The 122,020-nt window shown below is 41.4% G+C and overlaps 1 protein-coding gene and 2 pseudogenes across 13 annotated transcripts; 1 reads left to right on the top strand and 2 right to left on the bottom strand.

The window, feature by feature from the left end:
* The first annotated feature begins 43,574 nt into the window (after positions 1-43,574).
* On the top strand, positions 43,575-121,323 carry EZH2 (enhancer of zeste 2 polycomb repressive complex 2 subunit). Of its 13 annotated transcripts, XM_074378948.1 has the most exons (22): positions 43,625-43,699; positions 48,121-48,235; positions 49,426-49,611; positions 78,202-78,325; positions 78,895-79,023; positions 94,216-94,332; positions 97,713-97,833; positions 98,661-98,801; positions 100,858-100,960; positions 101,506-101,684; positions 108,982-109,073; positions 110,576-110,816; positions 111,315-111,484; positions 111,915-112,009; positions 112,477-112,517; positions 112,984-113,109; positions 113,913-114,091; positions 116,602-116,697; positions 117,953-118,034; positions 118,937-119,017; positions 119,169-119,253; positions 121,002-121,323. In XM_074378948.1, the coding sequence occupies exons 4-22, from the start codon at positions 78,209-78,211 to the stop codon at positions 121,060-121,062; spliced, it is 2,256 nt and encodes a 751-aa protein (XP_074235049.1). In that variant the 5' UTR covers positions 43,625-43,699; positions 48,121-48,235; positions 49,426-49,611; positions 78,202-78,208; the 3' UTR covers positions 121,063-121,323. The 13 variants fall into 13 exon arrangements, with proteins under 13 accessions (XP_074235050.1, XP_039328862.1, XP_074235054.1 ...); XM_074378951.1 differs by lacking the exon at positions 43,625-43,699 and having other exon boundaries at positions 44,353-48,235; positions 78,895-78,996; XM_039472929.2 differs by lacking the exon at positions 43,625-43,699 and having other exon boundaries at positions 44,354-48,235; positions 101,506-101,669.
* Positions 48,584-49,018, bottom strand: LOC101052143 (small ribosomal subunit protein uS19 pseudogene; annotated as a pseudogene).
* On the bottom strand, positions 107,586-107,655 carry LOC120365481 (U7 small nuclear RNA; annotated as a pseudogene).
* Positions 121,324-122,020: the final 697 nt, after the last annotated feature.

Consider the following 122,020-nt stretch of genomic DNA (forward strand, 5'->3'; position numbering starts at 1 on the left):
CCTGATAAATGACTGATCCTGCAGGACAGTTCGTGGCCCTGTCACTGTTCTAAGATAGCCCTTATTTGAGTGAATGAAGGAATAAATGAATGGCCAATTTAAATCTGACCTTTAGCTAGTGTTGAAATTCAGAAGAGATTCTGATATATAAAGTCAGTGGTTCCTATGCTTTTTTGTGGAGTCAAGGGTGCCCTTGGGAATATGATGGAAAATAATGGCTCTCTCTTCCCATAAAAATGTACTTATTCTCATTATATACAATTCCTAGGAATTCCCTGATGGAGAGTCAACCAGCCCATGAGAAGGTGGTTACAGAGCATCTAAAAGTCATGGCCACAGTTTTCCTCTTCTTCTTCTTCTTTTTCTTTTTCTTTTTTTTTTTTTTTTTTTTTTTGAGACGGAGTTTCGCTCTTGTTACCCAGGCTGGAGTGCAATGGCGCGATCTCGGCTCACTGCAACCTCCGCCTCCTGGGTTCAGGCAATTCTCCTGCCTCAGCCTCCTGAGCAGCTGGGATTACAGGCACGCGCCACCATGCCCAACTAATTTTTTGTATTTTTAGTAGAGACGGGGTTTCACCATGTTGACCAGGATGGTCTCGATCTCTTGACCTCGTGATCCACCCGCCTCGGCCTCCCAGAGTGCTGGGATTACAGGCTTGAGCCACTGCGCCCGGCCCTTTTTTTTTTTTTTTTTTTTTTGAGACAGAGTTTCGCTCTTGTTACCCAGGCTGGAGTGCAATGGCGTGATCTTGGCTCACCACAACCTCCGCCTTCTGGGTTCAGGCAATTCTCCTGCCTCAGCCTCCTGAGTAGCTGGGATTATAGGCATGCGCCACCATGCCCAGCTAATTTTTTGTATTTTTAGTAGAGACAGGGTTTCACCATGTTGACCAGGTTGGTCTCGATCTCTCGACCTTGTGATCCACCCGCCTCAGCCTCCCAAAGTGCTGGGATTACAGGCTTGAGCCACTGCGCCCGGCCTCTTCTTTTTTTTAAGATGGGGTTTCACCCTGATGGCCAGGCTGGTCTTGAACTCCTGACCTCAGGTGATCCGCCCAGCTCAGCCTCCCAAAGTGCTAGGATTACAGGCGTGAGCCATCGCGCCCAACCAGCCACATTTTTCTTATGAGAACTAGATGGACCTGAAATCTTTACCCAGTACAACTTCCCACACTATTTCATCTCATGTGGCGTGGCAAAGAAGATTGGAGCTGGAAGTTTTCTAGGGCCCAGCATGGCAGAGGGCTTAGAGCAGGGAAGAGACTGAACAGAGAGCCTGGTCAGGAGGTGGCAGATACAGTCCAGAGGAGGCCACCAGGGCCCCACCACTGGCTCTGGGAAGGTCAGAGCCAACACTCCTTTCTGGAGCTCAATGGGTGATAAGCTACTTGCAGAGAGCAAAGGACAGAGGACTTAAAAATGACTCCATGCCTGCAAGCCCCAGACAGGCAAGACCTGCATGGTAACCTAAAAGGGGAAGGGAACTCTTTCTGTGAGTTTAATCTGTTTCTTGTTGAATCTTTATCAAGTACATATTTAGTTTGCTGTCTTTAAATTCTAATCACAGAGCTTATAGACATGATAGAAATGAGCAGCATTTATGAGTGATTTGGACTTTCTTCTCATAGCAAAGATGGACTTGAATTGCTGTCAGCTTCAGGTTACTGCTTACCTTTTTCTCTGATAGCCATTTTCATTTGTTACAGGGTCTACATTAAACCATATATAATTGTGTAATGAAAGTGTCTGAAAGTTAAATAAAATAGCTTTTAAATGGCACTTACAAACAGTTTCTATTGAACCCCCAACCTAAATCATAAAAGCTTACAAATCTTAACAGTGCTGTGTGAAGATAGTATATTGTGAAACATTTCAGATTGCACAGGATGTGTTGAAGAGGAAAAGGAAGCCCTATGGGCTTATGGAAGCTTAGGGATAGAAAGAGAATGATATGTATGTTTTAAAATTCTCTCTGTGTGCTTGTGTACATGTCTATATACAGAAATGCATAAAAATGGGGAGGGGCCCTGTGGGGGGAGGGAAAAAAAATTTAATTCCCTTTTCTCCTCTATGTTCCTGTGTTGTTGGAATCTTTTAAATGGAATATATCCAGGAATTACTTGTGAATTAAAATTAAAGAAAGATGGAGGCAAAAACATCAAGGCCAAGACAGCTGGCACAAACAGCCTGATCCGGCATGGACAGACACCCACACCTTCTGGAAAATGATATAGGTCAGCTAATCTTAGGAACACCGTAGATAGACTTCACTTTTTTTGTTATCTTAAGTAAACTTTGTCTGTCTTTTTTTTTTTTTTTTTTTTTTTTGAGACAGAGTCTTGCTCTGTCATTCAGGCTGGAGTGCAGTGGTGCAATCTCATCTCACTGCACCCTCAGCCTCCTGGGTTCATGCAATTCTCCCTGCCTCAGCCTCCAGTGGCTGGGATTACAGGCACCCACCACCACACCTAGCTAATTTTTGCATATTTAATAGAGACTGAGTTTTACCATGTTGGCCAGGCTGGTCTTGAACTCCCGACTTGGGTGATCTGCCTGCCTCGGCCTCCCAAAGTGCTGGGATCACAGGCATGAGACACCGCGGTCCTCATCTGCCATTTTGAGAAGTAAATCAGTGCTGCCTTCAGAAACTTGTTTGCAAGGACATAGCTGGGCGGTGCCAGGGTAGTGTTGGGTGAGCCGGCTGGGCTTTCCCACATGCAGCCCAGGGTGAGTGGTGGCTGCTTCCATTTGCTGCTGTTCTCAGAATGTAGGAATACATCCAGAGGGTGAAATACTAAACACCCAATGACACGAATGCCCTGCTCTTCCTAAGCTTTTTTGTTAACAAAATTGAACAGACCCAAATCTCACCTGGGTTTGATGGTTTTTCCTGCCCCTGTTGTCTCATCAGCCCTCCCCACGCTCCTGTGGTGCCTGCCTTGCTGCTCATTGGATGTGGTGGGGAAAGACTCAGAGAGGTGATGGCAGGGGTGGGGGGGCATATCTCGTGTTACCTGGCTTATACAGGTGAATTCATCACCTAGTGCTGTGTAACAAAGTACCACAAACTGGATGGCTTCAAACAACAGAAATGTGTTATGTCACAGTTTTGGAGGCCAGAGGTCCAAAATCAGGGTGTCAGCAGAGCCACGTTCCCGGCACTCCTTAGTGTTCCTTGGCCAGTGGCTGCGGCACTTGGATCTCTGCCACCTTCTCACAGGGCCTGCTCCCTGTATGTGGCCTCACACAGCTGCTTTTCTCTTCCAATAATGGTATCAGTCACATTAGATTAGGGGTACAGCATACTGTGATATGATCCCATCTTAACTCTTTACATCTGTAAATACCCTGTTTCTAAACAGGCCACATTCATAGGTCCTGGGCATTAGAACCTCAACATGTGGGGGACGTAATTCAACCCATAACAACAGGCCATGGTTGGAACTTGAGTTTTCTCATCTTTCCTTCCCGACAAACCAAACTTACGTGATTCACTTTCTCTCCTTACTCCATTTAAAAGATATCATTGGTAAATAACAGCATTAGGTGCACCAGAAACTCTGAGAAGGGGTGATCTAGTGGGAGGACCTGGTACCCTGCTGGGGAGCAATCCTGGACAGTTACAGGGAGAGAGAGGTCCCTGGCGACTTACCACAGGGTGACGTCCCGGCAGGAAGTGGCAGTACCACCCTACGGCTGCTGTTAAAACAACTTTTGACCCGGCCGGGCGCGGTGGCTCAAGCCTGTAATCCCAGCACTTTGGGAGGCCGAGGCGGGTGGATCACGAGGTCAAGAGATCGAGACCATCCTGGTCAACATGGTGAAACCCCGTCTCTACTAAAAATACTAAAAATTAGCTGGGTATGGTGTCAGGTGCCTATAATCCCAGCTACTCAGGAGGCTGAGGCAGGAGAATTGCCTGAACCCAGGAGGCAGAGGTTGCGGTGAGCCGAGATCGCGCCATTGCACTCCAGCCTGGGCAACAAGAGCAAAACTCCGTCTCAAAACAAACAAACAAACAAACAAACAAACAAACAAAAAAAACAACTTTTGATTCTTCATCTGCCGATTTTGCCAGCCCATGAAATTATAGTAGCCACGGCTGATGTCATTCGAAATTCCACAGGCTTGAAACCTCATAAATTTAGTGACTCTGTGTGTGTATGTTTGCGTGTATGTATGTGTGTTTGTGTGTGCTAAGTGTGTGGCAGAGTATATGTATGTGAGGCTGAGATTTAGGTGTGCTGATGACATCAGTTGACAGTCTTTTTCAGGACTGAAATCAAACCAGTTTCTACAGATGTCCCTTGCTAAGGGAAACCTCATAACCTAGAGGCTGGGCATTTGAAGATTTAGCTAATTCTAGCTAGGGATTTTATGGAAGTTGTTTAAGTGAATTTCTTCTTTTAGGGAGTAGTAGAACTCAGGACTTTTTGTTTCACAGGCCTCTAATATATCCACTGGACACAGGCTTTTTTGCTATAAACTCTGAGTGCAGAAAGAAAAACAGAAAGCTACAGAAATGCCAGCTATCACTGTCATCAGGAGCTTGAAGGCAGCAGGAAAAGGCTTACAGAGAGGAGGGAGGGAGAAGAGACGGGAGAGAGGCAGATTGAGGGAAAGGTCTGTAGACACCTGTAGTCCCAGCTATTCCGGAGGCTGAGGCAGAGAATTGCTTGAATCCGGGAGGCAGAGGTTGCAGTGAGCCGAGATTGCGTCACTGCACTCCAGCCTGGGCTACAAATCAAGACTCTAGCTCAAAAAATAATAATAATAAATAAATAACCAATATATAAATAATATAATAAATAAATAACTTCCCAACCTGAATTGGGAAGCACACAGACGAGGGTTCGCCAGGGATCTGACATCAAAAGTAGTTTCAGGCTGGGCGCGGTGGCTCATGCCTGTAATCCCAGCACTTTGGGAGGCCGAGGTGGATGGATCACGAAGTCAAGAGATCGAGACCATCCTGGTCAACATGGTGAAACCCCGTCTCTACTAAGAATACAAAAATTAGCTGGGCATGGTGGCGCACGCCTGTAGTCCCAGCTACTAGGGAGGCGGAGGCAGGAGAATTGCTTGAACCCAGGAGGCGGAGGTTGCGGTGAGCCGAGATCGCGCCATTACACTCCAGCCTGGGTAACAAGAGTGAAACTCCGTCTCAAAAAAAAAAAAAAAAAAAAAAAAAAGTAGTTTCAGTCACTTACAAAGATTATCATTTTAACGAAGGCCTGGGATACAATCAGAGCTAGCATAAAAGCTGTTTCAGGAAAAGTTCAGAGTTAATAGAAAAGATTCAGTTATGTGTTGTCAAGTTAATATAAATTATTTGCTCAAAAAGTGTATCCTCTTAAACAGGCACTTCCGGTAGTCTGAAAGATATCTGCACACACAAAGATGTGTTTTCCGTCAGACGGTATGTAGCGATGGCATCTCTAGTTACCTGGTGAGGAAAATGAGTGAAAACAGCAGAAGCCTTGGTGCTGCCTCCTGGTAAGGGCCATGATGGTGTTTGCCGGGTCAGATTCACCAGATCACTTAGGGGAAAAGTGTACTTTTGTTTATTGTTTATTTATTTATTTTTTTGAACTGGAGTCCGCTATGCAGCCCAGGCTGGAGTGCAGTGGTGCAATCTCAGCTCACTGCAACCTCTGCCTCCCAGGTTCAAGCAATTCTCTGCCTCAGCCTCCCAAGTAGCCGGGACTACATGCCCTGCTAAATTTTTGTATTTTTAGTAGAGATGAGTGTTTCATCGTGTTAGCCAGGATGGTCCCAATCTCCTGGCCTTGTGATCCACCCACCTTGACCTCCCAAAGTGCTGGGATTACAGGAGTGAGCCACCACACCTGCCCTGTTTGTTTATTTTTGAACTTTTGATTTTTTCAGAGTGCATTTAGACTTTAATTGCTTTTAAATTGTGAGAGGAAAGAAACATATTTTTACGAGTCAGGCTACTGCACCTATGAGTAAGGCTTGGATATTAGATTCTCTAGTCTGAGGAAACTAATCAACTGTTTTCTATCTCTTTTACCTAATAAACTGATAAAAGACAAAAGTAAGTTCTGGAAGTGGAATTAAAGGAAAACTCATTAAAAAATTGCATGAGAGTTATAACTAGCTGTGCATCGAGGTCGAAAGCTGAAGTAGAATTTACCAGAATCCCAAAGCTCCAGGAATGACACTCTGCAGTGGGACTAGGACGTGAAACAGACACAAATGACACTGTCGGAGTTTCAGGATCGATTTAAGCAGGTTGCATTTTGCAGGGATGGTCATGAGGGCATTTTCAGAATCAGCTCTAGTAAGTGGATAAGCCCTTTATGGATGAAGAAAAACTTTTAAAATATGGTCAATATTATTATCATTAATATACTAATTCAATAATGAAAATTGAGTACTTGCTAAATGTTGTGCACTGCTAAGCATGCATTTTCACTACATGTAGTTTCTACATGCTTGCTTGTTAAATAATTTTCTTTCATTCAAATAAAGATTTTTTTTCGGGCCGGGCGCGGTGGCTCAAGCCTGTAATCCCAGCACTTTGGGAGGCCGAGGCGGGTGGATCACAAGGTCAAGAGATCGAGACCATCCCGGTCAGCATAGTGAAACCCCGTCTCTACTAAAAATACAAAAAATTAGCTGGGCATGGTGGCACGAGCCTGTAATACCAGCTACTCAGGAGGCTGAGACAGGAGAATTGCCTAAACCCAGGAGGCGGAGGTTGCGGTGAGCCGAGATCGCGCCATTGCACTCCAGCCTGGGTAACAAGAGCGAAACTCCGTCTCAAAAAAAAAAAAAAAAGATTTTTTTTCCAGAAAGCCTGTATGATTTTATAATAAAAGGATTTATTTAGCAGAAATTCATATTAAGAAAACCAAAATATTCTAATCTGTCCGGTGAGATGTCTATACTGAGGAGATATTAATATGCCCCAAAGCAGCAAAAATGCTTGTTTGAAATTAAATAATTTTTGATACCCAGTACATGAGCTTAAGTCACCAAATATTAAAAAAAAAAATTAAAGTGAATTCTTTCTTAAGGAAACTACCTCCTAAGAAATCTTTGTAAGGCGGGGACTCTATGTTAATGGTCTTTGTATCACCCATGGCACGCAGCTCAGAGCTTAGAATGTAAAACATGCTCAAAAAGTATTCTTTGAAGGAATGTTTGATCTGGGAATCCAAACCCAACAGTGGCATTTATTTACCTGTAGTCATCAATGCTTGCTTTTTTAAAGTGGCATTTTCCCCCCTGCCCTCAGTGATAATTAATGCTCAGCTCAGACTGCAGGGTTTGAATGAAGAAATCTGAACAATAGCTAGACAAGACAAAGCCTGTGAAATCTTATGCAGGCTTCTCTGTCTTTTAATGTGGTTTAGAATGATATGTTAGGAGCACTGTATACCAGAAGAATATTGATTGCATTTCAGATAATGCAATTTACAGTTAATAAGATGGTTAGGCTGGTCTGGGGAAATATTTGTTTTCTTCAACAATGTTAAGCAGAAAACATACATTTTAATAAATACTACAGGAGAACAATCCTTCTGGGTGAATTTCAAGGAAATACACTACCATATGGCTACACATCAGTGGATTTTCACATTTCTAAAGTCTGGATAAATGTATTATCAGTAATACTTTGCTTTACAAATAGATTTGTTTGAATTATTCTTGCTTTAGTACCAGAAACTTTTGTTGACATTTCATATGTAATGGTTAATATGATAGTTTTAGGACAGCTTATATAATATGATCACATTTGTTTTAAAACACACACACACACACACACACACACACACACGCACACACACACAAAAAACTCTGGAAGACTAGACCCCAGATTTCATGGGGGTTATGGTGGGGAACAGGGCAGAGTAAGATTATAGACTATTTTTACTTTTAGAGTTAAATATTTCTGTGACATTTGAATTTTTTTTTTTTTTTTTTTTTTTTTTTTTTTTTTTTTTTTTTTTGAGACGGAGTTTCGCTCTTGTTACCCAGGCTGGAGTGCAATGGCGCGATCTCGGCTCACTGCAACCTCCGCCTCCTGGGTTCAGGCAATTCTCCTGCCTCAGCCTCCCGAGTAGCTGGGATTACAGGCACGCGCCACCATGCCCGGCTAATTTTTTGTATTTTTAGTAGAGACGGGGTTTCACCATGTTGACCAGGATGGTCTCGATCTCTTGACCTCGTGATCCACCCGCCTCGGCCTCCCAAAGTGCTGGGATTACAGGCTTGAGCCACCGCGCCCGGCCGACATTTGAATTTTTATAATAAATATATATTGTTTCTGAAATCAGAAAAAGATATATTAATTTACAGGGCTGACACTAATGATGTTGACAATAGAAATAGTATTGCAAAGAGCTTGAAAGTAATCTAGCTGCAGAATCATCCACCAAAACTGATTCCTGTCTGCATGTACAAGGTGGATGCTGCAGCATTGCTCAGAGTGGCCAAAGATTTGCCACTCCTTGAAAGAGCATAGTCAGAGGGAGAGAAAGGAAGTATGAAGGTGTGTCTGTCTGCATCGACTAGGAAAATCTTACAGAGGATGAGAACCTGGTAACTCTAAAGCCACTGTTAGTTATGTTTTTTTCCATGTGGTATGATGTGCTCGGTCCACATTAAAAAATTGTTAAAGGATGTGTGTGTGTGTGTGTGTGTGTGTGTGTGTGTGTGTGTGTATACATATATATATATATATATATTTTTTTTTTTTTTTTTTTTTTTTGAGATGGAGTGACTGGAGTAGTGCAGGGGCATGATCTCCGCTCACTGCAATCTCTGCCTCCTGAGTTCAAGCAGTTCTCCTGCCTTACCCTCCCAAGGAACTGGGATTACAGGTGCTTACCACCATAACTGTCTAATTTTTGTGTTTTTAGTTTGTATTTGTATGTGTATTTTTTTTTTTTTTTTCTGAGATGGAATCTCCTCTGTCGCCCAGGCTGGAGTGCCGTGGTGTGACCGGTTCACTGCAACCTCTGCCTCCCAAGTTCAAGCCATTCTCCTGCCTCACCCTCCTGAGTAGCTGGGATTACAGGCATCCGCCACCATGCCCGGCTAATTTTTGTATTTTTAGTAGAGACTAGGTTTCACCACGTTGGCCAGGCTGGTCTCAAATTCCTGACCTCAGGTGGTCTGCCAGCCTTGGCCTCCCAAAGTGCTGGGATTATAGGCATGAGCCACCGAGCCTGGCTGGGCTGTGCTTTTTCAATTTGGTACCATGTGCTTGGTCCACAAGTTAAAAAAATTGTTAAAAGATTATATTTCTTAAAAATATTATATTTAGGTTCACAAAACACAAGGCAGGAAAAGAATCTGCTGGGATATTTTCTGCTTCCTCTCAGCAGCCTTCTTACACATAGATGTTGGTTGTATTCTTCTTCCATCAGGGCTTCCAAACCCATCCGTGGTGAAAGACCAGTTTTGTTTTGCTTTTTATTTCTCCAATGGCTTACAGACTTGAAACTTTAATAAAATCAATAAAAATGAATTACTGGTCAAATGAAATTAAAAAACAACAGAAACATACAAAATTCAAGGTCCAATTTAAAAATTATTGGATGGAGCCGACATACCATCCTTCCGTAAAATTGCTTTTAAACAGTGGTTAGTGATTCTCAAACAGGAAGAGGCAGGAAGTCTCTTGATTTTGCCCCCGCCCCCAACTCTGAGGACATTTAACAATAGCGGAGACATTTTTGCTTGTCCCACCCTGGGGAAGGGGATGCTACTAGCATCTCGTGGGCAGAAGCAGAGATGCCTGGAAGCATCCGAGAGTGCACAGGAATGGCCCCCGCAACAAATAATTATTGGGCCCCAAAATCAGTATTGGCAAAGTTGAAAATCCTGCCTTGAAAGTTTCCAAATTGCTAATTTCAGTTTTTGTATTTATTTCGTGGCAGAATGGTAACATTTTTGGACTGTGGTCCATAGACCACACTTTGAGAAGACTGCCCTTACATACTTGAACTCTGACCCATTAAGGTTGCCAGACAAATCTCAACCGGATTCTCTAATCCTTATCTTTGTGAGGCTTCTGCATAAACAAAGTAAGAATGAGCACAAGGGAATGGGGCTTAATGATGTAATCAAATGAAACATACATTACTCTCATTATTCTCTGCAGCTTGCAGGACTGGGGCTTGAAATCTAGCTTTGTCAACTCTTAGCTCTGTGAGCTTGGGAAAGCTGTTTTTTTAATGTGTGTGTGTGTGGTTTTTTTTGTTTTTGTTTTTGTTTTTGTTTTTGTTTTTTTGAGGCAAAGTCTTGCTCTGTCGTCCAGGCTGGAGTGTAGTGGCATGATCTCAGCTCAATGCAACCTTCACCTTCCCGGTTCAAGTGATTCTCCTGCCTCAGCCTCCCAAGTAGCTGGGACTACAGGTGTGCTCCACAACATCCAGCTAATTTTTTTGTATTTTCAGTAGAGTAGGGGTTTCACTGTGATGGCCAGGCTGGTCTCAAACTCCTGACCTCAGCCTCCCAAAGTACTGGGATTATAGGCATGAGCCACCCCACCCGGCTTGGTTTTTAATTAAAAAAAATTTGGGGGGTAGAGATGGAGGGGGGTGTCTCACTCTGTTGCCCAGGCTGGTCCTGAACTCCTTACCTTAAATGATCCTCCTGCCTTGACCTCCCAGAGTGCTGGTATTATGGGCGGGAGTCATTGAACAAGTCTAGGAAAGCTATTTAATATCTTCATACTGTCATTTTTCCCCTCTGTGGAGTGGGGATAATGCCCTCTTCATATGGCTGTGTGAGGATTAAGTGTGATTTTTGGCATGGAGAGTGCTTAACCCGAAGAGGCACCTGATAGTTGAACTCCGTCAAAGGTCACTGAGAGCTCCAGAGCGATCTTGTCAGTCTTTTTATTTTTGCAGTGGAGCCAGAGGCAACACCCCTCACATTTCCTCCTCCTTCTCTGAACGGTGGGGCTCACCAGGAACTTTGAACTGCCAGGTACCTGAGTAAAGGGCAGGTCCCAACTCTCCAGAGAAGATTCCAGGAAGCTGCTTTGTAAAGTGGAAAGTGTGATGCAAATGTTAGGAATCACTTCGCTGGTTTTGCTAATATTCATTGGGCCCCTACTAGATGCCCTTAATATAAAGTGGTGGCAGGCCAGGTGCCATGGCTCATGCCTGTAATCCCAGCACTTAGGGAGACTGAGGCAAGTGCTTGAGGTCAGGAGTTCGAAACCACCCTGGCCAACATGGTGAAAACCCATCTCTCCTAAAAATACAAAAATTAGCTGGATGTGGTGGCGGGCACCTGTAATCCTAGCTACTTGGGAGGCTGAGGCAGGGGAATTGCTTAAACCCAGGAGGCAGAAGTTGTAGTGACTGAGACCATGCCATTGTATTCCAGCCTGGACAACAAGAGTGAAACTCCCCCTTAAAAAAAAGAAAAGAAAAGCAGAACTGGTATTAAATAAAAATGATCGGCCAGGCGCGGTGGCTCACGCAGGTAATCCCAGCACTTTGGGAGGCCAAGGCTGGCGGATCATGAGGTCAGGAGTTTGAGACCAGCCTGGCCAACAGAGTGGAATCCCATTTCTACTAAAAATACAAAAATCAGCCGGACATGGTGGTGCATGCCTATAGTCCCAGCTACTTGAGAGGCTGAGGCAGGAGAATCGCTTGAACCTTCGAGGCACAGGTTGCAGTGAGCCAAGACTGTGCCATTGCACTCCAGCCTGGGCCACAGGGTGAGACTCTGTTTCAAAAAAAAAAAAGATCAGGGAGGAAGGGAAAAGTTGATTCACAAAGGAGCTTCTAGTCCGAGTTACAAGGTGGCCATAGTGCAATCAGCTCAGGCATTGGCAGGAACTGCTAGGGGGATGGCACCCAACAAATTCCACCTCCACCTTAAACAGTAACTGTCCAGGTGGCTTTTGCCTTCCGGCCCAGACCTGGAGCAGCAGGGCCCATACACCTGGCACCTGGCACCTGGCACCTGACCTTGCTGCAGGGAACCACAGCAGCGTGTTCCTGTTCTAGGAACTGGGAGAAGGGTGAGGGGTAGTTGTGGGCACAGCTGAAATGCTGGCCTTGGTGGAGAACATGCAGAAATGCCCGGGCAAAGCCAGGGGCAGACCCTCCCATCGGTGGGGAAAGGTCCTTGGCAGGTGACACCAGAGGAAGCCATGTGGTAGTGTGCCCAAACAGGGGCCCAATAAAGTGTTTGCTTCCCCAGCTCTCTTTCTTGAGAATACTTCCCTCTATCATAACTGGAATGTATGAGTCATGCCCTCGATCTCTGCAGAGACTCAGTGCTCTAGTCCACAGCAGGTGCAACGGGGGAGGCTGCGGGAAGCTGAGGACTTGCAGCCACTGGGGACCAGAGCTTCCCCAGACAGCATCGAGGTGTGAAAGGCACTGCACCAAAGACAGGGCTGGCTGGGGAGAGGTGTGGATACAGAATACACTTGTTGACTTCCAGTGCTGTGTGGGGGCAGAATCCGTCTGTCTCTAGCCCCCCAGGGTTGCAGCCACCTCCCATCGCAGTCCCGCTACTGCTTCTGCTGCCAGGCAGGGCCTGGAGATATGGCTCTTGGTCACTTTCAGTACACAAGGTGTGGGCAGGCCCTGATAATGAAGAGAATTAAGACAGTTTCTCTTCTACAGACACTCATAGCCTAGACGAGAAGATGAACCATCAACAAATAAGTTAACAGGGATTTGGGAACAGAGTGGCAGAAGCTATTTCTCTGCCCAGGAACAAAGAATCGCTCCTTTCTGTTTCGATGTGGGCTTCTGACACAGATACTCAACAAACAGAGTCAACGTGATTGATCTTGTGCCCTGATTATGTGGCATTTTTTTTTTTTTAAGATGGAGTTTCGCTCCTGTTACCCAGGCTGGAGTGCAATGGTGCAATCTCGGCTCACCGCAACCTCCGCCTCCTGAGTTCAAGTAATTCTCTTGCCTCAGCCTCCTGAGTAGCTGGGATTACAGGCACGTGCCACCATGCCCAGCTAATTTTTTGTATTTTTAGTAGAGACAGGGTTTCACCATGTTGACCGGGATGGTCTCGATCTCTTGACCTCGTGATCCACCTGCCTCGGCCTCCCAAAGTGCTGGGATTACAGGCTTGAGCCACCGCGCCTGGCTTTTTTTTTTTTTTTTTTTTTTTTTTTTGAGATGCAGTCTCACTCTATAACTCTGTAGCTCAGGCTGGAATGCAGTGGCTTGATCTTGGCTTACTGCAACCTCCACCTCCTGGGTCCTGGGTCAAACAATTCTCCTGCCTCAGCCTCTCAAGTACCTGGGATTACAGGCACATGCCAGAATGCCCAGCTAATTTTTGTATTTTTAGTAGAGACAGGGTTTCACCATGATGTCCAGGCTGGTCTCAAACTCCTGACCTAGTGATCTGCCCGCCTCAGCCTCCCAAAGTGCTGAGATTACAGGTGTGAGCCACTGCGCCCAGCCTTGTGCCTTTCATTTCTAAAAGCAATTCATTCACATAAATGTTCCTGCAGATTGTTAAAGCCTTAGACTCTGGGACCAGGCATAATGGGAGAACGAATGAGATGTATGTTTAAAAGAAAAAACCCCAACACATATCCAACAACACTTAAGATTTCCTCCTATTTCACAAAAGATGACTTATGAGTTAACACTTGCCCTTTTTTGGTATGTTAGTCTCATATTACCTTTTTCTATTAAATCAGGCATGGGTACACTTTCCAGGGCTGAGCTTTTTTGCACACGAGCCCTGTGACTCAACTTTGCCATAACCAGGTATTTCTGGGGCTTTTAAAAGTATGGAGACATTGTTAAGATTAGTAAAAACAGAACCTTCAAAGTCATGAACACAGAAAGTACAGAAAGAAATCATTTTAGCTTTTGATGGTTTGATGAAACTTTCTATTCACTGGCTTCATAATTCATAAGCATCAAAGTAAAGGAAATTGTGGTGACATGATTTTGCAGTCATAATTTCTGAGCCTCAGAAATGCATTCAACTGAATCGAATGTAGTATCTTTCTTTTAATTTGAAATGGGTAAAATATAGATCCACAGCTTAAGAATCAAAATCAGTTTAACAATTGGAAAGAACCTTTGAGAAAATGTGTTCCAAACACGTTTTCCAGATGAATGCTGTCAGAATACAACCAGTTGATGACCAGGCAAGACCCTTAACTTCCCCAGGGCTCAGCTTCCTGATCTGTAAAGTGAGGGGCTGGGCTGTATGAATACTTAAGTCCCCTTCACCTCCGACGTATTTCAGGATTCTAGTAAAAGGGTGCTGAATGAATATAGCTAATGCCCAGAGAGCCTTGGATTTGACTGAGATCATACAGTTAAGAGACAGATACACCTCCTCTGAATTCCCACCATTGCTCTTTATAGAGAACAGGTTTAGGGTTAAGATCTTGAATTTAAAAAATTACACAGAGATTAATGAAGAAAACACCTTAAACACACACACACACACACACACACACACACACACACACACACACACCCTCACTCTATAAAAACCAAGTCATGCCGGGCTTGGTGGCTCACGCCTGTAATCCCAGCACTTTGGGAGTCAAGGTGAGTGGATTACCTGAGGTCAGGAGTTTGAGACCAGCCTGACCAACATGGAGAAACCCCATTTCTACTAAAATACAAAATTAGGTAGGCGTGGTGGCGCATGCCTGTAATCCCAGCTACTCAGGAGGCTGAGGCAGGAGAATTGTGTGAACAATTCCTGGGGAGGTGGAGGTAGCAGTGAGCTGAGATCCTGCCACTGCACTCCAGACTGGGTGACAGAGCAAGACTCCATCTCAAAAAAAAAAAAAAAAAAAAAAAAAAGACCGGGCGCGGTGGCTCAAGCCTGTAATCCCAGCACTTTGGGAGGCTGAGGCAGGTGGATCACGAGGTCGAGAGATCGAGACCATCCTGGTCAACGTGGTGAAACCCTGTCTCTACTAAAAATACAAAAAATTAGCTGGGCATGGTGGTGCATGCCTGTAATCCCAGCTACTCAGGAGGCTGAGGCAGGAGAATTGCTTGAACCCAGGAGTCGGAGGTTGCGGTGAGCCAAGATCGTGCCATTGCACTCCAGCCTGGGTAACAAGAGCGACACTCTGTCTCAAAAAAAAAAAAAAAAAAAAAAAAAAAAAAAAAAAAAAGGTCTTCCTCTAGAGCCTTCAGAAAGAGCATGGTCCTGCCAACACCTTGATTTTAGACTTGTAGTCTTTACAACTGTAACAGAATGAAATTGTGTTGTTTTCAGCCACACAATGTGATCCCTTGTTATAGCAGCTCTAGGAAACGAATACACCTCTAATGTCTCCGTGGGGTTGACGGGGCTGACTGCAGTCCCCTTCTCACTCTGGGTCTTGCAGGGAGTGGCTGGAGCTGGCATCACCTGAAGGCTCAACTGGGCTGGATCCAGGATGGTGATGCTGTCATTGGCTGGGGGCTCAGCTGGGGTGTGGACCAGCACGTGGCCTCTGCCTGCGGTGTGGAATTATCAAAGCTTGGCAGTGTCACTCTAAAGAGTCAGGACATAGAGACTGCTGTGCCAGCAAGGCCCTGGCTGGGAATGGGTGTGGGATCTGTTCTGTTGGTCAAACCCATTAAAGAGGTGTAGTGAGGTGACAGCAGAAGAGCACGTGGATTGGGAGAAAGTGCTGGTCCATGATTGGAACATACGATCAAGCTCAACAATGTTTAATTGGATTAATGAATGTGAACCTACTAGAAAGCAGGTAATTCACTGGAAAACCAAAATGCTAGTGGATTTAGAAAGTTCTTTGAGATATTCTGAGCCATTGCTTCCCTCTGTTCTCTTTTCTTCTTCTTTTTTTTTTTTTTTTTTTTTTTGAGTCGGAGTTTCGGTCTTGTTACCCAGGCTGGAGTGCAATGGCACGATCTCGGCTCACCACAACCTCCGCCTCCTGGGTTCAGGCAATTCTCCTGCCTCAGCCTCCTGAGTAGCTGGGATTACAGGCACGCGCCACCATGCCCAGCTAATTTTTTGTATTTTTAGTAGAGACGAGGTTTCACCATGTTGACCAGGATGGTCTCGACCTCTTGACCTCGTGATCCACCTGCCTCGGCCTCCCAAAGTGCTGGGATTACAGGCTTGAGCCACCGCGTCCGGTCCTTTTCTTCTTTTTTTAGATGAAGTCTCATTCTGTTACCCAGGCTGGAGTGCAGTGGTACGATCTAGGCTCACTGAACCTCTGCCTCCCGAGTTCAAGCTATTCTCCTGAGTAGCTGGGAGTATAGGCACACGCCACCATGCAGTCCCGCCACCATGCCCTGCTAATTTTGGTATTTTTAGTAGAGATGGGATTTCACCATGTTGGCCAGGCTGGTCCTGAACTCCTCACCCACCTCTGTCTCCCAAAGTGCTGGGATTACAGGTATAAGCCATCACACCTGGCCCCTCTGTTCATATTGATTAACAATATTAGGTTGTAGAAAACAGTATTCCTCAGGATAGTTACTGATATAGTGGGACCCAGAAGAGCTACTGCAGCCCCCAAGGGTTCTGCGTGACAAGGAGGGCTTCCTCAAACCAGTTTGTCCCCCAGAGTCTTCATCACCCCTGGGTCACAGCTCAGGAGCCTGGAAGAGATGCTTCCTCTCTCTGCCTGGGGTCATTTGTTACAACTGTTATACTATGTTCAGTGATCCCCTAGCTGATGGGAAAAGATTCTGCCTGAAGCGCCTAGCAGATCTTTAGTCAGCATGCCTTTGTGACGCCTTCTGGGGGTCAGCACTGTGTTGGCTGTTGATGCCTGCAGCCTTGACACTTGGAGCTGTGAAACCGTCTGTATTCCCCCTCTTGCTTTCTCCTTTCTGAGCTGTAGAAGGTATGGGAGCTCTGAGTTTTGGAGCCATCCATGACATGTCTCTCTCTCTTTCTCTTTTTTTTTTAGTTTTTATTTTGAGACAGAGTCTCACTCTGTTGCCCAGGCTAGAATGCAGTGGTGGGATCTTGGCTGACTGCAACCTCTGCCTCCTGGTTTCAAGCTATTTTTCTGCCTTAGCCTCCTGAGTATCTGGGACTGCAGGTATGCGCCACCATGCCCGACTGATTTTTGTGTTTTTAGTAGAGACAGGGTTTCACCATATTGGCCAGGCTGATCTCGAACTCTTGACCTCATGATCTGCCTGCCTCAGCCTCCCAAAGTGCTGGGATTACAGGTGTGAGCCACCACGCCTGGCCCACATCTCTGTCTTTAGATGTTCTTTTTCCCACCGTCTGGGCCTAGGGAGGTCCCTGGAGGCTGCAGCAGTAAAGTCGGACCATTATTGCTGTCTGGTTCCCTTTCCGCTGACAGGGTAGGTGAGCTTTTCATGACTTGGAAGGTCTCTGGCAGGGCTAGCACCTGGAATGGCCACCCTCTTGGAGACAGATTCCTGCTGTTTGGGGGAGGATGTTTAGAAGAAAGAAAGGCTGCTTAGAAGGGTGCCACAAACAGGTGCTTAGAAGAGAGAAAGGTGCACCAATCATCTGGAGAGGGCTGCTTTCAGGTTCTTCCTGTGGGGTGGGCTGGAGGGTTTTGGGCAGTGGCTTTCATACTGCATATGTTGGAGCCCTTGAAGGACCTTTGGTAGCATCAGGGACCACCCAAAGGGAGGAGCGAGTCAAGAAAGGGAAGGAGAATTTGGATCCCTTATTTAAAAAAATATTTTTAAACAGACTTTATTTTTCTAGATCACTTTTAGGTTCACAGCAAAATTCAGCAGAAAGCGGAGATGTCCCGTATTCTCCCTGCCCTTTGCCCCGCTCCCCAGCCTCTTACGCCATCAACATCTTGCATCAGAGTGGTGCATTTGTTAAGACTGATGAAGATACATCACCTGTCATTATCACCCACAGGCCATGGGTTACATTAGGGATCACTCTTGGTTGGAGTCATTACTGTAGTTTCACCGCCTCAAAAATCCTCGGGCCTCTGTCCTGCCTCCTCCCAGGCCCTGGCACCTGCTGATCTTTTCACTGTCTCCTTAGTTTTGCCTTTTCCCTCACCACTTTTTGACCAGATCTGATCTGTTTTCATTTGGTCTTTTGTTTAAAAATTAAAACTAGAGCCGGGCGCGGTGGCTCAAGCCTGTAATCCCAGCACTTTGGGAGGCCGAGGCGGGTGGATCACGAGGTCGAGAGATCAAGACCATCCTGGTCAACATAGTGAAACCCTGTCTCTACTAAAAATACAAAAATTAGCTGGGCATGGTGGTGCGTGCCTGTAATCCCAGCTACTCAGGAGGCTGAGGCAGGAGAACTGCCTGAACCCAGGAGGCGGAGGTTGCGGTGAGCCGAGATCGCGCCATTGCACTCCAGCCTGGGTAACAAGAGCGAAACTCCGTCTCAAAAAAAAAAAAAAAAAAAAAAAAAAAAAAAAAAATTAAAACTAGATTATGAAGGAAGAATGAAAAAAAAAAAAAAAAAGGAAACTAGATTATACTACTTAAAAAGAAAAATAAGAATAAGGATACAAGTTAGCAAACAGTCCCATTCCTGTTAGCTATGTGATCCTGGGAAAATCACTTCACCTCTCTGAAACTCAACATTCCATCCATAGAATGGGAGGAATATGGCTGTCTTGTGTCAACACTGTTACATATGGAAAGCACCTGACAAGCACCTGGCAAACAGCAGAGTCTCATCAAGGCTCAGTTTCCTCCCTCTGTCCATCCTGCTACTTCTCACAGTCAGTCACTGAGTTCAGCCGGTTTGGTCTCGAGTTTAGAATTTCTCTCTTCTTATCGCCATCACCACTCCTTTCTAGTTCAGGCTTGCTCTTACTCAGTGTGTCTACAAACAATGATTAGCCTGCACACCTGTGCCAAACACTCACCTTTAATGCAACAAAACGTGTAGCTATTGCTTGGCAATTTGAAGCTGAGTGTAGGTGGATTCCCAGAGGTTGGCTGGTGAGTCCTGCTGGCTGTTCCCCAGTGCTGCTCTCTGGGGTCTTTTCCTGCACTCTGACAAACTGTCAGGGCACCTGGGTGGTTCCTCTAAGGGACTTTCGTGGTGGTGGCAGGCTGTCCATTTAGAACTCCACTTTCCAAGTTCCTTATACACCAAGCTATTACACTTGCTAGCACTAATCTCACAAGAGACAGTGTAACAGCAAACAACCACACCACACACACACACACACACACACACACACACACACACCCCTTAGCTGGGAGGCTTCCTGGATGGTGTCTCCTTAAATTCTCATCTTTGAGTGTCCTCTGAGTAAGCCCCTCCAAATAAAAGGCCCTCATCTTGCCTCTCACTGGGACAGCTCTGTCATATCGAGTGGTGTCTAGCTCCCCGCTGCCATCTGGGATTTGAGAAATAGGTCCTTAGATGAGCAGAACTGGGTAACTGACTGGAAGCTGGAAATGAAAGAAAATGTGAGGTGGGTCCTGGAAATGGTGTCACTAAGTAGAGCAGGGAACACAGGAGGACCTGAAGCCCACAGGTGTAGACCTCAGGCAGCCTGCCGAATGTGTGCATATAGAGATGAGTGAGTCCTGTGCGGGAGGCTGCTTTTGATCCACCTGATTTTCCCAGTCTACCTCTTTGGAGACATCTGTTTCCTCTTACTTCCAAGTTCTGGGGAAAGGGCACATCGTTCTCACTCCATGTCCCGTCTACAAGACAATTTTTGTATGGCTTGGCATTTACTGTGATACTTTGTGATGTGATACATTTAGTGCGTAGAAATGAAAAATACTGGTTTATCTTTTAGCTTAACTGACTAGTTATTTGTGTTTTGATACTGTGTATGAATGCATATTACAAATACACAAACACGGCCAGGTGCAGTGGCTCACGCCTATAATCCCAACAGTTTGGGAGGCCAAGGTGGGTGGATGGCTTGAGATCAGGAGTTCAAGACCAGCCTGGTCAATATAGTGAAAGCCCGTCTCTACTAAAAATACAACAATTAGCCCGGTGTGGTGGTGCATGCATGTAATCCCAGCTACTCAGGAGGCTGAGGTAGTACAATCACCTGAACCCGGGAGACGGAGGTTGCAGTGAGCTACGATCACCACTGCACTCCAGCTTGGGCAACAAAGTGATACTCAGTCTTCAAAAAACAAAACAAAACAAACACAAACAAACAAATGCACAAACATACATAGGGTTTTGAGGTCTTGTTTTATTACCCAGGCTGGAATGCAGTGGTGAGATCATAGCTCACTGCAGCCTCAAACTCCTGGACTCAAGTGGTCCTCCTGCCTCAGCCTCCCAAGTGGCTGAGACTACAGGCCTACACCACCACGCTCGGCTAATTTTTAAATTTTTTTATAAAGGGCCAGGCATGGTAACTAGCATCTGTAATCCCAGCACTTTGGGAGGCTGAGGTGGGAGGATCACTGAGGTCAGGAGTTCAAGACCAGCCTGGCCAACGTAGCGAAACCCTGTCTCTACTAAAAATACAAAAATTAGCCAGGCATGGTGGCATGCCTCTATGGTCCCAGCAACTTGGGAGGCTGAGACAGGAGAATTGCTTGAACATGGGAGGCAGAGGTTGATGTGAGCTGAGATTGTGCCACTGCACTGTAATGTGGACAACAAAGTGAGACTCTGTCTTAAAAATAATAATAATTTTTTAAATAGAGATGCATGCTTCCCAAGCTGGTCTCAAACTCCTGAGCTCAAGGAATCCTCCTGTGTAGGTCTCCCAAAGAGCAGGGATTACAAGTATGAGTGACCGCCAATGTCATAAATACCTTTAAAGATTCTACTTTATATACAAGTGTTAGAATAACACATACTTTAGAAAAGGAAAATTCGAGGCCTTATAATCCAATGCCTTCAAAATACAAAGTAATTCAGCAGGCATTAATTAAGTCCCTTCTGTGTGCATATAACCTGTGGTTCCTTCTTCTAGGGAGCTCTCATTTTAAGTAAGGGAGAAAGCCACCTAGCTGATCATCGTTGTAACTTCTCTAGTTAGGTGGTTAGGGCAAAAGGTGTGGCTGGAGTAGTTTAGGATAGAGCCACCATGATTTTTTATTATTTTTTGAGACTGGGTCTTGCTCTGTTGCTATCTCCGCTCACTGCACTCTCTACCTCCAGGGTTCAAGTGATTCTCCCACCTCAGCCTCCTGAGTAGCTGGGATTACAGATACCTGCTATCATGCCTGGCTAATTTTTGTATTTTTGTAGAGATGAGGTTTTACCATGCTGGCCAGGCTAGTCTTGAACTCCTGACCTCAGGTGATCTGCCTGTCTCGGCTTCTCAAAGTGCTGGGATTACAAGCGAGAGCCACAATGCCTGGCCCACTGTGATTATTTTTTGCTAAAGCACTGGAAAACCCAAAAGGTATAAAAAAATATGAGCTGCAGGCCGGGCGCGGTGGCTCAAGCCTGTAATCCCAGCACTTTGGGAGGCCGAGGCGGGTGGATCACGAGGTCAAGAGATCGAGACCATCCTGGTCAACATGGTGAAACCCCGTCTCTACTAAAAAAAAATACAAAAAATTAGCTGGGCATGGTGGTGCGTGCCTGTAATCCCAGCTACTCAGGAGGCTGAGGCAGGAGAATTGCCTGAACCCAGGAGGCGGAGGTTGCGGTGAGCCGAGATCGCGCCACTGCACTCCAGCCTGGGTAACAAGAGCGAAACTCCGTCTCAAAAAAAAAAAAAAAAAAAAAAAAAAAAAAGAGCTGCTAAAAAAAAAAAAGTCCTGGAAGCAATGCAAAGAGTGAACAGGAGTGGGGAGAAAATGGAGATGAAGTCAGTTTAGAATTCTGCCTGACCTATGAGAGGAAGAAAAGAAGTAGTGATACCTACCTCTGACACATTACTTTTAGTTACTACCATCCTCACAGAGGTTGGCGAGAAATCTCCAAATCAGAGAGAAAGAGAGAGACACACACAGAGAAACAGAGGGTGAGACAGAAAGGATGCTGAAATCAGTGTGGTCAGATGTTAACATGGGGAATCTGGATGAAGGATATATGGGAATTCTTTGTACTGTTTTGCCAACTTTTTTTCTCAGTTTAGAACTTTTTCAAAATGGAAAAGTAAAACAAAAATTAGTTTAATATATGCTATATGACATTTTAAGGACAGAAATGGGGTGGTGGAGTTGGGGGTGTGTGTGTGTTGGTGTTGGAATGTGGTAGGGAGCACTGTAAACTTGATGGCATCAGCTTCAAGGAAATTGGTAATCGCCCAGCATAATCGTGGACAGTCACCTCAACTTCTCAGTTGTTTGGAGAAACAATCTTCGCTTTTTCTGGAAGCAAAGAGGTATAGTTGACTAGGTCACAGCAGAAAATGAAAATATTGTCGGTTTTCTGTTACAGCGATTGTGAAATGCACACAAATCTCAGCCCAGAAGGAATTGATTTGACTCACTTAGATGTAAAATCAAAATTAATAGAATTAGAATCCCTTTGGTTATCCACATTTGTTCCAAATGCTCTCACCAAACGTTCCTGGTGAGACAGGATGCAACATTATTACTAAGACACCTGGGGTGGGGAGGGCAGTAAGTCAGATGGAGAAAAGATACTCAATGTCATGTGCATCCCTTGCTTGGAGAAAATGGATAAAGAGATTGAGATACCAACTGTAGAGCCTGGACCGCCCAACCAGGATCCTGACCTTAGGAGACCCTTCGTGATACGAATATACAGGCTCAGACTCAGATGTGGCCAGAGCATGTGGTCCTGATTTGTATCAGGGCACTGGTGGCTTATGAATGATCCCGACTCAAAGGAAACAGATCACCCTTAATTACTTAAGACTTGTTAAAGTCTAGTACCATCTGCTCCAACAGGTAGATTTCACCAGGAAGACAGTTGGGGAGGGTTGCTTATGCAACAAGTATTTATTAAGTGCCTTCTATGTATAAGGTACAGTGCAGAATGATGGAAATAAAATGGAGACTAGGATCTATGCCATCAGAGGATTCATAGGCTGGAGACTTCTGACTAAGGAGTTCCTGTACAACCCAGTTTCTTCATCTGTAAAAGGGGAGACCTATCTCCCTCACATGCTAAACATGAGACTAAATGAATTGAGGCCGGTGCCGTGGCTCACGCCTGTAATCCCAGCACTTTGGGAGGCCGAGGTGGGTGGATCACCTGAGGTCAGGAGTTTGAGATCAGTCTGGCCAACATGGTGAAACCACATCTCTACTAAAAATATAAAAATTAGCCAGGTGTGAGGGTGCACACCTGCAATCCCAGCTACTCAGGAGGCTGAGGCAGGAGAATCACTTGAACCCAGGATGCTGAGGTTGCAGTGAGCCAAGATTGTACCACTGCACTCTAGCCCTGGTGACAGAGCAAGACTTTACCTCAAAAAAAAAAAAAGAAAAGAAAAGAAAAAAAAAAAAAGAATTGATATATGTAAAGCAAGTAGTAAACACTTGGCATATGTCTGGTTCTCAGTAGTGGCTGGTTCCCCTCCCTGTCTCTTCTGCAGGGTTCTCTCCAGCCTTAGCTGTCTTTGGTTACTCTGAATCTTGCCCACTCTGGTCTGTCCTGCCAGGACAGTTCCACAGACACAACTCTTGACCTTCTGCTGTTGTTTTAACCCAGATACCCTAACAACGCCTGGACTTGTCCTTACGGTGCACCCCACCAAGGTAGCAAGACTGCTCATGACAGGGCAGACATTTATTTGGTTAGGAAAGCTATCTGGCTTTAAAATGTGCATATATTTGGGTTGCAACAGTGATTTCAATTTGTAGATTTCACCATGGTTGTGCTATGAAGCAGTGTTCAGGTTTATTAATTTTATATGACTTGGAGTCTCTGAAATTGTTAGTTCGTATGTATGGAAATAAATTTTCATGAAATGAACTACAAGTTCTGTAATATAGGGCATCTTTAATACCAGAGTAAAATAGCTTTTAGATTACTAGAATGTCAGATTTCTGCTATAAATTTCTGTTGCAAAAGGGAAAAAAAAAAGCATAGATGAAATACAAAAAGAAAAAATAGACGTGAAGTTACTGTAGTTTTGATTATGTTCAGGGAGCAATTTTTACTGTTTTCTCTAGGACCCAGACCTTTCTCCACCCTACAAAGCCCTGTAAAGGTTGGGGTTATTTATCTCAATTCCACTGTGCTCAGAAGCAACCAAGGCCAGCTGGAGTTGAGCTACAGGCTGAGCCAGAAGGAAATAAGAGGCCAAAGTAAGGGCTGCAATTGAGCAAGCACCTGGTCAGGTAACTGGGGCTCAGACATGAAGGAAATAGTACCTCACAGCCTCTGGGTTGAAACTGTAGTCCAGACCCGCCCAAGACAGAACCTAGTGAAGGCTCTGCTTGCTAATGGGTCCTGCCTGACCTGTGGACCAAGGGTGGAGGAATACAGCTTGATGGTTTCCACTGAAATCACATCGATGCCTGTCTGCCTGAGAAAAGGCAGTTGAGGGTGCTCTTTTACTCTGAGTTAATTTTCCCATCTACCCCAGGCCAGGAAGCCATGGGAGATATTTCATAACTGCTTACAGAATGATTAAGGTCTTCACAAAATTAAAACTATTAATAGTACAAAGTACGGAATTCAGTAGAAACCAAGAAGAGGAGCCATGAAGAATGTCTGTTGTTAGGGAAGAAATGTGAAGAGTTCAACCAGACACTTAGATATTTAAAAAAAACCACAAAGTTGTACGTGATATGGCTTTATTGAACTCACAAGGAAGGAAAGTGGAAAAGCAAATTCTCCCACTCCAGTCAGAAAAAAAATTGTATTTACATATTTCTCAAAATTTTTGTTCTGTTCCCTTTATATGCTTTTTCCTCTGCCTAAGAATGAATTTTGAATCATCATTCTGCTGCCAGAAATTTGTCTCACATTATTACCAAGTGTGACTGCAAAGTAAGGATACTGATTTCTGCAAATCATGCCTGAGAATCAATGCCATTATTTAATTATCAAAGCATGAACAGTATTCTGTTTAGCAGACATAATTTGAGACACTGGTACTCTCTGATTTTACTTGTTAGAATATGGAGTTTGGACTTATTTAAGGACTTTGCATTTTCAAAAGTTTCTTTTTTTTTTTTTTGAGACAGAGTTTCACTCTTGTTACCCAGGCTGGAGTGCAATGGCGCGATCTCGGCTCACCGCAACCTCCGCCTCCTGGGTTCAGGCAATTCTCCTGCCTCAGCCTCCTGAGTATCTGGGTTTACAGGCATGCACCACCATGCCCAGCTAATTTTCTGTATTTTTAGTAGAGATGGGTTTCCACCACGTTGACCAGGATGGTCTCGATCTCTTGACCTTGTGATCCACCCTCCTCGGCCTTCCAAAGTGCTGGGATTACAGGCATGAGCCACCGCGCCCGGCCCGTTTGTGTTTTGTTTTGTTTTGTTTTGTTTTGTTTTGTTTGAGATGGAGTTTCACTTCTCTTACCCAGGCTGGAGTGCAATGGTGCAGTCTTGGCTCACTGCAACCTCTGCCTCCTGGGTTCAGGCAATTCTGCCTCAGCTTCCTGAGTAGCTGGGATTATAGGCACAAGCCACCATGCCCAGCTAATGTTTTGTATTTTTAGTAGAGATGGGGTTTCACCATGTTGACCAGGATGGTCTCAATCTCTTGACCTCGTGATCCACCCTCCTTGGCCTCCCAAAGTGCTGGGATTACAGGTGTGAGCCACCACGCCCGGCCCTTTTTTTTTAAGAGGCAGAGTCTGGCTCTGTCGCCCAGGCTGGAGTGCAGTGATATGATCATAACTCACTGCAGCCTGAAACTCCTGGGCTCAGCATTCCTTCTTCCTCAGCCTCCCAAATAGCTGGGACTAGAGGTGTGCCACCATACCCAAAATGCTGTAACAGAGATGACATTTTATTATACAGCATGTATATTTCATGGTCTCAGTTTGGTTGTGGTTTCATGTGCCAAATTCCACTAGAACAACAAAAGCATGGACACTGTTTTCACATCGGGAATACAAGCAGCAGTGTGTGTCCTGTTGAGCATGTGGGTCCTAACACTAAATGAAGTGATCAAAGTTCATCTTTTTTTAAAAAAATAAAGATGAGGTCTTGTGTTGCCCAGGCTGGTCTTAAACTCCTGGACTCAAGCAATCCTCCTGCCTGGGCCTCCAGCATACTGGGATTACAAGCATGAGCCACCCAACCCGCCCAAGATGACCTAAATTCGAATTCCGACTCTGTTAAGTGTGATCTTTATTAGGTTACTTAACCTAAGATTCAATGTATCTCTAAAATAAATAATATAATACATAATTCCTACTCCATAGAGTTGCTGTGAACACGAATATGAAATGCTGCATGCTGTTGTTCTGGCCCATAATTGTTAAAAATATTGTCATAGCTGGGTGCGGTGGCTCACGCCTGTAATCTCAGCACTTTGGAAGACCGAGGCAGGTGGATCACAAGGTCAGGAGATCAAGACCGTCTTGGCTAACATGGTGAAACCCCATCTCTACTAAAAATACAAAAAAAAAAAAAAAAAAAAAAAGCTAGGCGTGGTGGCATGCACCTGTAGTCTCAACTACTTGGGAGGCTGAGGCAGGAGAATCTCTTGAACCCAGGCGATGGAGGTTGCATTGAGCTGAGATCGTGCTACTGCACTTCAGCCTGGGCGACACAGCGAGACTCCATCTAAAAAAAAAAAGAAAAAAAAAATTGGTCATTAACATATTATGGATCTCGTAAAGGCAATTCCAGCATACAGAAAGGCTAAACAATGACAAAGCAATTTTCTTTATTCCGTAGAAATACTAGGCTCACTCTAGAAAGGGATATGAGTACAATACTGGTGGATGGTGGTCTTTTTAAAAGCATTGTCAAGGTAGTTCCTCTAAGCATCGCCTAAGCATGTTCAGTATGAAGAATTTTATTTTCTGTGGCAGAAGTACCTGGCATCTCTCATTCCTAAGATAGTTTTTTAACTCGGCTCTGTCAGTTTCTTACTTTTTTTTTCTTTCCTTTTTCTTTTTCTTTTTTTCAGTCCCCCCACCCCCCAATCCTGTCAGTTTCTAAAAGCTGAATTGGAACATCATAAGCTGGCCGTTGCTACCAGTGTTTCTTCCCTTACGACTGCATTCTGGTTTTCACCTCTTCTCCCTTGGATCTTCCTGTGAATGTGGCCATGTAACTTTGAGGTCCCTTCCGCCCAGCAGTGAGATCTATTTCCTCACACTATGAATGCTGGGCATGGCTGTATGACTCAGTTTAGCCAATGGCATGTCAGGGGCTGTGATACAAGCAAAGGCTTGAAGTGCATCTGCACATTTGGCTTGTCCTCTTGCCCTCTCACAGTCCTGCCATTGCCATGAGAAAAACAAGTCCCAGCCCTGCTCGTCCAGGAAGAGTAAGGCAGGCCTGGAACCAACCTTCAGTGTGGAGCTGTACCTAGTCAAGCCCAGGCTAGACCAACTGACCTGCTGTCATGAGTGATAACACCTTTACTATTTAAACTACTAAGTTTTGGAGGGGTTTGTTACACAGCAGTACTAGCTGATAAACTTCCAGCCTTGTCACCTTAGTATCCTATAGGTAAAGCTGTTTTTTAAAAAAAGTAATAATCTGGGCACAGTGACTCATGTTTGTAATCCCAGCACATTCGGAGACTGAGGCAGGAGGATCGTTTGAGGTCAAGAGTTTGAGACCAGCCTGGGAAACATAGCAACACCCTAGTCTCTAAAAACTGAAAGTAACAATCCACAAATATGTACATAAACGTATATAAAATAATATGAAAATTTATAGAAATACATGTAACTAAATTTATTGGAGGAGAATATGCCAACTTTTTTTTTTTTTTTTTTTTTTGAGACGGAGTTTCGCTCTTGTTACCCAGGCTGGAGTGCAATGGCGCGATCTCGGCTCACCGCAACCTCTGCCTCCTGGGTTCAGGCAATTCTCCTGCCTCAGCCTCCTGAGTAGCTGGGATTACAGGCACACGCCACCATGCCCAGCTTATTTTTTGTATTTTTAGTAGAGACGGGGTTTCACCATGTCAACCAGGATGGTCTCGAACTCTCGACCTCGTGATCCACCCGCCTCGGCCTCCCAAAGTGCTGGGATTACAGGCTTGAGCCACCGTGCCCAGCCTTAAAAGTTTCTACTTCTAAAAGTAATCTTACCTTATTTAATACATTTATAGCATCTGCTGCCCTCCCCCATTATATAATCCAAATGAGATTATTACTACATCATCTCAGATTATAAATTCTTAGTCAGCAGGTGTTAGACCCCTGCAGTTTCCTGTATAATATTTTGCAATTAGATCTTTGGCATTGATAGTGCTTTCAAATAGAAACTGTTTTTAACTTCCGGTTTTTTTTTTTAAAGATGGAGTCTTACTCTGTCACCCAGGCTGGAGTGCAGTGGCATAATCTAAGCTCACTGCAACTCCACCCCTCTGGTTCCAGTGATTCTCCTGCCTCAGCCTCCTGAGTAGCTGGGATTATAGGCAACCTGCCACCATGCCTGGCTAATTTTTGTATTTTTAGTAGAGATGTGGTTTCACCATCTTGAACAGGCTGGTCTTGAACTCCTGACCTCGTGATCCACCTGCCTCAGTATCCCAAAGTGCTGGGATTACAGGCATGAGCCACTGGGTCTTTTTATTTTCAATGTAATGAACCATGAAAATAGTGAAAATGCCATTTTTTCTTGTTACATGATTTTAGGCATTGTTGCTTTTTCCGTTACAAGCTCAGTTACAGAGAGAAGGAATTATAATACCACATACAGAATCAGCAACCAACAGACTCACAACACAGCCAACTGGAAAAAGCAGAGTAGAACCCAGGAGCTGTATACCGTGGAAGACCTGGCTGGAAGAATGAGCTGATGTTAGGTTGGCCTTCTTCATGTAGTCACCCACCAATGGGTTTTAGGAGCTCTGGACATCCCCCCCCCCCCCCGCCAAAAAAAAAAGATATTGAGGAAGGAAAAAGCCACTGAATTAAGTTGGCATATTCGCCGGGCGCGGTGGCTCAAGCCTGTAATCCCAGCACTTTGGGAGGCCGAGGCGGGTGGATCACGAGGTCGAGAGTTCGAGACCATCCTGGTTGACATGGTGAAACCCCGTCTCTACTAAAAATACAAAAAATAAGCTGGGCATGGTGGCGTGTGCCTGTAATCCCAGCTACTCAGGAGGCTGAGGCAGGAGAATTGCCTGAACCCAGGAGGCAGAGGTTGCGGTGAGCCGAGATCGCGCCATTGCACTCCAGCCTGGGTAACAAGAGCGAAACTCCGTCTCAAAAAAAAAAAAAAAAAAAAAAAGTTGGCATATTCTCCTCCAATAAATTTAGTTACATGTATTTCTATAAATTTTCATATTATTTTATATACGTTTATGTACATATTTGTGGATTGTTACTTTCAGTTTTTAGAGACTAGGGTGTTGCTATGTTTCCCAGGCTGGTCTCAAACTCTTGACCTCAAACGATCCTCCTGCCTCAGTCTCCGAATGTGCTGGGATTACAAACATGAGTCACTGTGCCCAGATTATTACTTTTTTTAAAAAACAGCTTTACCTATAGGATACTAAGGTGACAAGGCTGGAAATTTATCAGCTAGTACTGCTGTGTAACAAACCCCTCCAAAACTTAGTAGTTTAAATAGTAAAGGTGTTATCACTCATGACAGCAGGTCAGTTGGTCTAGCCTGGGCTTGACTAGGTACAGCTCCACACTGAAGGTTGGTTCCAGGCCTGCCTTACTCTTCCTGGACGAGCAGGGCTGGGACTTGTTTTTCTCATGGCAATGGCAGGACTGTGAGAGGGCAAGAGGACAAGCCAAATGTGCAGATGCACTTCAAGCCTTTGCTTGTATCACAGCCCCTGACATGCCATTGGCTAAACTGAGTCATACAGCCATGCCCAGCATTCATAGTGTGAGGAAACAGATCTCACTGCTGGGCGGAAGGGACCTCAAAGTTACATGGCCACATTCACAGGAAGATCCAAGGGAGAAGAGGTGAAAACCAGAATGCAGTCGTAAGGGAAGAAACACTGGTAGCAACGGCCAGCTTATGATGTTCCAATTCAGCTTTTAGAAACTGACAGGATTGGGGGGGTGGGGGGATTGAAAAAAAGAAAAAGAAAAAGGAAAGAAAAAAAAAGTAAGAAACTGACAGAGCCGAGTTAAAAAACTATCTTAGGAATGAGAGATGCCAGGTACTTCTGCCACAGAAAATAAAATTCTTCATACTGAACATGCTTAGGCGATGCTTAGAGGAACTACCTTGACAATGCTTTTAAAAAGACCACCATCCACCAGTATTGTACTCATATCCCTTTCTAGAGTGAGCCTAGTATTTCTACGGAATAAAGAAAATTGCTTTGTCATTGTTTAGCCTTTCTGTATGCTGGAATTGCCTTTACGAGATCCATAATATGTTAATGACCAATTTTTTTTTTCTTTTTTTTTTTAGATGGAGTCTCGCTGTGTCGCCCAGGCTGAAGTGCAGTAGCACGATCTCAGCTCAATGCAACCTCCATCACCTGGGTTCAAGAGATTCTCCTGCCTCAGCCTCCCAAGTAGTTGAGACTACAGGTGCATGCCACCACGCCTAGCTTTTTTTTTTTTTTTTTTTTTTTGTATTTTTAGTAGAGATGGGGTTTCACCATGTTAGCCAAGACGGTCTTGATCTCCTGACCTTGTGATCCACCTGCCTCGGTCTTCCAAAGTGCTGAGATTACAGGCGTGAGCCACCGCACCCAGCTATGACAATATTTTTAACAATTATGGGCCAGAACAACAGCATGCAGCATTTCATATTCGTGTTCACAGCAACTCTATGGAGTAGGAATTATGTATTATATTATTTATTTTAGAGATACATTGAATCTTAGGTTAAGTAACCTAATAAAGATCACACTTAACAGAGTCGGAATTCGAATTTAGGTCATCTTGGGCGGGTTGGGTGGCTCATGCTTGTAATCCCAGTATGCTGGAGGCCCAGGCAGGAGGATTGCTTGAGTCCAGGAGTTTAAGACCAGCCTGGGCAACACAAGACCTCATCTTTATTTTTTTAAAAAAAGATGAACTTTGATCACTTCATTTAGTGTTAGGACCCACATGCTCAACAGGACACACACTGCTGCTTGTATTCCCGATGTGAAAACAGTGTCCATGCTTTTGTTGTTCTAGTGGAATTTGGCACATGAAACCACAACCAAACTGAGACCATGAAATATACATGCTGTATAATAAAATGTCATCTCTGTTACAGCATTTTGGGTATGGTGGCACACCTCTAGTCCCAGCTATTTGGGAGGCTGAGGAAGAAGGAATGCTGAGCCCAGGAGTTTCAGGCTGCAGTGAGTTATGATCATATCACTGCACTCCAGCCTGGGCGACAGAGCCAGACTCTGCCTCTTAAAAAAAAAGGGCCGGGCGTGGTGGCTCACACCTGTAATCCCAGCACTTTGGGAGGCCAAGGAGGGTGGATCACGAGGTCAAGAGATTGAGACCATCCTGGTCAACATGGTGAAACCCCATCTCTACTAAAAATACAAAACATTAGCTGGGCATGGTGGCTTGTGCCTATAATCCCAGCTACTCAGGAAGCTGAGGCAGAATTGCCTGAACCCAGGAGGCAGAGGTTGCAGTGAGCCAAGACTGCACCATTGCACTCCAGCCTGGGTAAGAGAAGTGAAACTCCATCTCAAACAAAACAAAACAAAACAAAACAAAACAAAACAAAACACAAACGGGCCGGGCGCGGTGGCTCATGCCTGTAATCCCAGCACTTTGGAAGGCCGAGGAGGGTGGATCACAAGGTCAAGAGATCGAGACCATCCTGGTCAACGTGGTGGAAACCCATCTCTACTAAAAATACAGAAAATTAGCTGGGCATGGTGGTGCGTGGCTGTAAACCTAGATACTCAGGAGGCTGAGGCAGGAGAATTGCCTGAACCCAGGAGGCGGAGGTTGTGGTGAGCCGAGATCGCGCCATTGCACTCCAGCCTGGGTAACAAGAGTGAAACTCTGCCTCAAAAAAATAAAATAAAATAAAAATAAAAAATAAATTTTAATTTAATATCAATAGCTGCATAGTATTTATTAAGTATATAAACACACATTTATAATATAGCTGTACCATAATTTATATACAACTTGAATTATATATATCAATTTTATACTGAATGATGGACATGAAGCCTTTTCCTGGATTTTCTATTATAAACAATGTTTCAGTTACTATCCTAATCCTTATGTGCATGTAGGATACTTTTTGTTGGAAAGGTATCTAGCAATGGAGTCTGTAGGTGAGAGAGTGCACACATATTTAATAACAGCAAACACTGCCCAACTGGCTTCCTAAACACCGTGTCACTTTACATTCCCCACATGGATGAATTCTGTTTCCTCAGATCCCAGCATTCTGCTGACATCATATCTTGGAAAAACAGCAAATTTATCAGGAGCGTTTGTCAGATTTCTTGAAAGCACGTTTCTTCCTTTTATAATGAGAAAACATGTTTTAAAGTCACACGGAGGCTGGGTGCAGTGGCTCATGCCTGTAATCGCAGCACTTTGGGAGGCTGAGGCAGGCGGATCACTTGAGGTCAGGACGAGAACAGCCTAGCCAACATGGTGAAACCTCGTCTCTAATAAAAATACAAAAATTAGCCAGGTAGGTACGCATGGCGCGTGCCTGTAATCCCAGCTACTCAGAAGGCTGAAGCAGGAGAATCACTTGAACCCGAAGGTAGAATTTGCAGTGAAAAGAGATGGTGCCACTGCACTCCAGGGTGGGTAACAGAGCAACTCAGTCTCAAAAAAAAAACCCCAAAACAAACCAACAAAGAATCATATCGAGATGTCACTTTTCAAGTCTGAAAGCAAAGACAACAAAATGGCAAAAGTGGGTCTATTTCGGAGATGGGCTGTAGGCAATTTTAATTTCTTTTATAATCTGAAAAAAAGGACAGTTGATGAAAAACCAGAATGTTAGCATTCAAACAGAGATGTTATAGAAAAAACAATAGTAGTTTTAAGAAAAAAAAAAAAAGAGAGAAAGAGAAAGATACCAAATAAGTCCATGTGCATTTAGCCCTTGGATGGAATAGAACTGGAGGACTGGTTTGTTTATACTGCAAAGTAATGCTAGTCTGGGCTTTCAGGACACAAAAAGCATTTGTCCAGGGTAGACATTAGAGTAGATCCCTTAATATGTTATGAAAACACATATAATTATTACAATTGCAAAGTAGAAATAATTTAATATTTTAGAAAAATTTTGTTTCTTTATGAATCCAGCCTACTTTAAAAAAAACACTGGTTTGTAAAATAAGGTGTACCATATAATCAAATTGCGGGCAAAAACAAATGCCTTTTTACTGAGAAGGTTCTGCTAGTTCATTAATTATTACATACTATTTTCTTTTTCAGTCATAAGATGTAAAATATTGAGCAGCTGATAATTCTTTTATTATCCTAGGATAATCATTGTATCAGAGTATTCAGAAGTGAGTCTACAAGGTCAGTTTCCTGTGTAATATTTTTAAGTTCAGTGATTTTTCCCCCCAGAATTTCACAGGTCAGATATGTGTGACAACACTGCAGAGCGAACCAGCTTTATCACTTGATGCATTGCCCTTAGTTTAAAATGGCTACTTTTAAAAACATATGGCTCCCAGCTGAAGTTTTATCACGGTTACTGTTTTTCTTCCCAGAAGATTCTATACCAATTTGATAAATTTCATCAGTGGGAAAATATTTTCTCCTCAAGTTAGGAATCAATTTCTGCAACTGGATATATTTCTCACACGTAAAATATTGAATCCGAACATGTTCTTCTTTTAATGTTAGGAATGTCTTTAGCCAGCAATTAGTACACCAAGAATTGCAAAGCAACAAGTCAATAGACTGTGATGGAACTTGTACAAACTAGAGTTGCCTTGTCTTTCCAGCAGGTGTCCTGGGCCAACAGGACAGATGTCAGCAGTGAGTGTGTGCAGTGGCACTCTGCCTGCTAGCCCACATCTGGGAAGACACAAGGTGACAGAGAACTTTGCAGCTCAAACCCACCAAGGACATGCAAGAGTTTGAAGAGGGCACCACTCTGGACTGGGAGCAGTGCAACATCTTTTATCCAGAGAATCTGATTTCCAAGCTCACTCTATCCAGTAACCCCATTTCCATTAGGAATGCCTCTTGTCAGAAATCTCACTGCTTTCTGTCCTGGTTTCAGGTTCCAGGTCACACATGCTACCTTGAGGTCCTAGGCAATGATGATTCTAGAGGTAGGTGAGTTAACTGCGCCCGCCAATCATGGGGGTGGGCTGCTGAAAGCGCCCAGTTCACTCTGGTCTTGGGAGCAGGTCTAGGTTGTCCCATTGCTGACCTGGCCACCTTCTTAGCTTGGTGTAGCTAATTACTTCTGTGCTCCAAATCCCACATTCCTTCCTTGCTTTCCTCTTGCTTTCTTTCTTGAGGAATGCTCTATGTCTCCATGACCTCCCAATCTCCATCTATATTCCTACAGCTGGGACTACAGGGTATAGAAAAAAAATAAGCATTAAATAAATGTCTTTTGAATGAATAAATGAAGGGTCATGTATGGCTCAGACTTCTCAACATTTTTGCAAACATTTTAAACTGTTTTACATTTGTCTAATTATACTGTTCTTTTTGGTAATGAGTTCTTTAAGCTAGTTACCAAGTGAAGTAATTCTGAACTGTTATGAGTAGACATTGCAGAGAATGCAAGAAGTGCTTTTTAATTGAAACATGTTGGAAATCAGTGAAAAATAATGAGTTCATCTTATCCAGAGTGTATATATTTTCAGATAATCTGAACACGATTCACTTCTCAACCTTTGGGTTTTTGGCCTAAAGATCAATTCCTTGTTTTTATTTAACAGAATATCTACGTTTTCCCCTCCCTAACCCCTACCTCATTCTCTCCTTCTCTTAATCTTTTTAGTGCAGTGATCAAACATGCTTGTAGTATTTACTTTTGTGGATACCTTTTTTTTTTTTTTTTTTAAGTTTGATCGTGGCTCACTGCAGCCTCAACCTCCTGGGCTCAAGTGATCCTCCCACCTCAGCCTTCCATGAAGCTAGGATTACAGGCAACCCAGCACACCCTGCTAATTTTTGTATTTGTTGTATAGATGGGATTTCATCATGTTGTTCATGCTGGTCTCAAATTCCTAAGCTCAGGTGACCCACCCACCTCGGCCTCCAAAAGTGCTGGGATTACAGGTACAAGCTACCATGCCTGGACTGCCTGGGCTGTTAAGAAACTTAGATAAACAAGATCATTTGATACATATTCTCTGGATTCTTTCACTTAACATATTTATCAGACTCATTCATATTGTTTATGTAGCTGTAGATTCTTTGCATCATTGTAGGATATTCCATTATATAAGTTAACCACAATTTATTCATTCTACTTTTGATGGGCATTTGGATAGTTTCCAGTTTGACAATTATGAACTTTTTTGCACATGTCATTTGGTAAATATATATACATACAAACATATACTACTTGCTAGAGCTACACCTGGAAGAACTGCTATGTTATATTCCCTATTTGTTCCAGTGTCATGGATACTCTCTCTTCTCAAATTTCCAAAATGGCTATACCAACTTGTACTTCTATTAGCAGTGCATAAAAATTTTCATTGCTTCATATTCTTACCTACACTTGATGTCTTCTGTATTTTTTCATTTTAGCCATTGGGTAGGTATGCAGTGATTATGGTTTTATTTGCATGTCTCTGGTAACTAATGAAACTGGGCACCTATTTATATGTTTATTGGACATCTGCATTTCCACTTTTTCGGGTGCCAGTTTACTAAGGGTTCCCTCCCCTTTGGCCATTTCCTAAAGTTCTGTTTTCTCCTTCAAATCGTTTTGTGGTTTATATGATCTGGATAAGTGTTTTCTTAGGTAAGTGTATTTGTGAATTTCTCCTATTCTTTGGCCTGTCATTTGAGTATCCTAATGGTGTCTTTTGACAAACAGAAGTTCTTAAATTTAATACAGATCAATATAGCACTTATTTCCTTTATGGTGAGCACCCCTTTTTTTTTTTTTTCTGAGATAGTCTTTTGCTGTTGCCCATGCTGGAGTACATGGCGCAACCTCGGCTCGCTGCAACCTCTGCCTCCCAGGTTCCAGAGATTCTCCTGCCTCAGCCTCCTGAGTAGCTGGGATTACAGGTTCCCACCACCATGCCCAGGTAGTTTTCATATTTTCAGTAAAGACATGGTTTTACTATGTTGGCCAGGCTGGTCTGAAACTTGCGACCTCAGGTGATCCACCTGCCTTGACCTTCCAAAGTGCTGGGATTACAGGTGTGAGCCACTATGTCCGAATGTTTATGGTGAGCACATTTTTTATTCTGTTTAAGAACTTTTTGACTACTCCAAGATCATTCCCTATGTTTTATTTCACATTTAGATCAGCAAACTCATCTGGTTCGAAACAGGGGTCAAGAATTCTTCCCTGTGAGGAAAGCCAGTTGACCCAAAACCAATTATTGAAAAGACCATCCTTTCCCAACTGCACTGAAAAGCCACCTTTGTTATAAACCACGTAACTATGAATCTGTTTCTGAACTCTTTGTTTCCCATTGGTCTATTTGTCGATCTGTGGGGCAATATCACTGTCTTAATTACAATAGCTTTAAAAAGCTAGGTTTTGGTCAGGCGTGGTGGCTCATGCCTGTAATCCCAGCACTTTGGGAGGCTGAGGTGGGCGGACCACCTGACATCAGTTCGAGATCAGCCTGACTAACATGGGGTGAAACACCATCTCTACTGAAAACACAAAAATTAGTCAGGCATGGTGGTAGGCGCCTGCAATCCCAGCTATTTGGGAGACTGAGGCAGAAGAATCACTTGAACCCAGGAGACAGAGGTTGCAGTGAGCCAAGACCGTGTCACTGCACTCCGGCCTGGGCAACAAGAGCAAAACTCTATTTCAAAAAAAAAAAAAAAAAAAAAAAAAGGCTAGGTTTTGATATCTGGTAGTAAAGTTGCCCAGTTTCATTCTTCTTTAATTCTCTTAGCTGTTTTCGGCCTTTTACATTTTGCATGTATTTTAGAATCAACCTGTCAATTTCTACAAACACACATGCAAATGCATTCACAGATCCTCCTGGAGTTTTGATTGGCATTGTGTTGATTCTGCATCTTCCAAATAATAAAAATGGCATTCCCTCTATTTAGGGCTTAAGCTTTCCTCAATATTGTTTGTAATATTTTGTGCATAGGTTTATACATCTTTCATCAGATTACTAGGTATTTGATATTTTCCCAAAGGTAAACGGTATGTATCACTTCAAAGGTTTAATTTCCTCTTCATTGTTAGTACCCAAAAAATTACTTTTTATAAACTAGGTTTGTATCCAGCGACTTTTCACTCGTTAATTCTAATATTTGAAGATTACTTATACAATAGTGTGGTTTTGTTTCCAAGTCTTATCCTTTGCTAAAACCATTTTTTTTTTTTTTTTTCTGAGGCAGAGTCTTGCTCTGTTGTCCAGGATGGAGTGCAATGGTGTGATCCCAGCTCACTGCAACCTCTGCTGCCCAGGTTGAAGTGATTCTCATGCCTCAGGCTCCCAAGTAAGTGGGACCACAGGCATGGGCCACCACGCCTGGCTAATTTTTGTGTTTTTAGTAGAGACGGGGGTCTTACCATGTTGCTCAGGCTGGTCTTGGATTCCTAAGCTCGGGCAATCAGCCTACCTCAGCCTCCCAAAGTGCTGGGATTACAGGCATGAGCCACCACACTCAGACTTTTTTTTTTTTTTTTTAAAGATGGGGTCTTGTTTTGTTGCCCAAGCTGGAGGGTAGTGGCTATTCACAGGCACAATCCCACTAGTGATCAGCACAGGAGTTTTGATGTGGTCCATTTCCAAACTGGGTCTATTCACCCCTCCTTAGGCAACCTTGTGGTCTCTAGCTCCTTGAAGTTCACTATCTGATGCTGAACTTGGTGCAGAAACCTGATCAACACAGCTCACTACAGCCCAGCACTCCTGGGCTCAAGTGATCCTCCATGTTCTCTCTTTGTATGGTATTTTTTTAGTCTTTACTGATCATCTCCCTTGTCACACCCCAGAATAATGGTAAGATTAATGTAAGATTAATCAGGTCTTCACTTCCCCAAATCCTCAACAGTATTTTATAAGACAGGTATCACATCTGGAAAATGATATTCTGCCCAGGGGTTGTTTGTAACCATATTTTGGCCAAGTACTCTTCAATTTCACACTTGAATTTGTTTAAAACAGCCAGGTAATTTCTAGATTGTTTAAAGGCTTGTATCTGTTTTAGTCTACTCGTCTGTTTGATCAAATTACTTTCTTAAAAGTCTTAAGCCGGGCACGGTGGCGCAAGCCTGTAATCCCAGCACTTTGGGAGGCTGAGGCGGGTGGATCACAAGGTCAAGAGATCGAGACCATCCTGGTCAACATGGTGAAACCCCATCTCTACTAAAAATACAAAACATTAGCTGGGCATGGTGGCACGTGCCTGTAATCCCAGCTACTCAGGAGGTTGAGGCAGGAGAATTGTTTAAACCCAGGAGGCGGAGATTGCGGTGAGCCGAGGTTGCACCACTGCACTCCAGCCTGGGTAACGCGAAACTCCGTCTCAAAAAAAAAAAAAAAAAAAAAAGTCTTAAAATGTAACATCTTGATCAGTGAAGCTGAAATTGTGTCTGGGATAGTGAATATGGCTGTAATTTAGGGTGCTAGAGGTTAAGAGATAAAGCTGAAACAACAGCTTGCTACAGCCAGAGCAAGGGAGCAAGCTAGGAGGTCACGATCTCATTACGTAATTTTGGGGATGACAACCCATTCCTTTTGTGGCCATATCCTATTAGAAGTAAGTCACTAGGTCTACCCCACCACAAGGGAGAGTACTACACAAGGCAGTGAATACCAGGGGGTGTAAGTATTATGGGTCCATTGACCAGCTGCGGTGGCTCACATCTGTAATCCCGGCACTTTGGGAGGCTGAGGTGGGAGGATCACCTGAGGTCAGGATTTCGAGATCAGCCTGGCTGACATGGTGAAACCCCGTCACTACTAAAAATACAAATATTCGCTAGGTGTGGTGGTGTGCACACCTGGAATCCCAGCTACCTGGGAGGCTGAGGCAGGAGAATTGCTTGAGCAAGAGAGGAGGAGGTTGCAATGAGCCGAGATTGCACCAATGCACACCAACCCAGCTGGCAGAGCAAGACTCTCTTTAAAAAAAAAACAAAAAAACAACAAAAAAAAAAACCATTTTAGAGGCTGCCTACTACACCTTGCTTGGGTTTTCTAGAGGTGACTAATTTCAACCTGTCAGGTTAATTTCAATCACAACCAAAAAATGTTATCTTTATTTTTATTAAGGTTTCTTGACATGCCATTCATCTCTTGGTCCCAGCCTGGGTTGTGTTCCAGGCTGCGGTATAATGCCACTCTGGTTCTTCATGAGAGCTCATCCCTTCTCAGGGTCCTTGTATTGAGAACTGATACTCGTTACATGCAATCTTTCTTGTATTCTATAACAATCTGTCAGAAAATTCTGTTGCTTATGCCTTCAAAATATATCCAAACTCTAACTACTTCCCACCAGCTCACTGTTGCCACTATGTATGGTCTGAGCCACAATCATTTCTTGCCTGGCTTATTACAACCGACTCATCACTGTTCTGATTTGGCCCCTGCTACATTTCAGGCTCCTTTCAACACAGTAGCTAGAATGATCTTGTTTAAATGATCAAGTCACCTTTCTGTTCAAAATCCTCTAATTTTAGTAAAAGATAAAGACCTAACTATGGTCCACAATGTTCTGAAAAATCTGCTTGTGCCTCCTCCATTCTTCAACATCATTTCCTACTGTTCTTCCCCCTCCCATCCTACAGCACATCAGCCATGCTTCCGTCTCAGGCCCAGTCACTGGACCGTCTCTCTGCCTAGAACAGTCTTCCCTCAGTCACTGCCCCCTCTGCTCCTTCAAATTTGTCTTCCTGTCACCTTCAAAATGAGGGCTTCCATAACCAACTAGTTTTTAAAAATGTTTTATTTTTTTTAAAATTATTTAAACATTGAATTTACTCCTTTTTTTTTAAAGACAAGGTCTGGCTCATCACCCAGGCTGGAGTGCAGTGGTTCCATCTCACTGCAACCTCCGCCTTCCAAGACCAAGTGATCCTCCCACTTCAGCCTCCAAAGTAGCTGGGACTATAGGTGCTTGCCACCACGACTGGCTAATTTTTGTATTTTTGGAAGAGATGAGATTTTGCTATGTTGCCCAGGCTGATCTAGAACTTGTAAACTCAAGAGATTTTCCCACCTGGGCCCCCAAAGTTCTGGGATTACAGGGGTGAGCCACCATGTCCAGCCCTAAGCTGTTTTTAAAATTATAGCATTTGCACCCAATACTTCCCTCTTCCCATACCTTATTTTTAATTTATCACCACCTCATGTTAATTATCATTCACAGAGTAAGCACTCCATAAATGAGTGGTGAATAATGTGTGAGAAGTAAATACCATTTATGGGGTTGAAAGGGAAGCTCTGAGAAGTGAAGGGATGGAAAGGGAAGTTCTGTAAGGCCTAACTTTGCACTTAGTCTTTTCCAGTTCCCCCAGGACAACCCTGAGGATCTGCTGTGTGCTGGGGTACAACAGTGAAAAAGGTAGTGCTACTTCCTGACTTTAGGGCTTAACTTTCTGTTTTTGGTTTCATCTTGTAACTTTAATACTGAATCTTTGTTCTTCATAGAGGACAAACAATCTTTATACAGAAATGAAAAAGCTTGGTGACCCTCACCTTCCACATCCACCTTTGTGTTTAGCCTGGATTTCTGCTTCATCTAGGCCTCTTGAGCAAGTGGCATTCACACACACACTTGTTCACATGTTTACTATTCATTACACACATTAAATATTTTTTTTCCCATTGAAATAGTCATAGAGGTCTGTACAATTGGCCTGTATAGTTTTTTCTTGCTTTCCTGGGTTTAAGTTTAAGACATCTTTAGGTTTTTTTTTTTTTGGTAGCAAAAGCAAAATACTTCTTCCCCCTCCTAATTTTCCTGTATTTGTCAATATACAGAAAGGAGTCACAAGATATCATACGACCCCCACATACAATGAAATCCTTCTTTAGTTGGGCATGGTGGCGCATGCCTGTAATCCCAGCTACTCAGGAGGCTGAGGCAGGAGAATTGCCTGAACCCAGGAGGCGGAGGTTGCGGTGAGCCGAGATCACGCCATTGCACTCCAGCCTGGGTAACAAGAGCGAAACTCCGTCTCAAAAAAAAAAAACAAAAAAACATTCACTTGGTACTAATATTCTGTCCAACCACTCTATTTTTTTCTTTTAAGAGATGGGCTCTCACTCTGTTGCCCAGGCTGCAGTGCAGTGATGCAATCATGGCTCATTGTAACCTAGAGATCCTGAGCTCAAGCAGTCCCCTCACCTTGGCCTTGGGAGGCAGCTGGGACCATGCCACCGCAGCCAGTAATTAAAAAAAATTTTTTTGTAGAGATGGGGTCTTGCTCTGTTGCCCAGGCTGGTCTCAGGAGCTTCCCACCTCAGCTTCCGAGTACTGGGATTATAGGTGCAAACCACCAAGCCTTGCCTGGTGCATTTTGATCATCATTCCTTGGTGCTAAATGTCTAACCATGTATATATTTCACACTATGTTGCATATATTTACATACTGCTTTAAGTTAGTCTCTAACGTAATCTCCTTGGTCTTCCTCTTTAAAAACGCATTTTAATATTTAGTATTATAGGACTGATAAATTCTTAGGGATAAGTAGTTAATTTCTGAGACTTAAATTGTTGGTTTAAAACTGTAAACTGCTGGCCTACATAGAAGCATTTTATCTTGGAAAATGAACATATTGGTGACTGTAAGTAATGACAGCTGTAATTCATTATTTTACAATCACATCTCAGTTGCATAACGTATTTACTTTTTGCAGTCCTATCAGTGATTCATAAGATAATTTTGTTTTTATCTGGGCAAATGATTGCTTATTTCTCTTTATCTTTTAGCTTCCCTTCATATATACTTTCTAACACTGGAGTGGTTCAGAATATATGTGAGGAATGGCACGGTGATTTAGGAAAGGTGGGAAAATTATCGGGCTTGATTCATCAGATGAAAAATTCTGGAGTCATTAAAAAATATCACTAAAAATATTTTTTCCGATTTTTACCCCCACAGTTCATAGGTGACCTTATTTTCAGTTTCCAGTCTGAACTCTCAATATGGAATCTCGGTTTACATGACACTGGTATTTGATCCCATAGATACACATCCTAGTAAAAATAAATTCGGAATACTCTTAGCTGCATTGCCACATGAAGCAACAGGAGAGATTATATCCTAAGCAGAATCTCCAATTCCTCTGGGTTGAGACAGGTTGCCCCCCCAACAACGAAGATCATTTTTTTTAATCACTAAAAAATACTGCAATCATCCTCACACTTTGCAGAGGCGGCAAGTGAACCGCGCTCATCTCGATGAACGATTTTTAACACTGACACGTGCTAGGAACTGCAAACACTGGAAGGGTCTGACATGGCAGTAACGTCGCCCTTTCACAGGTTTCTAGGGCGAAGAGCACTGCAAGCTCGGTCAGCCGAAGTCCAGCGGCCGGGGGAAAGCCGCGGACAGCAGGCAGCAGCAGACAGGAGTAAGCGGGCGCGGCGGTTCGGGCCAGTCATCCCGGCACTTTGGAGGGCCCAGGCGGGCGGGCGGATCCCATGAGATCGGGAGTTCGAGACCAGCCCGACCAAAATGGAGAAACCTCACCTCTACTGAAAATGAAAAACTAGCCGGGAGTGGTGGCGCATGCCTGTCATCCCACCTACCCGGGAAGCGGAGGCCGGAGAATCGCTTGAACCCGGAAGGCGGAGGTTGCAGTCAGCGAAGATCGCGCCAGTGCCCTCCAGCCTGGGCAACGAGAGCGAAACTCCGCCTTAAAAAAATAAAAAGGAAGCAACGGGGCGGGGGGCAGCGCGTGGGCCCAGGCGAGGGTCTCCCCGCACACGCGGCGCCGCAGCAGAGTCGACCTCTAGGACCCGCTCCGTCCCCTCCCCGGGAACCACCACAGGCGGCGGGCCCGGGCCGCGGCTCCGAGCGCGGGGAAACGAGCGCGGCGGTTAAAACCGTTACCACCCCCGAGTTTTGAACTGGTTCAAACTTGGCTTGCAGCCCCCGCCCCGCCCCCGCCCGGGAACTCCGCGGCGCAGGTTCCCGCCAAGAGTCGCGGACGCGTCGTCCCGCCCTTCGGCCGGTTCCCGCCACCCACCCTCCCCGCCTCCCGCCCGCGGCTGGCTCCGGACCCCCGCGAAGTCTCCCCGTCCCGGCCTGCCTGACCACCGCCTTCCTGAGAGGCGCCGTGTGTTCAGCGAAAGAACAAAGGGACTGGCGGCGGCGCTTCCACACTGCCAGCCGCGTCCCTCAGAGCGAGCTCCGCCGCCGCCCGCGCGCGCACGCGCCGCCAGCGCCCGCCCGCGAGCCCAGAGCGCCTTCTGCGTGGGGCTGGCTCGGCGCCTTCGAGCTCGGCGGGCCCTGTGATTGGACGGGCGCCCGCCTCGCGTCCCGCCAATCGGGGCGGCGCTTGATTGGGCTGGGGGGGCCAAATAAAAGCGATGGCGATTGGGCTGCCGCGTTTGGCGCTCGGTCCGGTCGCGTCGGACACCCGGTGGGACACAGAAGGCAGTGGAGCCCCGGCGGCGGCGGCGGCGCGCGAGAGCGACGCGCGGGAACGACGCGAGCCGGCGCGCGGGAAGAAGGTAACGCGCCCCTGCGGGCGGCCCGGCCGGCGGAGCTCCGGGAGTGCGAACCGGGCGGCGGCGGCGGCGCCAAGACCTCCCCGCCGCCGCTGTGCCGGTCCGGGGTATCGCCAGAGCGGGGCTGAGAGGGGCGCCGCGTTTGTAGGCGTGCGGGGGGTGGAGGGTGAGGGGAGACCCCCCCGGAAGGAGCTGTGAGCTTCGGGCTAGCCGGCGGTACCCCGCGAGTGCGGCAGCGCGGACCCCCAGAGCTGCGGGGCGGGGGGCGTGCGGGGGGCTCCTTTCCCGGTGCTCGCCCTGACCGGGGCGCCGGGGCTGGGGTCGGGGCGTTCCGGTGCCCAGTCCAGGGTGGCAGCCCGAGCCTCAAGTCTCCTTTGTGTGGCGCGGCCGCGGCGGGAGCGCACGGGTGGGACGGGACAGACACAAGTTGGTGGGACCCAGCCGCCGAGCCGGCACTCAGACAAAGGACGGACTGTGTCTCCGGAGGGCTCGGCGCGAGGGAAGGGGCACGACATCCCGGCCCGCCGGCGGTCGGGAGAGGGGCGTGGGGAGGCGCGGGCCGCGGCCGGGGTGGGCAGGGCTCGGCCCCCGCCTGGCGCACGCCCCCGGCCCCGGGCGCGCCGACCCCGGGCTGGGGCCGCGGCGGCTGCGGGACGGCGTTCGCGGCGGGGAACTCGGAGTAGCTTCGCCTGTGATGTTTCTCCAGGACGCAGCCCGAAACCCCCTTAGCTCCGGCGGTCCCGGGCTGCCTTCGCCGCCTGGTCTGGCTTTATGCTAAGTTTGAGGGAAGAGTCGAGCTGCTCTGCTCTCTCTTGATTGTGCTTTTGGAGTGCTTCCTGTTGAATTCCCACTTCATTGTGTACATCCCCTTCCACTCCCCCCAAAAATCTGTGCCACAGGGATAGTTTTGGGAAGCGGGAGGAATCGAGAAGCATGATCTTTTGGAAAACTTGGTGAACGCCTAGTGAGTTCCCACTTTCTGAAGAATCGTAATCCTTAAAAAAAAAAAAAAAAAAAAATTACAAGCTGTTTTGGCCAACTTGTGTGATACATCTGAGAATGGCGACAGGTGCTAACGAAATCAACTGTCATTCAGCCAACGATTATTCCCCAAATCCCAACGGGTTGAATGAGGATGAGGAGGTAGAAGTAGGTGATAGAATGCCTATGACAAATGTGCGTTTAGATTATATGGTTAGCAGTTTCTTATTAATTGGTCTTGTTTTCTGTGAACAATAGCTTTGGTGATTCAGAAAAGACTGGATGCAGAAATGTTTGTTGCCTAAGAAATTTAACGTGTGCTGTCCACAGTTAAACTTCCTTTATCACCCAGGATCTGTAAAATTTAAATTCATTTGGAAATAAAAATGTGTCTTTGCTATATACTTAAAGGCTTGTTTTTTATGTTTCAAGCAAGTCATTAGTTTTGTGGCGTTTTGATGTCACATAAAATAATATTTGATAAACCTTTGAAAAACACGAATGTTGTAGTTGAATGTAGCCTATAATTCTTGAGGTTTTGGAGTTTATTTTCTATTACTCTTCATAAGCATTAGCAACTAATTCATATTTAGGAATATGGATCGAGTGTGTAATCCTAACTTGTTGATTTGTAATTTTATTTGCAAGAAAAGTATATATATTTTAGATACTTTTGATATATTTTAGCTTCCCATTTATGGTCTCTAAAGTTAGGAATAGGTAGGATTCTAGTCATAGATATAAAGCATCTTGTTTTCTCTTTTTGGAGGTGTGCTGGGTTATGTAATATTTAAGATTTCCCAGAAACAGGGAAATAGCATCTTAAATTCTCGTTTTTGTGGAAAGTGAATATGTTCCAAGAAAAGAAGTTAGAAAAACATAGACGTTCTTCTGGTTGCACTGTCCTATCTGATAAAGATCTAATGTACATCTACTTCCTTGTGGTTTCATAAAAATGGAGACAAATGCAGTATAAATTTGTTACATATATTTTGGAGAGTGTTGACACCACTGTACAGTCATTCTAGGTGCTGGTCTAAGTGTTGAGACATAACAAAAAAGTAATGTTTATATTAGATACTAATAATTCTGTATTTAAAAAATCCGAATACTCCTGTTCCTTATGAGATGAGCTAGTTATGCAGATTTTTGGCAGAGATTCAGATATTTTAGGATAATTTTTTCTTTTTTGAGACAGAGCCTTGCTCTGTTGTCCAGGCTGGAGTGCAGGACCCATCTGTGCTCACTGCAGTCTCTGCCTTCTGGGTTTAAGCTATTTGCCTGCTTCAGCCTCCGGAGTAGCTGGGACTACAGGCATGTGCCACCATGCCAAGCTAATTTTTGTATTTTTAGCAGAGAGGGGGTTTCGCCATGTTGGCCAGGCTGATCTCGAACTCCTGACCTCAAGTGATCTGCCTGCCTCAGACTCCCAAAGTGCTAGGATTCCAGACATGAGCCACCACGTTTGGTCTAGGATAAAAATTTCTAACTTTTGCCCTTGCGTATTCTGTATTTGATAATTACTATTCTTTGTACTTGCCTTGAGATATTTTGGAAAACATCTCTGGGGAATTGGTTTAAAAATTCATCTTAAATTATTTTCTGGTACAACTTGAGAATGTATTTAGTCAGTTTAAGTAGCAGTGATTTAAAAAAAACACACTGTTAATCTAGTATAGTTAGAAAAAGTTCTGATACTTTGATACCTAGCTTTGCCTTGCACATATATATATATAAGTGAATATCTTTATGTTGGCCATTTAAAAATTTTAGGCAAATTTCTCCAAGTCATACTGGAATTTTTCCAGGATGTCTTTCTTCATTTGAGGTAGCATGCTTAAGGAGTGTGAATTTATTTTAATATTACCCTTTATATGAACAATGATTGAGAAAATTGATCTGCTTTTTAAAAACCAAGAAGAACAAATCCTCCAGTATAATGTATTCTGCAATTAATTAGAAATTATTTACGGATTAGCCTTGAAGTCTTTATATCAGTATAGATGACAAATTTTCTGTAAATCGTGATAGATTCTGTATGGGTAGGTGAAACCTTTGAGGGAGAGCGTAAGTGAAGAGCAGAAGTCCATTAAATTCAGAGAAAGCTTCATGGTCAGATGATACTTTACCTTCTGGAAGTTTTCCCTGAATTCCCAGACACTCTTGTGTTCCCACAGGTCTTGGATCATATTTTATTGTAGCATGACTCAATTATATTGTAATCACTTGTTTATGCATCCCTCTCTTCCCTACAGTCAAAGTGCCTCCCTGTAGGGCTTTTTTTTTTTTTTTTTTGTATACCTAGCACCTACATTGGTAGTTGCTAGAGAATAGGGGTTTTAAGTATAGTTAAATGAATTAAGGAAATAGAAAAAAGGTAGGGAAATAATTTGACAAAGGAATTTGCAAAGTCAACAGGATATATTAATATTCATGTCGTGAGGAGCTTAGAAGGGTATTTTTCTCCCTTTTTAAGAGGGAATGATTACAGAGAAAAATAGTTGTCAAGGTGAACAAATTCCAAGTTTTTCTAGTTATTTACTTTTGAAAACTAGGTATCTTTTAGGTGCAACTGTTACACTCAGGCAACTGGAGAGAACTTTATGAATCATCTGGATACTTAGTATCTACTTAATTTGATTAAATGTTGATATTGATGATCCCTTTACAAAAATAAAAGGAAGGAAAAGGGTGAGAGAGTAGTAGATCTTTTAATTGAAAAGTAATTTTGTTATAATTCATGAGTTCTTTATTGGAGTAAATTGAGGTAGGTTTTGGAGCTAAAACTGAAGGATGTAGTGACCATGTAATTGGATTGTTTATTGGGATGCTCCCCATCATTCTTTTAAAATGATTTAAATATGGATTAGCAAATTCAATGATACCTCCAAAGTTATAGCTGGTAAATTTCTAAGATGGCTGTACCATTCCATATCTTGCCATTGTTCCACTACTTGGTATAAAAGTATGACAAATGTGTGTATAGATTTATGGTTAACAGTATGTGTATAGATTTATGGTTAACAGTTTCTTATTAATTGGTCTTGTTTTCTGTTAACAATAGCAAGACAGAACAAGATCATAGTTCACTGCAGCCTTGAACTCCTGGGCTCAGGGGATCCTCCTGCCTCAGCCTCCTGAGTAACTGGTATTAACAGTGCACAACATTGTGCTGGCTAATCTTATTTTTTGTAGAGATGTGATCCTGCTTTGCTGCCAAGGTTGGTCTCAGACTCTTGGCCCCAAGCAATCCTCCTGTCTTGGCTTCCCAGAGTGTGGGGATTACAGCCTGAGCCACTGTGACTGACCCAGATATTTACTTTATTTGAGATGGAGTCTCGAAAGTTAATTCTTGTGCCTCAGCCTCCAGAGTATCTGGGACTGTAAGCGTTGCCCCACCATCCTCTGCTAATTTTTTTTTTTTTTTTTTTTTTTTGAGACAGATCTCACTCTCACCTAGTCTGGAGTGCAGTGGTGCCATCTTGGTTCACTGCAATCTCTGCCTCCTGGGTTCAAGCGATTCTCCTGCCTCAGCGTCCCGAGTAATTGGGATTACAGGTATGCACCACCATGCCTGTCTAATTTTTACATTTTTAGTAGAGATAGGATTTCAACATCTTGGCCAGGTTGGTCTCAAACTCCTTACCTCAGGCGATCCACCTGCCCTGGCTTCCAAAAAGTGCTAGGATTACAGACATGAGTCACTGCCTGGCCTTAGCTAATTTTTATAGGGTTAGTAGAGACTGGGTTTCACCATATTGGCCAGGCTAGTCTTGAACTCCTGACCTCAGGTGATTCGCCTGCCTCGGCCTCCCGAAGTGCTGGGGTTACTCTGTGTGTCTGGTCTGGATACTTTTTAAACATTTTTTTGGGGGGGAGAAATGTGTGCCTTTATTAGTGGAGCCACTACTTGAGGGTGATGAAGCGGGAGGAGTGGGTGGCCCCAGTGCCCTGCCGGCCGTGCTTCACAGGCTTGTAGGTGATGGGGAACTTGCCCAGGTAGTGGCCGATCATCTCTGGCTTGATCTCCACCTGGTGGAAGGTCTTGCTGTTGTAGACGCCCACGTGCTGCCCACCATCTTGGACCGAATGATCTTGTCCTGCTGGTGTGTCTTCACCACTTCCGGCTTCTCCATGGGCGGCGCTTCCTTGGCCTTAGGCAGACGCTTTGGCAGCTACTGCTACTTCCGCAGCAGGCCGGGGTTCAGCGGCCGCCGTTGGCGCGGACTGTGTAGCTACATCAGCTGCTTTGTAGGACATGTCCAGCAGCTGGTCCAGGTCCACGCTGCGGTAGGCGAACTTGCGGAAGGTCAGCTGCTGCTTCTCCTTTACCTCTGCCATCTTGCTGGATCCTTAGGAAAGACCATTTTAGTCCCCGCCTAGGCAGTTATCCAACATTTTTATATGAAAAAAAATTTTTTTGAGACCGGGATCTGGCTGTCTCCCAGGCTGGAGTGCAGATGCATGATCTCAGCTCACTGAAACCTCTGCCTCCTGGGCTAAAGCGATCCTCCTACCTCAGCCGTCCAAGTAGCTGGGACTACAGGTGCATGCTATCACACCTGGCTAATTTTTGTATTTTTTATAGAGACAGGGTTTTGCCATATTGCTGAGGCTGGTCTCAAACTCCTGAACTAAAGCAATCCGCCGACCTCAGCCTCCCCAAGTGCTGGGATCACAGGTGTGACCCACCGTACCCAGCTCTCGTTTTTAATTTTTGTAAAAATGACCCCATGTCTTATCAACAGGTGAATTAACAGAATGTGGTATATACACCAATGAAAACATAGAGGGAGTGAAAGAAGGACAAGAAAGGGATGAAATTCTGATATTTCAGCATTTCAGAAGGAAATTTCAAAATAAAATAAGACTTTCAAAATATTTCAGACATAAAAAGAAATTCTGATACATGGATGGACCCGGAGAATGTTATGGTGAGTGAAATAAGCCAGACACAACCTTTTGTACAAAAATACAATATTGTATGATTTCATTTGTATGAGGTAGCTAGAATAGGCAACTCTATGGAGACAGAAAGTATAATAGAGGTTACCAGGGCTATGAGGGGAAAGGTGAGTGGGGAATTATTATTTAATGATACAGAATTATTGTTTAAAATGGTGAAAAACTCTGGAGATGGATAATAGTGATCGTTGAACAATATTTTGAATATACTTAATGCTGTAGAATTGTACACTTAAAAATGGCAAATTTTACATTATACATAAATATATCTTTCCAGAATACAAAATTTAATAACATACCCTGAAAACCTTTACAGGTAAGGAAACTGTCTACAGGGGAGGAGTTAAGAATTTGCCCAGGATTATCCAGCGGTGAATTTGCAGTCAGGATCTAAACTTAGTTCTGTTTGACCCCATATTATCTACTCCGTTGTCTGTTCTGTGTTATCCGCTGGCTTTCTGGTTCATTAAAGATATGTCAGCTCCAAATGAGTTTATTTGAATCATTCAGAAAGTTACATTTAAAAGTTGGTAATTGGCTGGGCGCAGTGGCTCTTGCCTGTAATCCCAGCAGTTCGGGAGGCTGAGGTGGGTGGATCACCTGAGGTCGGAAGTTTGAGACCAGCCTGACCAACATGGAGAAACCCCGTCTCCACCAAAAATACAAAATTAGTTGGGCATGGTGGCGCATGCCTGTAATCCCAGCTACTGGGGAGGTTGAAGCAGGAGAATGGCTTGAACCTGGGAGGTGGAGGTTGCGGAGAGCTGAGATCGTGCCACTGTACTCCAGCCTGGGCAACAAGAATGAAACTCCTCTCAAAAAAAAAAAAAAAAAAAGTAATTGTAGTTTGATGGAAGGTACGGTGTGAAACCCTAGGCAGATGAAAGGTTATCTTTGAGGATTTCTTTCTCCACCAGAGTGACAATAGTACGCATTTGAGAGGGGAGGAGAGTAGAGTTCTAAGGGTGTGGTCTTTGGAAACTGTGTTGGAAAACAGTTTGTTCAAAGCCCTGAGCTACCAATTTGTGTCTGGGGTGTTACCCTCTTGATGTCTGAGCATCCATATCTATAAAATGTCAGGGATAATGATAATATCTGATAAGGTGGTTGTGAGGATTTAAGGAATTGGTACATGTGAAGTCCTTAGAACTGTACCTGACAGAAAGTGTTTGATAAATGATTTCTAGTTATTGTTATTGTACCAATGTTATTTGAAAGAGTTGGCCGGGCGCGGTGGCTCAAGCCTGTAATCCCAGCACTTTGGGAGGCCGAGGCGGGTGGATCACAAGGTCAAGAGATCGAGACCATCCCGGTCAACATAGTGAAACCCCGTCTCTACTAAAAATACAAAAAATTAGCTGGGCATGGTGGCGCGTGCCTGTAATCCCAGCTACTCAGGAGGCTGAGGCAGGAGAATTGCCTGAACCCAGGAGGCGGAGGTTGCGGTGAGCCGAGATCACACCATTGCACTCCAGCCTGGGTAACAAGAGTGAAACTCAGTCTCAAAAAAAAAAAAAAAGAGTTGATGTACTTTCTCATGAATGGAACCAAAAACATTTCTCAAGTTAAAATTATGTGCTTAGGACTGGTAGTTAGGAAAATGGTACCACACATGTTTTATCTATTTCAATTTAGAAATGTCTGTTGATTTAATAAGTAATATATGTTCAATTTAATTTATGGAAACAATTTAGACATTTATAAAATGAAGGTGTTATTGATCCCCATTATCTCATTCCCTGCCTATAACAGTTTGGTGTATATTCTTCCCCAAATTTTCAAATGTATTCATATATGAATATGTATTTTTACATTTATTTTATAAAAACGGGACCAAGTTATTTGGTTATAACATATTTTTTTTTTTAAGGTCAATACAGAGAGATCTATTTTATTAAAAAATAATGTTCCTTTAGGGCTCACTGTGCTTGATACTATTCTAAGTCATTGTTTTATATAGATACTGTAATATCAAGAGATAAATTAGTTAACAAGTAGTTAGTGGTAGAGGAAGGATTTTAATTTGGGCACGTTAGCTTCAAAGTCCTGATCTCTCAGTCAGGGATCATTTTTTGTAAGGCCCACAAGGTAACGTTAACATTTTAAAAAGAGCTGTAAAACAACACCATCCCACTCCCTTCAAGAATATATAAGGGAGACTAGATGTTGCCTGCGAAGCCTAAAATAATTAGCATGTGGCCCTTTCAGAGAAAGTTTGCTGCCCCCTGCCCTAAGGCATCCAGCTGTACCTCTTCTGTAAGTGGGATGCGTAGTATTCCAGTTTATGAATGTGCATTACACAACAAACCAATTCATTGTGATTGACACTTTCTCTACTGAAAAGAAGTGAACATCCTTATGTATCTGAACATTTGTGTGACAATTTTCTATAGAGTTGGCTGCTTTAAGATTATGGACACCAAAAAATAAAACAACAAAAAAAGATTATGAACATTTCTAGTTTTAATAGGTATTGTCAAATTATATTAATTTTTAGTTAAAACAACTGCTGTATTGAAGTATAATTTACATACAATAAAAAGCATACATTTGAAGGGTATGATTCGAGGAGTTTTGACAAATGTATGCACCTGCATCACTACCTTGATCAAGATCTATGATAGTTGCCATCATCTCTGAGTCTTTTCATGCTCCTTTACAGTCATTCTCTCAACTTTTTTTTTTTTTTTTTAGACAGGTTCTTGCTTTGTTGTCCAGACAGGAGTGCAGTGGTGAGATCTCGGCTCACTGCAACCTTGACCTCCTTAATCAAACCTGTCACCTCAGCCTCTCTAAGTAGCTAGGACCACAGGCATGTACCACCATACCCAGCTACCTTATTACTATTTTTTGTAGAGATGGGATCTTCCTGTGTTGACCAGGCTGGTCACCAACTCCTGGGCTCAAGCAGTTCTCCTGCCTTGGCCTCCTAAAATGTTGGGATTGCAGGTGTCAGCCATGACACCCCGCTTGTAGTATTCTACTGGAGGAGTATACTACAGTTTTTAAATTTGTTTACCCAGGGATGGACACATAGGACTGTTTTCAGTTATTGATAAAGCTGCTATGATCATTTCTATGTCTTTCCTGGACATGTTTTAGTGGTAAATATTGATTTTACCATATAAGAAACTGTTAAACTCTTTTCCAAAATAGTTGTGCCATTTTACATTGAAAGTTACAGTTGTAATTGTGCAGGAGTTACAGTTTCTCCACATTTTCATTGACACTTCGTGTTGCCAGTCTTAAATTTTGGCTATTAAATGAGTTCTAAGTATCTCATTGTGGGTTTGTGTTTCTCAGATGATCAATGATGTTGGATCATCTTTTCATATGCTTATTGGCCATGTGTATCCTTTTTTTTTTTATTCAAGTCTTTTGTTCATTTAAAAAATTGGATTGGTTGAGTGGTACGAGGTCTTTATATGCGCTGGGTACATAGTCACATTATCTCTCAGATTGTGTTGCAAATATTTTATCCTTAATTTTTGTTTGATTTTATGTATTTTTAACAATATAATGATCAAGTTAAAACTTCAATATGGGAAGCATAATCAGATAAATTATGTGAAAACATTTTTCTTAATTCAAATCAGTTAGTGTAACAATGTTATGCGTTTGCAGAAACATGTAAACTAAAAGGATATTATTCATATACTGTTAGGTGTGGCATGAAAAATTTTTTTTATTAAGCTAAATATTTTTAAAATGATCCATATTTAGTAATTCTCTTCATTTTGCATAATTCAAACCTTGTCATTTATTAGTGAGTTAAACCTTAAATTTTTTCTTAAAAGGATAAATGAGAATATTAAATGTGAAAAGTAACCTCAGTCTTAGAATATGGCGTGTAGAAATGATGATTGCCAAACAGCCTATTTTGACAATTGAGTAAATGTTTTTATTATAGAAACAGATGGCTTATCAGAGCATATATACTTGATTTCTATACACTATTTTATTTTTGTAAAGTACCAGTTCTTTCTTCTGCTCAACACCTAATTTGCCCTGACAATAAATTTTTAGTTTTTCTTCAATATACAAGTAATACATAACTTTTCCTTTTCCCTGTTTAACAAAGAAAAGCTATATAAAGCAAGCCGTTGACCTCCATTGGGTGGTATTTACCACCTCTGTAGGTGGTCGTGGCATTGCCCACTTCAATCTTCTCATGCCTGTGGATTCAACTTGACAAACTCCTGAAGGTAGCATTCCAAGTAGTCCATAGAACAGCCCAAACTCTCTGAATTAGTATTATCTCTGGTGGTTTTCTTTCTTTCTTTGAGACGGGGTTTTGCTCTGCCACCAAATCTGGAGTACACTGACACAGTCGTGGCTCACTACAACCCCCACCTCCTGGGCTGAAGTAATCCTCCGACCTCAGTCTCTTGAATAGCTGGAACCACAGGCACATGCCACCGTGCCCAGCTAATTTTTTGTATTTCGGTAGAGACGGAGTTTCACCATGTGGCCCAGGCTGGTCTCAGATTACTAAGCTCAAGCGATCCTCCCACCTTGGCCTCCCAAAGTATTGGGATTACACGCCTGGGCTGCTGTGTGCCCAGCTCTGGTAGTTTTCTTATGTCTTTCTCCTGTTGATCTCACTTTGTTTTTTACTACAGGAAGTTTCACGTGGAGATTCTGTGCCTGTCCTGTTTCTGGAATATCTTCCTTATTTCAGCATCTCAAGATGCTGTTTAGCTTGTGGCTTGAAAAAGCACCCCCTCCCATCCCAATCAAATTAGGCAGTTTCTTTCCTGCTTAGAAAGAAGTACCATAACATGTGTATTACTCTTTTGTCTTTTTCTCTCTCCTTCTTCCCCCCTTTTTTGGGAGACGGAGTCTTGTTTTTTTTTTTTTTTTTGAGACGGAGTTTCGCTCTTGTTACCCAGGCTGGAGTGCAATGGCGCGATCCCGGCTCACCGCAACCTCCGCCTCCTGGGTTCAGGCAATTCTCCTGCCTCAGCCTCCTGAGTAGCTGGGATTACAGGCACGTGCCACCATGCCCAGCTAATTTTTTGTATTTTTAGTAGAGACGGGGTTTCACCATGTTGACCACGTTGGTCTCGATCTCCTGACCTCGTGATCCACCCGCCTCGGCCTCCCAAAGTGCTGGGATTACAGGCTTGAGCCACCGCGCCCGGCCGACGGAGTCTTGTTTTGTTGCCAGGCTGGAGTGTGGTGGCTCCATCTCGGCTTGCTGCAACCTTTGACTCCCTGGTTCTAGGGATTCTCCTTTTCCAGCCTCTTGAGTAGCTGGGATTACAGGCACGTGCCACCACGCCCAGCTAATTTTTGTATTTTGGTAGAGACGGGGTTTCACCATGTTGGCCAGGATGGTCTCCATCTCCTGACCTTGTGGTCCGCCTTCTTGGCCTTCCAAAGTGCTGGGATTACAGGTGTGAGCCACCATGCCTGGCCTCTTCCCTTCACTTTAGCTTCTTTTTATTTGTATGTAGGGCAGAGCTTAAAAAAGGCTTTTTGTACATTGTAAGTACTAATAAAATATTTGTGAAGTTGATTTGGGACTTGGGAAACCTCTTTTCTGTAAGCAATTCAGTAATTATTTAAGTACTACCCTCACCCAGTGTACTATGTTAGCTGCTGTCATGATATTGATCACTATAACATTTTAATGTATATCCTTGGTAGACTGTTGTTCAAAGTCAGAAAACTTGAGAAACTGAGGCAAGAAAAGCCCCCCCAAAACATGAAATGATGATTCTGCAAATTGAACTTACAATGATGTTTCTTTTTCTTTCATTTTTTTTTTTTTTTTAATGGTACACAGGATTTCACTCTGTTGCCCAGAGTGGAGTGGAGTGGCGTGATCATAGCTTACTGTATTCTCGAACCCCTGGGTTCAAGGGATCTTCTCTGTCTCAGTCCCCCAAGTAGCTGGGACTATAGACATGAGACATGATGTGGGGCTAATTTTTTTATTTTTTATTTCTTGTAGAGATGGGGTCTTGTATGTTGCCCAGAGTGGCCTGCCACTCTGTCCTCTCAGAGCTGTGGGATTATAGGCTTGAATCAGATCCCAGTGATCTTTATCTCAGCTGCATTCATATGGGCTAAATTCATAGTATATATCAAGATGTCTCCAGGAAGTTAAAAAAAAAAGGTATCAGATAATACGGCATGACTACTTTATCTATTTTAGTGCCATAGTTTTTGATACTAAGGACTACAGAAGTGCTTTAAGCAAATGACAAAAATCTAAGACAACTAGACAGTTAATTGTTCTTAAACAGTGAAATAGTTTCAGTCATAATTAAAGAAGCTTTTCTATTTTTTGATGTCATAGCCTATAGTGAAATTTCATATATTCTATATGTATATATACGAGTACCTCCCTACCAAATGCCTGCACGTAATAGAACTACTGTTTGCTGAGAACCTGCCTTGTGCCTAACATACATGTAGTTTCTAAATCATTTTACCTTTTTTAAAAATTGTAAAAAGCACATGTTAAATTTATCACTTTTACCATTTTAAAATGTAAAATATATCGGTAGTGTTAAATACATTAACATTGTTGCACAGCAGATCTCTAGAACTTTTTCATCTTGCAGAACTGAAATTTTGTACCCATTGAGCATTAATTCCTACTTTTCCTTTACCCCAAATTCCTGGCAACCACCTTTCTACTTTCGGTTTCTATGATTTTTGACTATTTTAGATACTTACATGCATGGGATTAAACAGTATTTGCCCCTTTGTGATTAGCTTATTTTGCTTAGCATAATGTCATTGAGGTCCATCCTTATAGCATGTGACAGTTTTTTTCTTTAAAGGCTGTATACTGTTTCATTGTATGTACAGACCACATTTTAAAATCCGTCTATCTGTTGGTGGACATTTGGGTTGCTTGGTGATTTGGTGATCCACTATTCATGGTTAGCCAAGAGTAATATGCAGTAAATGTTGGTGTACAAATATCTCTTTGAGATCTTGCTTTGAATTCTTTTGGATATACAGTTGCCCATTAAACAACATAGGTTTGAACTATGTGGATCCATCTGTAAGTGGAGTTTTTCAACCAACCACAGATAGAAAATATACTATTTGGCTGGACACGGTGGCTGATTCCTGTAATTCCAGCACTTGGGAGGCTGGCGTGGGAGGATCATTTGAGGCCAGGAGTTGGAGACCAGCCTGGACAACATAGTGAGACCTCATCTCTACAAAAAATACAAAAATTAGCTAGGGGTGGTGGTGTGCGCCTGTAGTTTCAGCTTCTCAGGAGGCTGAGGCAGGAGGATTGCTTGAGCCTGGAAGGTCAAGGCTGCCGCGAGCTGTTATTCGTGCCACTGCACTCCAGCCAGGACAACAGAACAAGAACCCATCTTAAAAAAGAGAGAGAGAAAAAAAAAATACACTATTTGTGGAGTGTGAAACTTGTATATAGGGTGGGTCGATTTTTTGTGTGTGTATTTGGGTTCCATAGGTCAGATTTTGGGGTTTGAGTATGTCCAGAAGTGTGATTGCTGGGTCATATGGTAGGTCTATTTTTAATTTTTTGAGTAACCTCAGTACTGTTTTCCATAATGGCTGTGAAAGTTTTACAGCCCCACCCACAGTACACAAGGGTTTCAATGTCTGCATTCTTGCCAACACTTGTTATTTTCTCTGCATCCTTGCCAAAACTTGTTTTTTTGGTAGTGGCCAACATAATGGGTGTGAGGTGCCATCTAATTGTGGTTTTGATTTACATTAGCAATGTTAAGTATCCTCCATGTTTATTGGCCCCAAATATTTTACTTTTGAATTTTTTGAAAACTGTGCATTTTAATTATGTAAAAGTCAATACCATGCATCCTTTTTTACATGGGAAAAGTAAAATTTGTCCTTTGGAATATTACAAAAGATTCTAATAAGGTGAACTTTTTTTCCTTTTGAGACAGGGTCTCACTCTCTTACCCAGGCTGGAGTGCAGTGGTGTATTCTCGGCTTATTGTGGCCTCTGCCTCCTGGGTTCAAGTGATTCTCCCTCTTCAGCCTCCCAAGTAGCTGGTGTTACAGGCATGTGCCATCACATCCGGCTAATTTTTGTATTTTTAGTAGAGACGGGGTTTCACCAAGGTGGGCAAGCTGGTAATAAGATGAACTTTGTACTTTTTTTTTTTTTTTTTTTTTTGGAGACAGAGTCTCACTCTGTCATCTAGGCTGGAGTGCAGTGGCTCGATGATGGCTCACTGCAGCCTTGACTTCCTGGACTCAGGTGATCCTCCCACCTCAGCCTCCCAAGTAGCTGGGATTACAGGTGTGCACAACCACCCTCAGCTAATTTTTGTATTTTTTGTAGAGATGTGGTTTTGTCATGTTGCTAGGGGTAGTCTACAAGTCCTAGGTTCAAGTGATCTCCCACCTTGCAGTCCCAAAGTGCTGGTATTATAGGCATGAGCCACTGCATCTGGCTAGAACTTTATACTTTTTAAACAGTGTGTTGATCTACCATTAGATAGGAAGAAACTGTACCATCCTTACTCATAAAGTTCTGATCTAAAATGTGTTAAAGTCATTTAATAGTGTAAGCAAAATTGGCAAATTATTTGTAATTGGGCTACTTTGAAAATTATTTATGGGTCAGAAAAAGTTGGAAAATACTTTTCTAGAGTAATCGAGGAGGCCCTGTAGATGGTAGAAATGTTGCTTCAACTGGCACAGAGGAAGAAAGTGAGTTGTGCCACTTAACCCCTTAAGTAATTTTGTCTCTGACGTATATTTGCCTGAAATAGAGAGCTCAAGTTATGCCATATAGATTCTTTTTTAAAAATAGAGACAGGGCCTCATTATCTTGCCCATGCTGGTCTCAAACTCCTGGACTCAAGTGATCCTTTCACGTTGGCCTCCCAAAGTGCTGGGATTACAGGCATGAGTCATCATGCCAGACCTCCCACCAGTAGTTTGATGTTGTACAGAGAGTGGTAGGCTCTAGGTGAGGCTCTGCCATTACGCTGGTTGTATTTCCTTGGGAAGTAGCTTTTGTGGATCTCCTCCTTATTGTAAGATGAATGAGATTAACAAACAATGGAACAGCTTGTGTTTGTTAAGTACGTACTGTGTGCCTGCACAGAGGATACCTTCATTTTGCAGATGAAGTAATTAGTAAATAACTTGCACAGGTTTCTACAGCTAGTGGGCCTTTAAAGAATAGGCTTTTATGGCCAAGTGCATTGGCTCATGCCAGTAATCCCAGCACCTTGAGAGTCTGAGGCGGAAAGATTGCTTGAGTCCAGGAGTTCAAGACCAGCCTGGACAACAAAGAAAAGTCCCCATTTCTACAAAAAATTAGCTGCATATGGTGGTGTGGGCCTGCTGTAGTCCCAGCTACATGGGAGGGTGAGGTGAGAGGATCATTTGAGCCTAGAGCAGGTAGAGGCTGCAGTGAGCCGTGTTTGTACCACTGCACTCCAGCCTGTGTGACAGAGTGAGACTGTGTCTCCGAAAAAATAAAAATAAAAATGGGCTTTTGCTGCCTATAGGGTCCTTTTTAGTGCAAATGCTGGGATTCTAAACACTTGATTTCTGTTATCCAGGTAAAATTATTTCTCTGGAGAGTTTGATTACCATCACAGGTGATGGTATGATTCTCCCTAGCTGGCATTTAATCCAGTGATTATATGCCTCTCTCCCAAGTTATTTATCAGTTAGTTCATGAAACATCTAATGCTGATTATAAGCCTATTATCTTGTTTGCGTCTCTGCATTATGAGCACATTCACACCTAAAAGCTTTTGCTATAATGGACTATTACGTATCTGACTAAACTAGCTTTATAAACAATCAAATCTAAATTGGGAAGTCCAAATTTACTCAATTTTTCTTTTTCTTTTTCTTTTTCTTTTTTTTTTTTTTTGAGACAGAGTTTTGCTCTTGTTACCCAGGCTGGAGTGCAATGGCGTGATCTCGGCTCACCGCAACCTCCGCCTCCTGGGTTCAGGCAATTCTCCTGCCTCAGCCTCCTGAGTAGCTGGGATTACAGGCAAGTGCCACCATGCCCAGCTACTTTTTTTGTTTTTAGTAGAGATGGGGTTTCACCATGTTGACCAGGATGGTCTCGATCTCTCAACCTCGTGATCCACCCGCCTCGGCCTCCCAAAGTGCTGGGATTACAGGTGTGAGCCACCACGCCTGGCCAGAAAATACCAACTTTTAAATCTGTAGTACCAAAGAAAAAAGTCATGTTTTTCTACCCTAGAGTCTGTAGATTCTTAATGTCCAGCCAGTCATCCTAGTCCTATCATTTTCTTCTTTTCCCATGTGGAAGTGTAGGGTGATACAGTTTGGCTCTGTCCCCACCCAAATTACATGTCAAATTGTAATCCTCAAAGTTGGTGGAGGGGCCTGGTGGGAAGTGATTGAATCATGGAGGCAGACTTTTCCCTTGTTGTTTTCCTGAACAGTGAGTTCTCAGGCTTTTCATGCTTGTTTAAAAGTGTGAGAAGTACATTTAAAAATGCACCTCTCCCTTCGCTCTCTCTTCCTCCTGCACCAGCTATGTATAATGTACTGGCTTCCCCTTTGCCTTCCACCATGATTTTAAGTTTCCTCCCCCAGCCGTGCTTCCTGTACAGCCTGCTGAACTGTGAGCAAATTAAACCTCTTTATAAATTACCCAGCTTCAGCTCTTAAAATTAGTGCCAGAGAAGTGGTGCATTACTATAAAGATACCTGAAAATGTGGTTGCAACTTGAGGACAGAGTAATGGGGAGGGGTTGGAACCGTTTAGAGGGCTCAGAATAAGACAGGAAGATGAGGGAATGTTTGGAAGTCCCTAGAAACTTGTTGCATGGTTTTGACCAAAATGCTGATAGTGATATGGAAAGAGATGGCCAGGCTGATGAGGTCTCAGATGAGGAACTTATTGGGGAACTGGAGTAAAGGTCATTCTTGCTATGCATTAGCAAAGAGACTGGCAGCATTGTGCTCCTGCTCTAGGGATCTGCTGAACTTTGAACTTGCTGTTGAGGGTATCTGGTGGAACAGATTTCTAATAGCAGCCAAGTGGTCAAGATGTGGCCTGGCTGCTTCTAAAAGCCTATGCTTATTTGCATAAACAAATAAATGACCTGAAACTGGAACTTACATTTAAAAGGGAAGCAGAACATAAAAGTTCAGAAAATTTGCAGCCTGCCATGTGGTAGAAAAGAAAATCTCATTTTTAGGGGAGAAGAAGTTCAAGCTGGCTGCAGAAATTTACATAAGTAAAGAGGACTGATACATGGGGTAACATTTTTCCTCTCCTAAATACCTTGATATTAAACTGGAAATAGCAGAAAGGTAACTGTAGGCATTATGTAATGGGTTTCTCTGTGCTTGGTCATTTCTTTGTATCATTTCCATAGGTCAGTGAAAACTCAAAAAACCAGTTTCTCTGGGCTTTTGATAAGTAACGTTATAGTAATTGACAGATGATACTTCTGGTAAAACAAATTGCCTTCATGTGTTTTGTGCTGCTGTAACAGAATACCCAAGACTGGGTTGTTATTTATTTATTTATTTTTGAGATGGAGTTTTATTTTTTTTGCCTGGGCTGGACTGCAATGGCACAGTCTCAGCTACCTGCAGCCTCCACCTCCCAGGTTCAAGTGATTCTCTTACTTCAGCCTCCCAAGTAGCTGGGCTTAGAGGTGCCCACCACCATTCTGGGCTAATTTTATATTTTTAGTAGAGACATGGTTTCACCATGTTGGCCAAGCTGGTCTCAAACTCCTGACCTCAGGTTATCTGCCTACCTCCACTTCTCAAAGTGCAGGGATTACAGATGTGAGCCACTGCACCCAGCCAAGATTGGGTAATTTATAAAGAATTAGAAGTAGTCCAGGCATGGTGGCTCACACGTGTAATCTCAGCACTTTGGGAGGCTGAGGCAGGTGGATCACTTAAGGTCAGGAGTTCGAGACCAGCCTGGCCAACGTGGTGAAACCCCGTCTCTACCAAAAAATACAAAGATTAGTCGGGCGTGGTAATGTACACTTACAGTCCTAGCTACTTGGGAGGCTTAGGTGGGAGAATCGCTTGAACCTGAGAAGTTTAAGAACAAGGTGCCTGCTTACTGGGTCCTCATATGGCAGAAGATGAAAGGGCAAGTGGGGAACAACTTCCTCAGTCAAACTCTTGTATAAGGGTATTCACAAGGCAGGAACTGTCATGGTCTAATCATCATTGAAAGAAACCACCTATTAATACTGTTATATTGGCAACATCTGAATTTTTGAGGGACACCTTCAGACCATAGCACAATTATGGACAAATCTCATCAGTTGTTAAGGAGTTTGAAATTTTTTAGTACCCCAGCAGTGTGTTTATATTTGTGATAAATTTTAAGTATAGGAAAATCATGGAAAGACTTACTGCTCATAACTGCCCTACCTCCTTTATTTCCATCTTTCCCTAAACTACTACTATTCTTGGCAAGATCGTGAACTTTAGAGCCAACATAAGCCAGAGAAGTTTCTGAAGAGTCAGCTTCAGCAAGGGGTTCTGTTGGTCGCCATAGAGTAAAGAAGTGGCACTTGGCAGACATTGGTACTTGAATGAACTGGCCGTGGCATATACAGAACTCAAATATTGAAATTGCTAGGTAATGGTTATGTGGTTTAGGTTGCCTGGAAATTATGAGAGGTTCTGTAAATAGTTTGGGATTAGTAGTTTGAACCATGTAGTCCATTTTTTGATTCTATCTTCTGAATATAGAATGAATTGCATCTTATTTGGGGATTAGGATATAAGGTTATTGTACAAGGCAAAATAGCATGTAGGCAAAGTTACCTGTCCAGTTTGTGGGAAGATGCCTTACCACAAACCAGTATTTTCCTTTTAGGTTCAAGACCAGCCCATTTTTCCTTCAGGATGAGAACATCATTGCTCTTCTGTTGAGCAGAATTGTTGGTTTGTACATAGGGGCAGTCCTACTAGAATCAACTCCTGAGTGGCTGAATACCCTCAGTCTGAGAGACTTGCCCACCAGGTTATGGGAAGAGCAGATTCATGTTGCCTCTCATGCTCACTTAGGCATACAAATTGTCTGGTGGGTTAGAACTCTTGTATTTACCTAAATTGAGCTTTCTCTGAAATTTTGCTCAGTGTATGTTGAATTTGTGTAAGTTAAATTAGATGTTGGCTTACATGTGTATGAGATTTAAAATAGACTTCTTATCAAAAATAACATCTGGTATCAGATTGACTTACCCTTTCATTCTGTTTGCTTATATTCAGTGGAGTGTTGAAATAACAGGTATCTCAAGTCTTGTCTTCGAATTATAATGAATTTCATTCATAGCTTTAGTTTCTGGTACATTTTCCTTCCTTCCTTCCTTCTCTCCCTCCCTCCTTCCTTCCCCGCTCCCCCCTCTCGCCCGCCCCCGCTCCCTCCTGCCCAGACTAGAGTGCAGTGGTTCGATCTCTGCCTCCCAGGTTCAAGTGATTCTGCTGCCTCTGCCTCCCAAGTAGCTGGGGTTACAAGTGCCTGCCACCACGCCCAACTAATTTTAGTATAGACGAGATTTCGCCATGTTGGCCAGACTAATCTTGAGCTCCTGACCTCAGGTGATCCACCTGCCTCGGTAGGATTATAGGCATGAGCCATCTCACTCGGCCTCTAGTTCAAAAATTTTTTCTGTTTTCCTTCCAACAGTGTTTTAGTAAATTGAGTATATACTTAACAAAATAAGAAGATTTAACTTATAAAATTGATTTAGTGTAGTTTTCAAGAAAAATTTAAACCTTTTTTTTTTTTTTTTTTTTTTTTTGGAGACAGTCTCACTGGTTGCCCAGGCTGGTGTACAGTGGCACAGTCTTCGCTCACTGCAGCCTCTGCCTCCTGGGCTCAAGTGATTGATTCTCCTACCTCAGCCTTCAGAGTATCTAGGACTATAGGCACATGCCATCATGCCTGGCTAATTTGTTTTGTATTTTTAGTAGAGACAGGGTTTCACCATATTGCCCAGGCTGGTGTCGAACTCCTGGACTCAGGCCTTAGTCTCCCATAGTGCTGGGATTACAGGTGTGAGCCATGGCCCCCAGTTGAAAACCTTAACCTTTAGATGTCAGTTCAGTTAGTGAGTCTGTTTTCAATCTGTTGTTCAACCAAATTCTTTAAAACATTTAAAATAGTTCAGTTCTCCAGTTGGTTGAAATTTGTATGGCCATTTCTTTTCTAAGCAGTACTTTCAGATAAACACCAGAATGCTGGTCTATAGACTTCAGTTTGAAATTATTAGTACTGTCTTTCTGGAAGGAGGAAAATGATCTTATTGTTGTGGAAAATAAATTACTGCAGAATCTACTCACTTTTGCTGCAACAATCAAGTTAATGTTTTCTATCATTCAGCTAAGATTGCTAAATTAATATAACTTTCCTGTGCCTCTTAACTTTTTAGCACTGCAGAAACCAGGACTACAAATACGTTCTTTACTTTTTTCTGTTATTTTCCTTGATCATGAGTCACTGGCTTATTTTTCTCCTAGACTTCTTGCACGCAAATGCTGTTCATTATACTTTCTCATCTATGGTTGCACATACATGTAATTCACTGTAGTACAGGCACTAAAACCTGTTGTATTTTCTGCATTTGGATGGATCTCTCCTAGGGTTTAACACTTTTGGAATGCTCAATAAATTATTATTGACTGGTTGATAATACCTTTTTGTTCCTGCCTTTCCCAAGTCTTTCAACAGAAGTTTCTTCTAGCATTTTGCAGGTCAGTTGAGTGGAATATTTGAGTCTCCCACAGTAATGAGCTTGTGAGTTTTTGTCATTCTTTTTTTTTTTTTGAAAAGACAATAGAGGCATTTAAGGAAGCAAAAAGATCCCTGGATTTTATTTTATCTTTCTTTTCTTTTATTTTTTTTTTTTGAGACGGAGTTTCGCTCTTGTTGCCCAGGCTGGAGTGCAATGGCGCGATCTCGGCTCACCGCAACCTCCGCCTCCTGGGTTCAGGCAATTCTCCTGCCTCAGCCTCCTGAGTAGCTGGGATTACAGGCACACGCCACCATGCCCAGCTAATTTTTAGTATTTTTAGTAGAGACGGGGTTTCACCGTGTTGACCAGGATGGTCTCGATCTCTTGACCTCTTGATCCACCCGTCTCGGCCTCCCAAAGTGCTGGGATTACAGGCTTGAGCCACCGTGCCCGGCCTTATCTTTCTTTTATGGTGATGGGGTGAGGAGTGAATATATAGGGAGTTGGGACATAGATTGGGGTTGTTGTTTTAGGGTTGTAGGAGGGTTAGAGGGATGACTGTAACTATTGGTGATATCTTACAGTGGTGAAGGAGAAATGAAAACAGAAGCAACTTGTTTAAAACAAACTTTAGTAGGTATTAATCTCTTAATTTGGCACTGACATATGACAGAGTATCATTTAGATTCTGTAGTTTCACAGGTATAATAAAGTACCCTTCATTAAATTTTTTTTTTTTTTTTTTTTTGAGTTGGAGTCTTGCTCTGTCTCCCAGGCTGGAGTGGAGTGGGACGATCTTGGCTCACTGCAACCTCCGCCTCCTGGGTTCAAGTGATGCTCCTGTCTCAGCCTTCCAAGTAACTGGGGCTAAAAGCACCTGCCACCATGCCCGGTTAGTACAGATGGGGTTTCACCATATTGGCCAGGCTGGTCTCAAACTCCTGACCTTGTGATCTGCCTGCCTTGGCCTCCCAAAGCACTGGGATTACAGGTGTGAGCCACTGCACCCGGCCTAGATATTCTTGCAAATACTTTTACTTGCCTTATTTTTTATTTATTTATTTATTTTTGAGTCAGAGTCTTGCTCTGTTGCCAGGCGCCAGGCTGGATTGCAATGGTGCAACCTCGGCTCACTGCAGTCTCCGCCTCCTGGGTTCAAGCAATTTTCCTGCCTCAGCCTCCTGAGTAGCTGGGACTGCAGGCGCACGCCACCACACCCAGCTTATTTTTGTATTTTTTAGTAGAGATGGGGTTTTGCCATGTTGGACAGGATGGGTTACTTGCCTTTTTTTAGTTACAAAAGTAGTGCTTTCTAGGTTTCATTAAAAATTTTACAGATACATAATTTGAATACATTATATGTTATGGGTTCTCTGTGAAGCAAGAAAAGGCAGAGTATTATGACTTCTGATTCGTATGGCGTCTGGATATATTAAGTCAGCTGTTCTCAAAGTGTAGCCCTAGATCTCTGGAGATTTGTGGGGTCAAATACTACTTTTTCTTTTGAGATAGGGTCTCACTCAGTCACCCAGGCTGGAGTGCAGTGGCAACATCTTGGCTCACTGCAGCCTCAGCCTCTTAGGTTCAAGTGATTCTTGTGTTTCAACCTCTTAGAAACTATTTTCACAATAATACTGAGATGTTCCTTACGTTTTTTTTTTTTTTAAACTGTGTTGGACATTTGTATGCATGGTGCAAAAGCAATGAGTGAAAACTGTTGGCACCTTAGCACTTGCATATAAAAAAACCAGTTTTGTTTGAGAATGTCCTGGATGAAGTACTAAAAATGGTTAATTTTATTAAATTTTGATCCTTGCATACACACAATTGTAACATGTGCAACAGGATCGGAATGTGTGTAAAGTGCTTCTGCTGCATATTGAGGTGTATTGGGTTTTGAGGAAAAGCACTTAGGTGATTTAAGTTGTGAGCTGCACTAACCACTTTTTTTAATGGAAATTCCATTTTTATTTAAGAGGGGCTGACAAACCATGATTATTCAGACTTACGTATTTGGCAGACACTTTCAAATCAATGAAGTGAGACTGTCACTTCAAGGAAAATAACTGACCATATTTGTTGGCAAAGAGAACATTTGGGCTTTCAAGCAAAAATTAAAATTTTTGGAAAACTCTTGTCTGTTACTGTGAGCATGACAGCTTCGCAGTACTTGAAGACTTTCTGATGAGATTAATGGGTTTAACAAACATGTTTTTTTGAAATATGCTAACTTCCGGAAAATCTGCACAACTCAGTGGACCAGTACTTTTTAGATGAGGAATGATGATTTATAACATCATGCATGGGTTAAAGATTCATTTAAAGTGAGTAGGCTAATGAATGTTAATGTGGCAGAGTAGGATAAGTTCACTAATAAAATTTCAGATTCCATGTTGCATCTAATCTTTTAAGAAATAACCACCGCTAACTGAAGTTTGTGGTGGTTATTTTGAGGGAAACCACCTATGAGATTTAATTGTAAGCTCAACTAGCCACTTTTCACTAGAACAGTTTTGGTGTAATATCAAAGCACGAGATCCACAGTGACCTCAGAAGGCTATTCAAACACTCTCCGTCTTCTAAGCAGCTAAGTTTGAGATTGGATTTTCTTCGTATACTTGAACCAAAACAACATATTGGAACAGATTGAATGCAGAAACAGTTATGAGAATCTGTCTCCTATTACACAGATTTTTTTTTTTTTTTTTTTTTTTTGAGACGGAGTTTCGCTCTTGTTACCCAGGCTGGAGTGCAATGGCGCGATCTCGGCTCACTGCAACCTCCGCCTCCTGGGTTCAGGCAATTCTCCTGCCTCAGCCTCCTGAGTAGCTGGGATTACAGGCACGAGCCACCATGCCCAGCTAATTTTTTGTGTTTTTAGTAGAGACGGGGTTTCACCATGTTGACCAGGCTGGTCTCGATCTCTCGACCTCGTGATCCACCCGCCTCGGCCTCCCAAAGTGCTGGGATTACAGGCTTGAGCCACCACACCCGGCTTATTACACAGATATTAAAGAAATTGGCAAAAGTGTAAAACGACACAATTTACAAATTAAAACAATTTAAAAAAAAAAAATAAAAAAAGGCTCTGTTGCTCAGGCTGGCCTCAAACTCCTGGACTCAAGTGATCCTCCTGCCTCGGCCTTCCAAAGTGCTAGGATTACAGGCATGAGCAACCATGCTTGCCCTCGATCACTAATTTTTTTTAAAGACAAATAGTTCATTTTTAAAAGTGTTATTTATATTAGTAGGTACAGTTGGTCCTCCATATTTGCAGGTTTAGCTTCTGCAGATTCAACAACTGCAGATCAAAAAATACTTGTGAAAAAAAGCCAATAAAATAACAGAACAGGCTGTGTGCTGTGTGTGACTCATGCTTGTAATCCTAGCACTTCGGGAGGCTGAGGTGGGTGGGTCATTTGAGGTCAGGAGTTCGAGACCAGCCTCGCCAACATGATGAAACCCTGTATCTAATAAAAATACAAAAATTAGCTGGGCATGGTGGCACACGTGCCTGTAATCCTGGCTACTCGGGAGGTGGAGGTTGCAGTGAGCTAAGTCTCCAAAAAAAAAAAAAACCGAAAAAACCCAATGAAGATACAAATAATACAGTATAACAATGATTTACATTGTATTAGGTGATCGTAAGTAACCTACATCTAGATGATTTAAAGTATAAGGGAGAATGTGCATAGGTTATATGCAAATACTATGCCATTTTATATAAGCGAGGAACATCTGTGGATTTTGGTATCCAGGATGTTCCTGGAACCAGTCCCCCTAGACTCCCATGGATACTGAGGGCTTGCTATTACAATTTTTAATAAAAATAAAAAATAGGCCAGGTGTGGTGGCTCATACCTGGAATCCTAGCACTTTGTGAGGCCACGGCAGGCTGATTGTTTGAGCCCAGGAATTCAGGACCAGCTTGGGCAACATGGTGAAACCCTGTCTCTGCTAAAATTAGAAAAAATTAGCCAGATGTGGTAGTGTGCACCTGTGGTCTCTGCTGCGTGGGAAGTTGAGGTAGGAGGATCACCTAAGCCTGGGAGGGTAAGGCGCACCACTGCACTTCATACTGGACCTTGTATCAAAAACAACCACTACCACCAGTAAATTGTAAAAATCTGTTAGTTTTTCATTTCTGTTATGTTAAATGTTAATAGTTATAACACATATAAACTAAACAGGTTATGAGAGCAAAATACTGAAGAATGGTGTTAATGGTGTTCTTTCTTTGAACTGCCGTTTTTGTTTTTCTATGCTAGCTAATTACTGTGTGAATGAATAATTAACCTCAATGAAGTTCTGTATTCTCTGTTGTAGCAGTGGCTCATTTAGGGCTCAATTATCTTTTGATCTGTTCTTCCTTCTCATATGATTGCATCTGGATTTTTAATTTTGGAGTTAATTTTAAATTTTAAAATTAAAAATCTTTTGCTTTCTATGCCCACTGCTGTCAACCCAGTCAGGGCCCTTATCACTTTATTCTTGAATTACTTCAATACTCCTTTTCTTCCCCGCCCCTCATGTGGCATTTTTCAAACTTGAGTGTTGATTGGAATCCCACGGTTAACTCGACTTTAATTTTATTAATATGATTTCATATAAGTTCTTTATGATAAAACCAAAGCACATTTATAAATTAAATATAGACCATCAAATTAGCTGCATATATTTAAGGATTCGATTTTGTTAGACCAAATAGTCACTGTTAGAGCTTATAGAATGACGTAGCCTCAGGATAAGCTTTTATAATAAATCAGTTTTTTAAAATTTGGCTTGGTAATACTAATACAGAGAATGGCTATTCGCATAAATAGGTTTTATAAAATGATGTCAACTTTTAGTCTTTGTTCAGGATAATGAGACCTATCAGTTAACCAGAACAGGGCCAGCAAGCAATTCTTCAATGCTAGTTTTAACGCCTGACCAAAATTCTGTAAAGCTGTATTGATCACTGAGGTGTTGTGGATTTACTGAAATCTGCATTAAGTGGATATTTAATCTAATTATTTCTGGAATCTTTACTAGAAACAGTGTTACTGCCTAATTTGCTCCTGGCTTTGCTGTTGGTGAGTTGCTGTTGGTTGGTAGGATCTCGGCTTTGTCACACAGCTGGGGCTCTGAGTGCTTCAGCTCACGTTTCTTTGTTTGCCACCCTTGTTTTAACTCACTTACCTACTTGTTTCTTCTCCAGTAGCACTGAACATCATCTTACACGCTAAACATTTTACTTGTTTGTTTTTTTGTTGTTGTTTGAGCAGAGTCTTGCTCTATTGCCCAGGCTGGTGCAGTGGCACATTCTTGGCTCACTGTAACCTCTACCTCCCGGGCTCAAGTGATTTTCATGCCTCCTTCTCCTGAGTAGTCGGAGGTGCACTACAGGTGCGCGATACCACTCCTGGCTAATTTTTTATTTTTAGTAGAGACGGGGTTTCACCATATTGGCCAGGCTGATATCTAGCTCCTGACGTCAGGTGATCTTCCCCCCTCAGACTCCCAAAGTGCTGGGATCACAGGCGTGAGCTACTCCATCTAGTACTTTGTTTTTGACTGTTTGTATCCAACTAGATTTTAAGCTGTATAAAGTCACAGATTTTTGTCTGTTATGTTAATTGCTAAGTTTTTAGTTTCTGTTGTAGTGCCTGGCTTGTATTAGATGCTCAATAAATATTGTTGACTTAATGAATGTGTATTAACCCTTCTCCTTTTCTTTATTCAACTGCAAACTCAAATGCTCTTTTCTGAGTTGTGTGTTCCCACTGTGGGCAAAGACCACTGTTTTTCTGTTCATCTTAAATGCAACTAAACTGGCCTTGAATTGTATAGAATACTTTTGATTTGTGGTTTGATCAATACATGTTCAATCAGTGGCACAATTACTTTCCTTGATTCAGATTGTGTAGAAGCCTAAAAGTATTATCTCTTCAAGTAGATATGTCATCATATAGGCTTCTGTGGAGATCTTATTTTTTTTCCTTTTAAATTGTTCATTTAACATTTTCTGTTTTAAAATAGTGGAATTATCAGGCTGGGGACTATAGTGAGACACTTTCTCTACAAAAAATAAAAAAAAAATTAGCTGGGTGTGGTGGACTGTACCTCCTACTCAAGGCTGAGGCAGGATTGCTTGAGCCCGGGAACTTGAGGCTTCAGTGAGTTGTGATTGTATCACTGCACTCCAGCCTGGAAGACAGAGTGAGACCTTGTCCCCCTTGCCCCCAAAATTTAAAAAGTAGAATTATATTTGAGAGTTTTTGCCTCAAATTCCTTAGAAGTTAAGATTTGTAAACGTATGGAAGGCCAAGGTGGGATTATCATTTGGGCCCAGATGTTTCAGGCTGCAGTGAGCTACGGTCAGGGCACTGAACTCCAGCCTGGGCAACAGAGTGAGACCTTGCCTTTAATAACAACAAAAAAATTAAGTATAAGCTCTTTTAATTGCTACCTGCCTTGTTTTTTTTAACCGCATATGTTTTTAAATAATTCTAATCGTCTGTTCATATTTTTTGTTCTTCCTGTTTAACATTTTATGTAACATTTTTAGATTTTTAAATTTGTTTCTCTTACCACTTTTAAAATTGAATGTCATTTTAAAAAATGAATGCCTTTACATTGGGTTGTTATGTAACCAAGTTCACTTTAAAGAATAACTTTATTGGCCAGGTACAGTGGCTCACGCCTGTAATCGAGCACTTTGGGAGGCCAAGGTGGATGGATTACGAGGTCAAGAGATTGAGACCATCCTGGCTAACATGGTGAAACCCTGTCTCTCTACTAAAATACAAAAAAATTAGCCAGGCATGGTGCCATGTGCCTGTAGTCCCAGCTACTTGTCTCGGGAGGCTGAGGCAGGAGAATCACTTGAACCCGGGAGGCAGAGGTTGCAGTGAGCTGAGATTGTGCCACTGAATTCCAGTATGGGAAACAGAGTGGGACTCCATCTCAAAATAAAATAAAACCCAACAACTTTATTTTGAATTTATTTATTTATTTATTTATTTATTTATTTCAGAGTCTACAAAGTGAGACTCCCTCTCTGAAAACAACAACAACAACAAAACCCCTTTATTTTGGAATTTATTTATTTATGAATGGCAGAGTCTTCCTCTGTCACTCAGGCTGGAGTGCAGAGGTGCCATCTTGGCTCATTGCATCCTCTGTCTCCCGGGTTCAAGTGATTCTCCTGTCTTGGCCTCCCAAGTAGCTGGGATTACAGGTGCCTGCCATCACGCCCAGCTAATTTTTGTATTTTTTGTAGAGACTGAGTTTCACCATGTTGGTCATGCTGCTCTTGAACTCCTGACTTCAAGTGATCCACCGGCTTTGGCCTTCCAAAGTTCTGGGATTATAAGTGTGAGCCACTAGGCCTGGGCTATTTTGGAATAATTTTAGATTTGTATAGCGATAGTACGTTTGTCAAAACTAAGAAATCACTATCATTATATTGCCATTAACTAAACTCAAGACTTTATTTGGATTTTGCCGGTTATTTCACTAGTGTCCTTCTTTGGTTGTGTGGTTGGTTTCAGAATCCAATCCAGGGTACCACAGTTCATTTAGTTGTCATGTCTCCTAGGTTTTTCTGACCTGTGGTGGTTCTCAGCCTTTCCTTATTTTTCATGATCTCTTAAATGTTTAAAAGTGTGTCGGTCAGATGTTTTGTAAGAATGTCCTGTGATTTTGGCTTATTGGATGTTTTCTTATGATTATACTGAAGTTATGGGTTGAGGTTTGGGGGAAGGATACTACAGAGGGGAAATCCCTATCTCATTTCCTCACATCATGGAGTATGTAATGACAGTAGGACTTACCATTGCTGATGTTCATGGTTATGGTTTTTTCACAGAAACATTACTGTTTCCCTTTCTAAACTCTTCTTTGTAAGTGAATCACTGAGTCTAGCTCATACTTGGGGAAGGAAATTGAATTCTACCTCCTAGAATGGGGGTATACACTTATATATCATTTGGAATTCTTGTCAGGAAGAGTTCCTTCTCCCTTGTTTGTTTATTTAATCACTTATTTATATCATAGTCTCATGAATAATTATTTTATTCTGTTATAATACTGTTATGATTAATCTGCTGTTCAAATTATTTCAGCTTTGGCCACTGGGAGTTTCTTCTGTTTGGTTCCTGTATTTGATCTATCTCTGTCTTGAGCATCTCCCTTCTGCTGCTGGCTTGCCTTGTATTTTGCCTGTCCCAGCCTTAGAATCAGCTGTTTCTCCAGACTCTGCATCCTTGTATTTATTGGAGGGTGGTATTTAGAAACAAGTCTTGGGTGCTGGGTATGCTTATTGCTCCTGGGGTATGACTGCTTTCAGGCCCTCTGTTGTACAGGCCCTGGAAATGCACATATGTCAGGTAACCTACACGTACCTACATATCTGTGTTTCTGTATCTGTCTGTATATATTTAAAAATAAATATAAGTTCATATTGATATACCTGATTAATTCATCACCACCTCTTGCTTGTTTGTAACTTCTTTCTGTGACATTGAGAAACCTGGCTTACATTATCTACACTTTGTTTACTTGTTTGTTTAACCCTAGTGTACATGTGGAGTATTTTCAGAATTATAGACTGGTACCCTTATGAGAAACAAATTTACCAGCTAGGGTACAGTGTTTACATACTGTTCTTTTGGTATTTAGCCTTCCTGTATCTAGTTACAACAGATTGTTCAAAGTTCTATAGGTTAGCTTCCCCTGACCTCCTGCCCCTTCCATGAGATTATCTCATAAAATTAAAATACTCTTAGACTTGCTGTATAGGTTGCATTCTATGCTGAGATCCCCTGACATCTTTTTTTGTTTTTATTTTTATTCAATTTATCATTTAAAAAAAAGTCTTCACCTTGAGTTGTTGTTTAACTTAACTTTGTAACATAAATGTTGTAATTTCTGATATCAGTTATCTGCCATTTATATAGTCCAGGCATCCCCAGACTTTTTACACAGGGGGCCAGTTCACTGTCCCTCAGACCGTTGGAGGGCCGCCACATACTGTGCTCCTCTCTCACTGACCACCAATGAAAGAGGTGCCCCTTTCTGAAGTGCGGCGGGGGTTGGGGGGGGGTTGCAGATAAATGGCCTCAGGAGGCTGCAGTTTGGGGACGCCTGATGTAGTCAATAGCCAATACCTTAGTAGTGCTGATACAGTGCTTACCCTCTGCCAGGCACTGTCTATGCACTGTACATAGGTTTACTTCTCATAATGACTTTGTGAGGTAAACACTCTTCAATTAGCCTTTTTTCATGAGGAGAGTGAGGCACAAAGATGTTCAGTAACTTGGGCAAGTTCACACACAGCCACTAAGTGGGAGAACTCTGATGTGAACCCAGGTAATGAGCTTTGTAGTCCAAGCTCTTGCTTTTTAAGACTGTGTGTAGGACTTAGAATCCATAGGACTAAATGTTCCCTTGTTAGTTTAGTTTATTATTTGAATTTGGTTTGAAGTGGAGAGTGCTGCTACCCCAATTCTTTACCCCATGTCCGTAACAGGCATTATGAATCCTGATAGCACTTTTCTGCTGAGCTAGGACATGGCCTGGCCTAAGGCCACGTCTAAGTTCTCTTTATATACTGCTTTTCTTGACCTTACCTATAAAATCTCACTTACCATTACTTTAAATTTCAGCATGTTGAAACAATGGATTGTAACTTTAAAACAAATGAAATTGTCAAGTGAGACTAACAGCTGCCTTCAAAGCATTTAAACATACAAACAGGCACTATTGAAGACTGGAGAGTTTTCAAAATGGCAATTTTTTGGCAGTCTTGCTGTGAAGTAAATGTTTTTTAAAGGGAAGGACATCGAAAATATTGTAATTACATTACTTACATCTTGTTGGGTTTGTGTTTGACTTTACTTGGCCTGGTATTCAGTTAAGAGTCAAAGTTGATGCTATTAATTTAGTTGAGAAGGATACATAGTACATGTAGTTTATCCTTTTCTTTAGGCAAATGGAAATAGAAACATTTATTTGGACAGACCAAGTAGGTAGTTATTCTCTTGATTTAGCAAATCTTTAGGAATAACTTTTAAAGAAGTATTAAGGGCTCTGACAATACCTATGGGACTTTTTTCTTTTTTCAAATTACTCAGTTTTTGGCAGCTGGGTAAAAAGGGGCAGGAATGTCTGATTTAGGTTAAGTCCTTTCACAAGTAGAGTAGGGATGTACCTGGTAGAGAACAGTGTGGATTTCACTTTCTGAGGTTTTAGTTACTCAGTCAAACCATAGTCCGAAAATGTTAAATATTCTGAGAGAGAGAAGACTATAGCTGCATAACTTGTTAAAATATATTGTTGTAATTGTTCATTTTACCATTAGTTATTGCTGTTAATCTCTTACTGAACCTTATTTATGAATTAAACTTCATGCATGTGTATTGATAGGAAAAAACATGGTTTGTGTAGAGTTCAGTACTATCTGCAGCTTTAGGCATCCACTGTGGGGAGGCGGTCTTGGGAGATACGGGGGAACTGCTGTACAATTACCAGGCACATGCAGGCTCTGGGATTTTACAAATGCGTAAAAGTGGTTCTTGCTATTTAAGCACTTACAGTGGGAGTAGAGTAGAGTGAAAAACATGGAAATGTGATTTTAATATGTTGTAAATGCTTTGATGGTGGGAGTTTTGTGTAAAACATCCTTTTAATTGGTACCTTAAATTTTAATTTTTTTTTTTCATGGATCTGCTTTGGTCCTACACTTTCAAAGAACTATCTGGACACTGTAGATCTGTCATGATATACTTTATTAGTTATGTTATTAATGGTAGAACAGCACGGAAAGTCTTACAGAATATTAGACAGGGATAGCTGTAGTACCAAAACATAAAATGCCAACTAATGTTTTCACCAAGACATAAAATATACATCTTAAAAAATGAATTGTAACAACACCCATATTATACATCAGTGAAAATTTGTACAGGGGTGCTACCTCCAAGGAGAATGTTTGTCTAGGCAGCAGATGGACTGGAGGTGATTAGTCTATGAGCTAATTAGGCTACAGATCTTTCCTTTTTATTTGATTCCTTTTCCTTCTAGTTCCTAGGCCTTTGAAGTGCCAAGTTGTCTTAAGTAATTTGTATAGAATTAGTTAAGTTCATCTGTTAACCGACTAGCAGATAGGAAGAAAATTGTTGTCATGAAATTATTTTTAAAAAATAATGCTCCAGTTTCTTCCCATCTTTGATGTCTTTTGGTCCCACCACACTGCCTTCCTAACACCATTTTCTGCTTTACCTCAACGCCGGGGTTATCTTGAGTTTAGTCTTCTCAATCTGAGTGACTGTCAGCTTTACTCCACTTGAGCAACTTGCAGGCAAGGCCACACTTGGAACCTTTTCACTTGGAATAGTTCTGTCTTGGTGATTTCATCAGCCTTCTTTATATGAAGTTCTCACTCAAATTCCTGCCCATTCTTATCTCTTCACTCCCTTTAGATTCTCAGTCTTTTTAATTTGTGACTTTCACTCTCCAGGTCCATCCTTGTTAAATGTCTACCAGCCAGACTTAGTTGCCCCGGTCTAGCTTTCTCTTGCCCAGACTTAAGATTTCTTTAGGTTCTTCCTTTGCCTTTTGAAATTCAGCTCAACTTTTAAGGTTGAGTTCACTTGTCACCTTTCTTGCCATCCTTCTGCAGTTCCTAATATTCTATTCTTTCCCCGAAAGTGCTTTTGTATAAACAGCCTTCTGTATCTGTGAATTCCAAATCCACGCATTCCAAATTCATGGGTTCAACCAACTGCAGATAAAAAATATTCAGAAAAAAGTGAAGGATGGTTGCCTCTGTACTGAACATGTCTATACTTTTTTCCTTGTCATTTTTTCTTAACAATACAATATAACAACTATTTACACAGTATTTACATTGTATTAGGGATTATAAGTAATCTAGAGATGATTTAAAGTATATAGGAATTTCTCACATCCCAGGAAGCCAAATTTAAAAAAAAAGTATATGGGAAGCTATGCATAGGTGATATGCAAATATTATACCACTTTATATCAGGGACTTGAGCATCCATGGATTTTGGTATCTGAGGGGTGTCCTGGAACCAATTCCACAAGGATGCTGAAGTAGGACTGTCTATCTCATACTATATTTTCCCCCCTTTCTTAGGTAGAATATCAGAGGCAAGGATTTAATCATATTACTATATTCATTTTATTCAAGTTCGTATACTTTGGCTGGGTCATAATATTTATGACGTGCTTGAGAAAATGAATTTCTTTGCCCCTTTGTTTCGGCTCTGAGTAAACAGCCATCTGCTTTCTCTGTAACCTGTTGGTGGTTGAGTATTTCTGTAGAAAGTTACCCACTGACCTCAGAACTCTTCTAAATCTTCTCCTTAGGCAGTTTTCTCTGTGCATGAGGTTTTATGTAAACAAATAGATGAAGCCTGCCCTACTCATTTATTTGTTCAAGCCAGAAAGTCACCTTTTTCTTCATTTTCCATATTTAAATCATCATTTGGTGAAAGTTCTGGCCTAAATAACTCTTTATTCATGTGCTTTTCCCTGTCATCGCCAGTATGGCGTAGAAGCCTCTGTCACCACCCCTTGTGTGGATGTTGTGCTGCAGCAGCATCTTAATCTAGTTGCAGTTACTCTTTTACTCCTTCACTTAAAACAGTAAAAGTGGCTTCCCATTGTTCTTAAGAAAAAGCACAGATTGTTAGTTTGGTCTGCAAAGCTTTGCACACCCTGACAGAGAATGTCCTCCTAATAATTTGAAGATACAGTATGATTTTAATACTGTAGAAGAAAATGTTCTAGGAAAAGACACTTGTTTAGACTTAAGGTGAGGTCTCTGTAGTATGAATTAGACATCTGGTGAACTATAAGCTGTCCCTGCATTTAAACGTAATTGGTTCTTAGAGCCTGCAACTAAAGATAAGGCAGAAGAATTTACTTTGCATTTCCTGCATTCCTCTTTTCACTTGATAACGAAACTCCTCATGTTAGTAAAGGTGGCACAAGAGGCAAAAATACAGACTTTATCACAGTGTTTAAGGAGAGGTGCATGGTTCAGTGTGTGAGGAGAGAGTACCTTTGTACATTTATTACATGTTGAACTCTTTGTAAATTTTACTTCTTGGATTGATCTTTTTCAGTTATTCCATTATGCCTTCTGTAACAGCTAATTTAATGATGAAAAACTTAGAGTATGTCTTTATATTTTCTTCCCTTCACTAATGTGGATCTCATAGAGTTAAAAACTAGGTTATGGCCGGGTGCGGTGGCTCAAGCCTGTAATCCCAGCACTTTGGAAGGCCGAGATGGGTGGATCACAAGATCAAGAGATCGAGACCAACCTGGTCAACGTGGTGAAACCCCGTCTCTACTAAAAATACAAAAAATTAGCTGGGCCTGGTGGCACGTGCCTGTAATCCCAGCTACTCAGGAGGCTGAGGCAGGAGAATTGCCTGAACCGAGGAGGCGGAGGTTGCGGTGAGCCGAGATCGCGCCATTGCACTCCAGCCTGGGTAATGAGAGTGAAACTCCGTCTCAAAAAAAAAAAAAAAAAAAAAAAATAACTAGGTTATGGTATAGTATACTGAATTCCTGTAATGGGATCATGTTTCTGTAATATGGCTGCAATTTAGTGTAGAATTTTTGTAAATAAAAGTATATTTTAAAAATATATTAAATAAAAACTCAAACTTTCAATGAAATGTTTTAAGGATTTAACCATACAGGAAAAATGAGCCCCTTTCTGTAAATACCAACAGTGTAATATGTGTCATTTCTTCACTGATTGTTAGTTTGCTGCGGATTAAAACACAGGTGATCATATTCAGGCTGGTTAGATTAGTGATTTTAATATGAAACCATTGCTTTTAGAATAATCATGGGCCAGACTGGGAAGAAATCTGAGAAGGGACCAGTTTGTTGGCGGAAGCGTGTAAAATCAGAGTACATGCGACTGAGACAGCTCAAGAGGTTCAGACGAGCTGATGAAGTAAAGGTATACTTTTATGTTTTGTGAAAATGAATATACAATTAAGGATAGGTTCATTTTTTCCCCCTAAGTTCAATAAGTTTTTATTTGAAATAATGTATTTCTAGCCAACTTTATATTTACAGTAAGATAAGTGAATACTTGGAAGCTTAGGTTCTTGATCTGTCTTAACGTTACAATATGCACATTAATCAGTTGTTGTTTAGTATACTTTTACTTGCATGTGCAGACCTAAATATAAAGGGATGTATTTCATGGTTTTATATTTTTAAAGTCGTTGTGATTAAAAAAATACACACACACACACACACACACACACACACACACACACACACACAGTCAACAAAGAAAGGATGGAAATGATTTCCTGTTCCTTAACCACTTGCAATAAAATAACAGATGTGGTGTTTTTGTATCATTTGAATGTGGAAAACTATTGTGTAAAATCCACATGCACCTGAGAAAATGTTCTTGATGTTGAGAAAACACTAGATTTTTAACCTGCTTTAGAGGTGTTACACATTTTCTAACAATGAACAATTTTTCCTCTCCTCTCCTTCATTTTTTTTTTAAAGAGTATGTTTAGTTCCAATCGTCAGAAAATTTTGGAAAGAACGGAAATCTTAAACCAAGAATGGAAACAGCGAAGGATACAGCCTGTGCACATCCTGACTTCTGTGAGCTCATTGCGCGGGACTAGGGAGGTTGGTTAACATAACATGTTGTAGTAATTATCATCACCTTTTGGTTTTTGCTATTGGAACATTTGTTTGGTTATTGGGAGGAAATCATTGACCTCAGGGTGTACATTTTTTTAATTGCTATTTCTTTTTACTGTGCAACTGTTAATGGCTGCTATAGATCCCACTACTAGCTATTCCTAAACCAGAGTTCTAATTGTTTGGAATATACTTTGAACTAGGTAGATGCCAGATTTTGTAAGACTGTTAATATTAAAAAAAACTTTTACATCAAATACTCTTTAATGTTCTCATCAGATCACTATTTGGAGCAAGGTTTTCTGACTCACTGTGGTAATGCCAATTTGAATTAGCCATGTGGTAAGAAATGTTTTCATATTCATGGACCAGAAAGCTTTTTATTATATATGTTGTTCAAAGGTAAGCCTCTCTATAAGAATTTAAAATTTTCTTGTTGAGAGATTAGAATTTCTATTTCTATAGTATTTTCTGAACAAGGTAGCTCAATTACTTTAAGAGTTTCCTATTTTCAAAGAAAGGCAGTAAGTCTATGGTAGAATCTATAATTAAATATCCCATTAAAACATGCTTGCAGCAAGGTAAGAAGAAAATGGCAAAGCCTAAATAGCTTAGGCATTTTTGTTTTAAGTGCCTGTGTTGTATAGAAAGATACAGCATAGGATATTTAAAGGGAGTTGAAGCAAAAGGGGAGAGAGTGATTTGGAATTAAAATTACACTGTGTAGTAGATTGTTTATCTGAATGTCTAAATATGAGACACCTAAACAATGGAATTTGTTTTAAAGTAATTTTTCAATGAGTGGTCATTTTGAATATAACATTATTGTAACAAGCAACAATTTGCTATTCTATGAGACCTTTTGGAAATAATGTGACATACCGGCTTCAAAGACTTGTCAGTGATATCCCAGTAGCAACAGCCATAATCCCAATGATGATTTCAGTGATATTCTGGTGGTCCAGATTGTGATATATGGAATGATTCTTAGTCATTTATGCATTTTGTTAGGTGACACCTCTGTAAAGCTCTGACTTATAATTGTATAAATATTATACACTGACCCTTTCCTCCTCATCTGGTATAGGCCAGAGCCTAGATGTTACAGGCCAGTGGCTTAGGGGAAAGGGATTTTCTTCTATGCCCATCAGAATGTTCTTCTTTTTTTGAGACGGAGTTTCGCTCTTGGTACCCAGGCTGGAATGCAGTAGGCGTGATCTCGGCTCACTGCAGCCTCCGCCTCCTGGGTTCAGGTAATTCTCCTGCCTCAGCCTCCTGAGTAGCTGGGATTACAAGCACACGCCACCATGCCCAGCTAAGTTTTTTTTTGTATTTTTAGTAGAGACGGGGTTTCACCATGTTGACCAGGATGGTCTCCATCTCTTGACCTCGTGATCCACCCGCCTCGGCCTCCCAAAGTGCTGGGATGACAGGCTTGAGCCACCGCGCCCCGGCCCAGAATGTTCTTAAAGGAAATAAGGATGGTGCTTTTAATTGTCTTGAAAGTTTTATCTGGTGACCTTTTAGAAATGCTGAAGTGAAGGAAAAACCACATTTTCTCCCTGGAGGAATAAATCTTAGAAATTTGGAGAAATTAGGTAGATTTATGTTGAATACTTATTTTTGCCACCATTATGAATCTCAAAATGCTTCTGAAAGCCTAACTTAGGCTTATAGTAAGAGTTAACAGCAATAATGAATTATGTCACTGTGCTAGGTACTTTGTACACATTACCTCATTGAATTTTCATGGTAAGGAAGGAATATTATACCCTTTAAAAAAAAAAATCCAGGCAAGGAAACTGAGCCTTAGAAGAGTTAAGTCAGTTTGCCCTCTCTAATGATCTGATGTGGGCCCAAAGGAATGCACTTTGCTCAGACACATGAAGGATTAGTGAAGTACATTATTTACATTCAACTTGAATTGCATGTATAATATTTGGCATTAAATTTAAGACGTTTGTTCAAGTGGATGTTTACTAATTGAAATTTTCTTTTAATTTTGTAAAATGGAGACATGTCATTGAATATAATGATACCTAATTTTTTTGAGTTTATGTGAAATGTGAGACGAAATCACCATTTTAGTAAAACAAAATTATTTTCTAAACTTAGTACTTCCGCATTATCCTCCCCACCCCACCCCCACACAGATAGAGAATAAACATTTTCACCAAATATTGGAGGGAAAGGAGGAAAATAATCCCCAGCCTTAGGAATCCAGTTTTTGTTGTATAGAACTCTGACCTTAAGGTCATTAGTGTTTTTTGGCGCCAAGTGTTGGTAGCTGATCCTGCTTCAAATTATTCATCTTTTATTCCCCTTTCCCTCTTGGCAAACCATCATCCAAAGTTTTACATAGTTTGTGATAAGCTTCTTGGTGTTATCACAATAAATCATAGTTTTAGGGCTGAAAAGGACCTTAGTGGTCTCATGGTCCAACTTCCTGACTTTTCAGATGAGAATATATCCCTGTTTATTTCTTTCTTTGGTTTAAGCATTTTCATCTCCATATTAATTTCTTTTATATGCTTGAAAGACTCTAGTCTGAAGTAGGTCAGGCAGGAGGAGAAAATAAAAGTGAGTCTTGTTTGGCAAAGACTTTCCTAGTGGTAGGCTTGGCAGAATTTCACACTGCAGTATTGATTCAGACATGTAAAGTCTATAGCATTCAACATTTAAAGTACCATTATAGCATTGTTTTAATTAACTGCTTGCTTTTTTATAAGCTAATTGTATGTAAGTGCTGGTGTCTTCCATTTAAATCCTCTGTAGCATGACAAATCACTGACAATTTTTAGTTCTTTTGTCAGGTGTTAAACTTACACTCCTGTTTGTAGTTGTAGACATGGATATACTCGGTTTGAAAATGACTGATTTCTCCAAGTTATTTTGGTAAAGAATGACAAAACGTTTACTGTCTGATCTAATGAACTGAGTGCTTTAGATGCTGATGTGAGGTCAGAGAGCTCTGCATTTGAGCACAGAGACCACATCTCTAGTATGTTGTTTTCTTACTGTGTGTGGTTTTGTTTTGTTTCGTTTTTGTGACAGGGTCTTACTCTGTTGCCTAGGCTGGAGTGCGGTGGTACAATCACTGCTCTCTGCAGCCTTGACCTCCCGGGCTCAGGCAATCCTCCCACCTCAGCCTCCTGGGTAGCTGGGACTACAGTCACACGCCACCACAACAGGCTAGTTTTTTGTATTTTTTTGTAGAGATGGGGTCTCGCCATGTTGCCCAGGCTGGTCTCAAACTCTTGGGCACAACCAATCCACCTACTTTGGCCTCCCAAAGTGCTGAGATTATAGATGTGAGCCACCGTACCCGTCCGTTAATGTGTTTTTAAGATAGTTTGGGGTAACACTTTTTGTTATTGAGATTACAGAACCTAAGCAGTATTGTTCATAGAATTTTAATACTGAATGTGTTGACGTTTTTTATTTATTTAGAGACGGAGTTTTGCTCTTTCGCCTAGGCTAGAGTGCATTGGCGTGATCTCAGCTCACTGGAATCTCCGCTTTCCAGTTTCAAGCGATTCTCTTGCCTCACCCTCCTGAGTAGCTGGGATTACAGGCATCCGCCACCACGCCCGGCTAATTTTTGTATTTTTAGTAGAGATGGGGTTTCACCATGTTGGCCAGGCTGGTCTCGAACTCCTGACCTCCTGATCCTCCCACCTCAGCCTCCCAAAGTGCTGGGATTACAGGCGTGAGCCACTTTACCCAGCCCCAGAATGTGTTTATTGTAAAAAAATTACTTCTGACTTCTTGAAGACAGTGACTATATATGTTTTACATTTATTTCTTTTATTTTTTTATTTTTTTTATTTTTGAGACGGAGTTTCGCTCTTGTTACCCAGGCTGGAGTGCAATGGCGCGATCTCGGCTCACTGCAACCTCTGCCTCCTGGGTTCAGGCAATTCTCCTGTCTCAGCCTCCTGAGTAGCTGGGATTACAGGCACGCACCACCATGCCCAGCTAACATTTTGTATTTTTAGTAGAGACGGGGTGAACATGGTGAACATGTTGACCAGGATGGTCTCCATCTCTTGACCTCGTGATCCACCCGCCTCGGCCTCCCAAAGTGCTGGGATTACAGGCTTGAGCCACCGTGCCCGGCTCTTTTATTCTTAAGTTAGTCTTTTAAAGAAGCAGCCAGCTTCAAAATGTCATTAATCAATACATATAGGTTGAGGGATGTACATTTTATTTCGATAATATGTTGCTGTTCATCAGTAAATTGTTTCTAGGTGAATTTGATCACTTTGTCTTGTCAGCTAGTAAAACTATGTTCTGTAGGTCTTCATATCAGTAGTTTTTCAGTTTGTCTCTTTTTCGAATTTTAACAAAGAAACTGGTTTAAGAGAGAAAAAGTTACTTTTGAGATTCTCATTAATGTATTGCTTTTTCGTACATCTGCCCATTTCTTGCTGATAATCACAAGACGTTTCTTTTTTTTTTTTTTTTTTTTTTTTTGAGACAGTCTTGCTCTGTTGCTCAGGCTGGAATGGTGCAGTGGCGCAATCTTGGCTCACTGCTGCAACCTCCACCTCCTGGGTTCAAGCAATTCTCTGCCTGGCTAATTTTTGTATTTTTAGTAGAGACCAGGTTTTACCATCTTGGCCAGGCTGGTCTTGAACTCCTGACCTCATGATTGACCCACCTTGGCCTCCCGAAGTGCTGGGATTACAGGTGTTAGCCACCACACTAGGTCCCAATCACAAGACATTTCTCCTTCCTTTCTATACGTGTTAATGACTGAAAGAGAGGTTTGCTTAGATAATGCCTGTCTTCTGGGCAAATGGTTTGATTAGTAATTTAATCCATCCTGCCAATATGTGTTTCTAGATTTCCAGGAGAATATAATGTTCCTGTAAGAGTTCTGTGTCTTTGTTTAATGAAAAGAGATAATTGGTATATATTTATTCTTGGGGTTTCAGAGTGTCTAAAATAGATGCAGCATCAGAAGGGCATCATAGTCCTCATATGAAGAATTTTAAAACTTTTGAATTTTTAAATATTTACAGATTTGCTCTTCGTAGTAATATTTGAAATGATTGTAAGTTCATTGCTTAGCATTTGATATTAGCAGATTTTTTTTTTTTTTTTTTTGGGAGAAGCTTCTGTCAAAATATTGTGTAAATCCTTTTGTATGTTGGCATTTTGTTGAAGGAGAAGGAAAATACCTGGTTTTCATGTAAACACTTGATTGCATTTTTTATTGACTTAGTAATGAAGTTCCCTCAGTTAATTGTAATTGAAAATTTAGTTGCTGTTTACAAAGAAAAAATTATATCCTAGTGTATTTCATGTATAATTTAGTGTACTTTCCTCAGATACATTCTTTGAGCATAGTAAGATGGTTTCTTTATACATTTCAGGGTTGTAGGACTTATAAGTTTAGATTCTCATGAGTCTTTTGAGCAGATACGGCAGAAAGCTGGTCATTTTTCTCATGTCTTTGAATTAAGTGAATGGCTCTCCAAGTTTCTGTCTTAACTCTTAGTCTGAACATACACACTCATTCTTATTGCCTCAAGGTAGTGATCTCTGAGTTGCTTTCTGTGGTTCCTTGCCTCTCTTTAACTCTTTTGTTATTTACTTGGAAAGTTGAGTCTTAGGTTAACTGTTGGTCCTTTCCACCTGTGTAACTTTTAAATCTATGCAGTCTTTACTTTATTTCTGGCTTTATTTAGGCTGAAATAGATGTAACAGTTCTTAGATGATCATATGAGAGTTTTTTTCCCCCCCTTTATGCTCCCCCCCCATTTTATGCTTTTTCTAAAGGGTTAGATAAAAAAAAAGAAAAGTCATTTGTGATATTTGAGTTTATAGTGTTGTCATATGTTAAATATATATAATTTATTTTATATTTTAAATTTGATTATCTTCAGCTTAAAGTGAATTTTAAAAAGTCATATTTAGGCAACTAATAAAACTACTAGCAGAAGTTGCTTTTTGTTTGTTGTTTTCCTCCTGGAATATTGTGTATATAGTTTGTGTTTTATAAATTATTGTTGTTACAAAGATCATGTATCTTTCCCAAATGCAAAACCAAATTCTGATAACTATTTAAAAATAAAACAACAAATCCAAATGAACAAAAATGGTTGTTTAATCCGGAACGTTAGGAATTGTTTTATCCTCTGAAGAAACAAGAAAATTGCATTAGACGCAGGACTTTTGTCATAATTTAGCTTTATAATATGAATTGATTTAAATTTACTCCTTAGGATTCTGTCTTACCTTCTCTTAGTACATTTTATAAAAGAATATCACTTACGTAACATTTTGGGAAGGTTGGGCAGATTTCACAAGCTACCTTGACAAGGCAGTTTTATACTAGCTAATGTGACTACCTGTTGGGTTAATGAAACTAGTTTAAAAGTTTTATCTTTTTCTCTCCACTGAACAGGTTATTGTAAAATGATTATTATAAAAATTTATATAACACAGCAGTAGATAAAACAGAAAGCAAAAGTCCCTGGAAAAGTCCCTGTAGTCCAACTGCTCTGGCTTTTTATTCTTTCAGATTTCATTTTCTATATATACTAGCAGGTTTTTTTTTTTTTTTTTTTTTTTGAGACGGAGTTTCACTCTTGTTACCTAGGCTGGAGTGCAATGGCACAATCTTGGCTCACCACAACCTCCGCCTCCTGGGTTCAAGCAATTCTCCTGCCTCAACCTCCTGAGTAGCTGGGATTGCAGGCACGCGCCACCATGGCCAGCTGATTTTTTTTGTATTTTTAGTAGAGACGGGGTTTCACCATGTTGACCAGGATGGTCTCCATCTCTTGACCTCGTGATCCACCCGCCTCGGCCTCCCAAAGTGCTGGGATTACAGGCTTGAGCCACCGCACCCGGCAGGTTGTTAATATGTATTTTATTTTTCGAAATTACTGGCCTGGCCGGGCGTGGTGGCTCAAGCCTGTAATCCCAGCACTTTGGGAGGCCGAGGTGGGTGGATCACAAGGTCAAGGGATCGAGACCATCCTGGTCAACATGGTGAAACCCCGTCTCTACTATAAATACAAAAAAATAGCTGGGCGTGGTAGTGCATGCCTGTAATCCCAGCTACTCAGGAGGCTGAGACAGGAGAATTGCCTGAACCCAGGAGGCGGAGGTTGCGGTGAGCCGAGATCGCGCCATTGCACTCCAGCCTGGGTAACAAGAGCGAAACTCCGTCACAAAAAAAAAAAAAAAAAAAAAAAAATTACCGTCCAGGTAATACATCCCTGGCATTTTGGGCCACCATTTTTTTTTTTTTGACATTATCCATAATGTCAATGGATAAACCATAACTTGTTGCCCATTCTTAATTGATGAACATTTAGTTTTAAAATTTTTGCTTTTGCATTCAGTGCTGCAGTGGACTTCATATAGATCTTTGCATCTTTTGAATAATTCCTGTAGAAGTTCCTAGAAATAGAATTAATAGATCAAAATGAAATGCATATTTAAAAATTGAACAGATATTACCAAATGCACCCTCAGAAGTTTTGCATTACACTCCCACCCGCTGTTTATGGAATGTCTGTTTACCTGTATTCTCAACACAAAATATTATTAATCTTAATCTTCAATCCAATAGGTAAAGTATTGTAAGGATTTGTTATATTTATCTTAATTATTCCATGAAGTTAAATGTCAAGTGCTGTTCGTGTTTTTTTTTTTTTTTTTTAAATGAATGGACTGTATAGTGTTGGATCTTTTAAAATTAGGTTGGGCTTTTTCTGATGATTCATAAAGACTTTTGGTATATTACAAATACTAGTTTTGGCTGGATACAATGGTTCACACCTGTAATCCCAGCATTTTGGAAGGCTGAGGCGGGCAGACCATTTGAAGTCAGATATTTTACACCAGCCTGACCAACATGGTGAAAGCCTGTCTCTACTAAAAATACAAAAAATTTAGCTGGGCATGGTGGTGTATGCCTGTAGTCCCAGCTACTTGGGAGGCTGAGGCAGGAAAATCCCTTGAACCCGGGAGGTGGAGGTTGTAGTGAACCGAAATCACGCCACTGCACTCCAGCCTGGATGACAGAGCGAGACTCTGTCTCCAAAAGTAAGTAAATAAATACTAGTTTTTTGTCGTATGTTTTACAGATTTTCCCTGCATTTTAATGTTATTTCTAGTATATTTTGGTTATATAGTTCTTTTAATTTTTGTGTTTCTGAAAGCTTCCAAAATCTTTCTTCACTTCAAGATTATAAATTATCTACCCATCTTTAGTTCTCTTCCTTTAGTTCTCTTGTTTCATTTTTATATTCTAATATTATTTAACCCATCAAGAATTTCCTTTGGTGTAAAGAATGAGTAGGGGATTTGGTTTTAATTTTGTTCTTTTTAGTTTCCGGGTTGTTTCAACACTCTTTGCTGAGTAATTAATGGATAGTGAGGGGCAGTCTTGTAAACCCGTTTTCTGAGTAATTAATGAATAGCGAGGGGCAGTCTTGTAAACCTGTTTTGTAAGATCAGCAGAATCAGCCTTCTTTGTTGGTGGTTCCCTGGACAGTTCTACCACTCCAGCAAGACCTGGGGTGTTTCCCTTCAGAGACCACAGCCTGTGTCATCTTACCCACTTTCTTTTTTTTTTTTTTTTTTTTTTTTTAGACGGAGTTTCACTCGTTACCCAGGCTGGAGTGCAATGGCGCGATCTCAGCTCACTGCAACCTCCGCCTCCTGGGTTCAGGCAATTCTCCTGCCTCAGCCTCCTGAGTAGCTGGGATTACAGGCACGCGCCACCATGCCCAGCTGATTTTTTGTATTTTTAGTAGAGACGGGGTTTCACCATATTGACCAGGATGGTCTCGATCTCTTGACCTCGTGATCCACCCGCCTCCGCCTCCCAAAGTGCTGGGATTACAGGCTTGAACCACCGTGCCCGGCCTCTTTTTTTTTTTTTTTTAATTTGACGAAGTCTCGCTCTGTTACCCATGTTGGAGTGCAGTGGTGTCATCTTGGCTCAGCTCAACCTCTGCCTCCCAGGTTCAAGCTGTTCTTGTGCCTCAGCCTCCGGAGTGCTGGGAATACAGGCATGCACCACCACACTTGGCTAATTTTTGTATATTTAGTAGAGACAGGGTTTCACCATGTTGGCCAGGGTGGTCTTGAACACCTGACCTCAAGTGATTTGTCCACCTTGGTCTCCCAAATTGCTGGGATTACAGGCCTGAGCCACCATGCCTGGCCTTGCCCACTCACTTTAACTCTAACCTCTTCTACTTTTTATAGTATTAAACCCAGATCCACTGATTTAAGCAAGGCTTCAAAACAATTTTACTGCCATGGCCTATGGAAACTATAGATTTATATAATACTCTGTTCCTTTTTTTTCCCTCAGTGATAGAAATTATTCTATTTTCTACTCACAGGACTGTTAGTGAATTAGAAATTTGCGTTTACATGTGATGGACGAACATCACTCTTGTTACCTGCTTCATGTGCTTTTTTGAGTTCTTATGTCCTGTTATTATTATTGTTTCTGATCTCCAGTATTTAGCAAAACTGGAGTTTTTTGCAAAGCTGCAGATAATGAGGGAATGATTTACCTTAACAGTCCTTCAGGGTTTTAACCTAGGATTAACTAGGTTTGCATATTTGCGATTCCTTTCATTCAGGGCCCAGCTTCTGAAGGTAGGATGCAAGGAAGAGCTTTAAGGATCTAAATTTCCTCCGAGCCTGGGCAACCTAGTAAGATTCCATCTCTATTAAAAATACATATAAACAGTAGCCAGATATGGCGATACGTTACCTGTAGTCCCAGTTACTTGGGAGGCTGAGGTAAGATAATCACTTGAGCCCAGGAGTTTGAGGCTTCAGTGAGCCATGATTGCTCTACTGCACTCTAGCCTTGGCAGCAGAGCTAGACCCTGTCTCAGAAAAAGGGGGTCTAGGGCTGGGTGCCTTGGCTCACCCCTGTAATCCTGGTGCTTTAGGAGGCTGAGATGGGTGGATCATGAGGTCAGGACATGGTGAAACCCCGTCTGTACGAAAAATAGAAATATTAGCTGAGCGTGGTGTAATCCCAGCTATTCTGGAGGCTGAGGCAGGAGAATCACTTGAACCCAGGAGGCGGAGGTTGCAGTGAGCCGAGATTGCATCACACTCCAGCCTGGCGATGGAGTAAGACTCAGTCTCAAAAAAAAAAAACAAAAACCCAAAAACTAAAACAAAGGGTCTAAACTTGTGAAATATTATTCCAAATGGCCTATGTTCTGTATTAAATGCTATGTATCCTCCCCCTCCCCTCGGGATGTAGAAACTGTTACTTAGAGGATAAAAGTGAACTCAGAAGCAAATACCCTTGTGCTGTAGGGTAGAGGTTCTTCACATAATCAGGAATGAGTCTGTAACAAATATTTCATGACACAAACTGAAATAATTTACAGTCTGATAAGAAGTACTCTTTTTTTATTCCTTAACTCCAACACCCTTGATTAGTTGCGTTCATTAAATACATCTGTGTCAATATCTTAACAGGGTTTTTTTCTTCCATTTTTATTTATGCCTCTCTTCTGTTTGAGCAAATCATTTCAAGTATGTCTTCTTCAGTCACCCTTCTATTTTGCCTTCTAAACCTGGTTATGAATTCACTTCTATTATTGAACTTCTCTTAACTTTATCCAAATTTGCTATTTATCTCATTGCAGCTTTTCTTCAGTACTTCCTTTGCGTAAAAGTAGCCTGAACTTAAATTATATACACTGTCATTTTCACCAGAAGGGCTAGCTAATTTAAAACTTGGGCGTGTTATCTTTTCTTTCCTCAAATCCTGAAGAATATAGGATAGTTTCAGAAATCACTCCCAGCTTTTCTCCAGACTTGGTGGCAACTGATGCTTTCTTCTGACTCTTCCTCTCCTGGAGTGCCGACCTTCCTGCACCTTCCTCGCTGTTGTCACATGGAAAGGCTACAGGATGTTAGACAATGTCAACAGTTCACTGTGTCTCTGGCATGAAATAAATGGACCAACCAGTATCCAAGAATATTTTTTGCTTGGCTAATTGATTGTATATTTTTCCCTACTAAATGGAATTTGGACTTAGCCCTTCTCATGTTAAAGATTATTCAGAGGCAGGACAGCCATCGGTGTTGTCCTTGGGATGTCCTGCTATAAAATCGGGAGTCATGCCTATCTCACAGGGTAGCTGTGAAATTTAAAGAAGTTAACTTTGGTAAAGTCTCTAGCACAGTGCTTGGCACATAGTAGGGTGTGTTAATTTCTTTCCCTTCCCTGCAGGCCATTCACCTGCTCTTCCCTCTACGATTTTCCATAACACAGTTTTTACTTGGAACGAGCCTTCTGCAAAGAGTCTCAGTTTGGTTGTGTACTCCTACAACTACTATTTTTGGCTTGACTTCCCTCTCCAGCTCCCAGTGGTCCAGCCACACAGTCGCCTATTGTACCAGCTGGTTGATGTAAGTCTATCCATCCTCAGAGGAACCTGGTTACTTACCAGTAAGCTGTGTTTCTCTGAAAATGTAGCATCCTTGGTAATGAAACTAGTTTTTTTCTTTTTTTTTAAACCATTGATGATGAATCATCTCTAACTTCCTTGTGTGATCCTCAAATTGGAACTAGACTTAGAGAATTTAATTTGTTGTTAACGGTCTCCTAGTGAGTTCCTGAGTCCAGGACACATGGCTCTGATCAGGTTAAATGTGGAGACCCATGAGGTCAAAATTCTTTTCACTACTCTGAGTGACATGAGATTTGATTATGTGAACTGTCAAGGATGATACATTTTCAAAGAAAACTAAGTTGCTGGTAAGTAACTGGGATTTTTGAGTAATTTTTCTATAAGTCAATAAATAAGAATCCCACATTTGTTTTCACCAACAAATGCTTTTGCATTTGAATATTATTTCATAAATGAAAGGAATATGGTTATTAGTTACAGTTTATAGTTAAAGAATGGGATAGGTTTCTAGAGATACTAGAAATATAATGAGGTGGGGATAGACTGTCAGTTTTCTAAGTAGGTAATCTCTTAGCTTTCAACAGAACTCGAAGTCTCCATTAGAGAAAATCAGCAAATATAGTCTGTTCATTCCAGAAACATTTTTTGAGTGCCTACTTTTTTGTTTTTGTTTTTGTTTTTTTTTTTGAGACACTGTGCTGAGTACTGTTTCAAGACAGAGGTGAAGCCACACTTGGCTCAGCTACTTTTGCCCTCAGAGAGCTTATTTCCTTTGTCTTAGTGACTCTTGCGTGGCTCAGAACTGAGGCGATGGGATACCTGGGGTATGACAGAGGTATGGGATTAGAAGTAGTACTTAGTGCTACAGCCTGTGCTTTAATATTTTCTGTGCTTCGATAAGTTCTTTCTGTTAATGGGAAAAATCAGCTGACTTCATTCAGGACTTGCAGAGTATTTGGTGTATCACTAGAGCAGCCATAAATAAAGCAAAGCCAGTGCTCCTTCCTTCTCGTAGTTGAAAGGAATATTCACTCTCTAACCTTATGTGTGACTTTGGGAGTTAGGAGTTAAAGCAGGTGAATAAGTCAGAATTGGAGAGGCAGCCCACTCTCCCTTAAGCTTTAAAGGCACCTCTTCCTTCAGAAGCCACAGAATTAATTTATTGCCACTTAATGTAAAAAAAAAAAAATCAGAAACTTTTTAAGAAATGAAAATTGTTTTGTACTTGAAGTCACCGGATAGTATTTGATACTTGTATTCCATAATTATAACTACCTCCACCCCCAAATTTACCCAGTTAAGTAGAAAGAAGGAAAGAAGACTTGGCAGTAGTAATAAGTTATCGGAGGAGATACTCCTATTACATTATCATATGTCTCTTTTATTTTTTCATTTTTGGTTTTTACTTCTTTTGAGCCATGGTCTCCTGTCACCCAGGCTGGAATGTAGTGGTGTGGATCACGGCTCACTGCAGCTTTTGCCTCCTGGGCTCAAGTGATCCTCTTACCTCAGCCCCTCAAGTAGCTGGGACTACAGGCACGTGCCACCTTGCCCAGCTAAGTTTTTTGTGTTTTTAGTAGAGACAGGTTTTCGCCATGTTGCCCAGGCTGGTCTTGAACTTCTGGGCTTAATTGATCTACCTGTCTTGGCCTGCCAAAGTGGTGAGACTATAAGCTTGAGCCACTGTGCTTGGCCATGCTTCTATTTTATATAGTAAATACTGCATGGCTGTAGTTGTTATGTTACCCCTTGAGCACTGCAAGGGCAAGAACTACAGTGCAGTGAGTGATTAAGCTCATGGGTGTTGTAGTCAGACTTTAAATCCAGGTTTTAACCCTGGTTTTGTAATTTGCTTCCTTTCTGACTAGACAAATTATATAACTTCTCTGAACCTCAGTGTCCTCATTTGTGAAGTTTTGATGCTAAAACTACATAAGGTTGTAATGAGGAATAATTAAGATAATGTATATAAGCACTTAGCACAGTGCCTGCAACATAGTACGTGCTCAATAAATGTTAACTGCTTTTTAAATTGGATTATTGGATGGATGGATGAAGGACTGTATCAGAGGCTGAATAACAGGAAGGGGAAAGATTGCAGGTTCTGGAGTGTTAGTAAACTGTTCACACCATCTTATTTACTGGAGTTACGAGCCTTATTAGTATTATTATCTTTATCTTTGCCTTTTTGGAAAGCAAATTAATGGATGAATCACTGTCACAGTTCTTCCTAACTACTGTATCCTTAAACCTTCACTTTCACTAAGGAAGGAATTATTTTGTGCTGCAGTGACTGTGATGGTTAAGAGATTATCCCACTGGCCTGATGCAACCCAATGCTGAGGGTCAGGTGTGGCCCATATGCCAGATTTCTATTCTGAATTTCACCACACCTACCTCTGCTATTTTTAAGACATTTTAAATAAAAAATTTAAACCTTTAATATGTATGTGTGTGTATATATATATATGTATATATATATTTATATGTATATATATATGATTTTTTTGTTTCATTTTATTACACTTCTTTTTTGCTCTGTTTTCACTGATTGTGAATTATGAATGTATATCTAGGATATTTTGGAGAAGGCTCTGGAGGACTTAACACTTGGGCAGTGGTACTCTTTAAGAAATCATGGATTCGTAGACAGGGTGGAAAGTGCTGTGGTTATTTGGGCACAGATTTTTACCATATTTCAGAGAATCAAAGATGCAAAATTTTTCACATTGTAACATCTGAAACTAACATGCATCTTAGAATCACTGTGATAAGAACACATATCTTTGTTTAGTTGGCAACATTTTTTTTCTTAGTGAAACAGAAGATAATGGTGTGCCTTGAAATAGCTATCATTTTAGATTGTATGAAATATGGTATTTCAAGGGACTACATGCAGTGACACATTTTAAAAATATGGTATCATGGCAATATAAGGAGTAGTAAGAGCAGGGGCTCCAGAGTCAGACTTTGGGGTTTTAAATTCTAGCCCTATAACCATGTGCAATCTTGGGCAACTCACTTAACCTTTCATTACCATAGTTTTCTCACCTGTAAAATGGGGGCTAAGAACAGTAACCCATCTTACAGTGTTATGAGGATTAAATATAAGACATGTAATGTGTTTAAAATAGCCTAGCACATAGAAAGTACTTAGGCATATTAGCTAATATTACTAATTCAGAGATTACAGTTTTACAGAATACATTTGAATTTACTTTGTTGTGTTTGAAACTCAAACCCATTACCCTTAATATTTATATATCATCTGATAATATCAGCAGTTAACACTTGGATTTTTAAAAAGGAAGATAAAGATAAGGAAGATTAACCTAACAAGTTTTCTTATTCTTGTTAAGTAAGATTGAAGTGGCTTATTTCGTGTGTATATATTACTATTCTATGTGGTTGGAATGTAAGAGACGTGAAAGATGAGATAGGAAATGTATAGTGAAAGTATGGAGCAGTTAATCAGATTGCTGAAGCTCACATCAGTACAGTTTTTGATTCTTACTGATATTGGTAAGTATGGGAAGGGTTGGAGGTTTTGAAAATTTGCAAAATTTGAATAATTTTTCACCCTAAGTAAAAGAGAAAAAATCCTATTTGGTTTATATGAATATAACTGTCCTAGGTAAGGACATTTAAAAAAAAAATTAAATAGGTAGGCAGCATCTCTTTACAATATGATGGCTACAGCTTAAGGTTGTCCTTCTATTCTTAAGAGTCAATTTTATTTTTTCTGTTTTAGTGTTCGGTGACCAGTGACTTGGATTTTCCAACACAAGTCATCCCATTAAAGACTCTGAATGCAGTTGCTTCAGTACCCATAATGTATTCTTGGTCTCCCCTACAGCAGAATTTTATGGTATGTAAATAAGACATCTTCTGCTTGTTTGATAATAACTTATTTGAAATAAAAAAGCACAGATAATTTTATTGTTAAGGTGAATCAATCAAGACAGTATAAATTTTAAAAAGCCAACATAATACAAAGTAATTTAAAAATGGATTAATAATAGTTTTTATAAGGCCTTTGCAGTATTACTCTTTATACTGTCCAGTGTTAAGCAGTAACCATACCTACGATTAAAAATACTTAGAAGATGGGCTGGGCATTGTGACTCATGCCTATAATCCTGGCACTTTGGGAGGCTGAGACAGATAGATCACTTGAGTTCACGAATTGGAGATCTGCTTGGACAATATGGTGAAACTCTGTCTCTTAAAAAAAGAAGAAGAAGAAGAAGAATTAGCTGGGTGTGGTGGTGAATGCCAGTAGTCCTAAGATATTTAGGAGGCTGAGGTGGAAGGATGGCTTCAGGGAGGTGGAGATTGTAGTGAGCTGATACTGTGCCACTGCACTCCAGCCTGGGTGACAGCCAGACCTATCTCAGGAAAAAAAAAAAAAAGGTAATGAAGGTTATAGTTCTCACCCTTAAAAAAGCCAGTGTCCTATAACCTCAGTCTTTGAGTTTTTGTTAATTGAGAACTTACTATTTAAAATAATTTTAGGTAGCATTTTATTGTGATAATATAAATTATGTAATATTCATAGGGCTTATAAAACACAAACTTAAACATATTTCCATAGCTAACTCTGACCCAGTAGCTTTTGTAATAAAATGCTAAGGAGAAACTGAAGCATGTGTTCTTGACTTGTATTGCTAAATAAAAAAATACATAGTGTTATTGCTTAATTGATATATAAAGTGGGAAGGCTAATCAAATGTTTATGGAAGTCCTTGGTGAACCTGCTTTAGGAAGTTCTTATTAGATTAAAAAAATAGATATTTTCAATATTTTTATTAAGTTTTATACTTTGTACAGTAGAGTATCAACTTCAATTACTCTTCCATGATTGTGTAAATTTGAATGTAGTCTGAGAATTACATTGCAAGACCTTAAGGGAAGTTTCATGTTTTCACAGACTGAAATTCTAGAATATAGTATTTAAATTTATCAATAAATATAATTTGTGAATCATCCATGGATTTTGCTGGCCCAGCGTGGGTGACAGAACCAAACCCTGTCTGATTTTGCTGACTAAAGCAGATTAGGCACATAATCTTTATTATAACTAGGATATACATTTTGGAGAGCAGGATGATGTGGATATAATTGGGAAGACAAAATAGCTAAGTGTCACTTAATTTTGAGTTAGATATAAAGAACTCAACTCCTAGTTTAAATGGGATTAGTGCTGTAATCCCAGCACTTTGGGAGGCCGAGGCGGGTGGATCACGAGGTCAAGAGATCGAGACCATCCCGGTCAACATGGTGAAACCCCGTCTCTACTAAAAACACAAAAAATTAGCTGGGCGTGGTGGCACATGCCTGTAATCCCAGCTACTCAGGAGGCTGAGGCAGGAGAATTGCTTGAACCTGGGAGGTGGAGGTGGCAGTGAACTGAGATCGTGCCATTGGGCTCCAACCTGGGCAACAAGAATGAAACTCCCGTCTCAAAAAAAAAAAAAGATTAGTGCAAGTGAAATGAGATGAAAACAGGCCTCTAGTATGTACATAATCTTGAATTTGAATATATTAATACACTAAAATGTACATTTTAATTATATGCCCCTTTTATTCCAGTTATTCTTTTCCTTGTCTAAGGTCCTGTTATTTTTTTTTTTTTTGAGACGGAGTTTCGCTCTTGTTACCCAGGCTGGAGTGCAATGGCGCGATCTCGGTTCACCGCAACCTCCGCCTCCTGGGTTCAGGCAATTCTCCTGCCTCAGCCTCCTGAGTAGCTGGGATTACGGGCACGTGCCACCATGCCCAGCTAATTTTTTTGTATTTTTAGTAGAGACAGGGTTTCACCATGTTGACCAGGATGGTCTCGATCTGTTGACCTCGTGATCCACCCGCCTCGGCCTCCCAAAGTGCTGGGATTACAGGCTTGAGCCACCGCGCCCGGCCAGGTCCTGTTATTTTTATGAACTCTCCAGTTGTCCTAAATTTGTTACCTAGGGATTATTTGAGATTTTTGTCCACACTTCCCGCCTGCTGCTAGTGTATGTGGCCTTTCCCAGCATGTTATTCCCTGTGGGCCATGTTCATAGTGGTGGGCCAAGCCTATACCATTTCACCCTTTAAAGACCTGCTGTGTACTCCCAGTCAGTCTCAGCCAGTCCATTCTGCTTATCAGAATTGTCTTTCTAAAATTCTGTTTTTAGCAACTATCTTTTTCAAAGGCCTTTAAGACTTAGACTTGTCTTCACTTGGAATTGGTCTCTTTAAACATGCACTTCAGAACTGTGCAGTCTTTATCTATAATTACTGTCATTTTTATTCTTCGTTGAAAATTCTCTTCCTCCCATGAATGTCAGCTTGCTTTACCTTGAAATCTTAAGTACTCCATTCTCTTAACTTTTCTTTGATTGGCTCTTCTTTCTTCTCTGTTTTCTTCCAAAGCTTGATATAAACTCATCTATCGTCTTTACTAGCACTGTCAACTTTGATACTAATCTCATTCATCTAAATATTGAAATACGTTTTTGTAGAATGTTCTTATTTTACACATAAGCACATATCCTTTGGGCATAAACTTTAATGGACCATCAATACTCTTATGTCCCTAGAATTTTATTATATTGGATGTCTTAATTTTTTTTTCTTTTCACCTTAAACTATTATGAATTAATGGTTATCTTAATAACTGGATCATCAAGTGGAATGTGGGAGTCTTATGATAGTTTTTTGGTATGGGTTTTTACAGTTGATCTTGATATACTATTTTCATTAAGACCACTCCCCTCCCTGTATTAACATATGAAATAAGAGTGTGCCTTAAAACTGATGATAGCTGGGCATGGTGGCTTATGGTGCCAGATACCTTTAATCCCAGCACCTTGGGACCAGCCTGGGCAGGATGGTGAGATGCTCATCTCAATAAAAAATGAAACAGGAAAATGAACTGATAATGTCTTTTCATAATCTAGAGCATCTTTTTCTTTCTTAGAGGTATGTAAAATAATGGTAAGTTTTAATGATTGATGACAGATTAAGTACAGTATTTTTTCTTGAATTAAATTCTTTTTCTGTCAGCAGTTTTCGGACACGCTTATTCTTTGCTTTTATTCTATGCTGTTATTCTTTGGTAGCTTTTAGAGTTTGCTCTCTGACTAGTATTTTAAATCTGGAGAACTGGGTAAAGACCTCTTCATATGAAAAAAAGGTTGTATTTTAGTTATTTCACATTTGATACTTAGAATAAAGCTGCTTTTTAAATATTTTTTCTTCTGTTAGGTGGAAGATGAAACTGTTTTACATAACATTCCTTATATGGGAGATGAAGTGTTAGACCAGGATGGTACTTTCATTGAAGAACTAATAAAAAATTATGATGGAAAAGTACATGGGGATAGAGGTGAGCCATATGCTTCTCTTGGGAAAAGGGGCTAACATGGATACTTTTGTTCATTAAGTATAGAACTTGAGAAAAATTTTAGTATTAAAATTAAGTTTTGCACTGAACTATAAGGGACTGACCTGGGCCCAGGTCTAAAATTTTTAGTGTTTTCCCTGTTTTCGGGAAAACTAGGAGGATCATGTTTGCCACCTGATAATTACACATGGTTGGTTATACATAATAGCAATAACATGTAAATTAAATAGAAATTGAGCATATGTAGATTTTAAGATTCTTTAGTAGTTAAATTAGTTAGGATTGGGGCTCTGCTTATGTGGCATATTGGGGCTCTAGCAGCCCCTACTGCTCAAAAATGACTCTCCTCTAGGAACTACAGTACCTCAAATTCAATCATTAGAGTCATGGGTTCAGTTTTGTTTTTTTTTTTAATGTCCTGGAGGCCCTGTTAAAGTGTCTGAAAGGGTAATATTTGTAATATCATCATCCATTGTCATTATCTAGTAGAAAGCAGCGTCTGAAGTGATCAGTTAAAGAATGGTAGGAGGCTAAAGCCATAATCAGTTCCTAGAGGATTCGGTTTTATAGTAGAAACTTTTGCGGAGGGGCTATTCAACAGAAAATAGCAGATATTAAAGATAATTCTGCTTCCTACCTTTGTCTCAGGCCAGTCTTGAAAATCTTACATTTTCCTCCCCTTATTTGAGTAATAATGTTTTAGTGCTAGTGACTAGGCTATGCCTGTTATGTCCAAAGTAGAAAAAGGATCCATAAACTTTTGTCATTACTACTTCTCCTGTATGATTCTGACATTTGATGAATTTCAGAATGTGGGTTTATAAATGATGAAATTTTTGTGGAGTTGGTGAATGCCCTTGGTCAATATAATGATGATGACGATGATGATGATGGAGATGATCCTGAAGATAGAGAAGAAAAGCAGAAAGATCTGGAAGATCACCGAGATGGTATGCCTGATGATTAGGATTCTGTGTAGCCAATACAGCTTTGTTTTGAAAATAGTAGAAAGAGTAGAAGTAGGGCTTAGTTTCTTTCTTTTTTTTTCTTTGTTAACTATCACATTGATAGCAGTATAATCAAAATTGCATATTATGGCCAGTCAGGGTGGCTAAACTGTAATCCTAGCATTTTGGAAGGCCGAGGTAGGCAGATAGCTTGAACCCAGGTGTTCAAGACCAGCCTGGGCAAGATACCAAGACCCCCATCTCTACTAAAAAATAAAATGAGGCAGGGAGATTGCTTGAACCCAGGAGGTATAGGCTGCATTGAGCTATGATTGTGCCACTGTACAATCTGGCTGGGCAATAGAGAGACCCTGCCTTAAAAAAAGAAAAGGCTGGGTGTGGTGGCCCACGCCTGTAATCCTAGCACTTTGGGAGGCCAAGGTGGGTGGATCATGATGAAGTCAAGAGATCTAGACCATCCTGGCCAGCATAGTAAAACCCTGTCTCTACTAAAAATACAAAAATTAGCTGGGTGTGGTGGTGCTCACCTGTAGTCCCAGCTACTTGGGAGGCTGCGGAAGGAGAATCGCTTGAACCCAGGAGGCAGAGTTTGCAGTAAGCTGAGATTGCGCCACTGCACTCTAGCCTGGTGACAGAACGAGACTCTGTCTCAAAACAAAAAAAGCAAAGGGAAAAAAAAAAGCATATCACTTGTAACATTATTTTCAGTTTAGTATCTTTGTTTCCTTTGGCTAGTAAAGAACATAATTTTGTGTGTGCTTCACTGGGCATTGTTTTAAAATATATATATGATATTCACTGTGTACAAGTTGTGTACTAATCAGGTTCATATTCACCAGCTTACTTAATCCTTATAGTGGCTTCATGAGATGGATGTTTTTATTAGATCCATTTTATATTTGAGGGGATAGATTTAGAGAGGTTAAGTAACTTAAAAGATTACACTGTTGGGAAGAAACCTAGCCAATAGTTGCTGTTCTCTACTTGGCAAAGCTTATGTTAAGGCAGCAAAGAAGAATTTGGTGAGGGAAATAGCAATTATGATGATTATTTTTTTAAATACGGAGTCTCTGTTGCCAGGCTGGAGTGCAGTGGCGCGATCTAGGCTCACTGCAATCTCCGCCTCCCTGGTTCGTTCAATTCTCCTGCCTCAGCCTCCCAAGTAGCTAGGACTACAGGTGCACATCACCACGCCCAACTAATTTTTGTATTTTTAGTAGAGACAGGGTTTCACCATGTTGGCCAGGATGGGCTTGATCTCTAGACCTCGTGATCTGCCTGCCTTGGCCTACCAAAGTGCTGGGATTACAGGCATGAGCCACTGTGCCTGGCCGGGAAATAGCAATTTTTTTTGGAGACGGAGTCTTGCTCTGTTGCTCAGGCTGGAGTGCAGTGGTGAGATCTTCGCTCATCGCAGTCTCTGTCTCCTGGGTTCAAGTAATTTTCCTGCTTGAACCTATCCCGAGTAGCTGGGATTACAGGCATCTGCCACCATGCCTGTCTAATTTTTTGTGTTTTTAGTAGAGACGGAGTTTCACCATGTTGGTCAGGCTGGTCTCGAACTTCTGACCTTGTGATCCACCTGCCTTGGTCTCCCTAAGTCCTGGGATTACAGGCACGAGCGGCCACGCCCGGCTGAAAATAGCAATTTCTAAGAAGCATATTTCAGAAAGAGAATTTAAAAAGGCACCTTAGTGATCATCTAGTTTGGCTCCTTCATTTTACAGATGAGTAAACAGACTGAAGAGGTAAAGTGATCACTCCTGGTTACAAAATCAGTTAGTTAAGAGCTGGGAGTAGAATTTAGGTTTTCTGCTTGACAGTGCTCTTAAAGCTTTTCATATTTGAATTTGAATTTTGTTTTTGACTGACTGGCATTCTACAGACACATGTAAAACATGTGAGAATTAAGCAAAATACAAAGTTGATGATTTCTTCGAAAATCAGCTTTGTTACAGAGACATACTTGGGTGGAGAAAATCAAAGATCGAAAACTTGTTTATTTTCTTTTTGTTTTCTTTCATATTCTCCTGTTTAGATAAAGAAAGTCGCCCACCTCGGAAATTTCCTTCTGATAAAATTTTTGAAGCCATTTCCTCAATGTTTCCAGATAAGGGCACAGCAGAAGAACTAAAGGAAAAGTAAGATTTGTTCCTTTGAGGCAATCTTGCCCTGTATGGTATGTAACTCACCATTTTGGTTTATTACAAATGGAATCAGTGTAGCAGATGAGCCACTACACTTTGTTGACAATGTTTGCAAGATACTTGAAGCAACATATATACCTGTGGTACTCTACACTACAAAATATTTACTGTAGATAGAATAAATACATGTGTATAACTTATATAGACACATAAATCCATATACACGTAATTTACAGTAGTACATTTACAGGAAAATTCTCTGGATACCGGTAGAAATTTTAGTACAGTTGGTGTTTACTTAAAGCTAATATATCCTTTTCAATGATATATTTGAATATATCAATGAATTTGATTCTTGATAATACCATGCATAATGTTTAGTTGGCTCTTTAAATAAAGATTGTTGTAGGTTAGAGGCATTTCTCTGTGCTTCAGGCAAGATAAACATCAAAAGTAACACACGGAAACCTTTAGAAATTTGTTTTCAAAAAAGTGATTTTTGTTTCATATTTACTTAAATTTTTCTTGGTTAATGTCAGATATAAAGAACTCACCGAACAGCAGCTCCCAGGTGCGCTTCCTCCTGAATGTACCCCCAACATAGATGGACCAAATGCTAAATCTGTTCAGAGAGAGCAAAGCTTACACTCCTTTCATACGCTTTTCTGTAGGCGATGTTTTAAATATGACTGCTTCCTACATCGTAAGTGCAATTATTGTACGTTTTCATTTTCTATCTTTGTTGTGGAATTATGTTTTAAAGCAGCTTGGAGAGTGCTATCATTATTACAACTAGAACTTATTGTTTAACCTTGTATTTGAAAAATATATTTAGATCTCAGTATTACTATTTTTACTTTGCTGCTTGAGGATTGCTCTGAAATCTTTTGTATGTATTTCGTTTGGACTACTATTTTCCACTAATACAGAATTCAGGTCAGCGATTCCCCCCCCCACCCCCCCCACCCCCCCCAACCGTAAGTGCTAACTAAGCAGTTGTTTTATGATAAAACTGTTATTATGAACTGATAGCCCAGAGCAACATTGTTGATATTGATGAACAAATTTTGTTGAATAAGAAATTGGCCCAAAAAAAGGTTCAGGTAAGTGCTTGTCGATTTAGGGTATTTTTTTTTTTTCTGTCTTAGGTAAGTTTTTAAAAATACCTGCATTTGAATACAAGTAAAACAAAATGTTCTTAGTGAAATTAAAGGATGGTATATACAATAATACTTTCCCCCCCTGACATTTCTAGACAATGTGGTTTCTTAGTAAATTTGGTAATTGAATTGTAATTGGTAATTGAAACTTTTAAGTGCAGTTTAAAAGCATCAACTACTTTTGAGGCACATATTTTGAAAATGTATTTCATAGTTCCTAATATTCCTAGAGTAATTCGCTTATTATAGTTTAGTCATTCCTATATTGTATTTTACTCGGCTGTCTATGGCATGATAATTTCTTTTTTTTTTTTTTTTGAGATGGAGTTTCGCTCTTGTTACCCAGGCTGGAGTGCAATGGCGCCATCTCGGCTCACCGCAACCTCCGCCTCCTGGGTTCAGGCAATTCTCCTGCCTCAGCCTCCTGAGTAGCTGCGATTACAGGCACACGCCACCATGCCCAGCTAATTTTTTGTATTTTTAGTAGAGACGGGGTTTCACCATGTTGACCGGGATGGTCTCGATCTCTTGACCTTGTGATCCACCCACCTTGGCCTCCCAAAGTGCTGAGATTACAGGCTTGAGCCACCGCGCCCGGCCGGTAATTTCTTTAGGAGCTTTGACCCCATGTAAAATCATTTTCCCCTGTACTAAATGGCCCTACATTGCTTTGCTGGTCTCAGTTCCTGTGCCTACTGATTACAGATTGATTCCTCCTCATTCACCAATAGTACATCTTTTTAAGCTTGCCCAAGCAGCTGTTCTCACTTCCTCTTAAGTTTTTGCTGTATCTGCTTATTTTTGCTGCAGCTTATTTGTTGAGTGATGTATACATTGGTCTGGAAATGTTTTTTTGTTTTTGTTTTTGTATGTGACACAGTGGTTTAGTTATCTTAAAATGGAAAAAAAGAAGTAGATTTTTAGAATTATCATTATATCGTCATCTCCTTGTTCTTGTCTGAACTCCTCATCTAGTTTAAACTGATTTGGTGTTTTTAATAATCCGTAGTAGGTCATATGTTTGTTGCTTCAACCAGTAGACAGTTAAGCCCTTGAAATAGTTGTCTTTTTTTTTGTTGTTTTGTTTGTTTGAGACGGAGTTTCGCTCTTGTTACCCAGGCTGGAGTGCAATGGCGCGATCTCGGCTCACCGCAACCTCTGCCTCCTGGGTTCAGGCACTTCTCCTGCCTCAGCCTCCTGAGTAGCTGGGATTACAGGCATGTGCCACCATGCCCAGCTAATTTTTTGTATTTTTAGTAGAGACGGGGTTTCACCATGTTGACCAGGATGGTCTCGATTTCTCGACCTCGTGATCCACCCGCCTCGGCCTCCCGAAGTGCTGGGATTACAGGCTTGAGCCACCGCGCCCGGCGAAATAGTTGTCTTAAATTTCATTTTAATTCCTTTTCACACCGTCAATTTATGAATTACATCGTCCAGTTTTTATTAAAAATATTGTAAATTACGGCTGGGCACGGCGGCTCATGCCTATAATCCCATCACTTTGGGAGGCCAGCGTGGGCGGACTATGAGGTCAGGAGTTTAAAACCAGACTGCCCAACATGGTGAAACGCTGTCCCTATTAAAACATACAAAAATTAGCTGGGTACAGTAGTTCATGCCTGTAATCCCAGCTACTTGAGAGGCTGAGGTAGGAGAATTGCTTGAACCAGGATCCAGGAGGCAGAGGTTGCAGCGAGCTGAGATCATGCCACTCCACTCCAGACTGGTACAGAGTGAGACTCCCATCTCAAAGAAAAAAAAGAATATTGTAAATTGCATGCAGATACCACTGTAGCAGAAGAATAGAGTAGAAGCTGTATTTTAGAGTCATTGAAAAGTCCTTCCAATTTGTTGTTTATAGATGTAGCATTTAATAAAGTTTTTTGCTGTAAAAATGAACCATAGAAGTAGGGACACTACTTTTATTTTATTTTATTTTATTTTATTTTTTGAGACAGAGTTTCACTCTTGTTACCCAGGCTGGAGTGCAATGGCGCGATCTCGGCTCACTGCAACCTCCACCTCCTGGGTTCAGCCACTTCTCCTGTCTCAGCCTCCTGAGTAGCTGGGATTACAGGCACACGCCACCATGCCCAGCTAATTTTTTGTATTTTTAGTAGAAACGGGGTTTCACAATGTTGACCAGGATGGTCTTGATCTCTTGACCTCGTGATCCACCCGCCTCGGCCTCCCAAAGTGCTGGGATTACAGGCTTGAGCCACCGCGCCCGGCGGGACACTACTTTTAAACATTATAATAGTTTTTTTATTGTGCTGTTTGGAAATGAGCCTAAAACTTTGAGTCTGCAGTGAGCTATGATTGTGCCATTGTACTCTAGCCAGGCAACAGAGTGAGACCCCATCTCTTTTTTTTTTTTTTAAAAAAAAGGAAACAAGAAGGGGTATGAAAATGTGTACAATGAAGTCTCCCAATGACTTTCTGTTCCTCATGAATCAAATTTTTACTTCACTCCTTCCACTTTTATTAGTAGTTAACCACTTTTATTAGATCTCTCGTATTTTTTACAGTTTCGTTGGCAAGTATAAACATATTTTTTTTTCTGATCATCTTACTTAAATAGTGCCATAGCATTCAGGCTTTTCCCTTTTTTTGGGATAAGGATAGGATTTAACATTGTAGATACTAGCCTTATCTGTATAGCTGCATAGTCTGTGCTATAGGAGGTTCCAGAACTTACTGGACTTGTCTCTAATATTGACCATTTGGATTGTTCTGAGCTTTATGCTGTAATGGTGCCACAGTGAAATCACCTTGCAAATTTGTACCCATTTCACAGAAGTTCGAGTTTTCGTAATAAACTCTGTTTAGGTCTTGCCAAATGACCTCCATATGGGGCCACAGCAATTTAAAGCCTGACCAGCAAAGTCAGACAGCCCTATCAATAGAAGGTGTTACCAAACTGATTTTGATTTTAAAATTGATTTTGTAAGTGAAAAATGGCTTTTAGCATTAATTTTAAATTCTGGGGTTTTTGTATGTTTTAATCTCTGCTTCCCACAGGTGATAAGCCTTATTTTTATACCTGTTTTTTGTTTTTTTTTTTTCCTTTGAATGAGGGTAGGCTCTTCCTATATGTTGAAGAGTGAACTATTTTTCTTTGTTTTTTGTGAGACGGGGGTCTCGCTGTCACCCAGGCTGGAGTGCAGTGTCGTGATCTTGGCTCACTGCAATTTCTGCCTTCTGGGTTTAAGTGATTCTCCTGCCTCAGCCTCCTGAGTAGCTGGGATTACTGGTGCGCACCACCTCGCCTGGCTCATTTTTGTACTTTTAGTAGAGACAGGGTTTTGCCATGTTGGCCAGGCTGGTCTCAAACTTTTGACCTCAGGTGCTCTGTCCATTTCGGCCTCACATAGTGCTAGGATTACAGGTGTGAGCCACTGCGCCTGGCCTATTTTTATTCTTTTGCTCATAGGTCTTTTTGATATCTTAGGAGCTTTTTTCTATAATCTGGAAATTAGGTTTTTTAAAATATGAGTTGCATTTTTTTTCCAGTTTATTTGGTAAAAGTCCCACAAGCAAAGTTTAACCTTTTTTTTTTTTTTTTTTTTTTTGAAACAGATTCTTCCTTTCTCACCCAGACTGGAGTGCAGTGGTGTGATCTTGGCTTACTGCAGCCTATGCCTCCTGGTTTTAGGCGATTCTTGTGCCTCAGCCTCCAGAGTAGCGGGGACTATAGGCATGTGCTACCACACCCAGCTAATTTTTGTATTTTTAGTAGAGACGTCATTTCATCATGTTGACCAGGCTGGTCTCAAACTCCTGACCCCAAGTGATCCGCCTGCTTTGGCCTCTCAAAGAGCTGGGATTACAGGCGTGAGCCACCATGCCCTTTCAGTTTAAACATTTTTTGAAAAGTAGTTGAATTTATCAGTTAGCTTTCTAATTCCAAGATTATAAAGGGTTTCTCACTATTTTTTCTAGTATGTTTTAGGGTTCATTTTTTAAACATACAAATCTGTAATCCATTTGGAATTTAATATGATGTAGATTATAAATCTGATTTCTCCTTTTCATCTCGAAAGTTGCCTAGTTGTTTCATTTACTGAAAAGTTCAACTTTCACTGCTTTGAGATATTTTCTTCATTGCCTATTTGGCATATGTATTTGGTTTTCTCAACATTGTGTTCTTTTAGTCTGTCTACAATTTATGAAGCAGCATTCAGAGATCTCCTGACAATTCTTGTTTTCTGTACAAATTTATTTATTTTTAGACAGCATCTTGCTCTGTCACCAGGCTGGAGTGGTGCAGTGGCACAGTCATGGCTGACTGCGGCCTTGATTTCCTGAGCTCAACCAATTCTCCCACCCCAGGCTCCTGCCTAGTTGGGACTACAGGCTTGTACCACCATTGTTGGCTCCTTCCTTCCTCCCTTCCCCTTCCCCTTCCCTTTCTCTCCCCCCGCCCCTTTCTTCTCTTTTCTTTTTCTATTCAGGTCTCACTGTGTTGCCCAGTCTGGTCTTGAACTCCTGGCCTCAAGTGATCCTCCTGCCTTGGCCTCCCAAAGTGCTGGGGTTACAGGCGTGAGCCACTGCACCTATCCTATATACATTTCAAAGTCTCTCTAGTTTTTGTTTTTTTTTAAAAATTATTGGTATGCTTATTGGAATTTCATTAAATTTATAAATGACCTTTTTTTAAAATTTAAGGGTCTGACCATATGATCACCTCTCTGTGTTTTTTAATTGCTTCTTTAGTTTTCTTTATTTTTTATTTTTATTTATTTATTTATTTGAGATGGAGTTTCGCTCTTGCTGCCCACGCTGGAGTGCAGTGGCGCGATCTCGGCTCACTGCAACCTCTGCCTCCTGGGTTCAGGCAATTCTCTTGCCTCAGCCTCCTGAGTAGCTGGGATTACAGGCACGCACCACCATGTCCAGCTAATTTTTTGTATTTTTAGTAGAGACAGGATTTCACCATGTTGACTGGGATGGTCTGGATTTCTTGACCTCGTGATCCACCCGCCTCGGCCTTCCAAAGTGCTGGGATTACAGGCATGAGCCACAGCGCACGGCCCAAGATTTTTTTTTTTTTTTTTTAGACGGAGTTTCACCATGTAGGTCAGGCTGGTCTTGAACTCCCGACCTCAGGTGAGCTGCCCTCCTTGGCCTCCAAAGTGCTTGGATTACAGGTGTTAGTCACCACGCCTGGCCTGGTTTTCTTTATATAACTCTTGTAATTTTTTTGTTGAGTATTTCTAGGTATTAAACTTGTTGCTGCTGTTGGGCCTTTTCTGCATTCTGTCTTTTGTTTTGTACCCTGCTACTACCTTACTACATTGTCTTCATGTTTATCAGTTTCTCAGTGCATTCTTAGGAGTTTTCCAGCTGTTTAATTATACTGTCTGTAGTTATTTATGGTTTTGCCTTCCTTCTAGTCTTTATAACTGAAGCTTCTTTCTCTTTTCTACCTACTTATTTATAATTTGATTGGGCGGGGGGACTTTCTGATTTAAAAAAAAAAAACCTGGAAAGCCTGCTAGACAAATTCGAAAAGAGCTGTCTTTTCTACGTACTGTAGCTTGTATTTTCAGTGCAGTTTAAAAACTAGTAGTGCTGGTAGAGATAAATGTTCTGTCTCCTCTAGATGAGTTTTGGAAAATTATTCTTTACATTTAGGTCTTGAGACTTAATTGTATAAAGTTTGTGTTCTCTAATGATCGTTTTATTTTTGTGGATAGTCTTGTTTCCTTTGTATTTCATTGTCACTTTTTTGTTAAGTGGTTTATATATTTTATTTAAATTATGTATTTTTTTCTTCGGAGAACCAGCTACAATGTTAATTTAACTCATAAACAGAAAAATAGTTGTATTCAGGTTCCTAAGCGAACGTAATTTAGCACCAAATTAGTCATGGTGTTAGGCTGTCTGAAGTCTAGTTGCTCACACATTTGGAACAGAATCTGAGCCTTGAATTTCTTCTTTAAAAACACAACTTTGTTCTATTTTTTTTTCTTTTCTCATCAGTCTTTCTGGCTTTTTATAACTATTTAAAAAATTAGTTTTATGGAAATGTCACTTGTTTTTAATTCAGATTTTCATCTTGTATAATTCTGAATAGTCCATTTCCAGCATTTGCCTTTTGTACATGGGGGAAGCAAGGTTTTTGCAAGAAATTGTCTGCAGTTTGCACTGCTGTCAGTGTTCACACCATTTTCATAGAGCAGTAGTACATCACCATTTGAATCTTTCTGTTACGTTATTTTGGAATTGTAGGTTTCAAATGGTGTATCTTTTTAAAACCTGTGTATTGACATCGTAATTTTCTGTGGAAAGACACTGTAAGCTCTCACCAGGTTCTTGGATTGGGTATGATTCAGAGGAACTGAATATTAGTAATTGGGATTGTCTTCTTTATCTTTAAAAACGAGTTTTTATAATTGGTATCTCTTTTTGCTTCCCATTTGACAAGCTGATTGCTGACCTTTCTTTTGAAATAAGAAATTGTATGTCAGAATTCTTTTGATTAAAAATAGGAAATCTAATTTAATTGTAGAGGGAATATCAACTGCTTCAATGGAGAAAGATTCAATTTAAGTAAATGTTTATAACCATAGTTATGTGCATTAGTTTTACTTGCAAGGAGAAAAAATGAGAAATCACAAATAATTCCAGAATTTACTGTTTTTTCTTCCTGCTAACTGGTTGGAGGAAGAGGAATGGAGAATACATTGTGATTGTTCAGTAAGAGCTTGAAGGAAAGTTGTATAAAGTAATGTAAACCACATACTGTATTAGCAAGATTATATTATTGTCTATTAATCTTTATGTTAAAAATAATGAAAAAGTATTTTATAGTTATATTAGATTCATTATGTTTCATTTATTTTTCAGCTTTTCATGCAACACCCAACACTTACAAGCGGAAGAACACAGAAACAGCTCTAGACAACAAACCTTGTGGACCACAGTGTTACCAGCATTTGGTAAGACGTAGTACCTTATTATTCCAGAGGGTACTTGAGAGGACTTAATTTTGCATTTTGGTGGAGGTGGTCAAGTCAGCATTAATGTTGTCTGCACCCATGCTGTTATGGGCCATATGATAGACAGTTTTCTCACCCATGTTGTTTCTTCCATAGCTCATTTACTACACATTTTAGTCTTTCATTAATGTGGTATTATTCTTTTTAAAATCTGTGTTATCTTTTCAGCAACATGTCAAGGTCTTTAGGATCAAGGACTCTTACGCCTTCCACAAAGTCTATGAGAGTGTGAGACACAGATAGTCCACTTAGAAACCAGGCAGTCAGTAACCATATACAATAGTAGATCCCAAGCCCTTCTCATAGCTGTATCCCTCTGCTTGAGTTTTAGATGCACTGTCATTTCAGGTATATGATAGAACCCAGAGATGTTTTTTTGTTTTTTTTTTTTTAAATGATGGAGAAAAGGTAAGGGGTTAGGAAAATATGAGGTAGAAAAGTTGTTTTTTTTACGGGTACTCTCTTATTTTTACCATTTCCCCTCTTTGAACCAAGCCACTCCTACCTAGGAACTAAATGGGTATATATTGCCTGTTGGATTTTGGACAGAAGATTCATTGAATGGCACCTGCAGAAGGTATCCTATTTTTAAGCAATTTGGTTTTTGTAGAATGAAGTATAAGACTGTTGGCTGCTGTCAAACTTCTCCCTTCTATTTCCACTAAAAAGAAAAAAAATGGAATTCTTGAGCACTGTTTTATGATATTCTTTACAAGGCAGAATTTTGTTTGGCTCATCCGAAATGTTTCTGTGGTCTCTATAAACCATGCTCTTACCATTGTTTTATACTTTGAGACTGGATTACTGTACTTCATAATGCCAGATGTAACCCTCACAGTCTTGTTCCTGAAATTCCTTTTATGTCTTCCTGTGGCTGTGTATCCTTCACAGGAAAAAAAAAGTTTGGATGTTTTAATAGTAAGACAGGAAGTGATAAAGTCAAGCGTGTTTGTGTTTCGTGTTCTTGTGTACTTTAAATATTAACGTGAGATGTATGCAATATCTTAAACTCTACATAGGTATTCTGACTCCGTGCACATTATATATATGATTCTTCTGTAAAGATTCACTTTTACATAGACTGTATGTCCATAGAAATAATTAACTTTATTACATGAAGTGTATTTCATACTTTATCTTCTTATATTTTAACTTAATTATAACCTGTTAATATATTTTACAAATTCACAATTTAGAACTATCTTGCTTGATTTTTGTACCATCCTAGGAATATATAGAACCCATGTTTCTCTTTCTGAAATTTTCAGACTATTTAAAAGCAGATCAAAAGAAGTATATTAGACATGCAAATGATTATTTGTGATAAATGGATAATGTGATAAATTTTTTGACTAACTTTGCTTATACAGTATTTTTTTTTTCTCTTCCATCAAAATGAGTTTTAGAACTTTGCCCTGATGTCAACATTTTTCATTTTGTAGGAGGGAGCAAAAGAGTTTGCTGCTGCTCTCACCGCTGAGCGGATAAAGACCCCACCAAAACGCCCAGGAGGCCGCAGAAGAGGACGGCTTCCCAATAACAGTAGCAGGCCCAGCACCCCCACCATTAATGTGCTGGAATCAAAGGATACGGACAGTGATAGGGAAGCAGGGACTGAAACAGGGGGAGAGAACAATGATAAAGAAGAAGAAGAGAAGAAAGACGAAACTTCGAGCTCCTCTGGTAAGACACGTTTAATAATTGGGTTTTATTGTTTTGTGAAAGCTCATAAAATGAGGATTAAGGATATATAATGCATTGAATAATTTTCTTAGTTTTCAGTATAATGAGAAATCTAAGACCAGTGCTATCTCAAGAATGTGTAGCTGCATTGCTTCTGTTTCCTGCCTCCACCCCTACCCTAGCTTGTGATGTTTGCCCTGCTTGGTTGTTGGAAAGTTGATGATGCACTTTATTCTCATTCTTTGTGCCATTTTTCTTTTTCGATCTTTCTCAGATAGGGAATAATGGAATTCGGATCATTTGGTTTAATATTCTTGATGTTCTATCAGTAGTTTTGGTTAGAGCGAAAATGTAAACTACTGATAAGTTAGTATTTTACGGATTGGATTTTAGTTTTCCTTATCTTTTTGCTTTTTTCTTAAGCATACCCTGAATTTTACTTCTTAATATTATTTCCAGTCATCATTTATTGACCAGTGCTTACATTTGGTTTTGTAGAAGCAAATTCTCGGTGTCAAACACCAATAAAGATGAAGCCAAATATTGAGCCTCCTGAGAATGTGGAGTGGAGTGGTGCTGAAGCCTCAATGTTTAGAGTCCTCATTGGCACTTACTATGACAATTTCTGTGCCATTGCTAGGTTAATTGGGACCAAAACATGTAGACAGGTAAGATATCCGATAAAAATGTTGTTAAAAGAACCTCAAAAATAGGGATAAAAATGTACTCACTGTCCAAACAAAGAAAATTCTTGGTTATTACTAAGTTTCTATTCATCTCCTAAAAATTATTTTTTCTTCTCAAGAGGGAATTGAATGAAAATTATTCTTCACGTAGGTTACAGAATTTCCCCACTGTAGACATTTAAGGTTAGATTTTAAAAGCTAGTAAGCATTTAAATTTAGCATCACGGTTTTTGACCAGAATATAATTACAGCTACCCCCAGTGTGAGGGTAGAGACAGTGATGTCTTTTATATCCTGAGCATCTAGCATTGTCACAGAAGAGACAAAAACATTTATCTGGTATGCATGAGTATAAGAATGGTTTGCCTGAATAAGACTGTCCTCATGGCTCTGTGACTGTGCCTCTTGTCAGGTGTATGAGTTTAGAGTCAAAGAATCTAGCATCATAGCTCCAGCTCCCGCTGAGGATGTGGACACTCCTCCAAGGAAAAAGAAGAGGAAACACAGGTGAGTCTACCATGAACCTCTTAGAGAAGTCAACACAGACACTGCCCACGAGGCCCTTCCTAAGGGTTGCTGTTGGTTTCTACTTAGTCTGTTTTTAAAAACCTTAAACTGCCATCAAAAACAGAACTGTGGAATCCTTTTTCCACTGGGAATTGCTAGTATTTTTCTATAAGAATACAGCAGGCTTCAGTATATTTGGCATGTTAAGAGTCCTTAAAATTATGGGGTCCTGACCAGGAGTCATGGATAAACACAAGAAATGACATCTTGCCACACCTGGGGCAGCCTGAGCCATCAAGCTGTTTGAATTGCTCCAAACTATGGCAAGAATTAGCTGGGGGAGGCATGACTCTTGGCTTTAACACACTTTGTGTTCATGGCACAGAGCGATCCAGTCAGGCAGCTCTCTCTTGGATTTGTAGCTTCCCTGCAAAAGTTCATGTTTCATTTTCTTTGTGTTTTTGCAGGTTGTGGGCTGCACACTGCAGAAAAATACAGCTGAAAAAGGGTTAGCATCTTTCCATTTCCCTGGTCATTGGCTTAACAATGTCTGCTTTGTTCTCATTTGTTTTAGAATAGTAACTGAATTAGAGCTTGGGTTATTCTAATATAATTGCCTTCTGTACATTAAACCAATTTGAATGGAGGATGTCTGTTGATGAATCCCCATTCGGTTCTCTTCTGTGAAGTGGAGGCTGATTGGAAGTTGTGAGTCCTAGTCAGTTGAAGGAGAAATGCTTTGGGATGGGACTGAGATGTAGCCCTGCTCTAGATAGAGCTCACAAGCACTTGGGGGTGGGAGAGTATTTTTGCCATCATTCTGTAAACAGGAATATGTGTAACACTATGCATTCAGTAAAGGAAGGCCAGCTACACTCCACAGGTAGTAGGGAAGAATGTACTCTTGTTAATTGTGTATGATCGTTTCCCATCTCCCTGGATTCATTGGCCTGCATGATGTTATCTTTATTCAGACGGCTCCTCTAACCATGTTTACAACTATCAACCCTGTGATCATCCACGGCAGCCTTGTGACAGTTCGTGCCCTTGTGTGATAGCACAAAATTTTTGTGAAAAGTTTTGTCAATGTAGTTCAGAGTGTAAGTATTTGTTGCTTTGATGCAATTGCATGAGAACTAAATAGGCCTTTGGTCAGCAATTTAAAAAATCAAAAAGTAAGAACACAGGAGCACTCCCTTGCTTACTTTAGGAAATTTCATCGATTCTACAGGTATTGATTGAGCCCCATACCTGGCCCCATGCCAGTGACCAGTCAGTCGCCTGGGTGTCGTGTGTCTATGTGTATGAGGCAGGCAAAGTTGTATTAAAGGAACCTGAATTTCATTTTTTTCTTCTTTGATCATTTAAATTAAGTCATATTAAAAGTCGGCACAGATTGTAAGAGGAATCTAGAAGGAGCTACCCAAATAATTTTTGGGCACCAGAAGTTGTCAGAGTTTAGGAAGGTTTTAGTCTTCAGAATAAAGGAATGTAGCATAAATGTAGGGGATTATTATAATTGTTTAATAAAACTGCACATGAAGCTTGAGTACTAAGGGAGTGTTTAGAACTAGGAGCTATTAGAGTGGTCAAGGACCATGGATATTGTTTCATCCAAACCCTTTATTCACACTTTAAATATATACATTATTTAACAAATGAAAAATGGAAAAACAACTCAGTGGTGGTCTTTTTCAGTACAAACAGCTTTAACTTCGCTGTTAATACTTCCATTTCCTTGTCTATACAGTGGAGTAATAAGGTGGTTGTGAGGGTTGAGAGTCAGTCAGATGCTCAGTATGGCCCTTGCCACATATCTTTCTGCAAGTTCTTGCATATGGTGATGATTGTGATAGTGATGGTGTTGATGATGAGTGAAGAACTTCCACACCTCTCTCTGAAGGTCAAAACCGCTTTCCGGGATGCCGCTGCAAAGCACAGTGCAACACCAAGCAGTGCCCATGCTATCTGGCGGTCCGAGAGTGTGACCCTGACCTCTGTCTTACTTGTGGAGCTGCTGACCATTGGGACAGTAAAAATGTGTCCTGTAAGAACTGCAGTATTCAGCGGGGCTCCAAAAAGGTGAGCAACAAGTTGCTTCCGGAAGGTTGTTTTTAGTGGTGCCAATCTCAGGATTGTCTTAGATGATTTCACTGGGGCAAAAAGTAAAAGTGATCCTTGAAAGGTGCAACAGATGAGAAAGAAAGTATTGTTAATTTTCTCTGGGTAATGCACTATGGGGCAGTCTCTTCAGTATTCTGAAGAACACTGTACTCTGGTGGTGGGAGAAACCAGCAAATTCTGAGAAGTACCATTCATGGTATCAGATTTGAAATAAGAGCTGTTTTTCTAGCTGTTTAATAGAGATTTGAATTTCTCTTTATCCAGTATCCTTAATGCAAATAAATGGTGATTTCTATCAAAACACAGACTCATTATCATCAGATAGTATTTATGGGTTCCTTACTATGTAGGGTAAAAGATGAAATTTCCCATGGCAGGTTTTTATAGACTTAGTTCCTGTTTAATAACCTTGAAAAAAAAACCAGCCAGGAATTATATATTTGAATTCTGGGAATTGTATGTAGGTAATTTTAACTGTATCAGTCAGGAAGTAATTACTGAGCAAAAGAAACTGCAACAACATGTGTTTGGAAAATTTGTCTTTTTTTTTTAGGGTAGATGATAGGTTTTTTTCTTCAGTCGGTTCTTCTTATAATAATAGCTGACATTGCCAGGTGCGGTGGCTCAAGCCTGTAATCCCAGCACTTTGGGAGGCCGAGGCGGGTGGATCACAAGGTCAAGAGATCGAGTCCATCCTGGTCAACATGGTGAAACCCCGTCTCTACTAAAAATACAAAAAATTAGCTGGGCATGGTGGTGCGTGCCTGTAATCCCAGCTACTCAGGAGGCTGAGGCAGGAGAATTGCCTGAGCCCAGGAGGCGGAGGTTGCGGTGAGCCGAGATCGCGCCATTGCACTCCAGCCTGGGTAACAAGAGCGAAACTCCGTCTCAGAAAAAAATAAAAATAAAAAATAAAAAAATAATAGCTGACATTTATCAAGCATGTAAAAATAGCAGGCACTGTTCTAAGTGCTTTAGTGGATTTGTTCATTGATCCTGATAACTGTGAGTGAGAAATAAACGTTAACCCCATTTTACGGGTACAGGAAACACAAAGTCACAAGACTTGTAAAGCAGCAGGAGATCAAATCTCCCAGGCTCCCACTCCCATTAACCTGCTCTTATGCTGTGTGTATGTGTGTTGGGGGGTGTAGAGTAGACATATCTTACGTTGTTGGACCATTTATTTATGATTGTGATTACACTTTTTACCAGCAAGTCCCCTTCAACCAGAAGTTCTGCTCCAGGTAAAACACTGAACTTCTCTTGGTTTTGTTCCCTTGTGTCTTTGAACCAAAATCTGCGTTTATGGCAGATAGCTGTGCAGGGTGGTAGGTTTTTGTTTTTGTTTTTAGCTGTGATTTTTTTTCTTTTAGGCATTTAAATCATTTTACTCTATGCAGTTATATATCCATTTAGATGACTGGATCACAGTGATGCTGGTTCAGTTTCCGATGGCAATACCCGTTCAGACCTAAAAATCTCCATTTCTTGCCCAAACAACTCGCCATTGCACTGCTTCCTCACTTTGTTCAGAAAGAGGGCAATACTATTGATACTGACATGTCCTCTTTGTAAGACGTTTTTTAGCTCTTAACAATGTTAAACTATGTAGGTACTTTTTACCAATTGGGTTTCATTTGCATAGCAGTATTTAGCTATAATTTAGTTTCTGATCAAAAGGGTATTTGGGAAGTTCACCTCACAGGTGAGTGGTAGAATGTTCCAGAATAGGAATAGATTGGAAGCTTGAGTGATCAGAAAGCCTTTGTAAAGGTCATAAGAAAATTTTGAATGAAAGCATAATAATGAGCCATGATGAAAAATTGGCATGTGTTTGAGAACACATCCCTAACTATGTAATTTACTGCAGTGATCATCTTGGCCTTTCTGCTGAAAATAGACTACTGGACTGACAAGATCATGCTGCCACCTCTGGGTAGATTTTCATGTTATCCTGAGGAAGTAGGGTGGAAGAACAAATCCAAAAGAAAGCTGCTGTGGGCTTCAGAGGGAACAAACGCCAGTGAAGAATCGGGGTGTCCTTGAGGGCAATCTATAACTGGTAATAGATATCACTTGACGGAAGTAGAGGGAAAGTTTTGAAGAGGAAGAGTGATTCGGTGGTGCCCTTATATTAAATTCAGGATGAAGGTAAATTACTTAAGGAAATCAAGGGCTAAGGAGACCAGGCAGCCAAAGTGCAGCCATAATGCAGACAAGCAACACCACCAAACTTTTTTCGGTAAGACGGTGATACTTCTCTGCTCTGTAAGAAAAACATAATTTTCATACTTAGCCAGCCATTCTCAGCAGCTTTCACATTGACTGAAGCTATGTGCTCCATTACTACCTTAGAACAGGTCTGAAGATTGACAGCGATGACTTCGTTTTTATTCTGTAGTCTAATTTGTCCCTCGTCCGTCTTTACCCTCTTTTTTGATTTATGATTGTGTTTTATTCTCTAGCATTTATTGCTGGCACCATCTGATGTGGCAGGCTGGGGGATTTTTATTAAAGATCCTGTGCAGAAAAATGAATTCATCTCAGAATACTGTGGAGAGGTAAGGCACTGATCACCTACATTCAGGTGGAATTGTATATAATAACTTTCCTTTATTTTAGATTGATTTCATTAGGTAGGTCTGTGGGTTTGATTGGAAATGAATTGCCATAAACTGCCTTTTCAGCCTGGACTTCTGCAGGTTATGGATTTGCATGCTTAGTAACTGGATGGTGCTGGGTGTGGTGGCTCACTCCTGCAATCCCAGTACTTTGGGAGGTTAAGGCAGGTGGATTGTTTGAGCTCAGGAGTTGGAGACCAGCATGGGCAACATGGCGAGACCCCATTACTACAAAAAAAATGCAAAAATTAGCCGGGCAGGGTGGCGCATACCTGTAGTCCCAGCCATTTGGAAGCTGAGGCAGGAGGATCGCTTGAGCCTGGGAGGTTGAGGTTGCAGTGAGCCATGTTTGTGTCATTGTATTCCATTCTGGGCGACAAAGTGAGACCCTGTCTCAAAGGGAAAAAAAATAACTGGATTGCTTTGATTCTAGCCATATTTAGCTTTTCTCATCTAGGGACAACAGGGAGAACAAGAGCTTTATCTTAGTGTCCTGCTTAATCCACAGTCTAGTTGATAAGGACCTAGAAACAACAGTATCATTAGTTACTCACCTTTTAAATTGTTGAGTTACAGAAAAATCATAGGGTTAGCTTCAGTTTGGAACCAACTCACCCGATTTGTGTGTCGCACCTACCCCCGCTTTTTTTTTGAGATGAAGTTTCGCTCCTATTGCCCAGGCTAGAGTGCAGTGGCATGATCTCTTCTCACTGCAACCTTTGCTTCCATCTCCATGGTTCAAGTGATTCTCTTGCCTCAGTTTCCCAAGTAGCTGAGATTATAGGCATGCACCACCACGCAGATAATTTTGTTTTTAGTAGAGACGGGGTTTTTCCATGTTGGACAGGCTGGTCTTGAACTCCCAACCTCAGGTGATCTGCTTGCCTCTGCCTCCCAAAGTACTGGAATTAGGCATGAGCCAACATATGTATGTGTGTGTGTGTGTGTGTGTGTGTGTAACTCAGCAAAAAGACTTCTGTTTCTTACTTTCTCCAAGGGTAATTACTTTGGGATGTGGAAATATTTCTGAGTTGGGTTCAGTGTGCAGACTGAATGGGAAAGAGAAGTAGGCAGTAGTGACCCTTTTTGTTGAGTATTCTCCAGAAGGTCCAGTATTCACTCTGTGAGCTTTTGTGTGTTCTCAGGCTTGATCACCTTTATCCAAAAGAATTTTTTCCTGTGTCCTTCTCTTTAGATTATTTCTCAAGATGAAGCCGACAGAAGAGGGAAAGTGTATGATAAATACATGTGCAGCTTTCTGTTCAACTTGAACAATGGTATGTTTTTAAGCTGGGAGGCAGTGAGTTCCTCTGAATTGCATGTGGCAGCCTTTTGCTGCATGCAATTTCTGCTTCAGAAATGAAGGTAGAGGGCAGTGAGGTGACCAGAAGGAAGATCTCCAAAAAAGCATGGGGGGCTGCTGGCTGGAAAGGAATTCCTCAGGCAGCAAATACCAGGAAACCGCCCTGCTAGAGTCCCAGCCATCTGTGGATGGGGCTGCACCAGTCTCCGGCTGTGAAGGGGACATTGTGCTCTGTTGTTGCTCACCTCTTGTGTTCAGGAAGCTCAGCACACCTCCTCCAATCAGTGCTTCTGACCAGGGAGGAGCACTGCATTTGAAAGCATCTTCCAGACTTCCCTGGATATTTTCAAAGGACTGAGAGGAAAGGCAGCTTCTTGCATAGCTGATGTATGTTCTAGGGTTAGAATGTAAGGCTGTAGGGAGTGTTCTGGTGGGATTATGTGAAAATGGAGGTAGGCTTAACATGTAAGATATTCAGAGAAACTCTTAGTTGGAAGTAGTAGGTTTTCTTTAAGAATGCTTCACAGACATTAAAATTAATTTTAAATGTGAAAATGCCTATTCTTGATGTTTGGAAGAATTTAGATTCTGGTTTTTTTGGCCATGTTTTGCTCAGTAAGATATGTTTATAGTTGATAAGTAATAGCTTTTGAGTCAGATAACCATCTTGAATTACAGGTGATTAAATTTAACCTGCAACAATAAATAGTATGTTCTTCCAAATGTCATTTCTTACATAATGAAGTTGGTTGAATGATTTATTTGCTTTTGCAGACAAACCGTGAAGAACTATACCCAGTTGCATTTACAGAATCATAATAACTTAATTGACTTAAAACTGAAATTATTCACTGGGTTGTGCTTATTTTTTTTTAGATTTTGTGGTGGACGCAACCCGCAAGGGTAACAAAATTCGTTTTGCAAATCATTCGGTAAATCCAAACTGCTATGCAAAAGGTAGGTACCTTTGAAGTCAGAATTGGAGCTCCCTTTTCAATCCTGTGATGAGGGACTTGAATACTTCTGGGATAGTTTGTTATGTCAACAAGTCAGTTAACCACCCGTTGCCCGTCTTCATGCTCACTGACACCAGTGTCTCTCATTCCAGTTATGATGGTTAACGGCGATCACAGGATAGGTATTTTTGCCAAGAGAGCCATCCAGACTGGTGAAGAGCTGTTTTTTGATTACAGGTTGGTAAAGTACATTTCTAGCATGATCTCTAAGGGCTTTTTCTACTGGATTGTGAACTCTGGACAAAGAATATTTTTTAGATGTGCCGTCTCTGAGGTGTGGGGTGAATTCTTTTGACAAGTTAGTGTTTGCCATGGGCATTAGTGGGGAATTAGGTTACATTTTCTTCTTAGGTATTCATTATCCATTTATTTATTATACAAGTCATGCTTATTTTTAAAACAATAAAATCCATGCAGAAAGCCCCATTTCTCACCCTGCTGTTGACAGCTGGGTGAGTCCTAGACTTTTTCATATCATGCTGCATGCTTGCTTGTGGAACATTTTCCAGAGTAAATGTGATCACACTGTCCTGTAGATTTTTCTGCAACATGGTTTTACTTGACAGTGTACTGTGTATATCTTTACTGATGAGATCTACTTAATTTATTGTTTGCTATTATACTTACTACACAGATGATGATGATTATTATTATTTTATTTTTTTGAGACGGAGTTTCGCTCTTGTTACCCAGGCTGGAGTGCAATGGCGCGATCTCAGCTCACCACAGCCTCCGCCTCCTGGGTTCAGGCAATTCTCCTGCCTCAGCCTCCTGAGTAGCTCGGATTACAGGCATGTGCCACCATGCCCAGCTACTTTTTTGTATTTTTAGTAGAGACAGGGTTTCACCATATTGACCAGGATGGTCTCGATCTGTTGACCTTGTGATCCACCCGCCTCGGCCTCCCAAAGTGCTGGGATTACAGGCTTGAGCCACCGCGCCCAGCTACACAGATTATTATTTTAAAAGGTGCTGGTGGCAAATTGCTGCTTGGTCACCTGTGGGTTCTTTCCGGGGAAAAAAGCTGGTGGGGAGTTGTTGGCACTTGTGAGCCACTGATGGTTTCTAACTGTGTGTGGTTAGGCATTAGGCTGCCAGTTGATGCTGTCAAGCTCTGTGGGATAAATTTAAGTCATAAATTTAAAACAGATTTAAGTGCAATCAGATGACTGTCTAGTTCATGAACTCCTTTGGCCCTGTATACATCCCTTCCAGAAGCTGTTTGTGAGTACTGAGTTCTCACATATTCCGACTGGCCTTTAATGTCTGCTGCAGAGCCGAGAGCTCTCAGTGAAGCAGATGAGGTCTGAGTGAAAGGCCCCCTTTATCAAAAGGCCACTTCTTTCCAGGCCTGCTGTGAATGAAGAGTGGGGGGTGGAGCTGGGGTTGGAGGCAAAGCTATCCAGCTTCCTTGGGCTGGCTGGGTGCCCCCCCCCCCCCCACAGATGGGCTGCTTGTGCTTCTTCCTGGGTGTCTGCTCCACTCCAGTTCTTTTTCACCTGGGGGAGTGACTGACAGCTGGTCTTTGGCCCTCTTTGCTGTGGTCAATCGTTCTTTACAGACCATGGTTCTATTTTGCCTTTCAGCATCAGGCCTAAACATCATTACGTGCACCCGCCTTCCTGGGGCCACTTGCTTCAGAGGCATAGGGGAAGGCTGGGCAGAGCTCTGGCCAGATTTGTTCAGTTCAGAACTTGGCAGCATCTCAACTAGATGGCCAGCAACATAGACCAATGCGTTGCTTCTATGAATGTGCCCTTATGCAGGCAGCCATGTAATTGGATGTATGTGTATGGTTTTTCTTTTTTTTAAAAAAAAAAAAAAAACGTTTGAATGCAGTCACTGTATTGAGCAGGCTTTGTTAAGTCTCAGCACATGTTGGATGGGTGGTTGTCCACCAGACATGCTTTTTCCTGTTGTTTCAGATACAGTCAGGCTGATGCCCTGAAGTATGTCGGCATCGAAAGAGAAATGGAAATCCCTTGACATCTGCTACCTCCTCCCCTCTCCTCTGAAACAGCTGCCTTAGCTTCAGGAACCTCGAGTACTGTGGGCAATTTAGAAAAAGAAAATGCAGTTTGAAATTCTGAATTTGCAAAGTACTGTAAGAATAATTTATAGTAATGAGTTTAAAAATCAACTTTTTATTGCCTTCTCACCAGCTGCAAAGTGTTTTGTACCAGTGAATTTTTGCAATAATGCAGTATGGTACATTTTTCAACTTTGAATAAAGAATACTTGAACTTGTCTTTGTTGAGTCATCTCTCACTGCTTTTAGGACTGTAACAAAACACTTTTTAACTTGGGTTTTTTAGTTGTCTTCATATGAATCTTGACTTGGGCCGGGCGCGGTGGCTCAAGCCTGTAATCCCAGCACTTTGGGAGGCCGAAGCGGGTGGATCACGAGGTCAAGAGATCGAGACCATCCTGGTCAACATGGTGAAACCCCGTCTCTACTGAAAATACGAAACATTAGCGGGGCATGGTGGCGCGTGCCTGTAATCCCAGCTACTCAGGAGGCTGAGGCAGGAGAATTGCCTGAACCCAGGAGGCGGAGGTTGCGGTGAGCAGAGGTCGCGCCATTGCACTCCAGCCTGGGTAACAAGAGCGAAACTCCGTCTCGAAAAAAAAAAAAAAGAATCCCACTAGGTCATATGAATCTTGACTTAACAGATACTGCTTGTGGATACGTGGAAAACGGCCATATATGAAGAGCACTACCGTGCACCCTAAGGGCTTACCCCAGGTGTCCCCAGACTACGGCCGCGGGCTGCATGTGACCCCCTGAGGCCATTTATGCCCCCCCTTCAGGAAGGGGCACCTCTTTCATTGGTGGTCAGTGAGAGGAGCACAGTAGTATGTGGCAGTCCTCCAACGGTCTGAGGGACAGTGAACTGGCCCCCTGTGTAAAAAGTTTGGGGACACCTGGCTAACCCAGTAAAGG

Source organism: Saimiri boliviensis, chromosome 10 (assembly GCF_048565385.1).
Source record: "Saimiri boliviensis isolate mSaiBol1 chromosome 10, mSaiBol1.pri, whole genome shotgun sequence".
NCBI lineage: Eukaryota > Metazoa > Chordata > Mammalia > Primates > Cebidae > Saimiri > Saimiri boliviensis.

Excerpts from the sequence above, each read along its gene's own strand:
- EZH2 (XM_074378949.1), top strand. The coding sequence starts at position 78,209 with ATGGGCCAGACTGGGAAGAAATCTGAGAAGGGACCAGTTTGTTGGCGG. Across the intron at positions 111,485-111,914 it reads GGACCAAAACATGTAGACAG|GTGTATGAGTTTAGAGTCAA; the intron begins GTAAGATATCCG and ends GCCTCTTGTCAG. Across the intron at positions 118,035-118,936 it reads TCTGTTCAACTTGAACAATG|ATTTTGTGGTGGACGCAACC; the intron begins GTATGTTTTTAA and ends ATTTTTTTTTAG.